Source organism: Amblyomma mixtum, chromosome 7 (assembly GCF_055824585.1).
Source record: "Amblyomma mixtum isolate Tamu chromosome 7, ASM5582458v1, whole genome shotgun sequence".
In the NCBI taxonomy this organism is placed as follows: domain Eukaryota; kingdom Metazoa; phylum Arthropoda; class Arachnida; order Ixodida; family Ixodidae; genus Amblyomma; species Amblyomma mixtum.
Window position 1 is genome coordinate 105,404,534 of NC_143018.1, and position 121,896 is coordinate 105,526,429.

At 46.7% G+C, this 121,896-nt stretch overlaps 2 protein-coding genes across 6 annotated transcripts; both read left to right on the top strand.

Moving 5' to 3' along the window:
• The first annotated feature begins 36,053 nt into the window (after window positions 1–36,053).
• LOC149337099 (myeloid leukemia factor 2-like) lies at window positions 36,054–47,248 on the top strand. The gene is made up of 4 exons (XM_089554326.1): window positions 36,054–36,266; window positions 37,493–37,603; window positions 40,559–40,680; window positions 47,116–47,248. Exons 1-4 carry the CDS (start codon window positions 36,054–36,056, stop codon window positions 47,246–47,248), a joined length of 579 nt encoding a protein of 192 aa, XP_089410452.1.
• Window positions 47,249–62,840: 15,592 nt separating this feature from the next.
• Window positions 62,841–119,012, top strand: LOC149337100 (ninjurin-2-like). Of its 5 annotated transcripts, XM_089553317.1 has the most exons (4): window positions 62,841–62,869; window positions 70,563–70,637; window positions 113,676–113,921; window positions 116,501–119,012. In XM_089553317.1, exons 2-4 carry the CDS (start codon window positions 70,587–70,589, stop codon window positions 116,717–116,719), a joined length of 516 nt encoding a protein of 171 aa, XP_089409443.1. In that variant the 5' UTR covers window positions 62,841–62,869; window positions 70,563–70,586; the 3' UTR covers window positions 116,720–119,012. The 5 variants fall into 5 exon arrangements, with proteins under 5 accessions (XP_089409443.1, XP_089409445.1, XP_089409444.1 ...); XM_089553319.1 differs by lacking the exons at window positions 62,841–62,869; window positions 70,563–70,637 and adding an exon at window positions 76,650–76,874; XM_089553318.1 differs by lacking the exons at window positions 62,841–62,869; window positions 70,563–70,637 and adding an exon at window positions 100,234–101,050.
• The last annotated feature ends 2,884 nt before the right edge of the window (window positions 119,013–121,896 follow it).

Here is a 121,896-nt window from a genome sequence, read left to right on the forward strand (position 1 = left end):
CTTCCTAAAAGAACTTCAAAGAGAGGCATTTGGCAACTTCAACAGCCTAACAGACCAGAACGGTCGTTTTCAAGGATGAGCAGAACGGAGAAGTGTAAACGTGTTTCTCGATGACACTCGACTGCTGCAACTGAAAGGGCGTTTACAGCGCTCAAACCTGAGCTATGAGACAGCTCCTCCAGTAGTTCTACCTTCGTCTCACACTTTCGTCGACTTCCTGATCGAGAGCACTCAACGGCAGCTACATACGGGATGCCGCAACCCTCTGACTCAGCTGCGCGAAAGGTTTTGGACAATACGAGTGCGACAGATCATAAAGTACTTGGACTGTATGATCTGCAACAGCCGCAAAGTTGCCACAAAGCCTGTAGCGCCACTGCCACGAGACAGGGTGTAAGAGGCAGCTCCATTTGCGGTCACAGGCCTCGACATCGCGGGACCACTTCTAATCAAGACCGAAGGCAGGATAAGAAAGTCGTATATTTTGCTTCTGACCTGCGCAGTGACAACAGCTATACACCTGAATATTGTGAGTGATCTGTCAATGGGCAGTTTCCTCTTGGCGTTCTGCCGCTTCATAGCGCCACGCGGTATCTGCCGCACGGTGTGTTTGACAATGCTAAGACTTCCCACCAGGCTGCAGCGGGGCTGAAGACCCTTTGGACAGTGGCTCGATATCAAGAAGTGCTGAACTATTCGTCCCAACAAGGAATTGATTGTGAATTAATCACACAAAGGGTACCTTGGCGGGGAGGCTTTTTGGGAGGTGAGGTGAGCTCAATAAAACAGAATTAAAGAAAGTGCTGCGGTGCAACTACATTTACTTCGAAGAGAGAGCTGTGCACCATTCTTCCGAATATTGAAGCCGTGATCAACTCGCGGCCCCTGACAACGATCCCCTCTGACGCAGGAGAACCAGAGCTGCTGACGCCGCCCAATTTCTTGTTCGGAAAGCGCTTGACCTTTTTGCCAACTTGTGGTTGATATCCCACGGGTGCCTGCTCCAGCGGGCTCACTCGTCATTGGAGGTACCGACAGCGCCCGGCCAAAGTCCTTTGGAGCCGATGGCGAACCAAATATTTTTGTTTAATGAGGTTGCACCACCATTCCACTCCGACAGCATCGAGTGACCTACAAGTGAACGATCTGATGCTGCTTTATGACGATTTCCACGCTCGACAGACATTGAAAACTGGCCGTATCACGGAGGCTTTTCCTAGACGAGACGGAAGAACGCTCTCCTAAAAAAGAGGGAGGGCATCCTGCCCCCCCCCCCCCCCCCCCCCTCGATTGAAAACTCGGCGCCTCTGGCTCAAGGAGCTTGTTTTTGCCTGCCGAATTTGCTTTATTTAGGTTAGAGTACGGTTGCAGTGAATCACACAGCTTGCTAGTCATTCGTCGCCTGCACCAACACCTACTTGAATTAAGTACAAATGAATAGTCATGTGGATGAGTGCCGCTATCTCCTTCAAACTGCAAAAGTCGCAAGCGTTTTGCTTTTAACATTTCAGGTTCTGTTTCTATAAAATTGCATGTTTTTGAATAGAAAGCGTCGTTTTTATTGAACATCGGGCCTTCGACAAAATGACATGCCGGAAAGGACGAGAACAGTTGGTGCACAAATGCACTGTCAGCTGCAGTCTAGTGCGAAATGATGTGCCGGAGTTGACTTCTCCGCAATGAATAGAGGCTTTGCTAACAGTTTCAACGTGTTTGGTGAACAGAGGCTAAAGTGGCGCCAGGAGGACAAAAATGAAACTGGAGGAACCTCTACCATAACTATAGCTTTAGTGGTCGGCTGCTGAAGCCAAGCTAGCGGAATAGAATAACCTCCACGGTGTCCTCATTTCAATGGAGGCCATATGCGAAACTCCCGACAACCATGGAGCGAAGAGGGAAAAAAGGAGAGGCCATTACGTCACATTTTTTGAAGCCGGACTTAAAGGCTCCCCCCGCCCTACTTGGCCACCATCTCGGCGCGCTTGCGCATGCGCAGCGAGCGTTGCAGCAGACGACGCCGCGCCCAGCGTTACAATTGGCTGCGCCGTCGGCCAGATTCCCAATAGTTCTTGCGAAAGCGCGTGACTTCCGGCACACTTTTTGGCGTGCAGCTTTCCTTCCTCCATGCCGTCAAAGCACATAAAAAACCACAGTTGGTATAAATTTCGGACTTCTCCACTATATCGCACCTCATACCCATGCGCCATTTTGGCATGTTAAGCAGCATATGCCACTTATGGTTTATACATGTTATGGTTTATACATGATATACATGTTATGGTTTATTTTTTTTTCTCCTAATCCCCTACTATCAGTTCTCGGAAACCATGACATTCGTGTTACCCCCTCCGCCCCACCTTTTGGCTTTCTCTGAACTCGAGCCATTCCCCCCCCCCCCCCTGCCTTGTCCTCCCTTGGAAATGCCCCACCCCCTCCTTCCTTGAAAATGCCCCTCCTTCCAGTGCCAGCCTATGTTGCTTTCCTTCTTCTCATTTCCCTGTACCACGCTGACTAATCCTCTTATCTGAGTTTTTCAAGTCCTACAGCGCCTCCCCCCCGTCCCAGCCCCTTCAAAGCCTTTGTTCATTACACATCCCCCGGATATAAGTTTTTCACTATAGCAGCTTAACGAATCAAGGTTCACCTCCCTCCCCTTCCTGACACACCACTTTCCTTCCCCACCCCCGGGGCCTTCCTCCTCGGAGTGAATGCCCTTTTAATCCCTGCCAATGATGAACGCTTTGCCCAGACGCAGACAAGTCCCCTTGTCGAAACGTTGGCTCAAGCAACTTGAGTTTTCCCCTCCCTTGTTCATTTTGTGATCGCCAAGGACCATCTACCCCACCCTCTCTATACTAAACCCTCTCTATACTAAACCATAACATCCCACTGTCATCATCTGTTTCCGTATATCCATCTCGTCCAACTAGAAATTTTTTCAGTTGTCGTTTTAACCTTCCAGTAGTGAATAATGTGTGCGGTAAAAGAACTATTGGCTATGCCAGTGCTGAAATTTGGAAACAACTGCCAGCTAACTTAAAAATAGGTCAATTGTCAATCGCCGAAATAAAGAAGGTTTTTCGTAGCCAGCAACATTCGACTCCACTATAAATCAGTGTTTCTCTTGGATGCATTCATTCATTAAAGAACCCCAGGTGGTCGAAATTTCCGGAGCCCTTCACCACGGCGTCCCTCATGGCCTGAGCTTCTTTGGGACGTTAAACCCCAATAAACCACACCAACCATTCTTTTATTTTATTTTTTTGTTTTTGTCCTCCTAACTATTATATAATTTTTTGAGTATTTCGGTCTTATTTATATAACCTTCACACACGTGCTGTATGATACTAAGTTGTCTCGCTATAATATTTTTTGCATTTCCTGCATGGGCCCCAAGTCTAGCCGAGAAAGCTAAGGGCCCATATGATTCGCATGTATTCTTTTTACTAACCGTTTCAAAAAAACTGATTTTGGTTTGATTTTGATTTCAACCAACGGAAATTGGTGAAGGGATGATGCGGCGACATCACGACATGAATGTTAAAAGGTGTCGAACGAAGGGAGGGGCTACTGTGTGCTAGCTTTCGCTCAGTACAGTGAACTCTGCAGCGTAACCTAACCAGTGAGTGGTTTATAATCTGTGAAATGTTCAGCAGTGTTTTAGCGACAAAACGCTATCTGGAATGTGCCGCGCTACAAGCTTATTTCTGCGTACTCAAGGTGACTTTCTGCGTTGCATGCCTTAATGCCCTCTGTCTGACGTTCTCTCTCTATCTGGTTTCAAATGTAAAATCCAGAGCAAGGACCTGCGCTTGAATTACCAATTCGTATGTGTGCGGCACGCATGCGCACAATTTCTGCGACTTCGCGCAGTATTATAAGCAAATGTGTGCTGAATACCATAGAGCTGATTGATCAGCACGATGAAAAAGTGTTCGAAAGGCAGTTACATTAACGTCAACTTTTTCTTCGACCGGTTTGTTATTTTTTAATTACGATCATTATAGTTGTGAACAAGAAGAAGGGCGTTAGCCCTATAGTTGCACTGCCATCTCTCATAGCGAGAGCATGCCGACCCTGTCAGAGCAGGGACTGTGTTTCGCCGCCGCCTAAGCACTGACCTACGCTCTCATTATACATGATATTTTGTGGACGATCATTCTTAAAAGTGCCTTAACATTCATAACGAAGCTTTCGAATACCTTTTCCCAAGCCGACATTTCCGACCTTAATATCATGGCGTCAGCATTCTGGGTCGTTTAAAGTTTCGCGGCTCATTTCGGGGTGTATAAAATGAAGTTCGTACTCATGAGAGTTGCGCGAGAATCGGAACGAATAAGGAAACCATGGTCCTTCTCCTGTTCCTGAGCATCTTCCTGCTTAATGGTGAGAATATTTTAGCCCATATTAATACACTGCCATGGAAGACGGGTTGCCTGCAGTACCGCGTGCAAATTCTTCAACAATGGTTCTGATGCGCAGCATTCCTTACTAGCTGGCATATTTTCTCATTCTTGGAATAGCGCCTCGAAAAAACTATTCGCGTCACCTAGGGCGCGTAGGTACTGTCCAGTGCGAATGTTTCGCAAGCCTTATACAGGAGGGTTTTACTTGCTATACCCTACCCTGAGAAGTGCGCACAGTTGTTTATAAATTTGCGATTTCAGTAGTCGAACCTAGCAGTGCCTCATCTTTGCCCATCACCCCCCCCCCCCCCCCCCCCTATGTGGACCTCTAAATTACTTGCAGAAAGTATTGGACTAATAGAGTACACAGAAATGCTGAGAGAAACATTAAAATACTGAGAACTAAAAGTATACCGATTTACAGCCAGCAACGCACTGTCTAACCTGTTGCGCAGTGGCAATACACCCGCTTACGCTGACAGACCCCCTATAGAATACTGGAGTTATCTTCGCTCTTCCCAGCACGCTGCCGTCGCCGTCGCAGCTTTGTCTATATGTACTACGGGGGGCAAAATTCTCCAGGACGCACGACAAGCAATTTTGGCTAATAGCTGTCATGTTTGTTGGCGATCACCTGCTATCACTAGCAGACATCCTAGCACGTGAGTCCGACTTTCACATCGACAAGTAGGGATCCATGCCGCGGCTAATCAAAGAGCTATCAGCTTCGGCACTCAATGACGCATCCTAGAGGCTTTTGTCCCCGACAGTATAAATTGCAAAGGCATCTACAAGGACAAGCTTATGAGCTGAATTATAAAACTACGGGATCGGAAATCCGCGAACTCAGCCTCCGGGCTGTTTAATTGGAATACGAGAATGCAAGCGAATCTATCAACTGGGCTTGGCGTGAAGCCCTGTTTCCTGTATTTCTGCCCCTTTTGGGGTGCCGGCGCCACTACTGCTTCCACGGCCCGATTTTTCCTTCCTCTTGGTAACCAAGTTAACACCACATCTCACCGTTCTCGCCATGTTCGCGATTTGAGCGATACTTGTGGATACGGTAATTGCAGTGCAGCACATTTCCTGGTCACCGCCTGTAACTTTATTTTTTGCCTATTTATTTTTCTTTAGGATGCATGCGTCAGTAAGTTTTCCTTTCTCTCCACCACAACAGGCAGTGAATGATTTTTAGTCGGAGTCTAGCCTGTGTCAGCATTTTATGTCGGTAGTTACACGTTTCCAGCGCTTGTCAAAGAGTTTGTTCCTTTTCGTGCAGCGGAGAGAGTAAGCGCGTGAGTGAAAGGCATTTCAGGGCACATACAGCACATCTCGGACCGATCACAGGTGGTAGCGGGCGTAAAACAGTGCAACCCAGGCCATTTGGATACTGAACGTACCTCTGCCTTCGCACGCTTCTGTTCTTCTTGTTAGGCGGCGCCCGTTGTCTCCCCGGATATTTCGCGACTTGAGGAGCACCTAACATCAGCCTCTTCCTTCATCGCTTGTGATGTTTCAGGCCCGGTAGCGGTCCCCCCCTACAACTCTTCGTGGCGGGCAGCGCGCACTGTGTTCAGAATGAGAATCAGGTTTTGCTTCCCAGTAATCAATCACTGAATGGATTTCTGGGCTAAAATGCTGATATGTGGCCTGACAAAGGCCCAGGAACCATTTCCTGCTTTCTCTGTTATACCGACTCCCCTGATATCCCAGTTAAGTAGCTGGAAGAAATGGGTAGTAGGGAAAGGAACTTGTGTCTCTAAGAGTGGGTTATAGGAAATTTAGGTCGCGATTGGCTACTGCTTCGGATCTTGTAATTGATCTCATTAGAGTCGAGCTTCTTTTTACGAAGCGAAACATGTAAGTTGGACCCAAAACGCATAAATGAGGGGTGACAAAGTGGACTGAGAATATGCAGAGCTCAAGAATACCGCATCAAGCACTCATCACTACAGCCGTGGTTGATGGCAGAGTGGTGTAGAGCACCGGAAAACAAAGCACCTCTGTTTTCACCTGCGGCCATGCGAATCCGCTAAAGCAATGCTGTGTAAGCTTCTGCTTGATGCCGTATTGAACAGAGGGTCGGAATGCTTTGGGGAACTGGAACCTGATGCTTGTTACGAATTTCAAAGGATGTTCACCTACATTTGCGAGTATACGAGCGGAGAGCAGTGCATGGCCTAGGCACGTAGGCTAGCGGGTTTCCTTCGGGGCCAGGCAACAGCATTTGTTTTGCTTTTCAAAGGTTTCGAATTTCTAGAAGTTGAGAACAACTTTTGCTGTCAGGCCTCCGGAGCTAAGAACGTACTGGAGTGCTACAAAGGCTTTCTGCCGGGCTGGAAACTTAAACTTTTTCGGCTGTGTATATTTTTAAACACCCGTGAGTATCACATATTGCAAGCAAAAGCAACGACTTGGAATTTTGATTTCCCTTTCTCCCATCACTACGCCACACGTCTACTTTTTCTTGAGGTACCAACGTGGCACTCCTGCGCTAAGCAGCGATCTTTTACCTCTTTATCATGCACAAATAAAATAGTTTCTGGCTTCTAGAACCGTAACCTCAACAAAACAAACTGTGCGTGGAGCATCGGGCTGTCTCGTGGACTGGGCAAGCAAGGAGACAGGGCAGCTTAGTAGCCACTGCTGTTTGTTAAAAGCAGCGACAGCAAAAAGAAAGGGGGAGACTTCTTTCACCGTTCTACTGTACGAAGCATAGGAACGGCGCACATTGTAAATCTCAGAGTATAACGCCCCTAAATGACACATTGACACGCTTCTCGAACCCGCAACCTTAGAATCACCTGCCGAACGCCGAAACCACTGAGCTTCCATGGCGGGCCTCCTGCAACAACGGCCTTCTAAAGGCTGCTTCGGATTAAATGAGGCATACACAAAATGTAACGACCAGAATGTAATATGCCCTTTAGCCGAGACATCATCGCGCCGCATGCTACATCCATACCTTGAATTGCCACCCAAAGGAAGGGCGATATGACTGAGACGGCAGACGAGGATAGCTGAAAGAGATTACAAAATTCGCCAGAATCACCTGCCACTTATTGGTGCTGCACAAGGGATACCAGAGACAGGGGGGGGGGGGGGGGGTGTCTTGTGTGGCACAGTACACGTAGGCCAGTTGATGGCGGTCTCCATTACTGAGCTAAAGTCTCTTCGAAAAAAATCAGGCTACAACGCTTCCTGCAGAACGCTCCGAGAATCGTTAGAGGCCAGTACAACATACTAGGGAAACCACCAGGTCACTAAATTGACAAATTTTCGAGCACTTTTGGGATAACAGCGAATAACGTATGTTTAGTGAGCAGTGAAATTCTCATAGTGTTTCGCGCTGTAAGAAGGCTATTGAACACCGCATTTTGCCTCATATAGCAAAAACGGAACGGGAAATGGTGGCTCGATAGCATTACGATACCAATAAAGCATTCTTTATTTCGCCTCAACAAACGGCGGATGGTACCGAAGAAAAGCTTTGATGAACTTCAAAGGCTTCTAGGCCCAATGTAAAAACGTACAATGGCAGCGTCTCGAATACAAAGAGAAAAATCAAGAATCATACAGGCAGATAACAGAGATGAACGCAACCAGTTTGTGGTAATTAAGGCAGGCAATAAATGGTCACATGAGCTAGGAAAGGTTGGAGCATAGAGCAAATAAAATTCCGCAGTGTAAGTAATACAGGGCATATTTGAAGCTGTAGAAAAAAAAGCGTGCATTAATGCGCTAAGAACGGAACGAAGAGAAGATAGTAAGCCTTTGAGGAAATTCAACACGTCAGTTCTTGAAAAGGAGGCGTTTTAAAAGCCGTTATCAGCTACTCTATTCAAAAGTAACGAGAGGCGATAACAAAGCATAAGCGCGCCGTAGTTAGTTCGAGGCGTAGGTATAAGGTACAGTTTAGGGCCACGCAATACCTACGTTGATAGAGCGGCTACAATTCCACCCGATTAGATAAAAAGTTAATGTTCAGTTTGATTTCTTGTTTCTAATGTTGAGCTAGGCGAAAGTCGAAAACATGAAGAATTTTTATTACATTAGTGGTGAAGAGAGATGTTTTGCGGGGTAGTCTTAGGGCCGATCAACTACTAACTCAAGGAACTTTCTTTGCAGACGGTAAAGTATCTTAAGGTTATTAGGCGTTGACGCATATGAGGTGGCAATAATGAAGGTGGATCATGAATAGAGACTTAAATCGCAGTCGTTTCACTGCAACTGGGAGGATCTGCCAATGACACGGGAATCTTTTAAGGCAGCATGGCTTATGCGGGCCTCCCAGAGCAGCCTCCTTGGGAAACACACTGCAGGTGTTTTAAACGTACTCACAATCTCAGCGGGGTCAGAACTTAAGGAAATTGTCGAGTCATGTTTATTATACTGCCTTTTCGCTGACAAAACATAGGTTTTGTTTTTTCGCATTCACTTTTAGTCCATAACAATGACGCGAGCGGGCCAGCAGTAAGAGTGTATCCTTTACCCTATCGATCATTGTGCCATCATATCCACTACCAGAGGATAAGATCCTTGGACAGTGGCCACAGCAGCCGACTGCCCTCATGCCTACTGCGCCAATCGAGAGAGCAACTGGCACGAATGTCAAACTATGACAGTGCTCTCACCCCTTCTCCTTTTCTCTTTTCAATCCCCTCATCCCTCTTCCCCAGTACAGGATAGCCAGCCGGAACACCCTTCTGGTTAGCATCCCTGTCTTCCGTCTCCCTCTTTATTTCTCTCTCTCTCTCTTTTCTATGTTAACAATGTCATCAATGTAGCATTTGAATGAGGGAGATCCCAAGATGCTCCTTTGCGGTGCTCAACTCGTGGTAGAAAGTGTGGTTGAAGAAAATCCATTAACCTCTACAAACTGGCGACTCCGTCACGAATAAGAACATATACGAGTGCTAGATTTTGCTAGAATTTGCTCGTAAGTGCTAGATTTTGCTAGAATATGTTCAATGCTTGCTAAACGCCTGAGCGATTGTCCACAAATTTTTTAACTCCTGTCGTTGCAGAAGTGCATGGAGATTATGAAATTCTCCGTGGTTGTCCTCCCAGGGATGCGGAAGTAAGTAAAATTTCCTTCTACACGCTTAAAAGGGCGAATCTTGCAGGTTTGTTTCCAGACGGCAAAAAAATCAGGGCTAAAGGCTTCCTATAGGCAGTTCTGAGTGTATCGATTGATTTAATTAAGCTTGAAGCAAGGACCGCCAATGCATACAGAGGATAAAGAAAGAAAGAAGGAAAAAGAGAAAGAAAGAAGAAAAAAATGTGCCCAGGCTTAGCTTGGTTAAGCCAAGAATGCGTTGCATATTGCGCAGTCTTTTTGCGCGAGGTATTGCTTCGCGGCACTCGATTTTCTCATCAGCTTTTCCTCCGTGACGTCACGCGCCGGCGCAGCGCCCCTAGCGGGAGGAGCGGGAGTCAGGTGGTGGCTGCGGCCGCGCGCGACCGCGCGAGTTGGGGCCCAACTTTTCCTCCGGCTGTCGTGACGTCCCGTTACGTGGTTTGGTGGCTACCGGGCTGCGCCCAAGGGCTGAACTGAGTGATTCCAATGTGCAACGCATAAAAGGAAGAAAGAAGGAAAAGAAGAAGGAAAGGAAGAAAGAAAGAAAGAAAGAGAGACAGAAAGAAAGGCAGAAGGAAAGAAAGAAAGGAAGAAAGGAAGGAAGGAAGGAAGAAAGAAAAAGAAAGAAGGAAAGAAGGAAAGAAAGAAAGGTAGAAAGAAAGAGGGAAAGAAAGAAAGAAAGGAAGAAAGAAAGGAAGAAGGAAAGAGAGAAAGAAAGAAAGAAAGAAAGAAAGAAAGAGAGAAAGAAAGAAAGAGAGAAAGAAAGAAAGGAAGAAAGAAAGAAAGAAAGAAAGAAAGAAAGAAAGGAAGAAAGAAAGAAAGAAAGAAAGAAAGAAAGAAAGAAAGAAAGAAAGAAAGAAAGAAAGAAAGAAAGAAAGAAAGAAAGAAAGAAAGAAAGAAAGAAAGAAAGAAAGAAAGAAAGAAAGAAAGAAAGAAAGAAAGAGAGAAAGAAGGGAAGGAATAACTTTTTGTGGTGTTCCCATTTTCGTTCGTCCCTGTTCGCTACTCTTTCCAGGTAGGACGAACGAACGAGTCTGCCATTTTTTTTTTGCCGTTTTCCAACTTTCCATTTTCCAGGTACAGCCAAAATGAAAATCCATGGTTTTTATGTATCAAAATAAATGGAAAATGAAAGTGCTTCTCACGAGAACTCAGTCATTATTGTTGAAACTGCGACACAAAGCTACATATCTCAGGACTTCTGCCCTTTTACTAGAAAAGTGAACACTAAGCATGTAACAAGCAAGCTGCGAAAATATCCAGTAAATAGAATCTCATTTCATGCAACAGCCACGAGTGAAGTTCGCGTTACTGGGACCAAATGGATGCTCTTTGACGTGTTTTCTTTTTACATTTCTTTCCATTCTCCCTACCAAGCCGCCTTCCGGTGTTTGTTTTTTATTTAGCAAAATAAAATGGTTTTTATTCCCGATATTTGAGGATAACACTTTTTTCTCCTCGCTCTCCAACAGGGGCAAGTGGTTGATGATTGCAATTATTACTGCAACCAAACTCACGAAGGTTATTACGTAAACGGAACAAGATGCAAGATTGCACACGTAAGTAGAATGCGTCCAGAATACTCATCCCCGCCTGTAGAAAGGTTACTTAGAGCGCAATAACGCAGGGTTCCATGTCCAATGCAATAATAAATTATTTGAACATTTTTCACCAATGGTTATTCGGTGCTTTTCACATCTGTAGCCGTGAAATTTTATACCTACACCCATATTGAAGTTCCGTGTCATCACTAAATGGCGATTATACACTAACAAATTAGCAAGTTAAATTTCTAATCATTGCTCGTGAGGCAGCAGTATGGCATGTAGGGGTGAGTTCTAAACTGTGGAGCTTAAAGCCCCGAAACGACACAGGGATACTAAGGACGCCGTAGTGCAGGATTACGGGTTAATCTAGACATCCCGATGTTCTTTAACGTGCGCTTACATTCCATAGTACACTGGCGTTTTTGTTTTTCGCTTCCACCAAAATACGGCCGCGGCGGCCGGCATCAGACCCGCAGCCTTTAGGCCAGCATCCTAATGGCAGCGCCCGCTCAGCCACCGCGGCGGCTGTGTGGGGGCGCTCCTATATAAATTCCGGGAGCACTACGTTGTCGAAGGAGCACCATCCTTAAATAGTGACCGCTGTTCTGAAACTCGGAGGGAAAAATACCTGCGTATGCGAAAGAAAAAAGCCGAGAGCTCGCTGACACGCTTTTCGTGAATAAAATCGTCTTTAACGCCTTTATATTGCACATGCTGTGCATATTTCCGGCCCGTGTCTCCACAGTTCAATTATGTTTTGATCACCGACCTTAAACCAGTTTCTCTTTAAAATCAGGCTTATGTTTTAATTCACCAGGTTTGCCGTTGCCGGCCAGTACTTCATAGTTTTGCTTGTTCTGGTAGATTCCAGGTGTGACAGAGGGCGTCTGTATTGACCTACTTGGAATGGAAGGATGCCACCCTCCAAACGAGACTTTTGCGAGGAGGTTCATGAAATTTTGGTGGAAGGATACCGCCACCCGTACCACCGGCACCCAGGAAACAAAACCTACTACCGTCGCCCCTACCACCACTACGCAAAGCTCTACAACGAAAAAATCTAAAAGCACGAAGAAGCCAAAGAAGACAAAGAGACCAAAGACAAAGAGTCCAAAGACAAAGACACCAAAGAAGTCCAAAAAAAACAAGACCAAGAATACCACCAAACCTACAGGGGATGTTTCATGGTGAAAATACTGGGCGAATAAACTCTCTTTGCAGTACAAGGGAAAAATTCGCAACGTATGTTTCTTCTTTTCAAAAGCATGTGCTAACATGAGGCATTTTAGAATAAGTGGTTTGGAGATACATGTAACAGGAGTGTTTTCTGCAGTGCTGCTCCGTCAAGAAAGATTCTCCCTCAAATATTGCAGCTGACATGGAAAGCCACGTTCCGCCTGGCACCAGGCGGGGAGGCCGGGGCATGTGGCTGGTGGTCAACAGACAGAGAGGACACCGCAACAACATTACCCACAGAACCTTTACCATACACACTCATCCTTCAGCACTACACAGAGACCAGAGAAGAACCCTTCCTCTCACACGCGAATTCCTCAACAGAGCGGGTGCCTAAGCCTCGCGCCAGCTTCACACTCATACTCTCCGAAACCTCTACCACAAACGCCTACCTTACACCGTGTCCATGATGGTGCCCGACATGCAGCAGCCCTGCATCCACACTCTCTCCACTGCCTATGGTAAATTCCCTGATCCACCGGGACACCAACCACCCATCCTCTACCCCACTTTCTCCTCTTAGGAGGTTGCTTTGTCCAGGACAGATCCACAAGACCAGAAAAAGCTCAAGTGCGTGCGCAGGATATCGGCAGACAGAGGAGAACTGGACTAAAAACGCCACCCGAGTAGGATGGCGATCAACATCCAGTCAGTCGGTCATTGGTTAAATAATTGTTTTTTCTCCTCCTCCCAATCAGGCCTTGATTTATTTTACATTCCGGAGGCGAGCGTTCATGAATCTCCCGGAAGAAGTCTTCTCTAATTTAGAAATTTTTGCTGTCTTCGATCTCCTCAATATAACAATTGGTTTATGGTTTATGGGCTTTAACGTCCCAAAGCGACTAAGGCTATGAGAGACGCCGTAGTGGAGGGCTCCGGAAATTTCGACCACCTGGGGTTCTTTAACGTGCACTGACATCGCACAGTACACGGGCCTCGAATTTCTCCTCCAAAGAAATTCAACCGCCACGGCCGGGATCGAACCCGCGTCTTTCGGGACAGCAGCCGAGCACCATAGCCACTGAGCCACCGCGGCGGCTTCAATATACCAATCGTCCTGGAGGCTGCACGGTAAAACATCGTACATGGAAAGAATGCGCGTAATGTTGCTGCGCGTACAAAGTTCTGATTTCTTTTTCCGAACAAATTGTAAAAAAATAACCATCTTCTTCAACACCCCTTGAAAGTACTAAAAGCTTAAATTTAAAGACCAGAGTGCTTTAACCCCAACGGAAACATTAATGTCCAAGATAGCCGATTCTGGAACTGTTTGACTAGAAAAACCGTAGATATCGAAGAGAATTCGTAGTAACTGGATGGGTTTACTGTCGTTTATCGTGGGCGTGACTGCATGCCGGAAAAGATGAGGAATCAAGATCTTAGATGGGTGCCGTTGGCAGACCCTTACAAAAATTTGTTGAGAGTCTGTGGACAGTCCATAGAATTCTGTCAATAAAGTCTGCACATTCTCTATAGACAAATCTTAGAGAACAATCTATAGGCTATACAAATGCTACGGACAGTCATAGAGAATCTACAGATCAATGGCCACACACTTTTAGTAGCATTTTTCTATAGATTGTCCATGCACTATGAATAGACAAAAGAGATATCTATAGGAAGGTAATAGAGTGCATAAGAAGTCTATAGACTACTTTATAAGGGGATGAGAATTCAACACTATTTTTTCACGTATAGCAAGTCATTTTTTTCTGCTCGCATATATTTTACGTTCCAATAGCACACACGCATTACGATACCATTTTTTTCTGAGCTTCATGAGCACCGGCTGCTGCGGCTCTACGCCTTTGGCATTCGGCTGCTGATCCCATTGTCGCGATTTGGATCCCAGCTGCGGCGGTAGTATTTCGATGGAGGTTAAATACAAAAACGCGCCTGCGTTGGGCAAAATCAGCGCAACTTATGGAGCCCCACATAGCGAACATAAATCAGGAACTCTATATTTCAGCATCACTCTTCATATATGCGAAGATTAGCGTTGTTAAACTCCCAAAATTTACCACTTAAAATTGATATTTATGAGCACACGTTTAAGACAGTATTTCCGTATCTGAAGACCCAAACCCTGTCATACTATTCCTCGGAGGCTAGAAATAGATGTAGATAAGTAAAGAACGAATAAAGCAGCGGCTCGCCAGTTTATGTTGCAGAATTAGCCACAAGCGCTTGGGTTTATTGACCGCAGAGGGAGGATAATTGAAAACACCCAATCTTGGCTAAGCGGGAACTACTCTCAACTCCCAGTAAATATAAGCTGGCGTTTAAGGTTGCAATGCACTTCTTTAACAGCGCTACCGAGAGGAATAACATTGACCTATATTGTAGGAACGGGCAGCTATGCACCTTAGGGCTTCATCTGCGTGCTCCAAGTAAACTGGCAGAGCGCTTTGCTGTCTGGTGGTCGGGTAAACTGAGGGAACCATACGCTTTCCAAAAATATGGGGCACTTTTATGCGCGTCGCTAATACGCGTTACGTTGCTTTCATAACAAAGAAAAGGTGTTTTATCTGCGAACTGTAGACACGGAAAAAAACTGCAGGGTACACTTAGCTCCTCTTTAAGGGCATCACGTGAAAGCGTAATGGGTTAATTCGCACATATGCGGAATTGGTAATTCTCTAGGTTATATTCATGGACCCCTGGGAGTCCTCATACCCCTCCTGGCGGAGCTGTGCAGTGGTGAAGCGATGCTCCACTGCCCTGCGATGGTCGCTGCTTCCAGCGATGGGACTTGTGCAGCCCGGGTTGATCTTCCAGAGCGACCAATTATTAATTTAACAGCCACCTGCCACGGTGCGCAGTTTTCTCACTATCCAGTGGGCAGATTGCGCTGCAAGGTCACGTGACCTATGTGGACCACGTGCCTCCTAGGTCGCTCTCTAGGGACCACCTGCCAGAGTCATGACAGTGATTTCTCGCTCACAGCCCTGACGCCGGATTTCTTGGGTAACGTGGTCTTTAACGCTATCGCGCCAAAAGTTGCAAAATCCCAGAAAGAAAATATCAAGACGAGCCAAATATCGGAAGCTGCTAAGCCTAGACCAGAGAAGGTAGTCTGAGCTGAGCGCATTGGAATGAGTAACCGGAGAATTACAGTGACGCTGCACGTAGCCTCAGTCGGCACATTGCTAACCGGAGCCTAAGTCTTAACATTAACTAGGTTGCTGCGATGCCTTACTAACCTGCAGTTAAACAGGGAACGACGATCGGCGGCGCAGATGACGCGCCTGGTAGAGCAGCTGCACACCCACCGCCATTTTCACGGAAGGTGGTTAGCGAAACAACTTTCGCAAAACATTTTCTAGCCTCCAACATGGCCTGCCTGTTAAGTCATAGACGTTAAGCTTCACTCAGATATCTTCATGGACAGAGTGAGGCATGTCTTTATGGTACGCGTGCGCTAGAACAGGGGCTGCTACCGCTTCCCTGGGCAGTGCTGCCTCCTTAGTGCCTTTGTATTAGAAGTAAAGCAATCAAAATTATTGAAAGCAATGCATGTTACAGTCATTTTGTTTCCAATGCATCAAGTTTTTTTTTTTTCATTACTGTATGCTCGTTCTGGCTTCTTTAATACTGGAGCTCTTTCATATATTCACAGCTGCAGATGAAGGCGTGGTCAATCAACTGGTCAATAAGTGAGCTATCCTCGCAGTTTAGGCCTAACATAGTTTCGGGTTTCTTCTCTGTGCAAGTAAGAGGCAATGTCTATCATTGTTTACGCAATGACTTGTACACCAAAGAAGCAGGAGTGACTAGGGGATTGTCGCCCCTCATGAAGACGCCACCTTCTTACGATAGCGACGATATGAAAAGTGTCTTCAGCACTTATTTCATAATCGTTTGTGGGTCATTCCATACCAAACGCAAAAAAACTTTGCCTGAACCATCGCCCCACTCTCTTCCCCCCCCCCCCCACCCGATTTGTTCCAGAAAATTTATAGCTTTTAACTATAAACTTAGAAAGGAATTTCTCAATATTTTTGGGGAAAAATTTTCGGTCAAGTGAAAACCCTATGAATTTTCCAGACTAGTTCAAACCAGGCATCATTAAGACAATTACAAAAGCAGTGCTAAACATTTTTACTGAACAATGAATACGCATTGCACTTTAGTATCAACCAAGAATAAACTGCCAGCAAAAATTTATGTACCTATTGTTGCAGGTTTATTTACAAGGGTGTGTTGACTTCAGCCTGATACTTAGCGCTAAGATGGTGAGCTCATCTTCCGCATCCCATTCTTCTTTGTTCCCTCTACAGCGTCGCGTGACACTTCCCACTTCGCATACGAAGCCTCCTGGGCCAGTCAGACAGGGTCCTGAGAATGGCAGAGCTTCATTCGTGCAACATGCACAACTTCTGTTTTCCGAGAGCTGCGACCTTGTGCACATTGGCGAGACACAACGTAGTTGAAGTAATTGATCCGAGGGAGCACAATAAACGGGTCTGTGTAAAGCGGCAGCAGCTTCTGGGTCATACCAAGTTTGTGGAGAGGTGTCCAAATCCATACTATATCGCCGAGCAAGTACCAGACATCCTTCTGCCGGCGGTCGTAGCATTGCTTAGAGTGGTCCTGCAAGGCCAGAGCGCGTAGCTGGGTGAGCCTACGAGCCTTTACAGCGTGGCAGAGGGCACTTCAAAATAGAAGGCTCGGTGTCCAGAGCGAACAGTAAGATGGTGTCGAGAGAGCTTCGAGGTGGACGGGCGTACAAAAGGAAAAATGGGATGTAAGGAGTTTCTTCATCATTCGGTGTAACGAAGGGAAGCATATCATCGCAGTTCTTATGGTGGGAGCCGGCACACATCGCAAGCAAGATCGTCAGTGTCCGCTTTGTACGTTCAACGAGGCCATTGGTCTGGTGTTGGTACGCGGCTGAGCGACAGAAATGGCAAGAGCAGGCTCAGAAGCTGCTCCACAACATCTGCCGAAAATTGGCGGCCACGGTCACTGATAATAACTCGAGGAGGCTGTAGCCGAACCACGAAGAGTAAAGAGAGAGGCTTCAGCCTTTGTGGAGGAAGGTATGGGGGCAGTTTCACAGTAGCGCGTGAGTTGATACACACATGATGACCCAGCGGTTGCCTTTGGACGAGCAGGGAAACGGACTTAAGAGTTCAAGACCCACGTGCTCATACGGTGTGCTCGGAGGCGTCACCGGATGCAAGCGCCCCGGCGGAGAAGTTGTTGGAAGTTTGAACCACTGGCACTGCACATAGGAGGTCACGTAAAGCAGAGTCGTACGAGGCATGTTTGGCCAGTAAAAACATTCCTTAATTCAGGTAAGAGTCCTGGCAAAACCGAAGTGTCCAGCCATGACGTCGTCGTGCAATGCGCTTATAATAGAGGAATACAGGCTAGCCGGAACTACGAGCAGAAAGCGCGCACCTCCAGACGATTAATTCGTTCGGTAGAATAAACTGGCGCGAATGCAGAAAGGGCTCGCGGATGTCGATCACCGGCTTCTTCGAAAAGCGGTACCAAATGCTTATCTTTGCGTTGTTCTCTCTGGAAAGTGTCAAGGTCCGGAAACTGAAAGGAAACGGTGGCAAGATAACCGCCAAGGTTTTCTTCTTCGCAATGAGTACTTGCTAGTGGCAGCCGCGACAGGCAGTCAGCGTCGTCTGGCTGGCGGCCACTTTTGCACGACATTGAAAAGTTGAACTTTTGAAGGGGAATGCCCCTCGGTACAACCGACTGCAGGGGTCGCGCAGATTCACAAACAACCAAAGAGAATGATGGCCCGTGATGAGTGTAAAGACATGTCCGTAAAGGTACCAACGAAACATCTGTACAGCTAAAACAACGGCGCGACACTCTTGCTCGGTCGCGGTGTAATCGTGTCCAGACTTGCGTAAGCGATAATCGGTTGATTCCCAGAGTGGCGCTGTGTGCGCACAACACCCACGCCGATGCCGTTGGCGTCAATTTCGCGTTCAGTGGGAGCTGTGGGAAAAAAACGAAGCAGTATGGATCGCGTGATAAGAAGAAACTTGAGCTGGCGAACCGCAAAATCACATTCGGCAGTCCACTTGAAAGGAAGTTCTTTCTGCAAGAGGCATGTGAGCGGGTCGGCTAAGTCAGCAATCTTGGGAATGAAGCGTTGAAAGTATGAGCAAGGCAGCAAGACGATTCTGATTTTTTTTTTTTTTCAAAGAATTGGGCTCTTCGATGCAGTCTACTGTGGTCGGGCCTGACACCATACTTATCAAGCAGATTGCCAAGCATAACGATTTGTAGTTCTCGGAAGGGGCACTTTTTAGAGTTCAGCACGAGACCCGTTCTCTCGATGCAGTCAAAGACAGCGGCTAAGCGGCGGGTATGTTCGGCGAAGGCCCGCTCAAAAATGACATCATCCAGATAACAAATGCAAACTTGCCACTTCATTAAACGCAAAAGAGTATCCATAAATTTTACAAAAGGGGCAGGAGCGTTGCATAGGCCGAATAGCATCACATTAAATTCATATAACCCGTCTTCTCTTTGTCTTTCGGGTGCATCGGAATCTGCCTGTATCCGGACCGTAAATTAACAAAGGAAAAGTAAGAAGCTGAATGGAGGCAGCCAATGGCATCATCAACGCGTCTGTGCAAGTAAAAATCCTTCTGTGACAGTGTTATAGCGCCGGTGGCCGACATAAAATCCCCACGTGCCATCTTCCTTTTGCACTAGGTTCACAGCGGTTGCCCGCGGACTTGACGACTTCTGTATAAATTCTTGTTGCAACAACGCACGCATCGGTTCACCAATTATCCTACGTTCTTAGGACGAGACGCGGTATGGTGTCTGTCGAATCTAGTGTGCAGATCCGGTACTGATCGTGTGATTGGTTCAGGAAGGTGGGATGGGCTATGGTTGATCTCGAGCGAAGTCGAACACATCCACATGCTTCAAAAAAAAACTTCCATCAATATCCAATGGTAGTTGGAGGATAGGGATTTGTTGATCATGGCCAGAAATTGAGAGTCGGTCAGGTTTCGACTTCTAGTGAGACGAGCAGCGCTGTCACTGAGCGCGGGGACAGGCACAGAAAGGCGTTCTGCAAAGCCGGCGAGTTTCACACCGTGCGGTGATACGGCAGGTTCGTTGGAGCGATTAAAAGTCTAAAACGTGGCGCGGCCCTCGTTCGCTTGAACGGGGCTGCGCGGCACCAGCACACTTTTCTTCGCGTCGGCAAGGGAAGCGGTTTCCACCAGAGCGTTGAAAGCATCGAAAACAGTGTTCGAGGGCAAACTGGGACGAAAATTGCTAACATCGCTGAAACTACGCTATCTTTAGGACAGAAGATGATTTGGGATCCCTCTGGGGGTCTCTTCTATGAGGGCTGACAAAACAACTTGGCCTTAATGAGATCCCGTCAATGCTGAAGTTGAGACTTGCGCCGCACTGCCGTAAAAAGTCAACACCCAGGGTAATTTACAAGGGTGGAAATTCGGGCGAGTCGGTAACGATGATCAATGATATGCAACGCGAACTGCACGAAGGACAAAAAAAAGAGTCACACAACACAGGCGTTAGTTGTGGTTCCTCAAAACGGATTTGCTTAGCAGGATACACCACTGCCTACATTAAACATAAAACTCTTGATAACTGCCCACCTGCAGTTATTTACATATTCAAATTACTCCTAAAAACGTCGCACTAAAAATTGAAACCGTAGCTCCTTGTGTTCCTAGTAATATTCTAAATTACGCTCAGCAATTTTAATCGGACCATTTTGTGTTTTAGGCGAGAAAAGAATTTTTGAATTTGAATGCCTTTACCGCTGATGATTCTTCCCTCATAGTGTCACTGCGCTGCAAGACATTTCAGCGGCGCTGCTCACAACCTTAATCTGCCATGTACTCATATGGTCTGACAATCATGCTCCCCCACCCTGGCCGTAGCCACGATCAGCGCTTTTCTCGTTCTATGTTTGCAGGAGCAATGACGCGCCGAGTAATAAATGAGTTGGGCTTCCGGCGTTGCTCACAGAAGAGCGGGTCCCGCCACTGGATTTCCCGCTTTCCTTTCTCTTGAGCCCTAAGAGCTCTCGCACCGAGCCTATGCATTTCACAAGACTCCCAAAGTATGTAATATGAAATATCGCCTGGCACGTTTCTTTGGAGGAGAAATTCTAGAGGCCCGTGTACTGTGCGATGTCAGTGCACGTTAAAGAACCCCAGGTGGTGGAAATTTCCGGAGCCCTCCACTACGGCGTCTCTCATAGCCTTAGTCGCTTTGGGACGTTAAACCCCATAAACCAACCAACCACGTTTCTCATGCAAGCGCTAACTGCACAAACCGAAACATTCAAACTTTTTTTGTTCGTGACCTCGTCTATTGCATTCGCAGCTACGGAATAAGGCCAGTTGAGATTTGCGTGTTAATTCCACTAATGAGGAATTTCACCGTGCGGCCTACAGAAGCTGCCAACAATGCAGGTCAACCGCACCGGAAGAATGTCTGTAAGTTATTCATGATGGAGAGCTAGCTGGTCAAGTGCCCCTGTTGCGACGTTTATTTCGCACTCGACCGTCAATTTTCCGGCATAAGTGTTTATAGACACTTTAATAGACACTTTATTTCTACATAATACTAAAGCTTACATGGAAAAGTGGTAAAAAGTTTTGTTTGAAGAAGCCGCAATGCCGGAGATTACTGATGCCGCAAAAGTTTTTCTCATCTACAGTGCCTTATATAGGCGTGCAGTTGATTATAACTTAGGTGACGCAGTAAAACCAAGGGAAATTTTAAATCATGATCGTGTAAAACCAGTTTCTAATTTGTACTTTATTTATTTTCACAATCACTGGAAACACTTTGTTGTTGTGTTGTGAGAAGAGTACTAGATAGGATATGATCAAGACTCCCCAAAGTCGACCGAAGCCACTCTGTAAGAAGCTTTCCAGGTATAATGCTAAGCCTTCACTGCGTTGTTCAGCGACTGTTACGCCAGGTTTCACAAGTGCAACTCTGTGGCTCGCTGTGATAAACACGACATTTAAACTGCGCAATACTATCTGACCACCAGCATTTCACTAACGACTGTAGGAAAGCGCTTTTATGGAGTCAAATTTAAATTAGATATTTTGCATAGTGTTTCGTGCTTTCTCGTATGGTCGCATACACGGACTACAGATACAAAAAGTCAGTGGAACTCAACCCCTTTTATATTTAGTCCCCACAGCGCTTGCTGAACGAAGTAATTTATTACATCACGCTACTTTCATCAGCTAGGTGTTACATTGGGAAGTCGAGAAGATATTAAACACAAAGCTGAGAGTTCATGCGACCATGTAAAAACGCAGCACAAATCCAGGCCGTAGTATCATTGTTGTCGATGCCATTGTGACGCTCGCTTTGCGGACGCTAGAACCTTACCTGATCCAAAAAAGCAATATGTCGCAGAACTTCTTGAAGCAAACAGTATTAGGTCGCCAAGGTTCGAGAAACGAGTGTGCACTGCCATAATCGCGCTTTGAGCAAGCTCATTTGAAATGAAATCTTTAGGTTGTGCACGAAGTGGTGCACAATAAATAAGTAAGGAATAAATAAGTTTCGAGCACTCGCTTCAACTGCCTCTTCTTTGCTATGTGTCTGTATTAGTTTTTTTTTTTTTTAACCAGACTGTCATGTTACCCCTTAAATATTTCAGCGTCAACTACTGTCATAACAAATGGTCACTGCGCTCTACGGGGGGGAAAATGCGCTTCAGACTGAAAAATGCTCCAAGGATGCAACCCGCGTTAAAAAAAAATGAATGGCCATAAAGTGCTTGCGCGCACTTATAGGTGGTGATGGTAAACTTTATTCAGTTATGAACTTTGCGCCCCTCAACTGGAAGGCGCCGTTAGTCCCGGGTTCCTACAGTCTTAACTGTTTTGCTGCACCCGCTGAACCACCTGTCTTTGGCCCTCTAGGCTTGAGCTGGACAGCGTGGCCTCTCAATGCTCAGGCTGTGGGTTTGGATTTTTTGGGGCGGCATGCATACGTAGTGTGATGCAGGGCGGGGTGCTCCCTGCATAGCGGGCATGCATTTGGGTATAATGTGAAGTGTATGCGGTGTAAGAGGCTAAGGCGTGGGTGGGTGTTCGTCTGTAGCTGCCTCCAGCCTACGGCTTCTTCCCATGTCAGCTTTATGTGTGGTGGAGGAGTAGATTCCTGGATTTAGCTTTTGCTAGGTAACGATGTCACAGTACTGTCGTGGGACCAGCTCCGGTGTAGCTGAGTCTTCTGTCGGAGCCCAGTTAGTAAGACCGCAAGTTACGCCGCACACCATATATTACCGACGCGAAGACGCCAACTTACTAGGGTTGTACTCAACTGGATACCAGGCTACGAGTCTCTAAGAGGTAATCAATGCGCACACCCTTGTAGGTAGCTCAGTTCCTCTCCTGAAGCTTCAAACGGCCACCGGGCCGAAGCGATGGCTGTTAACTATTCCGTCCCATCGTTTCTTCTATTCAGCTGCTCACCTTGCCAAGCTACGCTTTGCCTGGTGCTGCTACCCTCATCTGAAACTTCTCTTGATCGCCGACAAACTGCGCAGTGGCGTTGACTCCCCGACCACTACTTTTCCACCTCCGCCATTCTGCGCATACCCGTCTCTCCCTTCATCTACCAAAGTCGATGGTGGCTCTTTGACTTCAGTTAATGGTGAAACAGCCACCAGAAGGAGCAGTGGCGCATCGCTTAATTGCAGCACCACTGCACCAGGAGGGGTACTATGAGGATTGCCAAGGATCTGTGAATGTAAAGTTGAGAATTACAGATTCCCAGATACGGCCATTAACCCTTTAACGCTATCGCACCCTAGACTGAAGGTGGAGCTTGAATGTCGCCTCCTGTTTTTTTGAGCGTTGAACTCATATCGGCTGTAGCGAGCATATGCACGGACAGTTTTTGCTGTCCGGCAAGTCAGGAGTGCATTGTAAAAAACCTTTTTTTGTACCGAGAGCTACACTACGCCAACTCTTCGAGCCTTCAGCGTGGCACCTCTTGAGCTTCCTGGCCGCGCCGTTGGTCACGTGGTTGGTCACATGGGTTGGTCAAGTGGTGTGTAGCAGCTGCTGCTGTCGGCGGCGCGGCGCGCCGGAGAAACCGATCTGCAGCAGCTGTGCGCATGTGCCGTGTCGAGTGGGGGGGGGGGGGGGGGGGGGGGAGTGGAAAGAACTCCAGCTCTCGCGTCACTCCAGGCTTAACCAGAGCTAAACCCCAGCCAGTTTTTCGTGTGTTGTTTCCGGTGTGTTTGGAGTTCTAACTACCTTCTTTTGTTGCCTGAAACTCAAATCTTTTATCCCTGATAAAAACAATCAGTGCACTTATTTAGCACACATGAACATGTTTAAATTCACTTCAGCGTGTCAAAGGATACGAAATAATTCTAGTCTTCGCATGGCGCTCTTCAGATACAAGAAAGGAGAAGAAGGCTAGCATTACTCTCTTCAGTTGTTATTTTTTTTTATAGTAACGAAAGTGAAGAACATAAAGTAAAGGTGGAAAATACATTTAACACGCAACTAATGATCATGGTAGCACAAATACGCGCCTCTTCGTATTCCTTTCGCATTCTTGGTCATTTTGCCTGCTTTTACTCATTGGCTATCAAAAAAAAAGCACTGAAACGGGGCAGGTTAGAGGTGGTGCTGTCATATCTGGCTATGAAGCGGGGAGGACAGCTTTCATATTTGGCGCCGCGAAGGACTGATGCCAGGAAGAAGTCATGGTTCCTCAAAGCGGGTCTGCTTCAAAGGACGCACCCGGGCCTACGCCAAACACAAAGCCCTTGAAAAGTTTGCAGCTCTACTTATTTATCAATTCAAAATACCCCTAAAAACGCTCTGTGGAGAGTATCACATGAGGGCGGGGCGATTACATTAAACACCTAACACCGATATATGCAGAATAAAGCAAAAATACTATCAAAACAGAAACAAATAGGGTAACAGTAGCATCATACTATAAAAACAAGTGAAGCTTAAGCAGCGAGAAAAATGTCATGAAAATACTAGTTCGAAAGAACGAAAAAAAACATTCAGTGTAGGCATAAGCTAGTAAAAAGAAAACGCAAATAAAACAGGACCAGCCAGCAATCCACCGCACACAAACATAATATGTGTAATGACTGACACTGAGACGCGCTCAGCTGAGCGTCCGCTCGAATGCCTAGCCTTTCTTTTAATCCCACTTCCTCGTCTTCCTCCGCCCGCTTGTCTCTTCTCTTCGTCTTCATTGTCTCGGCATCACACTCGGCTACGACTGCGGACCTGAAAAGAAGACATAGCACAGTCCTAATCAGTCTTGCAGGCGAACGACCCTTTTCTTCAACCGCGACACGTGCACTGCGAAATTGTTTCTCCTGCGCCCGTCCGAGCCTGCTTGAAACGCCGCAGTACACACACGCCACGTATTGTCACCTAAGCGCTCGGTGATCACGTAGGGCCCATCATATTTCGCGGTTAGCTTACACCCTGAAGATTGTAGACCGCGTCGAACCCAGACCTCGTCTCCCACTCTATAGCGAGGAGCTGGTCGATGTCGGCGGTCATAGTTGCGTTTTTGCGCCTGTTGCGCACGAGACGCTCTTTTCCGTGCTTCCGACCTGATGCGCTGACAAGCTGCCTGTCGCGGTATAGGGGTCCCGATGTTGATCGGTGTTTCTAAGTTCCACGTTCCTGCAAGTTGAGGCTGTTTCCCGTACACAATCTTGTAAGGCATTGTTCCTGCAGAACTTTGGACAGAAGTGTTGACAGCGTAGGCCGCCGCTCGGATGTGCTGGTCCCAGTCTGCCTCGCCTTTTTTGTTATTCATGCAGAAGGGAGCGAGTCGCGATTGTATGGTCTGATTCGTCCGCTCGGTGAGACCATTCGCTTGAGGGTGGTACGCCGATGCGAAGTGGTGTTCAACTCCCGCCCGGCGCAGGTAGGCACGGAGTTCGCGACTCCGGAAGGTGGTTGAGCGGTCCGATATTAGTTTTCGTGGAAGCCCGTGCCGCCATTCGAACCGGTCTTGTAAAAATTCAACGACATAGCGTGCAGCGAGGGAGGGTACAGCAGCAACCTCTACAAATTTTTACAGATAATCTACAGCCACTAATATGTACCGGTTGCCCACTGCTGATGTCGGCAGAGGTCCAATGTGGTCGATCCCTACAGTGTCAAATACAGTCTCAGGCAAAGGGATTGGCGTTAGAAGCCCGGGTTGACAGCCTGGAAGACGCTTGTACTGCTGGCAGACCTCGCAGCTGGCAACGTACGCGCGGATGTTGCTGCTCATCTTGGGCCACCAGAAGCGTTCCTGCGCCTTTCGCAACGTGGCTCGCTGACCAATGTGCCCCCCTGTGGGGGAGTCGTGAATAGCGTGGAGCACCTGCCCGCGGAGAGCAGCAGGAAGTACGAGGAGATGCTGTTCTTCCTTGCGGTTGTTGAGCCAATGACGGCGGTATAACGTAGCATCCCGCAGGACAAACTTGGAGTTGCTCCCGGTGTCCCCAAGGGAAGCCATGATAGCCGCCAAGTCTTTGTCCTCACTTTGGGCCTTCTTTACATCCTGCTGACAAAACAAGAGCCAACTTTCGCTGTGCCGAGCTCGAGAGTAGCCGTCACCACTGGGGTGTCGCGACAAGGCATCTGAAATAAGGTTAAGAACCCCGGCCCGATGCCGCACATCATATGTGTATTCTTGGAGCGTGATAATCCAGCGAGCGAACTTGTGCTTGAGGTGCTGCTTCGTGAAAATCCAGGCGATTGCGGAATTATCCGTTACGATTGTGAATTTCCGCCCGAAAAGGTAGTGGCGAAACTTATCGTCGACACTCCAGACCACCGCCAAACATTCTAACTCGTTGGAGTGGTAATGGCTTTCGGCAGCGGACAGTTTGCGACTAGCGTATGCCACGACGTGGTGAGCACCCTGTGAGTCGCGCTGAAGAAGAACCGCTCCCAGCCCGACCTGGCTGGCATCAGTGTGCACTTCAGTGTGCCAATCTTCACGAAAGTGGCTGAGTACTGGGCACTGAGTCAGTTGATCTTTGAGCGCTTGAAAGGCTCGTTGCTGCCGTTCACCCCATATAAAGTTCTCGCCCTTCTTTAACAAATTTGTGAGGGGAGCAGCTGTGGTGGCAAAATTAGCTACGAATTTCCGTAAATAGGAAGCCATGCCAAGGAACGTCTGCAGCTGCTTCACACTGTTAGGCGTGGGGTAATTCGTGACGGCCGTTATTCGCTCTGGGAGCGGGTGAATGCCCTGCGCAGAAATCTTGTAGCCGAGGTAGGAGATCTCCGACAGGCAAAAGTTACATTTCTCGCGGTTTAGCCGGAAGCCAGCTTGGTACAACAGGACAAGAACATTATCCAGATTCCGGAGATGCTCATCCTCGCTGCCGCCGATGACCAAAATGTCGTCGAGGTAGACGACACAGGCGTGGTCTTGGAGAGAACCGAGCACCATGTTCATAGCGCGCTGGAAAGTGCTTGGAGCTGTACGTAGCCCGAAAGGCATGCGATTGAACTCGTACAGTCCGGTAGGGGTGCGAAAAGCAGTCTTGTGTTTATCCTCTTCGGCTACGTTGATCTGCCAGTACCCGGAGCGCAGGTCGAGAGATGAAAAGTATTTCGCGTGTCGGACGGCGTCAATCGTGTCGTCGATACGGGGAAGCGGATAAGAGTCTGGGATCGTGTGCTTGTTGAGCTCTCTGTAGTCGACGCAAAACCTCAGAGTGCCGTTTTTCTTGCGTGCGAGAACAACAGGGGCTGCCCAAGGGCTCGAGGAGGGCCTTACGACCCCAGCAGCCAGCATGTCGCGTACCTGGTCAGCGATGACCGTTCGCTCACGCTCTGCGTAGCGCCGCAGCGGAATAGTTATGGGCGGGTGATTGTCGGTTGGTATACGGTGTACAATCAAATCAGTGCCAGGAAGCTGTGCACTAGTCTCCGCGAAAATGGCCTTGTGTCCGTGCAGCAGGGCACTCAAGGTTTGAGGACCGGAAGGCTCACCTTTAGCATGCTCGTCCGCGGGCGGGCTGGGGACGGCACGGCATGAGCGGAGTTGCACTTCGCCGTTTTCGATTGACAGAGCCACGTCCCCGGACATGAGGTAGTCTGCGCCCAAGATGAGGTCAGCAGGCAAGTCCGCAAACACCGGGACGCCCACCAGGACCTTGCTGCCAGCCTCAGTCCGGATGCAGATATCGACTGCACCAACGGGAACAGCGCTTCCCCCCAAGCCTTGCAGAGGAGACGAGGTCCATTGACTCATTGGGCCCGGTGCATGACGTTGAAGCAATGCCGTTCGCTGAGCGCCGGTGTCAACCAGTGCGGTCAACTCCCCGATGCCGTCAACATGCACCGGCAGGAAGGGAAGAGGGTGATTCTGGAATTGTATGCGTGGGCGGGCAGCATGAGGACAATCCTTGTACATGTGGCCATGTTGTCCGCAAGAAAAGCAACCGCGGCGTTGCTGTGGTGCTGTGGCAGAAGTTCCGGCGGCAGCATGGGTCCCACGACGACGGACTGTGTCATGCAAGGAGGCCGCTCGGTAGACAAAGATTGAGAGGCTGTCAGTGTCTAGTGTGGACATAATCGATGCGTGGGTGGCATCATGAAGCCCGTCGACAATGTACTGTTTGGCTGCGGACGCGGGCCACTCGATGTTGCAGGCCTGAAGAAGACGGACCTTATCATAAATGTAAAGGGCAACGTCTTCATCTGGAGCCTGGCGCCGCGCTCTCATCGTCGTGAGTTTGGCGTCGTGCGCACTGGCCAGGGGTGGAAACGCGGCAAGAAGGGCGGAGGTCCAGGCCGACCAAGTGGTGTAGCGGCGGCCTTCGTACTGGTGCCAGGCGCGGGCGCCACCACGGAGATGGTCTTCCGCGATGGCGAGCGTGGTGGCTGGAGACCAGGCGAAACGCCGGGCAGCAGCGTCGACCTCTTGAATCCACGCTTCGGCGTCGTCAGAAAATCCACTGAACTCCGGAATTTGTACCGGCGATACTGGGTATCCAGAGGACAGCGAAGCACGGCCAAGCGCTGCAGTGAAAGAAGCAGATAACTCCCGGAGGGTGGAGAGGGCTTCGGGAAGAAGGGCCAAGGCCGAATCCGCCGAGGAGGCATGGACGCCGTTCTCGGGCGGAATAGGGGTCCCAGGCGCCGAGGGAGCTGGCCGTGTGACTGCCCGGCCGCTTCGAAGGAGGAGCGGCGGGTCGGAGAGGTCCGGGTCAGGCTCGACGTTGGTCGACTGCGCCATTGTAATGACTGGCACTGAGACGCGCTCAGCTGAGCGTCCGCTCGAATGCCTAGCCTTTCTTCTTCTTCTTCTTCACCTCTTTATAATGGCACATACCCACGTGGGGGGATTGGCCAAGGTGTAGTGGTATACATAAGAAAATTTTCATAGGATTAAACGTGAATTTTGAAAAATGTATTCATGAAAAACGACAGAAGAATATTTGAAGTGAAATAACAAAGAACATTTTGGCGAGAATAATAATAATTAAAAAAAACAAAAAAAAAACTCCGAGACTTTTAAAGGAGTTAGCAAATCAACCTACCAGTTGCAATTATGTAATCATGTAGATTCCCACAAATTGAACTCAAAGCAAATCCTTTGGCGCTCGCTCCGAACGATAACAAAACTGGCATAGATAACGGGAGCCCTAACCTGGAGAGAGGGACATCCAGGTAAATCTTTCTCTGAAGTGCGAACTTTGGACAGTAGAGCAGGAAATGGTCCACAGATTCAACGACCCCGCATGAGTCACATAGGTTTGTTGGAGACCACCCACATCTGCATAGGTATAAATTTAAACTGGGAATCCTGCACCGCAGTCGCGTCATTGATACCTCACACTGCCTGGTTTTACACGAACGGACGTTCCATTTATACGCTAAGTGCTGATAATCAGCAGTATTTAGTAGGGGATCGCGTAACCTGGCTGATATGTGTTGGAACCGCTGAAACCTGGAGATCGCCAGCAGACTGAAATTCGGGACGGGATGCGTGACTGGCCCGTCAAGAGCTGACCTTGCTAAATAATCAGCCACCTCGTTGGAATGAATGCCTGCATGACCAGGAACCCAGACAAAACGGACCTCCTTTAAAGTGGACGGGACAAAAAATCGCAGGAAGCGGCACAAAAAATATTTTTGGGAAGTTTCAAGGGAGACTAAAACTGACAAACAATCAGCCAGGATGATAACGTGAGATACATGACACGGAATTTTGTGCAGGGCCATTCCAAGAGCCAAAAATTCCGCAAGGAATATGGGGATATAATCTGGGATGCGGACAGAATAGCTCCATGCCAAATCCTGCGAAAAGATGCCAACTGCAGCTTTTTGGCCGCTGACGGAGGCATCAGTAGAAAGCACCACATGATGGGGGAATTCCGCTATATGACCAGAAAGAATGCCGTTTAAAATGTTTGTAGGCATGTGTTTCGCATGAGATGGGAAGATGTGGTCAAAATGGAATTCCACTGCTGCCGGCGTGTCGTCAACCCACTGCAAGGAACTGAGATCAACACCAATCGGGGTTAAAAGTTTCTGCGTTAAGGTAATTTGTGGCATTTTATACCGTGGCCAATGATGGTAAAAAAATAAGGCCTGCTGAGACACAAAAATAGGAGCACTGACATTAGTCATCGGGTCCAACGACCTGAGGAAAGTTCGCACAGTGAGTATTTGAAAGCGGGAAATTAAATCGGGCATACTGGCTTCGAGATAAAGCAGGGCGTTTGAAACTGATTTTGGGAGACCAAGGCAGAGACGTAGAGCGCGCCTTTCCAGTAAGATTAGGGGTTGGACCTTGTAGTTTGCGCTACCAGAGAACAAAACGCAACCAAATTCAAGTATAGGTCTTACATAAGCTTTGTAAAGTAACAATAATGTGTCGCGGCGCATCCCAAACCTTTTATTGGCGATTCGTGTCAGCCGGCCTAGAGCGCGTTCTCCTTTACGCACGTTGTTCTTGATATGAAGGCTCCAATCTAAGGTTGGATGGTAAGTAACACCTAGATATGTAACAGATTCCACTTGTGGAATCAGATTAGAGTGATGGGCTAATGAAATGTACAAAGGCGTGTCTGGAGGAAATACCAGTGTGCCACATTTGTTAACATTCAGGGATAAATTAATACGGTGCAACCAAACTCCAAGAGCATCCAAATATCCCTGCATAATCTGGTAAAGCGAATGGATATCCGTGGCCGAGGCGAAAAAAGCTATGTCGTCTGCATACACAAAAACTGTTATATCAGGACGGATGGGGATGTCACTGACCAAAATATTAAAAAGCAGCGGTGATAGTACCGAGCCTTGCGGCACTCCTCTTGATTGATGGTAAGTATTAGAACGTAGGGTACCCTCTGCGCAGTAAAAGTATCTGTCCTTTAGAAATTCAGATATCCATGCATAAATGTAGGTTGGAGGATGTAACTGCGCAAGTCTGTCAAGTAAAATAGTATGTTCTACACTATCATAGGCCTTTGCTACATCAAGAGTCACCAAAGCTGAAACTTCTCTTCTGCGTATCGAGAGCCGGATTCTACTCTCAAGATCCACATGCGCGGTCCATATAGAGCATCCGCGACGAAAGCCAATCTGTGCTGGGCTAAGGCCATTAACATCCTGAACATGTTTTGTGAGACGGCTGTGCACTACCCTTTCAATTAATTTGACTAAATTTGAAGTTAGTGCAATTGGCCGAATATTATCTAAAACGTACCCTTTACCAGCATCTTTCCTCAATAAAATAATTTTCGCTATCTTCCAAATGCTTGGAATCCATGCATTGTTCAATGAAGTATTGACAATATCTAAGAGGTTGCTTGTGAAATCCTTGGCTAAAATTTTAATCATACCAACAGTGACACCATCTTGCCCGGGAGCTGCAGGGTGCATCATTGCTAGGACTGAGAGGAGCTCTGACGCATCAACCTCGGTATAATCTGAAGAGGGTGTGATTGCGCGCAGAGGGACATTTCTTTGAGTCTGGAAACGTACCGCTAGTCCCTGAGCAATACTATCCAGGGTTTCCTGAGCCTGTTGTGGGGATAACACTGTTGAAGAATTAAGGTGAGGGACTGGAGAACTCTTGTTACGTTCCATAAATCTATACAGGGCCTTCCGATTACGAGGATTTGAAAGATAAATGTTCAAATTTTGGTTATAGTCCTCCTTGGCTTTTGCAATTGTTCTTTTGAAAGATGCAGAGAAAAATTTGTAATTTAACCAATTTGCTGGACTCTGGTTGCAGGATAGCCTCTTCCAGGCCGCTTTTCTGCAACGATAGGCCTTCTCACATTCTTGTGTCCACCAGGGAGACGGCTGTTTATTAGAGACTGCTGCGGGCACAGTGAATATTGCATGGTCTACTGCACTTTGCAAAAATGAAACCGCCTGCTGAGCTCTGTCATCCCGGCTAGTACTGACTATAGAGGCAAGTGAGGCGGACAGCAAACTTTTATAAATATTGTGGTTGACAAATTTATGGTTTACACAACTATTTTTGTGCGGAGATAACCGGATAGTGAAAGTTATAGGAAAGTGGTCACTAGAAGTACCCGAATCTTCTGTCAACCAGTCAGTCACCTCAAGCCTACCTGCCGATAATGTTAAGTCAATGGCTGAGCGAGCACCACCTCGCATAAATGTTATATCTCTTGAATTACAGCAGCGTACAGCATTTGCAGACAGCCACGACCAGAGAAGCTGGCCGCAGGAATCAGTGCGACTTCCCCATTCACTGTGGTGGGAATTAAAATCTCCCGCAATAACTACACTACTTGCGCCAGCCACCAAGCTGTCTAAGCAGTCTGTCCTCTGTACACCTAAAGGAAAGTAGGTATTAGCAATTGTAATATCAGCACACTGCGGAAATGAAATTTTGAGCGCTAAAAGCTCACAGTCAGGGAGAAGAATTTTGTTAGAGATAGATGCCTGATGACATATGTGTTTAGAAAGCATGATTACCAATCCGCCTCCCCTACCAGCATTTCGATGTAATCTGAAAACTCGAAAGTTTTTCATTGAAAATGATTTATAAGGTGATAACCACGTTTCTTGTAAAAGCACGATATCAGGGTTGTGTTTCCGAATAAGTAGTTCTAGATCTGGAAGAGAAGATAATACCGAGCGGCAATTCCATTGTAACACTTTGATGCCTGCCATGATTACTGACCAATTGAAGAGGCAGACACCGCCTCTTTGAGGATATCAGCATTGGGAAGAAGTTTTGGTGGTCCTTTTCTAGCTTTCATCTGATGAGAACTAGATTTAGATGGAGACGAGGAAGCACGACGCTTCTGCGTAGAACACGACATTTCAACATCTGTTGCGCAGATATCGGTGCAACATGCATTGCTAGGTAGAGAGATGTTAGGTGTGACCTGGGAAGCATCAGGAGGTGATGCTGAGCTGCTAGCAGTAGCGGCAGAAGCTGAAACAGACGCAGGCTTCGCTGCCAGAACGGATGGAGGTGGTGACACAGATTGAACTGCAATAAACTGAGCCAACGCCTCAGAAAATGTGTTTAGCATACGCTCAACAACATTGTTAAGGGCTTTTTCTACAGTGGAGACAATGGAGGCAGTCAAGTTGGACTCAATATCCCCAACAGAAGCGCGCACACGACTAGCGTATGAATCCTTCTTCCTGTTAAGAAGAGCGTAAGCATCGGCTCTTGAGCACCGCTTCTCTGTGATAATGTCTAACAAGCTACGCTCCTCACTGCGTTTTGCGCAGTCGGCATCATCTGCTGGGTGGTTATTACTGCAGAGGCAACAATGAGGCTGTTCTGAGGTGCAGTTATCCGCAGCATGACCTTCGCCACACAAAGGGCAGCGGGTCTCTGACTTGCATGCTTTGCCGCTATGCCCGAACCGCCAACAGTTGGTGCATTGAAGTGGGCGCGGTTGCAGAGTGTCTACACGGTATACAATAGGCCAGATTTTTAGTTCAGTAGGGCAGGAAGTGCCAGCAAAAGTTGTTATTACCGATTCAGTAGCAACACGCGAGCCGTTTATTTCTCTACTGCACCGATATACCGAAAGGACTCCAACACCTGCATCCTGAAATTCTTCTAGAATTTCTTGCGGGGAAGATGCTGGGTCCACACCGCGTACAATGCCCTTGACGCATGCAAGCTGCTCGGGAATGAATGCTTTTACCGGTAGTGAACTGAAAATTTTGCACTGCAGCAAGTCAGCCACACAAGCGATATCGGACGATTTGCAGACAATGCCTCTACGGCCAAATGGGCGCACTTCAGAGATCTGAAGATAGTTGGCTGTCAATGATCGTAGTTCCTGTTGAATAACTTTGGGTGTTTTCATTTTGATCGCCCCCTCACCGATTGGGACGAGAGCCACAGGAATTGCCTCAATGCCATTTTTCTGGAAGCACTCAAGCGGCAGGCTTTGGGCTGGCAAGCTGGCAAACCAAGCTGCCGACCCTCCACCTGGGGAGGTCAAAGACATCTCACAGCGAAACGCCCCCTCAGGTTCACATTAACCTAACCTTAGCCTAAGCCTTGGCCAAAACCCCCCAACGTAGAACGGCCTCACCAGTGAAGAGCAATCCGGAACCACCAGGAGAAGCAGAGTCCAGCAGCACAGTCCAGAAGCAGCAGCGTTCGAGCCACGTCGCGTTCCACCTGTTGGCGTTCCTTATAGCCAACAGTAACTCTCACCTCTTAAAACTATCACCTCATAGGTGAACCTCATAGCTGCTTCTTCTTCTTCTTAATCCCACTTCCTCGTCTTCCTCCGCCCGCTTCTCTCTTCTCTTCGTCTTCATTGTCTCGGCATCACATATGATAATAATGCGCCTATAAACAATGAACACATATGCATCAAGGCGCAGATCTACAATACGAAAAAAAGCCCAACATAAAAGAAAAGAGGAAGACAGATTTACTACTAGTATCAGAGTGAATTAGTTCACGAAATTTCCAGACTTCAATATCCTCTCTCTCTTCGTGTGGAGTAGCAGGCCACGGACGTATTCTTTCGGCCGACCACTCGACTTTTCGAGTGGGTGCGAAAACATTTGAGGTGACACTTAAGCTCCGCCTTAAGAGTATGAAGCGGTGGCGTATTGGGTTAAAGGGACACTGAGGAGAAATTGAAGTTGGCTTGTATCGACAGAATACCAGCTCCTGATTACAAAAACGCCACTCATTCTGACAACAAAGCTCTTGTAACGTAGAAAAGAACAAGAACCAAAATACAGGTATCCCCGCCACAGGCCAAACTCGCAAGTACAAGCGTCATGACGTCATATAACAAAACAGTGTTGCTAGAACCAATGGTTCTAGCAACGCTAGGACACGAGAAGCACAAATCACTGAGGCGCAGCCAATGCATGCGCAAATCTCCTTGACGTCGCCAGATGGCGCCACGTGCCGGGCAGCTACGCGCTAGCCTGAAGCATCGGGACCAATCAGCGTCTGCTCGCCGGCGTTAGGCGGGCTCCCGGTATTCCGCTAGCGGTATGAAGGTAGACAGTATGCTAAAGGTGTCTATTTGCGAGAACTTCGTTGACGACTTCGAGAACGAGATCCATCGTAACGCTCGCAAAACGCCGGTGCAAACGTAAGCGAAGCGACTGTAGCGACGGCCGCAATAGCCGATAGATGCCTTCAACGTGCGGCCGGCGGTAGCTTTCTTTTCGGCTGCTGCTAGGCCGCACTGCTGGCCGCCAGAAATCACGGAGTCTGCATCACGTCATGTCACGTCATGTTTCACGTCACTTAGTCCTCTGTCGTCATAGCCGGATCCCAAGTTTGAACCACAGCGGCGGGAAAAACCTTTTCAACTTCGAATCCAAATTTCTTAGAAATAAATGCATTTTTCGCTGCCGGCCAAGTGGCAACAAAGCCATGACATGCCGAACTATCGGATTTTGCTATAAAAAATATATTAATAGTGCTCTCCTCAGTGTCCCTTTAATCCCCATATATGCAGGAGGTCATTCTCTACTTTGCATTCGTAGATCCCTGGAAGTCGTCATGCCCATCCTGGCGCAGTGGTGCAGCGGTTAAGCGATGCGCCACTCCCTGCGATGGCAGGCGCTCCTAGCATTGTGCCTTGTGTGGCCCAGGTTGTTCTTCCCGAGCGACAAATCATTACTTTAACTGCCACCTGCACAGTGGGCAGGTTGTGACGACGCCGCAATGTCACGTGATCTAGGTGGCCCCACCTGCCTCCTAGGTTGCTCTCTGGGCACCGCCTGTCGGAGTCATTTTAGTGATTTTACGCGCACAACGCTGACGACAAGTTTTCTGGGTAACGCAGCCCTTAACTCTGTCGCGTTAAAACACTTAATGTAGAGTATAAATCGAGGATATTTGGGTGGGCCCCAATTCCAGGAGCCCAACGGCTTTTGCGCCGCCCTTGTCCGGTTCACCAGCCAAAGCTGGCCTTGAGAGTGTGAGCTGGACAGCGTCGCCTCCCGTTCACTTTTGATGATGATGATGATGATGATGATGTCCTCAGGCTTAATGGCACATACCCACTGCGGGGGATTGGCCAGGATGCATTTGCTGTTGTTGTTGTTGTTCACCTTCTAGAATGGCGCATACCATTCTAGAAGGTGAACAACAACTTCCCCGAATTAGAATTTCTTCCTCTTCCTCACTCATGCTTTGAAACTGCGCCAGCAGGTGGCAACGTAACGCGCCACCAGTCATCATCATCATGGCGCCTGCTTATCAGTGAGCTGGTGTCCCGCCGCCATCGCGAGCTGCTGGCCTGGCCTTAGGGCTACGAGGCGCCCAAATTTCACAGCGATGAGCGGCGCTCCGTCCAAAGATTTGCGCATGGCCAGGCGCGCACAGTCGCCTCCCAGCAGTGCCTCCAGTCACCCGCTGACCGATGACCTGCAGCCGAGCATCACGGTCTGCCACGGCGGCGACCACCGCATGCGCCAGTCCATCACCATCAAGAGCAAGGTGCGGGCTACAGTCGCCAGCGACTGCACGTTCACTGTCCGCACCAAGACGGTATGAACTGAATTGAAAATTGGCTTTCAGGGAAGGAAATGGGGCAGTAACTGTATCTCGTATCTCGGTGGGCACCCGAACCGCACCGTAAGGAAGCGATAAAGCAGGGAACGAAAGAAGGAAGAAAGAGGCGCTGTAGTGGAGGGCTCTGGAATAATTTCGACCACCTGGGCATCTTTTACGTGCGCTTGCATCGAACAGCACGCGGACGCCTTTTGTGTTCCGCCTCCATTGAAAAGCGGCCGCCGCGGTCGGGTTCCAACCCGCGTTCTCCGGCTTATAGCAGCCGAGCGCTTAACCACTGAGCCCCCGCGGTGGGTAGAAGGTATAAATTTAAAAGCGCCTTCGTTGTCAGTCTACTGGGCTGTCACTGACTAGGCTTCTGAAACCGCTGAAAAATGTGCCGTACCCGGGGCAACGCCTAAAAATAATTATTTACAGCCCTCAGTGGACTGCCCCTTTCTACTGTGGCCACTAGCGCAGCCTGCGCTAAACTTTAGCCAGCAGCGTGCGCACTCAATTTCGGTCTCTAGCGTGCGCTAAGGGGAGGTCGGTTCACTGAGTCGACGCCTTGGCAAATTCGCGCATTAGAACGAGCTAACCCGCTTAAGTACGCACTCCACACATAGACAGAGTTGTATTGAAAAATGGCTGTGGCCAAGGGAATTACTTTTGAACTTTTTGGACGGGACTACTGTGCCGCCCACCCGCAAAATAGCCAGCATAGAACTCTGCCGGCAGTTTGACCCCATTGGCTGGTTCCGGTCACATCACGGCACACAACCAATGAAACGGAGCCGCTGGAATCTAAGGAGGCTACCTAAAGGGGACAGGCTCCCAGGGGGAACAAATATTTGTTTTTTTCTTTTTCCATTCATAACAAAAAAAAATTGCTTCGCGAAGGAGAGGAGGGGTGGGGGCTGTGCACGTCACGCGACTACAGCGAGCCACTCAGCCAATATTCCCCTCAACCCAACCCGACAGCTATTCTGTCGACTACCCGCACAGCAGCCACTGCCAAATTTCTTCACCGTTTCCTTATCTGCCTCAGTTCTGAGTGTACAAAAGGGATGAAGCCATAGAAAAACAAACAACGGCTAGCATACTTCAATAAAAAGCAATGTTTCAGTTACCTTTGTGGGCCAAATGCAAAAGCTGGAACCACAGGGGAGCCCCACGGTGGCTGCAATAGCTCATGTGTGAATGGTATTTTATCGACCGCGCAGGTGGAGAATTCGTGCAGCGCCAAGACCGTGATGACTAGCGTGACGCACAAGGGCAGCTCCACTCAATCCGTGGTGCAGCAGAGAAGCATCACAAGTGAAGCACACCCCGAGGTGGGTACTCTCTTCTGCGACATAACCCTCACCAATCTGATGGTTTTTCCTTCCCACACTTCACCCCCGCACGCCGAAAGCAGCTTTTTATTTCTAGGGGCTGCTTGGACGCTCAAAATGATCAAACTTCAAATCGAGTATCCACCTATTCGATTCACTTAAAGAATCAAGTCGTCCGAGTGAAAATTATTCGAACCATATCGAGTATATTCTCGTTTTTCTATATTTTTAGGATAACTGGGACGAACTTCGAATAATGCGCGGCGTTTTCTTCGCTCACTGTTTCAATAACAGTACGCACTCCGACGCCCCACAGCTTCCTACCGCTATCATACTACGAAGGATGAAGGCTTCAGTGCCGCCCCGCGATCCATTCTAATCGCCGCGTTTGTGATATTCATGCATGATGTGCAATATTGGGCGACAGAACTTTAGGAAAGTCAGGGAAGTCAGGTTTAGGAAATCCCTCTTTTATGTCCGATCTCAGAGGCCATTGCTCTTACCTCTCGCATTTCTCTTCTAATTATAGGTGGCGCTAGTTTATTCCTCGTCATAACGAGCAAAAGGTGTGGTTTCTTTGCGTTCGATGTGAAGGTCATAGAATTTGGAGTGAAGATCATAGGACAGCCATAGAACGCATTTCAGTTGCTTAAGTTTTGCCCCTATACAACCTCACTGGGCTGTGACTTATTTGCACGGGCTGTCTTAAGCAGTCCAGTTAAAAGTAGTAGTCAAACGGCTGCTTTCCGAGGGTGCTTCATAAATTCCGAACTTTAAGATCTGCATGCACCAGATTTATCAGTTTGGCAACTGCTCCAGTACGTTTACTAGTTACGACTAGACGGGAGAATTAGACATAAGCTGCCTGCAATTAGGACTTTTTGCACACTGTAGAAAGGGGCCAATCCACAGTTTAGACAGTTTCGCTTTCATACATTCCGCTTTCATATAACGAGCTTCTTGTTTCTTGTGGCTAGAAACGAAAATATACAGTGTTTGCGCGGATATTCAAGAGAGTATCTCGCCGCCCCCCAGGCAAGACTCCTAGAGGAACGCTTTACTGGCTTACCATCAGCACTTCTTGAAGCGACTACTTCGTTGACTAAGTCCTTGGCAATGGAATGAAAATTCTTTAACAAATTTTTTATTGCTGCCGTCTACGAAAGTCGCTCACTCGTTTAAACGTAATGTGCGGTTCGTCTTAATTATTTTCATTGTGTTATGGGGCTATGTTCACTCGTCTCCAGTCTCCTTATTCATAAACGCTAGGTTGCCCACACACAACAACGCACTTGAGGTCGCTAGACGGCTCGTGGAAGGGAAACTTTGAAAATTATTTCCTCAGAAACAAGTGTAACCTCCGCCTTGAAACTGTCCCGAATGGTTAGGAGACAAAGGATCGTGCGTTTAAAGTTCTGCCGTTATCAATGGACCTTTCAAAGTGTCCGAAGAATAGGTTGCCTTTAAATTTGCCCGTGATGTCCACCACCGACTAAAGGTGAGTTTAAAAAATTTTGACTGTGCTTACCTTAAGCGGAGGATTTGTCTCGCTCAGCATATTGTATACGAGGTGTCTTATGTAACTTGAGTCGTAGATTCGAATTATGCTGTGAGATATAAGCTCTGTTGGAAGCTCTGAGGAACACATCGCATGTAGCTGTTTGAAGGGCGTGTGAAGAAGTCGCTGTAAGGGGCCGCTGGTGGATGAAAATTTGACAGAAAATGCGCTGTCGTTTTTGAGCACCTAAACTCGGCATCTTTTGCGTTGCGATGATGCAAGGGTTATGATAAAAGGAACGGTGCGGGCATTAGAAAACGTCTTCAAAAAACCATGTGTATGACACAAATTCCATTGTCATACGCACAGCACTTAAGCTGACCTTTTCCATTGTTACGTATGTTGCCAGGTTGAATCAGTAACCCCTTACGCATGCGCATTTGGAATTTGTGAAGGAAATTCTAGCACAGAGTTGTACATTGTTATAGAAAACACCATTTCGTTCGTCGCCTCGACATCTATTAGAGGTTACCTTTATATCGCATTCGAAGGAAAAGCTTCGCAAAGTGCAAAAGAAGCCTTAAGCCGGCTCAAGCTAGCACAAAGCGACAGCTGCGCTCTATAACGAGTATCCTGTGAATTAGCGCCGCTCATAACCCATAGTGGTCACGTGGCAAGGCGAAGGAAGGATGGAAGTTATTCACTGGAGAACCCCATTTCCTCACTTATCGCCATGAATGGAGACACTAGGGCACAAAGACGCGGGATACACAACATGAAGAGGAAGCCGGAGCGTTCGTACGCAAGAAATCATAGCGTAGAGTCAAAGACGCACTGAGAAGACAGTAAGCTGCACGAGCCACGTCAAAGGCTTATGGCCCTTAAGAGCTAGCAACCGCTGTGGTCAACAAGCTAACACTGCCTTGTTAGACCCTCCTCTATAGAGTCGCGATGCAGTGGACAGCAACTGTCGCTCTGCACTATACGCACACGGCGCTATATCCCAGCAGCAATCGGTTCCTTCGCTTCCTTTCAACGACCCAGTAAAATGCATTTTATTTTAGTGCAAGTAAATTTTTTTCCACATGAACTATACACTGTACGACACCGTATCTATAGGACATGTCCGTTGTGATACTGCTCACAGTAGCCCTGTTAAGAATATCGAACTCCGATAGGCGCAACAACAGGATTCCACACTGTTATCACTGTACCTACGACATTTACAACTGTTCAGAGTATTAAGCTACGTTTATAGCCGGCAATAGAAAGTTGCAGATTGTCACAAATTGCTAACGGCTGCTCACATGCGGCAGCAGTGTCTTTCAGCCTGCGGGAACTGCACGTAAATCATGCTTGGATTTTAATTGGGAGCTTAGTAATTGGTAAGACGCAAGAACTCGGCCGACGGCTGCATTCCAAATGGTATAATTCGCTCCTGTGCCGTTAACCTGCAGATAGTCCGGGCCACAGCTTTTTCACGGCAGGCAGGCAACGGTGCTGTCGAGACCGTCGCCACCTACGAGGACAGCCGCACTGGTGTTCGACAGCTCAGCGTGGGACGCCACATCGGAGACAGGTGAGTGATGTCCGCCTGCCTTCTTGGTCGTACTATGAGGCAGGCCCCCAGAAACAAATTCCCCAGCGGGCTGCAATCAATAAGAATTTTGAGCGCACAAGTGACAGCGTCATCAGCGCTGTCGTATGGAACAATGCGATCTAGCTGTTATGAGGCAAGCAAGGCCATTGCGACCAGTTAGGCAGCCAGGTTTCAGGTTGGATTTCGAGTATGGGATGAATGGGCTTCCAAAACCACGGCGTCAAAACAGCGTTGTTCACTATTATTTTATGTTTTCCCCCCTTCCACTGCAGTGTCCTTGTGCCTTCGTCTCAAAATAAAGACTTCAAGCAATCAATCAATTTCTTCATGAAATACAAAATACAACTTTTATGATAAGCTTTCTTAATATTTCCGTAAATAAATAACGACATTGATTTCAAGGTATTTCTGTTTCCACATCCCTTGTGAACCACTCACGGCCTCTGTGTTACACAGCAAGTTCGCGGTGGGTTTACCGGCGCTTTGGCTTTGCAACTTTCGCCACGGAGAACAGCTTATAGCCTTAGGTGCCTCGGGTAAAACAGGTGGCGTTCTAGTACGGACAGAGCATGTCCTCGCTCAGGTCCACCACATTTATCAAAATATGTATCCATGTTCCTGATGTGAAAAAATACAAGCCTTTGAAATAGGATTTCTGTAGCCCAAGATTGCCTTACCAGTACAGAGTACGCACGGAAGAGACCAATTCACAATTTTGACAATTTCGCTTTCATACAGACCGCTTTCATAAAACAAGCTTCTTATTTTTTGTGGCTACAAACGAGAATAAACGGTGTTTGCGCGGATGTTCAAAAGCGTATCTCGCCGTCCGCCAGGCAGGACTCCTAGAGGAATGCTTTACTGCAATTCTTGAAGAGACTACTTCGTTTGCTAAGTCCTTGGCAATGGAATAAAAATTCTTTACGAAATTTATTGCTGCCGGCTATGAAAGTCGCTCACTCGTTCAAACATTGCCTGCGGCTCGTCTTTACTATTTTCATTGTGCGATGGTGTTATGTTCATTCGACTTTAGTCTCCTTATTCATAAGCGCTAAGTTTCCAGCACAAAACACGGCACTTGAGGTCGCGAGACGGCAGCTGTAGTAAGGCCGTTGAGGAATCCCGGCAAGCCCTGCCTGCCTGCGAACAGCACCCAACTCTTATTCTCCTAACTTTTGCACTATCATGGTCGAGATCTGCGGTCACTACCTGCCCTAAGTCGATGTATGGCTTTACCAGTTCCAATGCGTCACTGCCTATCATAAGCTGTTTTATTTCTGACTGTTGAAGACTACTAATTTTCCTTCGTATCACCTATTAGTCCCAACGTTCCATTTTGAGCGTTGAGGTCATGAATCTTCCACAGTTCGCAGGCCAACTTTTACAGTAAGCTGCAAATCAGTATGGTTTGTTCATTAGATTTCACCTTCATATCTTCCCAATCCAATCGTCTAAGAACCTTTGGTACTTATGCGGTGAATAGCAGTGAAAAGATCGTGTGTTGCTGCCTCACATTGGTATTTGTTCACTTCTCTTGAGAAGGCTCTAAATACGTATATATTATCTGTAATGAATAATTTCAAATTATATATATATATATATATATATATATATATATATATATATATATATATATATATATATATATATATATATATATATATATATATATTTGAAATTATTCATTACAGATATTCCTCTGAAAAGCCATAACAGATACGAAAATGCAGTTTGCGCAGGTGGATTCTGCAGCATGGCTGTCATTATGTGTGTGACAGAGCTTTATAATGAAATACTAACCTAAGTTTAACAAAACAAGTTGTTTTATTTTTGTTTTAGAAGGAAAGTTCATATTCCGAGATTCAAGCCCTTGCACATAGGTGGGAAGTCCGGTTTTAATATTTTCTTAGTCGGCACTGTACTTCTAAATATCGAACTCCAAAAATCCGCATTTGAAATGAAGTTTAGTCGTGTTTCCCGCATTGCTCACGTGTAAAACTCTCGCTGCGCGTGGTATTGTTGCGAAAATTACCAACATCATCTATGCCACGAGATGCACACACAGCGTTTGTATTCGCTGCATTACAAATGCGAAATACGCCTTTTTATGAATGTGCAACGCGAGAAAGCCATCTCAACGAGCTTTCAAATGCGTATTTTTGACGTTCGATATTTCTAACTACATTAACAAATAACTCACTTCTTATGTGAACTGCCTTAAATTTTGAAATATTATGCTGCCCCATGAAAAAAAAACTTGCTAACTTAAGTTTTTTTTTATTTTTCGTTTAATAGTCGGCCTCCGTCAGGTACGTACAGTCTTTGTCAAAAGTAACCAGGCTGCATGGTTTTAATTCTCAGTCGTATATTTCAACTATTATGCCAGCCCTCAAGCTCTAAATCTCCGCATGGCAAGGAGAACCCCTGTCCTTACCTTCAAAAAACTTTTCGACCTTAGAGAAAGCCGTAAAGGCTCTACTATACAAATCAGAAGCAAGCCATGCAGCCTGGTTACATTTGACAAAGACTGTACATAATGTCGTCATGATGTATAATCTACCTCATTCACCGCTTTGTCGTACTCTTATAGCTTCTGAAAGAACGATCTGATATAAGTTAAACACGGGATGTTGGCCGCTTCTACATTCTGGGCACGAAAAGACTAATACTGCCGATATTTGAGCATAATCGAATCTTTTCTCTTTTTGACGATTGTATGTAGATAATGGTTGCATCCTGTGAATTACTATAAGACACAACTAATAGTATCAGTTGGCCAGGCGACGAATCTTTTCGCCGTTGACGGCAGGTGCCCCTGAAGCCGAATTCCAAATAGTTACGAAGCATAAAGAAACGACGTTTCAGTATAGCTTCGCTACCACTTAGGTTAAGAGGGTAGGCCAGACAGTCATACCTGCAACACAGAAGTACTGCTGCGCAATGCAATCGGCAGTATTTGATAATCCATGGGTAAAGCGCTACACTGACAGAAAAGTGTAGGTAAACGTGTGCTAACCGCTTTTACCTTCGAACCGATTCTTTATTGAGAAACAATTAATCCTTGTAATGATCACATGAGCCTCTGGAAATTTCAAACAACAAAAATACCATCAAAAGATACGCTAATGCATAGCCCGTTCTAAGACATGCGCATATATGAAGCGACTTTTTTAACATCAGCAGATTTTATTCTGAAACCTGTGAAAGGTACGTCGGTGCAATCTATGCAGCTGGATTGTGCAGTAAAGTACAAAAGTTTGCGTGATGCAGACTGGTTGAAAAAAAAAATTATATCTATGTTGCCTCGGTAGCCAGCGAGATGTTATTATTCTGGCAGAAGAAAACGCATGTCTCCTCGTGTTTCTATGCATTTCATTGCCATGTTGCGCGTGAGCACAGCGCAATAAATTTTTTCCGCAAATACCGATCCCGCAAACATTTATCTATGACTGAACAGCAAGGTGGACATTATGTCCGTTGCAGAGCATAAAGACGATACGATTAATTAACTGCAATTAATCAATCACCTCTTTTATTATGGGGAAGTATTATACTGCGTAATACAAGGCTACCAGGATCGAAGGTGAACCTATTTTTAAAAATTTCTTAATTGTAAATGTAGGTCCAAATATCAAACGCAAATATTGTGGGTTTGACAAATCGCTGAGTGGGCTTTTCGCCTTACACATCTATAAAATGGCGCCGCTGCGCGTGGTGTAGTCGCCTAAGTCATGTTAAATTCTTCTACGTCGTGAACTACACAAATGGCTTGTGTATTTAATGCATAAAAAAATCGAGATACGTCGTTTTTAAATATGCAGTGCGGGAAAGCCAACTTAACAACTTAACAAGCCAACTTACCTTTGATAATGAGGGTCTTCAATTTCGCGATATGGTATTGCCCCTTAAAATAAAAAAGTTGAGCACCTCGTTCCAGTTAATTGTTTAATCATAATGCTCTATCAGATACGTGATGTTCACCTCCTTGTACAAACCATGTGCACATAGGGCACAAACTTATCTATCATAATTTTTAAAATGGAAGTCTGCAAATGTAAAAAATATCCCCCGTATATTGTAGTGTTCCAACTGTCATTGTTTCCGATACTGGCTCGCACCGAAACAATGCGGCACCCGAAAGCGACGAAATTAAGAAACGGATTAATTCATTGGGAAACAAGCAAGCTGTACAAATGGAAATTCTAGAAAGGTAGAAACTGCAAAAGGCAGATCAGTAATGAGAAGTTCTATGATAACTCAAGGGGCAGTGCTGTATTCTTTGTACTTAAATCAGAGTGTCAGTATACGCAAATCTACTAAAACAAATTTAACCAAGACGCTGACACATGCGCGATGTGTGGTAAATGTGTAGAAAAATCCGAACAGCTTCTACTAGAATGCCGCAGTATCCATCTAGACTAGGTGCAGGCCCTTATAACTGATCTCCCTGATAACTGTTTTCACCATCTCTGTACTTGTTGCGATTTAAGGTCTTGAATCCTGGCAAAAGCTGCAAAAGACGTTTGGGATTCACTGGACGGTTATGCCAGCCTACCGACATTGAAAGTGTTAGTTAAAACAGGGGGACCACAATTCGACTTTAAAATGCAAGGCGCATAAGTTGCTGGTTGACGGAACGATTCAACGACCCGTTGAAGAAACGGTTTGGCCAAAGACCCTTCTAGCGCGGTGGCGTTAAGGCTCCTGTTCTGCAGAAAATCTGGCGGCGGCATCGGCGTCAGTCTTGTGAGCGAAAAATCCCCGGAGCAACAACACCTAGGTCAAGTGACCATGTCCTGTCATGACAACCTACCCACCGCATTGTGAGCGTACTGACACCCTTGCAGGTGGCAGTTAAATCGATCATTGTTCGTGGCAGGTTGTTCGGGAAGAGCAACTTGGTCCGCACAAGCCCCACCAGCGGCAGCACCTGCCATCGCAGGGCAGTGGCGTATCGCTTAACCGCTGCACCACTGCGCCAGTAGTGGTATTAGGACTCCCAGGAATCTGTCTGTCTTGCATGTGAAGTCGAGAATGTCCGATTCCGCGTATATGGTCATTGACCCATAATGCTATAGCGTCATACCCTTTAAGGCGGAACTTACGTGTCCCCGCCAATTTCTCCTCCTTTTCCCTTGCCCACGTGCCGCCAGGGTGGCGACCCGGGCGCCAACCTAACCACCGAGTTGGGGGCAGCCTGCCACCCTAAGAGTTCAGCCGCACACAGGACGACTTTTTCGCCAGAGAGGTATCCAATGCTAGCCCACTAAAAAAAATAAAGCACAATAAGCAAAGGGCATGTATCACGTGGATGACTTGGCAGCTTTTTGGCGGATATCACCTGTTGGAAAGGCGTTTCGTGGTTTTAAAAAAATTGGAGGGGGCATTTAAGCTCCGCCTTAGGCGTATGACGCTATACCCGTTAACGTGCTAATGCCCACATTTGCGGAACTGGTCATTTTCAATTTTACATTCTTGGATCTCTAAGAGTCCTCATACCACTCCTGGCGGAGTGGTGCAGCAGTTAAGATATATGCCACTACCTTTCGTTGGCAGACGCTGCCACCGGTGGGGCTTGTGTGGTCGAGGTTGCTCTTCCGAGCGTCCAACGATTAATTTAACTGTCACTTGCCACGGTGGGCAGTTTGCTCACAATTCGGTGGGCAGGTTTTAATGACGGCGCAAAATAAACTGGGTACCACTTACCCACGTTGGCACACCTGCCATCGTGGGTAAGTGGCGCATCCCCTAACCACTGCACCATTGCGGAAGGAGCGGTATGAAGACTCCCAAAGGACATATGTGAAGTTGAGAATAACCAATTCAGCATACATGGGTATTAACTCATTAATGCTATCGCGTCCTTTCCTTCAGGCGGTGATTAAATGTCTCCTCGATTTTTTTTTTTTTACCAACCATGGTTTAACCTGTTATGTAGCATTTCGTGATACAGTGAATCGAACCCCATGAATACCTTCTCTGAGCGCGCTCGGACGGCTCCCCGCTGTCGGTGACGTCACCGGTAAAATGCCGCTATTCGCGAAGTAATCAACCGAATCCGCGAAAACTTGTGGGTAGCGCGCTACGAACGGCTCCTTGATTCCGTTGACGTCCCCGCTCACCTTACATGGCCGGTAATGTGACAGTGAGTTCACACTCATGAGCTGTCGCGTGACGCCATTTTACCGGTCACGTTATGGGATCGTCATGGTCGCGTGATCAAACAATGGTCACGGGAACTTCTACGCCGACAACGACATCTCTGACGCCTTAAGTGGGCTACTAAATGCTTCACTGCAAAAAGCACAATGTCGAGACATTATACGCCTATCACAGCACCCTTGTGTTATGGCCGCAAATCCCTGGTTTGGCTCATGGCTACATAACTTTGATGCCTCATCTTTTTTCCCGCAGGTCCCACCTGAGCGAAAAGAGTCGGAATGAGTTCACGGGAGAGGAAATGAAACGCGAGCAGCTGGTGAACATTCCCTACGAGGAACTGGGAGGCTTCGACACCGAGTGGAAGAACCGCATGGCCCACAGGTGATCTCCCAGCCAGTTCATGGGCCCGTCACCACGGGTGGTGTGCAATCTCCGCAAGAGGGAAGTGCCGTGGTCACCACCCGTACCGAGGCCTCTTGCCTGGCACCGGTGACACCGACCTTTAGCTTGGAAAAGCTCCTGTAGTTTTAAATTGGACTGCGGACTCTGTTGCGCCGAAAATGAATTCAAATGCTGAGCAGCATCTCTCCGTGGCTCATTCTGTGCGTCGTCAGTGCCCGGAGACGACGAGATTGATTTGATTTGTGTAAACAGCTGCTCTCCTGGGACCCCAGAGGTAGCGGCAGGCTGGCTGCCTTGCTTTAAAGTAAATTCTTCCAACCAACGCATGCTTTCTGCTAATGTTTGCTACTCGATTTTTAGCGTATGAAAAAAAAATCAACAGACTTTACGAGATGCGGGTTTGTCTTGAAAAAGTAGCAGCTTCTTCCAAGTTCTTACATGCACTCTAAGAAAACATTAAACCACCTCATCTTCGAAGTTTGTTCAATGCCGTTAAACTTTTGGTGTTCTAGCATTAAGACCCCCACTCACTGATAATGCCACTGTCTGCCTTCTTCGTCTCTCTAGCGATGTGGGTTGCTCGGGAAGAGCAACCTAGGCCTCATAAGTCTCGGGGCAGCAAATCTCATTTCTTATCGCCGCGCCACTGCGCCAGGAGTCGTATGAGTACTCCCAGTGATCTCTGAATGTAGATAATAACCAATTCCGCACATATGGGAATTAACTGTACTATTAAGGTGCGTACTTAATTTCTGCTTTGGTTTGATTTATGCGGTTTAACGTCCCAAAACGAGACAGGCTATGAGGGACGTCGTAGTCAAGGGCTCCGGAAATTTCGATCACCACGGGTTCATTAACGGGCCCTGACATCGCAAGGTACACGGGCCTCTAGAATTTCGCCTTCATCGTAATTCGACCGCCGCGGCCGGGATCGAATCCACGTCTTTAGGGTATGCAATCGAGCGCCATAACCACTGAGCCGCTGCGGCGGCTTGCATATTTTATTTATGTTGTTTAACAACTTTCTACTGCTCAGAAAATTCAACAGATTATACTGATCGTTCGTGCACTATTTTAGAGAAAAAAAAAGTGATGTCTAGGTTTTTCAGGTTTGCATGTTTGAAAAATTGCTCCAGGACCCCGTAACTATGACGTGCCAGCTTTAACTTGCTTTCTTAAGCTTAAACTCATACTTTTTGACGCCGTGTATTCGTTTAGTGCATTGCTTCTTGTGCAAACGATGGTTTTCAGTGAAGATGTGGTGTTGCTTAATAAATATCCTTTTTAAGCGAATTCAAAACACCACCCATTCGATTCCTTGTAAAAAACATTGACGCATTTCTTCACTCCTCAGTAGTCAACGAGATTCGAGAGTTTGCTACTTTCGTCCAACCACTGCTCAATTTAATGGACATTGCGGAAGAAGAGCACCACGAACACGAACAGTCGAAAGAACTTTGCCACGTATTTATTTTCTCGAGTAATGCAGTGAGACATGGCGGTTTCTTTCTCTAGTAATATTGGAAAACAGAACTTAGAACTTATAGAACTGTTTGCGCATAATGGTGTAAGTTCAGGAAGTGGCGCGCGTTCGATTTTCAACCTGTACTCATTCTTACTTGTGCTCTTAGAACTGTACTTGTCGTTGCGACAATTACATAAAACCTTTTTATGGTATGGCACAGTGTCGCCACAAGGATAAAAATGCTGAAAATAAATTTGATTGACTTCATTTAAATGAATCGCATGTCACTCAGGGGAATAGTACTGCATTGTGCAGGTGAAAGTATTTTGCGCGGGTGGAAGGGTCACAGAATATGCAGCTCTCAAAACCGTACAGACTGTGCGACACTACAAGCAACACCGACCACGACATTGCCTTGGCTCCTAAATCTGGACGATGTCAACCTGTTTTCTACCAGAAAGGAACACCGCCGGCGCTGCACAAGCGCTCTAATCCCTCCGTCTGCGGTAACCCTCCCCCGTGGTCTTACCCGTGCAAAGGAGGTTGCGCTTCGGAGGATCTGGGTCGGGGTTGCCCTAACTCGCGCCGTCACTCCGACGTGGCCTCAATTTGGAGGCTTATACCCCCGCTCCGGGTGTCCAGTCTGCAAATCACGGAAAATGAGGCAGATATCCACCACCCGCTGTGGGTTCGCCCGGCGGTGAAGCCGACGAGAATCCGGCACCTGGCGGCAGCGGGTCTCTCGCCTACTAATCCTTTATAATATATTTTTTGGACGCAAAGACCGCATCATCACTCAATCCTCGACTTGAATAGATCATCCGAGCTTTTTTGTTTCATTTAGAAATTCTTTTTTTTCTTTCTCCGGTCATTGCATACCCCATTTATGCACTCAAGCAATAAATATCGTTTAAAAAAAAGTGCCAAAAGTGCGTGCAGTACTGCCGCAGCTTGATTAGCACCAAAGAAATCTCTGTGAACATTCCAACCCTGCAAATTTAATAACATTTCCACGGTACTATGCATCTCAGTTGCTGCATGTTCAAATTCTAGGCAGTGTCTCTCTCGCATCTTGCGGATGGAAGCCGGGACAGGACGGACCGACGAGCAGGAAGTGAAGCTGCAAAGAAGCCTCCGCACCAGGCCGCAACAGTGTATTTAATGCCACAGCGTAATGGCTTTCAAGCTGCGTCAAAATAACTCGAATTATGTAGCCAGCAGAGTGTTCTGAATTTCTTTTGTACAGACGCTTTAAGCGCACGCTGTTTTGACTTTAAGCTTGAGAGAAACTCGCCCTCCACCTTCTGGAGGGTTCCCAAACCAAGGTATCCCCCGACGAGTGACACAAAACTGCAAAATGTTAACACCCGCAGCGCACCTGACAAAGACGGAGTTATGTAGAATTCTATATGAAACATGGACGACACGAGTATGCAACAACTCTCGGGTATTCTTAAGTAGCCACGGATGACAGAATAGATCCCAGGTGAATGAATGCATTCCACTGTATGAAGTAGAATGCTCTGGAGGGCTAGTTGGTTCATTTGAAGCGAGAGAGTAGAATTGCGCAAAGAGAACGGGAACAGGTCAGTGCTTATGTGCGCCTTCCGTCCCGTTCTCTTGGCCCTGTTTTACTCGTTCTTTCCATTGTATGACCCATTACGAAGCCTGGTAAGACTCCAAATCACCTTGACCACTTTAGGCCGATCTGAATGACGTCAACGTTTTCAAACTCCTCAAGCGCACGGCCCTTGCGAGAACATAGTACCCTCCACACACTGGGCTTCGCTACGGTCTCACCACCCATGACAGCCTGTGTCATTAAAGGCAGTCAATTAACATCATCTAAGTAGGACGGGTCAATAGTCCCGATGCCACTTCCGCGGTCAATCTCAATCGCGGCCAATCGAAGGCCCTTGACAGAGTCATTCACGAATCCTTCATAGAAGCAGGAGGAGTAGACGAAAACCTGACAATGCATCCACTCAAGTTCACCAAGACCTTTCTGGAAAGACGGACGTTCGAGATCAAGCACCTGGCTTAGAACTCAAAATTTGCAACGATAACACAGACCTCAAGGTGCAACCATTTCCCATACTGTTCAACAGGGACATGATGGCGTCCCTGGCGAGACGCCTCGAAGAAGCTGACGGCGTCAATTTCACTTTTTATGCCGATGACATCGCCGTACGGACGATAAGAAGATATAGTGGTGAAGAAAAGCATGCCATCCTATAAAAATCTCATGAATGCACCGCAAAACTCCTTCCTAGTACAGGCATGCGCCCATCACCTGAAGAGAATTCAATACCCTGTTTTCCACGGCAGTGATAACACTGCCCAAATAAGCCTCACTTTTGTTTTTTGGCCGGGGGCGGGGGGGGGGGGGGGGGGGGGGTTGCCTGCTAACGTCGAAATCCTCTTCTGAGCCCCATGGTTACAACAAGTAGCCCTGACGGGGCGTGAGCTCCTTCATCTGATTCGTCATATCTCCTGGCGCACCAGATGGGGCGGTTCCAATGTAGACATAACCCTTGTACAAGTAATTGTTACCTTCTGATTAACTTATGGGGCTCTGGCATTCAATATTACGAAAGCTCAACTTCGAAATATTCGAACCCTGCACAACTAAGTGCTCAGAGTAGTCACTGGACTTCCAGAACACGCAGTGGTAGGGGACCTTCAACGCTAAGCCTGCTTTTCCCGGTCGCAGCAGTCATTAGCGCAAGAAACCCTCTCGAAACTGTACGACTCCACACCACGCAGCAATGAAGGCCCCTCCTCCATGCCAACAAGGGTAGCTCCAAGCCGACCTCGAGCATAGAGCTCAGATTCCCCCTTGGCAGAGCTTCAGCGTTGTTCTCCCAGCACATTGCAGTTCTTTCTCTAGTTTCAGGAAACTGCAAGCTAAGGTGCGCTTAACGCTCGCAGAACTTGCAACGCCTTGAGGGGTGTAAGACGAATATCGCCTATTAACTGTCTGGAAAGACACGGCCCTAAAGACAGGTAGGCTTAGGAGAACGCGAAGGCGTACAGTCGGGGACGAAAGTCTCCGGACCACGTGCTCCTGAAACGAAGCTTATAGCTCTACTATCACAAAGCGGCTGGAGACCGCACTTGTGGAGATGAAAGAACAAAAATTTAACTTTTACCTCCACAAGTGTGGTCTCCAGCCGCCGACTAATAGCAGAGCTATCGGCTTCGTTAGAGGAACACGTGGTCCGGAGACTTTTGTCCCTGACTGTACACCCAGCAAACATTTCCGGTCTGCAGAGAGCTAAAATCAAAATTTCACAGCCTTGTTCAACTTCGCAAGACAGCTCGAACTTTTGCCCCTGACACTTACGTGGTGCCTCAGAAAGCACTTCCAGCTTGAAGAGGGGTTGTGGTGGACTGCTAAATATATGTAATGCCATAAAAGGTTATGCGCAAAAAAAGACGACACGAAGACAAAAGAAACGACAGGACAAGCGCAACCTAACTAGTTTGCGCTCGTCCTGTGGTTTCTTCTGCCTTCGTGTCGTCTTTTTTTTGCGCATAACCTTTCATGGCATTATAAGCATCAAGCCCATTAGCCAGACAACATCTCTTGATGCTTAAAATTTTCGTGATGGGACTGCGGCTAGTGCCTTCTGTTACCGTACTGTTACAGTACGGTAACACCCTATTCCATTTAAATAAATAGAACCAGAGTGAAGCCTTTGGTACTTGCTGCGAAAGAAATTGCACTACCGACTGCTTAGCTTGGTGTGTTTCCCATGTCTTCGTAAGACTTTTCAAGTTTATGCCGGTAATACTCGACATAAAAAATTAGGGAGTTCTGGCTAGCGGCCCATGTTTTATCCTATGAGTTAGTATAAATTCCGTGACTTTCTCATCACAGTATCGCGGACCGCTAAAACGCATCGACGACGTCATTTTAATGGGTTCAGGATCCGTTGACTTTCAGGAGGTGTTGACGAAATGGCTCACGTATTTAGCCTTCTGAGAAGCAGTTTGGAAACATTTTTTATCTCTTTATCTTTCAAACAGAGGTGCGAGATATGGCGGAACCACGTGTATTAAAGAATGAGCTCGGCCTTGGAAGAAAGAGAAGTGAGTTCAATGAGTTGGCAGTCCCACAGCGTAGCGTGACGGCTGCTGTCCCAGCGAGGCGCCTCCCGCGTTCTATTTGGCACGCGCTCGAGGTTTTTCAACTTCCTCGCGCGCGCACGATCGATGTAACTACACCACCTCAGGTATAACGAGCGTTCGTGAGTTGACATCGGATATAACGAACCACAAGAAAAAACGCAATCAGGGTGTCTGGGGTCAAAAGAAGCGATACATTGTGTTGTAAAATGCAAATAAACACATAAGAACAGAACATGCTAACGCATTAGAACGATCCACCCAGGATTGTCTAAGAGTTGTTTTTCTGTCTGCGTCAAAGGCGGCGTTTTACGTATACTGGCGCCTTTACGCACCGCCGACTGCATATGCGTAACTGAGCTTGCAGGTTAAAAGCCCGCAGTGAAAATAATGCCGGAAGCTTCGATTCCTATCCACTGCTTTCATAACAGCTGTTGCCTAGCAGCTGCTTCCGCAAAGGCCAGGCTGTCGAAACACGATGCCAGGACGCTATTGTTTCCGCGCCCACCATTCAGCGAGCAGATGCGGGCGGACAACGGCGCACAGTGACAAGTCCGCGACCAATTTCAGACGAAGACAACGCGCAAGCAAACACTTGAGTCTTTGTTTGTGTGGGCAGATCGGAGTTTCTTTCGGCTTATTCGAAGTTATTTCAGTGCTAGAACATAAGCTTGATGCCCCTGGTAATCTTTTTCTTTCAACTCGCTAGCTCTTCGCAGCGTCGGAGTACGCACGATGAGATAACGCGGACGCCGGTTTTCGAGGCCGGAGATAGACGTATGTTCGCTTAGTGGAATTCGTTCTGATACGGACGTTCTTCGCCGAAGAGCAATGTGCGACACGGAACTGATACCCAGCGTTCGACTGGAAGGATGCAGCCGACGGGTGCGTATTGCGAACGATAAACGCGACACTGGACAATGAGTGCGGTTTGTTTACCTAGGTTGCATTCGACGAGTTCGAGCCAGAGCTGCCTTGGAACTACGCTTCATTTGGAAAACACAGAAACAGTCAACAACTTGCAAGAAGGCAAAAAACTAAGGTGCGCTTAACGCTCGCAGAACTTGCAACGCCTTGAGGGGTGTAAGACGAATATCGCCTGTTAACTGTCTGGAAAGACACGGCCCTAAAGACAGGTAGGCTTAGGAGAACGCGAAGGCGTACAGTCGGGTACAAAAGTCTCCGGACCACGTGCTCCTGAAACGAAGCTTATAGCTCTACTATCACAAAGCGTCTGGAGACCGCACTTGTGGAGATGAAAGAACAAAAATTTAACTTTTACCTCCACAAGTGTGGTCTCCAGCCGCCGACTTTTTTTGTGGTCTCCAGCCGCCGACACCTTTTTTGCCCTACACAATTTTCAAATGAAAACAATCTTTACTCATACGCAGCTGTTGGTTATGGCTCAGTGCTTATGGCGCTCGGCTGCTGACCCGAAAGATGTGGGTTCGATCCCGACCGCGGTGGTCGAATTTCGATGGAGGCGAAATTGTAGAGGCCCGTGTACTGTGCGACGTCAGTGCACGTTAAAGAACCCCAGGTGGTGAAAATTTCCGGAGTCCTTCACTACAGCGTCTCTCACACACAGCCTGAGTCGCTTTGGGACGTTTAACACCCCTAAACTAAGTCAATCTTATATCGCTGTGCAGAAGTGAGATAAATGAACATTTCTATTAGCAGCATGCTGGTACATCCGTTAGCCAACCCTACTGCATTCTGACAACGTAGCATTTTTTTTCGCCCTTTCTGGCAAAAATCACAACCGAAATTTCCCTCATTCTCTCTTCTGTGTTTCAACAAAGTTTACTGTGTCTGCACGAGCGCATTTATTGATGGAACGTAAGCAGCGTTTTAAGAGAATGAATTCTCGGGCTACGAAGATTCGTGCCATTCACGTAGGTCACGAAACACCTCGGCGACTGGAAACAAAACATGCCTAAAGAAAGACATTTACTGGATAACTCAAAGCCTTCTTGCAGTAGCAGCGCTTTGCATTTTCATGGTGCGCAGTGCTGGCATACGAAGGTGAAGACGAAGAAGGGGACACAACTGCGCTTTTCAGCTCGCATTTCAAGAGAAAACAATATTTGGAAGTCCCTCTTTCGAGGTTAGGACTCCCTTTGTCTCTACCAGTTCTGCTCTCGTTTGGTGCGAGCGCCACGGGATTCTCATTTAGCACTATTTGCGACTACCTTCATGATTACATCATTGCAACTGGTCGCTTACCCTGCTAACTCCATATAAAATTCCACCGCATGTCCAAAAAGCGTATTTCATTTTATTCCTAGTATATCTAATTTATTTATTTATTCAAAAATTTTAACAATTCATATATATTTTGTAATTTCAATCATTCTATTAATCTACTTAGTTTTTTTTTCCCCGCACATATACCACCTCGGCATCCACCACCGTACCTTGGCCAATCCCCCCGAGTGGGTATGTGCCATTTTCATTGGCAGAAGAACTCCGCTTATTCTGTCTTATCTGTCTGCTTTCTGCCAGCGCTGCAAAGCACGAAATGACTGAAAAGAAATCAGTGGGCCACTTAATCGTTGATTACGTGTGATAATGCGATAATATCGCTTTCCTTCCACCAATGATCTTGTGATGCAATGCATTTGTTGGTCGACAGTTCGCCTCCTGTTTGGTGGTTGATTGATGTTGCGACTAGCATTTCTGTGCTACATCCCAAGCAGATTCGAAAGCGCTGCCTCACGTCCAAGTTGTGTGGTATAATTTAAACCAGCATATGAAGCGTACATCTGCCCTCCTACTCGCAAACAAAGGTAGGGAATTGAGGATATCGTTATGACATTCATATGAAGAAAGTCAACATTTTATTATTATTTTTGATTTGATTTTGATTTATTTGATTTGATTTAGTTTTAAAGGCTCCATTGGCCAGAAAATCTGGTGTCAACAATGTCGGCGTTGGGAGCGAAAAATCACACGTATGGCTCTGGAACTTTTTTTTTTTTTTGAAGAAATGTTATAGCGCAAACAAAGACGCGGACAAGAGAGACGAAGCACACACACAAGCGCTGTCAACTGAATTTATTCGTCGAAAGCCACACCTTTTATAAAGCCGAAGGGTCGTGACAGAAAAGATGACAAAAAAAACAAAAACAAGGGTTGTGTCAGAGCCATCAAATCGCGAGCGCATGCGCGGGTAGGCAAGGGCATCACACTTCCGTTTATCTTCCATCTAATCAACGGGCAGCGGCATTAAAAAAGTCAATCTCAGCCTGGAACAGAGATAAACTGTGGCTCTGGCGGGTGGTGCACAGAGAGCAACCTAGGAGGAAGGTGAGACTCATAAGCCACGTGACATTGCGGAGTCGTCACAACCTGCCCACCGGATAGTGAGCAAACTGCCCACCGCGGTAGTTAAATTAATGATTTGGTTGTTCGGGAAGAGCAACCTGGGAAAGCACAAGACCCACAGCCTGGAGCGCCTGCAATCGCGAGGCGGTGGCGCATCGCTTTATACCTGCGCCACTGCGCCAGGAGGGATATGAGCGCTCCCAGAAATCTACCGCCTGTTCCGCATTTATCTGTCCGTGTTAGAAAAAATTCTCCTACGCAAACTACTGGACAATACGGGCTCAAACGCTGTCTACAAGGTAGCTTATGATAGTCTTCGCCTTTCGATATGTAATTTAACTTCTAAACTTGCCTGCATTTTCAGGAATCGGCGAAAAACTGCATTCGGCTGCGGCAGAACTTTTTGTCCAGGCGAGCAAAAAAGCCACTTTGACAGGCTGCGCCATATAGCGAGCGGTGAGGCAACCGATGTCATGGCTTGGGGCGGGAATGCGCACCTCGCGCGGTTTCTTCGGATGTGCGTGTCGTCTGCTTCTTGAAATTAACACCGCTCGCCAGATGGCGCAGTCTGTCACACTGGCTTCCTTGCTCGCCTGGACGAAAAGCTCCGCCGCAGCTGAATGCAGTTTTTCGCCGATTCCTGAAAATGCAGGCAATTTTAAATGTTACATTACTTTTCGAAAGACGAAGACCATCATAGGGTACCTTGCAGTAGGCGTTTTGAGCCCATATAGTTCACTAGGTTGCGCAGCGGAATTTTTCTTAACAGGGACAGATAAATACGGAACACGCGGTATGAATATAAAGTAGAGAATGACATTCTGCATTTATGGTAATTAACCCATTAAGCTATCGCGCCTTATCCTTAAGGCAGAGCTTATCTGTACCCTCCAATTTTCTTTTATTTGCTTCAACTCACAAACACCGCAAGCATACAAACATCCCAAGGTTTTGTTCGGGGTTTACCCATCGGAATAGTGCTTTCGCACGGAAGGTCAATGTGGGTTAAAGACTGAAAACAAGCGGCAGCAAATTGCGTCTTTCAACAAAGGAAAAACTGAAGGTGTGCCTCGCTTGCATTCCCGGCCTCATTTTCCTCGAAAGTTAGCGGAAGCTGTCGCTTGTTCTCCGAAAAAACTCTGCTGCTCTATTTTCCGTCTTACCAGTTCCTCCCGGCCTCACTCTCATTGGAAGTGAGCAGAAGTTGTCTCTTATTCTCCGAAACAACTGTGCTGCTCTCTATTGCAGCTCAACAGTTTCCATCCTCTTTCTTTCGAAATTAGAAAGGTTATGGCTGCGGAAATGTTCGTTTTCAAGGGGGGTTCACTTTTTCAACTCTGCACATTCTTTATTTTTCAAAGAGGGCGATAGAAGGGGTAGCTCGTAAACATCTTACCAATAGAGATTTTTGGTGTGTCCACTGTATTATTTCTCTTGTGGACTGTGTGTGTTGTCGCTATACTTTGTTGAGCTTTATGTCGCCACTTCCAGTGTTTTTCATTAGTTATGTGCACAGGAGTAACCGGTGCCATAATTAGGCCAAGATCTCTTTTTATGTACATTTCAATAAAGAAAAAGATTTCTCTCAGTGGGATTTCCATTATTAAAACTATAATTAATAGACCTCATCTAAATTAGAAGAAGCAATTAAGCCGTGTTCCTGCACATAGCATTGCGTACACACTCGGTCAGCACCGTCGGCATTGCGGACGCATCACGCATCTAACCTTCGTACGCCGCTGCCTCGTAAAGTGTACTTCTTATTGGGTCGATCAGTTTGCCATTTCGTTAAACCAAGTCTTCTCGCGTCTACGCTAAAAGGAATGACATTTTCCCTTCAAGCGGATTTTCCTACTTGACACATTTCATTTTCGATCCGCTATGAGAACATACAGCCATTTAGTTTGCAATCGCGGGGCCTTATACCCGCGCAATGCGACGCATTTGCGTGGAGCAGGATCAATCGTTAAAGAAGGCCCTCGACGACAGAGAAGATGGCGTGAAAATCTGCCACGATTGGTCTCGCGCATAACGGTGTTCGTAGCGCCGCGCCCCTGTCTGAAGGTCGAGCTGCGGCACGAAGAGGTCCCCGCCAAAAGGTGAACGCGCAAAGCCAGATAGAGAGAAAAAAAAGACACAGATCCACAGACAGAACCCGCGCGGCGGCAGCGCCGTCGTGAATACCGAGACACATTTGGGTCAGCTGGCGTGCGCTGCCTTTCGTAACGCTGGGCGCGCGATACGGTCCCCTCGCTACGGTCACAGCTACCGTCTTCACAACACCGCCTCTCCCATCCGCTACCCCCTTCCTCTCACCTCTGCACCAGCCTCATAATTTTTCTTTGTTTGAGGGAGAAAGAGAGAAAGCGGCCGCTTACCTGGCCTTCAGGATTACTGACAGCCGGATGTGAAGTTCGGTGCAGTGTATTGAGACGTCTCTGTGACCAGCAAGTACTGTCTGTCAAGTAGCCAGGCTGCATGGTTTGCTTCTAGCTTGTATAGTGGAGCCCTTGTGGCTTTCCTGAAGATCAAAATGCGTTGGAAGGTAAGAATACCCCCAGTCCTTACCTTTAACGACCATTTCAGCTTCAGGGAAGCAGTAAGGGCTCCACTGTACGAGCTAGAAGCAAACCATGCAGCCTGGTTACTTTTGACAAAGGCGGTATATTCTTTTGGCTCAGGAGTCGGCGCATTGCTGAGACTTGGCTCGAATGATCTGTGTCCATTTGGCAGTGCTTTTAAGGCTGACCGAATAGGGTGACTTGAAGAAACAAACCTCCATTCTGAGGGTATCAAGACAGGAAGTGTCATTGGCTCATGTTCGTAAACCGAAGTTAGAAGAATTTTGTTCATTTTCACCCACTACGGTTGCTATATTCTGACCACCTCGGAGCGAGAACTGCAGAGGCACCGTGAATTGAAGCCCAGGATGGTGCAATTTTGGCAGTGACAGCGTTGTTGGGAAAGCTTCCCAGGCGTGTAAAAATAGCGTGCGGAAAATATACGATGTCCGTAGACTGAGCAGGGGAATTGACCGCGCCGCGGTTGCCGCTGTTGCCTCACCATGCGCCTGCTTCTACGGGACTGCAACCGCCACTACGACAGCGCAAGAAGGCGCTCTGCGGTTATTGTACGTAAGAGCCTTTACAACAGGAGGCCTAAAGATGAAAACGTACCATGGGGGCAGGGAAAAGTCGGTACCATACTGACTGTACAATCTTATTACTGACTGCTATTCACTGCAGACTGAATAGAGACGGATACTGCAATTTTTTTTTTGCAGTCTAGGCACTACCAAGGCGCTGGTTAAGTCGCACTAAGCCGAGAACGGACTCATATGCTGACTACTGCGTGAAACCCTGGGGCTATACCTACAGCTGCCAAAGAAGTAATCATGATTAACTGAACGGCGCTTCTGCAGGAAGCAAGAAACTCGGTTTATGTTGCACGCTGTCTCTGCATTCCAACGCCTTATTATATGCGCTCCGAAAACCAGCGGAAAGAGAGTTTGCGCGGCAAATGCAGCTCCCGTGCTAATCGCGTATTCCACAAGTGGATAAAAGAAATGCGTTGACGATTCGCAGTTGTAGCGAATAACGACCCTATACTTCGCAATGGCCGTGAGCTCGCTTCAGCGACAGGTCAAACGTGGGAACCCCTGCGCTGGTCAGCAAGCTTCCGTTTGATTTTGCGGCTGGTTTTGTTCTGCTGCTTGCCGCTGGTTGACCAGAGCCGTCTTCGTCAAGGTCCCGCTCCCCGCCTCACGTCACCCGCATTGGCCTATTATTATCTCCAATCACACATTCCATGCTCGTGGATTTTGATTAAGCAGGCCAGTAGTAGGTCACATTTAGAGGTCAGAAACATGGCCGCTCGGTCTCCCGTATGAGCGGCCTGCCGAACAGCGGAGCGGACAATAGAAGATGTGTGACTCCCTGGGAAGCTCTGGGGAGGCGGGCGCGGTGCTCAGTTTGGAAGCTCTGGGCGTGCATGCCAATTCCCCTTGCGTAATTTCCCTTTGAACACGTGTCGAAAGAAGGTGAGTTGGGGAGGTTTTCATGCCTAATTAAGTACTGCAAACGTCTTGCTTTCCGTGAGCACTAAACTTCACGGAGTGAACGTGACGGTTTGCAGTCTTCCTAAAGCGCTACCAAGCCGGGTGAATCACTGCGCATGGCGCCACACAGTTGTGGAACACGCGTTAGCAGGGCAAAAAGAAAACATACTGACAGCTGGTGACTTTTCAAGATAAATTTTTGCAATCCGCAGCGTACTTTAGAGCTGAACATTAATTTTCTTTGTAAACTCGCATCGCTTGGAAAGGCAGCGCAGAAAATTATGTTAACCGAAGCCGACAAAAGCTCACACGTGTTTCGGGCTCATCGCTGGGTTCTCAAATTTTTACGGAAAGGAGAGTTGCGTCATATATGAAGGCGCATGCAAAATTAAAAGAAAGCGACAGAATCTTGGGCGACATGTCAGGTCAAGAATATTACCCTTAAAAAGCCTGCCTGCCAACATCGAACCGTGACAATCACAAAACTAGACGGTGCATTTTTTCGCGATGATCCTCGCGAAAATTACGCCCTTTAAAGAAATGCTGCAACTATAGTCGGATACAACTCAATAACGAAGTGTCTTTTCCCCGACAAATGAACCCCTTCCAGCCGATGGCGTCGCCTGATTCTCATAAGCCTGATTCTCATAACCCTCATATTAACACAATATCCAATAATGCAATGCGGAGGCTCGGTTATCTAAAACGTACACTAAGTGTTGCCCCACAAGAAACTAAACTGGTAACATACAAAGCTTTAATTCGTCCACTTTTGGAGTATGGGTCAATAATCTGGAATCTTCATAAACAGTCCGATATCAGTAAGCTGGAATCCGTCCAAAGGAAAGCAGTACGGTTTATTTGCCGACGGTATGACAGACATTTTTCACCTTCATCCACTCTTCCTGCCATAGGCCTTTCCCTCCTTTGTACCCGCCGCGACAATGAGTGTTTAAAATATTTTCATGGTATTGTTAATTCATCCCGCTTTGCTTCACTGTCTGAGTATTTGCATTTTTCAGCATCTTCATCTACAAGGAGCTACCACCCTTTGAATGTAACACCCATTCACGCGCGCACTGATATGTACAAATTTAGTTTTTTTCCTCGTGTTATCGAACGATGGAATTCTTTACCCGGTGATATACGCTCCCTGGAACCAAACCTATTTTTCAATGTTGTTGCAAATGTGTGATTAGTCTGTTCCATTTCTGTTCTGTATTTTAATGGTGTTCACTTCTGAATATGTTGTCCCTCTCTGCCTTTTTTTTCTTCCCCCCACTCCTGCAATAGCCCCATCGGGGCTGCAGTATATGTAAATAAATAAAATAAATAAATGGAGAAAGTGGCTATATAATGAAAGGGGATTGGCTGGAACGGCGACGCCGTTGGCTGGAAGGGGTTCATTTGTCGGGGAAAATCCATTTCTAGAGTTACATCCAACTATAGTGAACATCTGTTAGCATTCAGTCTACGCCTATTTCTTCTATATGCACGTATGAACGCGAAAAAGGTATTCTAAATGTTTTATCGCGTCTGTGGCGGTAATCTGTGCTGCTGCTGCGTGCTGCTACGCACCACACGTGCGAAGAGCCGCACTAGTGGTGTGCTGTCCTATTTTGTAATAAAGACCGAAATAACGTCCCTGGAACAGGTTCTCCGTTGTATGTTCCCCCCGTAGTCATTTAAGCGACGTTTCTGCGATATCTTCGGCGGCCTTTCTGAGAATGTCGCTTAAATTTAATTTGTTACCGTGAATTTGTTTTGTGTTACCCCGGAACTTGTCACCATGATATGCCATCCAACGAAAACGTTAGGAATGTGTGGCTGCGCAACATTTCGCGCCATGGCAGTGACAAGGGCATCCATTTGCTGCAGCGTTCCATGGCTGTTATGAGCTCACTACATTTCATAGAGAAAGGTAACAGGGAAGGAATGAAGCCCAAGCTGCCGAGGCTGGCGGCGGTTCCGGGGCAGTTTCCATTGTATCCGACATACAAATAGCCGGTGTTTCCCAAGAAGCGCAGAACGCTGATCTGACGTATCCGGTCTCATATCTCAGGCGAGCGTTGCATGAGAACGAGGTATACCGAGAGGACTGCAGGCCGCACTCTAGTTCGTGCGTGCTGATGAAAAATGAACTGCGAAAAAAGAACATAATGAAGAATCATGCACAGTTAACACATACGCTACTTTGTGAACACAAAATTCGATCACATCATTCTCATTACCAGGCAGGTTACGACTACTGCAGGACGAAGTCCACCCCGGTTCTGCTTAAGCTACCGCCACCGTATACAGGCAAGTTTCCCAACCTCACCTACGGATTCTGGGGCCAAGTGTTGCATGCGCTAAGTTTGATTGTGCTCCCTCCTTGGGTCCGCTGCCATGTGCTGTTCCAGCAAGTTTGGGACACTGCCCATCTGTCACCGGTGCGTTGCTGCTAGCAGCGTCACCACCGCCTACCGACACATTTCGCCTCCAAGGATCTAGAGCGACCCCCGTTTCCTGCGGCTGCGGACGGAAACCCCGCAGTCGACTACTTAAAGGCTGCCACAACCGGCGGATGTGGGATTCTGTGGCCAAGTGTTATATGCACTAAGTTCGACTGCGCTCTCTTCTAGGTGAGTAACTCCTGTCCTCTTACAAGCTTGAACTTTGTTGAAATTGGCCGCAGATCACAGTTAAACTCGCCGTGGTGCATTGCTGATGTGGGTGTCGAATTGAATACGTGCTGCATTCGCACTGGTTCGTTCCTTCACCGCGGAAAGTAACGGGCTCAACGGAGTTGTGGCTTGATATGGTTCAAGGCTGAGCGTTGGTGCCACAGCGTGAAAACAATTATGCTTGAACTATTCATCGCGACTCTAATGTTGTATTCAGGTGATATAAAGCTAAAGCCTGGTCCTGAACAATAGGACCAAATGCTGGAATGAACAGTCTTGAGAAAGCAGTCAGTTCTAACGGTGACCACCACCAGAAGATTTAATCACAACTTGAAACAATCTCTTGGGAAATACATGACATTACTAATCGAGTACCAAGACTTGAAGGGAAACTTATAAAGTCACTAGAATAGCTGAATAAATGAGTGCAATTAAAGGCAGTTATAGGTTACAAATACAATTAAAGGTTACAAATTTCCCCTTGTCACCGTAATGCCTGGTTCACAGCAACAATTAAGCGCAGTATACGCCAAGAAACGCTTACACTAATATGCAGCCAGCTCCAACTTGGAGGAGCGTTGGAAGGCTTATCACGCGCATTTCTTCTCGTGAAAAAACAGAGAAAAGACCATGAAGATACTTTCCTTAATACTGAAATTTCTAACGTGATGCAGAATGCACGGAAGAAGTTTTGGAAGGTTGTAAACCCCAGTTCTTATGTTTCTCCGATTTTGGGTATACGTGTGGGTAACATGCCGGTCAGTGAAACCCTATTGGCGAATGTTCAATATGTTTTACTATTGTTTTTACAGATAAAGGCTCTCTTTCCGACATTGCCACGCTGGAGTCTGTTGGTCACTCCGTGCATGATATCACTGTTTCCTCTCAGGGGGTTGAGTGCGCCACTGACCGTTGGCCTTCAAACTTTGATAAGGCTACTGAAGCTAACCAAGCGCATATTCGGATCACTGCAGTGCAAAACTGTTCCAGCAGTATCTTGCAACGGGCAAACTGCCGGTTGATTCCAAATGGCTCATGTCATTCGTGTCTTTAAATGTGGAGGTAAAAATTCACTTGACAATTAGCGTTTCCTGTAAACTCCTTGGACACATTACATCATCCCAACTCGGGCAGTATCTGGTGAATTTTAAGCTCATCCCTTATATTATGCATGGGTTTCAACTTGGGCGTTCGTGCCAATCACAGCTGTTTGAGTTTATAGCTGATTTTCATGAATCTGTTCATTGGTCTCAGCACATCGATATCATCTTTTTTTATTTCACTAAAGCCTTCGACCGCGTTCCTCCCTATTGATTAATGTATGAGCTTAAGATATTTAATTCATCTCCTGGGGTCGTCGACTGGATCTAGGATTTTTAGTTATTCGTTTTTAAGCGGTTGTCATTAACAAAATGTCTCCGCTCCCGTCTCAGTGAAGTCGTAAGTATCTCAGGGCTCCGTCTTAAGACCAGGGTTTCGAACCGGAATATTTTCGGGTTCGGTTCGGGTTCTTGCTTTTCGGGTTCAGTTCCGGGTTCGGCTCCGGAGCGGCACTCAGTTCTGGTTCGAACCGGTTCGGATCGAACCAAAGCGGTTCTTACGGGTTGAGACCAAAAAAAAATTTGAACGTAGATGAGAGAGATAAGGAGGGAAGGCAGGGTAGATGGGTTTTAATCAACCTTACTATGCTGTTTAATTTTCTTTGACTCTTGATATAACATAAAAATGCCAAATTTGCTGAATGCCAAATGTTTTCACTCCACCGGATTTAATTTACTGTCCGGGGCAAAAATTTACACCAAGAACCGGGAAATGGAATGAACTCAAAATTTGGCCTGTCGGAACGTCGAACAAGGCTGCACTCCCTTCCTAGCCTATCGAATCTACCAAAATTGCATACGGGATACGGACCCCGCACACCGTTACCTTATATGGGCCCCTGCTCATAAGGGGTTGGCAGGAAACGAGGCAGCAGACGCAGCCGCCCGCGCGCTCTCTCACCGGGCTGTTTTCTCCTCCCCACCCGATCAGGAACCCGATCCTAATCCGATCTATACCTTCAAAGATATAACAACCAACTATCAAAATAGTCATCGCCTTTACCCTAGCCCATGTAAAGGCCTGATGAAGGCGGATGAGCGGCTCCTTCTCCATCTTCTCACCAATACATTGCTGTGCCCGGCAGCACTAAAACATTTCGACCCCTCCTTTAGCGGCAGCTGCCCACACTGTAGTGCAGTGTCTTCTGACACCTATCACATGGTGTGGGCCTGCCCCTCCAAACCCCCCCCCCCCCCCCCCCCTCCCAACCCGGGAGGACTAGGGGGCGACCCTGCTCGGCTGCCATGACTTACAGGCCCAACAAGCCTTAGTCGGGCGCGCCCGGGCGGCAGCCACCGCCACTGGGGTCCCATACTAGGGACCTCCACTTAGTACTTGTAAGGACCGGTCCCTTACGGGCGGATCGAAACGTACCTCCTGTCCCTTAATAAATTTTTTCACCACCACCCCCCACTCGTAGCTTCAACACGCGAGCGGCATGGCTGCTCTCTTCAGAGCGCCAGTGTGTCCGTTGCGCGCGTGCATCCAAGTGATGTGGCCGACGACAAGAAACACCAGCTCTAAGTACCTCTACGCATGCGCCATTTTGCTTCGATGAATGGTCATGTCAGAGGCACTGGCCATCCGAAGAGCGAAGTCTTACCTCTCGCGTGTTGAAGCTAGGAGTGGACGACCGTGTACATCGGCTATGCCTACGCTTACCATTTGATTAGGTATGTACATAAGGGGAAAAGCTGGTGGATTTCGCATCTAAAAAACCTTTCAGCTTGAGCAGTTCCGGGAACCCCGTCGCGCGAGTAAAAATTGAAGGGGACATTTAAACTCCGCCTATAGGATATGCCGCGAATGCTTAAGGGGTTAATGACTATACATGCAGAACTAGTCGTTCTCTATTTAACTTTGATAGTTCCCAGGGAGTCCTCATGGCACTCCTGACGGAGCTGTGCAGCGGTTAAGCGATGCGCCACTGCCCTGTGATGGCAGGTACTGCCACCTATGGCGCTTGTGCGGCCCATGTTGCTCTTGCCGAGCAGCCTCTAGCGACCAGTCATTAAGTTAACTGCCATCTGCCACAGTGGGCAGTTTGCTCACTATCCGGAGGAAAGGTTGCGATGACGCTGCATGGTCACGTGACTTAGGTGGCCTGCCTGCCTTCTAGGTTGCTTCTCTGGGAGTTTTCGTGAATTTTTCGCCCATGGTCAACGACGCCGACGCCGGATCTTCCGCGACACGAGCTCTTTGAGCTATCTTTAAGCGTCAGCAGTTCTTCCCTCAAGCTCGTGTCAGGGGGCATTTTCTCCTACACAGAGTACTTACACGAGCGCCGTCAAGACCACCGCATGTGCCCTCCATCTTACAGCCCATTATTGAGAGCAGATGGTGTCCTCTATCGCCAGGTACCGTCTTTGTAAAAAGTAACAAGGCTGCATGGTTTGCTTCTAGCTCGTATAGTGGAGCTGTTATGGCTTTCCTAAAGATCAAAAGGTATTGGAAGGTGAGAAGACACCCCAGTCCTTACCTTTAACGACCCTTTCAGCTTCAGGGAAGCTGTAATGGCTCCACTGTACGAGCTAGAAGCAAACCACGCAGCCTGGTTACTTTTGACAAAAACTGTACATATAGTCAAGACATCTTTTCGTCACCCCAAAACCGACTCCTGTCATCCACAGAGAAGAAGGCGGCAGGCAAGATGGAGGCAGGTGGATCATCTAGGTCACATGGCCTTGTGGCGTCATCACAGCCCGACCGGATGGGGAGTGAAGTTACCACAGTGGCAGGTGGCAGTTAAATTAATGTTTGTTCGCTAGAGAGTGCTCGGGAAGAGCAAATTTTAGTCGCACAAGCCCCGCCGCAAGCAGCACCTGCCATCGCACAGCAATGACGCATCGCTGAACCGCGGCATCACTACGCCAGAAGTAGATTGAGGACTCCCTGGGATCTATGAGTATTAAGTAGAGAATGATGAATTCTGCATATATGAGCATTAACCGATTAATGCTATCGAGTGAAATCCTTAAGGTGGAGCTTAAGTGTCTCCTGCATTTTTTGTTTAAATGACCTGTTCGACATCGCCTTTGTAACTCGCACTGTACTTATATCCCGACCCCCGATAGCTCAGTGTCATCAACAACACAGCTAGGCGTCGCTAGTACAGTAAAAATTAACATTTTGGCCTATGCTGACGTCTCACTGTCTTTTGTTCTGACAGAATGTGTATGATACAAAAAACAGGCTTGAAATGGTTGGAAGCACTTCGTGTCTGTACGTACACAAATTTGTAACATCTTTGTTGCGACGTTGCGTTGTGACACTGTTGGAAATGCTGCACTCTGCGAGGAAGACTGCAAATGCAGTGCCTAGATTTTTTTCTTACTTTTCGCGGTCGCTATCAAAGGAAGTCTATGCGTCGACAGAATTTTTCGCTACCTTGATAGAGTCTGGCTAATATTTCCTGTACTTTTTGTCCACCAAATTGTTTCAGGGTATTTACATTTCAATACCGCAAAACAACCCCTTCCTGGCAGTTGTGCTTATTAGGCTCAGCCATCTTTTATGGACATGGCCATGAGACAATTTTGTGCTGACTCATTCGATTTCCTCACTCTTCGCTTTTCCTTACAGCGCATGTACGGCCTCTCTAGAAGGCAGATGACAAAGTTTCGGATCGGTCATTACTACTTCTATCCATATAGCTGCAGCGTTATCTAGCCTTTCTTGGTGTATCAAAACGATTTCAGTGGATATATATTCAACAGGTGGCAAAAGCCATATACGCGTTAGGACGTGCCTTCGCGCCAAGGGGACGTTTGTGCTATATACAGTGAATTGCTACATGTGCGAGCAACTATAAACTATATAATGTAATTATTTGTGTTGTGTTGCGAGGCTACGTTCGTTTGGGACACACTTCTGCAAACTCTTAAAACTGACGTTGATATCAGGCCTTACACTGCAAGATTTCTACCGGTGACGAAAGACTCGGGAATTCCGTGTTAACTTTTCGTGTTACCGGAAGCATTTAGGGTGTTAGAAAACTGCATGACGAATAAACACGCACAACGACAGCGTTCAACGAGGCAGTTCAGACTCCTGACTAGTTTCCATTTCTAGACGTGTGCGCCTTCCGGAATTTTGATGTGCGGGTAAGAGAGTGATGGTGGCTGAGGTCCATGCCGAGACCGTTGAATTCGACCCGATCAAGTAAGGCACGAGGAGTGTCCGGGAGGTACCTGATATTCCATGCGACAACAATAAAAAAATGGCAGGGTTTTAACATAGTTAAACCGAGTAGACGTGCGAAAGCATGTATTTAGCCTGACTGGCTTATAGTTTTGCTTTGCTGGGTGGTCGGCATGCCTGGCGACAAAATTAGACTCAGGTTAAGTTCTGACCGAGAATAGGATGATCTTATCTGTTCGCGCTGCAGGTGAAAGTTGATTAAGACGACGATGTGCGATGCACAGCGCGAGAGTGTGTCACAGTTAAACGGGAGGCGTGATCGGCTGGGGATCGCATGATTTTAATAAATACCGAGTTGAAAAAAAAAAGCAGCGATAGCTTAGTGCCCTCGTGCAGTGGCCATGCAGCGAAGCTGATCTATTCGTGCCACCGTGGGTTTGAATCCCAGTCATGGTAATGTTTATTTATTCATTCGTTCGTTCATTCATTCATTCATTCATTCATTCATTCATTCATTCATTCATTCATTCATTCATTCATTCAAAATCAGTGTCAGCGCTTTAGTGATGGCCCGGCTTTTGCAGCTTTGATCAAGAAGTAGATCTAAAAGAAGCTTCGGAGATAGCCGAGTAGCCAAAGGCACCAGTAAACGAAGCTTCCCTGTTGCGCCGCCACTGGCTCGTATCCCACTCGAAGTTAGAGTATGGTAGTTTTCCTTACTGCGTTCGTAGTATAGCCTCCTTTCCCAAAAATTACCGGGGTGTGTATGCCTGTGCATGTGCTGGCGCGTGCTTGTGCGTGTGCAGACTGCACGCTTGATGCGCACTCCGGGGAGCGCACATCCGGTCACTCACTAGTAAAAAAGCATCTTCGCCCACATTCACCTACCCCCCCCCCCCCCCCCCCCCCCCCCTTATCCACCTGCAGCCGATGTAGCCGAGGCGGACTGCTGTGAATGTTCCACGTACGTTCCGTCACCAAAGCATTCTACGAAAGCACGCCAGCAAGCATAATCCTCTCTTTTCAAGACACAAGAACCCGAAGTGCGACAGCAAGAGGCAGATATAAGCCAGCCGTCAGAGAATTTAAGATCCAGCAGTCCGAGAACAGCGTGACAAAGCCGCCTAGTGAATGGCGCTGTTTCTTCTTTTTAACGCGAAAGCATTACTAGTCCCATCTCGAGAAAAGGCAATGGTGGTGGTAAAAAAAATTATTCTGCCAGAGAATTCGAGGCCCGCAGGCCTCCTGGGTCTCCGCACGACCCCACTCATGGTATAAATAAAGGACGAATTTTTCTTTAACTGCGAAGTTTCTGAGAAAGCTTTATAGCTTTCCTTTGCTGCCGTATGGCTGCGCTTGGATGGATATCAATGAGTAATTGCTCCCTTATTATAAATATTCATGCTTTATTGGACCATGACGTATGCTGCCGGCGAACGGTGATCTTCCTGACCTCAGTGAGGTCTCCCAGCCCTCCCAGGTTCGGAGAAGCACCGTCCCGGCGGAGGGAGGGTACGCCTAGCATATACAGTAACACTAGGTACGCCGGGCAGGATGGGAGAATGCGGGTAAGGGTGGCCTTGGGGTCTGATCACAAGGTGCATATGGTGGGTACCGGCATAGATTTAGAAATGTAGAGGGGTGTAGGCAGCGTGCGGGTGTGCACGCGACGCCAGATTGACTGTTCTTTGGTGGTGAGGGATGGGTGGGGTGGCGGGTAGATGAGGCGCTCATCGCAGTAGTTTGCGGTGAGCTCAGCAAACAAGTGCATATGATCCGTAGACAAATCCCCCCCCCCCCCCCTCGAGGTCCGCCTGTGCCCGGTTTCTAGACCATCCAGTTAAGGAGTCGGCGGCCTCGTTGCCGGGATTTCCCCGAGTGTGCAGGCACCCAGATGAGCTTAGCACGTTCGGGGAGACGGGGAGTGGGCATGATGTGCAGCAGGCATTGTGCACGGGGATGAACCCTGCCCCTGGTAAAATTTATAATGGCGGTTTTTGAGTCACTAATAATGTAGCGGGCGTCTGTGTATGCCAGAGCAATCGCTATAGCTGTCTCCTCGGCTTCCTCAGAGGTGGTGCCTGAAGGAAGCTCGGAAGTTAGGGGTGCTATGTGTGGGGTGTGGACAACCGCAGTGGCTCCATGCTCATCGCAGGTGGCATCCACCCAGACAGCACCGGGCTCAACTCTGTGCAATTTGTGTAGCGCTGCCACGCATGCTTTCCTGCGACATTGGTCAAGGGTGGGTGAAAGTATTCGGCTGAGGGTATTGGCGTGCGCTACGCGAAGATTGCCTCTTGGAACCCATGTTCTCGTCTGGTCGCCGTTTTTGTGAGCTGCGTGGTGGAGGCCGCAATGACCTTTTTGAGGCGCTTAATTGTGTCTCCGTTTTTTTCTTATCCTGTTGAAGGTACAGTCCTAGAATGCGGGTGGTATGGACCTGCTGTACCTGCCTGCCCTGAACTCGGATTACTATGGGAGTTTGGTAAGGCCATCCCTTAGGCGACATGATGAGTAATTACGATTTTTCTGGCGAGCACTCGAGTCCGATTCTTGCGTTGAGTTTAGAAGTGGTATCTGCTGCCGTTTGTTGCCTGTCTTCCATTTGACGGTCTCATCCTTATGTTTTCAGAGTATGATATCATCAGCGCATAAGGTGTGACCAAGATTAGGAATTTTCTGTAATTCTGTGGCTAAGGGCATAAATGCGATGTTGAACAGTTGTTCCGTAGTCGTTCTTTAAGGGAGGCCAAGCACGACTTTGAATACCTTTTACGTGGCATTCTGTCAACTTGTTTTTCTTCTCGTTTGTTGTGAGAATGATACGGAAGACACAGTGACACGGCTGCTCACCCGGGCATTCATCAGTCTGAGGGTGTCCTCTTCTCGCGTACCCTTTACTGTGTTCGTGAAGCGGAGGATCATTCGTGTCACTTGTGCTGTGGTTTAGGTCAGCAGTTGGATTGTTTGGTCCGCCCTTAGGTTACTCTGGATCCACATGCCCAGGATCCTGGCTCTTGGTACCGCTGTAATTCGGACTCCTCTTTGTATTTCAGATAGACTGCCGTTGCTAGTGCAACAAGGTGTGTGCACTCGCAGCAATTCAGATTTTTTTCCCGGCGAACAACAGAGACCGCACTGCGCTGCGTATAGCTCCACGCATGTCGCTGCTTCTTGTGGTTTTTCTTCCTTCTGCGCGAGAGGGCCCCGCATCAACCAACTGCAATATGATCGGCATATAAGGTATTTACGACGTCGGAGATAGCGTCTAGGCGTCTTGTGAAGTTTCCTACCGCAATGTTCAAGAGTAATGACGAAACAATTGACCCTTGCTGGCATATGTATAGAACTTGAAAGCAGATCCATCATGCCGATGGTGGCCGTCCTGTCAGCCAAAAGGCCCGGACATAACTGAAAATTAGTTCCCCACTGTTCAGCTCATTCAGCCCTGTCATAATAGCGTCATGTGAGAGAGAGAGAGATGAACATGTTATCCAAGGCCCCTTTGAGGTCCAGTGCCATTATGACGTGCTCTTCACCTCTTGGTATGGCCGTTACCCTGCTGAAAAAAAAGTTATATGATGCAATAACCTCATAGATCATTCATCATAGAATATCATACAATCTGTATGACACATCATACAATCTGTATGATATATCATACAATTCGTATGATATATCGAGCCGCCGCGGTGGCTCAGTGGTTATGGTGCTCGGCTGCTGACCCGAAAGACGCGGGTTCGATCCCGGCCGCGGCGGTTGAATTTCTTTGGAGGAGAAATTCTAGAGGCCCGTGTGCTGTGCGATGTCAGTGCACGTTAAAGAACCCAGGTAGTCGAAATTTCCAGAGCCCTCCACTACGGCGTCCCTCATAGCCTTAGTCGCTTTGGGACGTTAAACCCCATAAACCATAAACCGTATGATATGTCATACAGATTGTATGATAGTCTATGATGAATGATCTATGAGGTTATTGCATCATAGAACTTTTTTCAGCAGGATAGGACTTCTTCTTAATGCATTTAATCCATGTGACAGTGTTTTTAATGAATTACACAAAAATAACGTCTTATAAAGTAACATATACGGTGAAAATCACGCAATCTTGACACCAGCTGTCAACCCCCACTGAAGGCTGATGTGCGAGGCATTGACTATCTAGTACGCACAATACAAGTAGAAGTGCTCAAACACAGTGTGTTTTTGACGACCTGGAAGTTTAAAACAAAAAACGGGCTATCGAATTTTGAGCTTTTCTGCACGCTCAAGAACCCCTTTCCCTCTTCCTCTTCCAAGCTACCAATAATACTCCCGCTCTCATTCCCTTTCAGATCGCATGACCAGAGACGGCACATTCTACACAGCAATCACCATGCACTGCGGCGCTTCATACCAACCCGAACAGCTTTGTTCTGTCGCCAGGAAGGCGACGTTTTCTGCTACGACATTCTACGCCGGCTACGACGCAACGTACCCCAGAGAAATCCTTCCACACAGCTCTCTAGGCAGAAACATCTGTCCACCGTAATTTAGTCCTTCAACTCGTAGCTGTCTTCTCTGTGAATATAGTGGAAATCGATAGCTTCGTTGGCTCGTGTTCAGGAGCGGCTGCAACAGCATGTTCTGTCATGAGCCGTATCCAAACCGACCACTGGCAGCTGTATTGCGAGCTATTATTGCGTTTTTCTATTGCGTACAGGTAGCAGGAGCTTGGTGCGTTGCTACAAAACTGACCCGAGCGCACTATGGCGGGACTTACATAGGTTGCTCGTATGTGGATGCTATATATATAGTGACCATTTCTGTGCAGCTTGTAGGTACTTCCGCAGTATAGGGATTTTGGAAAACGCTACAAACGGAAGAGGTTACCGCATAACAGGCGAGTGCACTCTTGAGTTCACAAAAACCTTACACGGTTGAAATCTACAAAGACAAAATCGGAGGGGAAAGTTAAGCTCCGCCTTAGTGTTTCGACGCAATAATATTTATTTTTTATTTATTTATTTATTTATTTATTTATTTATTTATTTATTTATTTATTTATTTACAGATACCTTACAGGCCTCCAGGGAGGCATTGTGTAAGGGGGGGAGCAATAATTATGTGCAACAGTAGCTAGAAAAAACCAAAAATCCGTAGAAACAAACACTGTTATGTTCTAAAAGCTGTTTACAAATTATCATGACAGTACAAAATACATGTAGAAAAGCATTGGATAAAAAAATAGAATATAAATACGACATAATAGTAACGGGAAAAAAAAGAACGTCAGCAAATACACAGGAAGGCAAATGGGCTGATAAACAGGGTGTGACGGAAAAAAAACAAAAAAAAAAACAGGCATGGCTCGGGCAAAGAAGAAAATGTTTGGAAGATCATTCCATAGACATATAGCACGTGGGAGCGGAGAAAAGTTAAATGCCTGAGTACTGCCATAAATGCGCGTGTAGCTGAGGTTATTGTGCGATCTGGTTGATGAATAAGAGGGTCGTTGCAGGTGCGATAAAGGGGACTGAGTGCCATGGATTAATTTATGAAACAGAGATAAAAGGGCTATGTTTCGACAAGTACTTAATGGAAGGAGAGAAAGTTCCAGCTTTATTTGGGTTAGCTTTATTGGGTTAACGCCCATATGTGCAGAATTGGTCCTCTGTAGTAAGCATTCTACACTCCCGAGCGCCCTCACACCCCTCCTGGCGCAGTGGTGCGCTCGTGAACTGTTGTATGTGTTTCTTTCTGTGTCCTGTCTAAGTTGTTGCGCAATTCACTTATATACTGCGCAGTGGTGCAGCGGTTAAGCGATGCGCCACTGCCCTGCGATGGCAGGTGCAGCTACAGGTGGGGCTTCTGCGGTTCAGGTTGCTCCTCCCGAGCACCCTGGGCTAAGCTAAGCCTTGCGGCTAACTGTTTCCGGGGTGAGCCTAAGAAGAACGGAAAGGATTTACTTTTGCGCTCCCGAAAACGGGTGCGCCAGCGTGCGCGTTCCGTTGTATGACACTGAACATGCACCTGATGAAACGGCGAGTGTGAACTAAAGTAACTTGAGTGTTGTGAATAAACGGTTTTTTAGTACGGCCTCCTACAGCAAAGGACACTATTCCCGATTAATGACAACTCGTAATGAGTAATTGCGAGCTTAGTCAGCTTCGGTAGATATGGTAGTCAAGCAACAACTTTGAATATGAGCTACTTTGATGCACATGTTGTCTGTATATCTGTTGAAGTTTTACGCAAATCACATTGTGTCCGGCCTCCATGTGTCGTCCGCTCATTCTGGTCCAGAAAGGTTGCCGCTCCGCCTTCCAGTGCCAAATCATGCAAATTTGTTGTTGTTGTTCTTGTCCTAATGGCGCGTACTAATGGCGCGTACCCACTGTTGGTGATTGGCCAAGACACAGGCGGCGACTGACAGGCGCCCAGAATGTTAAACAATTAAATAAACGAGGAAAAAATGTAATGGTATTAAAGATAATAATAATAATTAGGAAATAAATCAAATAAATTCAGATGTGTAAATTGAAATAAGCTAAACAAATACTGTGAGATCGATGACTGAAATAGGGAACGGGGCTATACATGCCATGTTTCGGAAAGCTTTCGTTGCAAAGAAATATTTATCATGAGAAAGAGCTTAGGACGGCAGCCGATTAGTGTCTGAAAGGAAAGTTTGAATGGCGGAGAGCACATTCCAGTTGCTGTGTCCAAGGGAGAAAGCCCCAAGAGACAGAACAACCCCAGCTGACAGACTTAGACTGAGCTGTCGCAACGGATGCTAGGAACGGAGAGGAAGAACATAACAAACTCTAACCTTCTCTGTCTCTAACTTAGGCATCGCGAAGGTGTGGCTTGCTGCACTGAATTTCTTATATTCCTGCCTACCCCCAACCCCCTCAACAGTTCAATTTAAGGTATCTGCTTTGACTTGGTGTGTTATAATTACCTGTATCGATAGGGAAAATGACAGCCGCAGTGGCTCAGTTGTTATGGCCCTCGGCTGCTGACCCGAAAGACGCGGGTTCGATCCCGGCCGCGGCGGTGGAATTTCGATGAAGGCGAAATTCTAGAGGCCCGTGTACTGTGCGATGTCAGTGCACGTTAAAGAACCCCAGGTGGACGAAATTTCCGGAGTTCTTCACTACAGCGTCCATCATAGCCTGAGTCGCTTTGGGACGTTAAAGCCCCATAAAGCAAAGCAAATGAGCTTAACCGCAAAGGTTTTTTTCTGGCAGAATATCCTCGTTCACAGACTATTTTGCCCTCAAAAGAGGTTAGCGAGAGGAGAGATACAAAAATCTCCTTCATTTATTCTTTCTTGAAAAAGTGGCGGTTTAACGCTCTCTCCAAGTAGACAATTCTTGAAGAAGGTATTTTTTATTACCTAATTTGAAAACTTTGTAATGGACTCTCAATTCAGTTGATATTTTGAAAAGTTAAATAATTTCTTTAAGCGTTTCTAAATTACGTCAGCTTGACTTCTTTTATTTCAAAGTTATATTTATGTTATAATATTACTCTGGCACGGTATAATTTCTAGAGCAAATAGCCAAACAGGCTCTTTGTTTTGCGTATTCGGCTTTATCGTCGGTTCCGGAAGGCTCCCCAATAATAGATCTCACTTTAAAATAACGCAATCGAGATCTGACTCTGAGCCGTGGGGCAAATATGAGTCGATATCCGGTAGTTCTTAGAATTCTGCATTATAGTTCATCTAATTCATATCTTGGTGAAAGCGGCGTTACCTGCAAAAGTGAATCCAGAAAAATTTTTAACAAGGCTTGTCCGTGGCAAATAATATTCTACTAGAGCGCGTGTTAGCCTTTTCTTGTTTCAATATATACGCGTCTCGGACTGCCCTAACTGCGTCACTCCCTGAGTATCGCATGGTGGGAACAGCACTTCTGCTTTCAGCCTGCTGTTGTTTCCTTTATCAAGCTGTTGTCGGGTGGTGCACTACCTTTTTTTTTTTTTTTTGCGTGCGGTCCATGCCAGCGACGGTTCAGAATACCGGCTGGAGTCGTTTTAACGGTGCCTTCGCACAACCTCCCTCACGCCTGAACCCCTCTAAATCATTGAGCAAACCCCCTTCCCATGCGTACGTCACCCATCTACGTGATAAATTAAAAAATAAAAAGAATGAATACCCACACAGGAGGGCCTTACAATAAATGAACCTACTCGAAACGGGGCTTCTGCCACGCTGTTTTTTCCGCGACCAAGCTTCAGCAGCGCTGCACGCCTTCACGTAGACCGGTATAAGGGGCGAGAGATAGCGGGCGCCAAACGCGGAGCAACAACCGCGCTTTGAGGGGAAACAAAAGCCCAAAACACAAGCAACCACCACCGGTGCAGCGAGCGTGAACGCCCTTGAGAGCCGCTCTATCGACGTCCTCCTCCTCCGTCTAACCCCCCCCCCCCCCCACCCCGGGCCCCCTCGCCTGACTTACTCGGCGCTTTCCCCTCAAAGCCCGTTCACTTCTCCAACGCTGGCAGCGTTTTATAATTGCGCGGGTTTCTGCTTGTGTTCCTTTGGAGCCGCCTTCTCTTTCTCCCGCTGTCGTTCTAGTGCGGGGCGTCTCGCTCAGGCGCGCGCGGGAGTTTCTCGGCCAAGTCGCTACTCAGACAGTGTCCGTCAGCCAGCGCGCGTTCGCCGCACGGATACCTCGCGAGGTCTGCTACCCGGCGTCTGTGTGCGCTCACCGCCCGCGCGGTTGTCTTCATGGAGGTACGTGCATCTACTTCACCTACTTCGAGAGAGCACGGATGCTACGAGGCCGCACTGCGGGTCTCATTATCTTTTTTTGCAGTTTTTTCATGGCGGGAAGGGGGGGGGGGGGGGGGTGTCCAAAATCTGGCTAATATACTGACGCAATCACTACAACAACAAAAAAAAAACTAAGAAGAGATCTATGAAGTGAGGAGACGCCATCGGGACTTATCTCGGCCGTTATAATGGAAATGTCAAGATAGCTCCGAAACAGACGTCGCGCTAAGTACAAACTTCATAGCATTCGAAATGCAATCCCAAAGAAATTCTCGTTCTTGTATTTTTTATCTTATTGGATGTATTCGCACCCTACTAAAATCCCTCCATGGGATTGCAGTAGTATATATAATTAATAAATAGGGAAGGGTACATCATTATACGTTGGAGCAGGAGAACATGAAAAAGGATTGCCTGGCATTGTATGTCAGTAGCGCATTTTTTGCTGTGCGCCATTGTTTTTTTCCTTCTTTCCTTATGTCGGCCTCATGCAAACAACATGTACTCTTTCCCCTTAGAGTATTGCTTTCAGGCGCTGATGATAAAAGCACTTTGAGGGAAGTACAGTTACGAGATGGGAAATGGGGATTCATGGCGCCTTTTGATGCCGCTGGTATCGCCAGTGTACCCTCAGTAACGCGCTCCTTATAGTGGAAATTATTCACACTAGCTAACCACAAGCCGAGGTTTCTCTACAGATCCACTAAACGTCAGTGCTCTAGATGTCGCGGAAACCATCAATGTAGCTGCCGAAGATGTGGGCGCATAGTATGCAACCAAAGATATTGGTTCCTCCGCTGGATCTGTCATAGCATAAGTTCGCTTGGAGTCACGACTTCAACGCGCTCGTAGGCTGGAGTGACATCTGCATTTAGATGTCTGTGAGTAATACTTCAAGCAGCTGTTACGCGATATATGTCGGTTTTACAGTCACAGGTGCCCCCTAGTATCATAAAAAAAATTCCAGATACTTGCCATAAAGATAATCCTACGGTACAAAATGTTTCAACTTTTCCCGGTACGCGGTCTTATCTCCAAAGGAGAATCCTACGGGCAGTTTGTTGACAGCGTGGTACTATGAAGAAGCTCTGTTGGTGCAGAGTGCTATCGGCATTTGCTTTCGCCCTTACAAAGATTTTGATAACCAGTCCATAGACTCTCATAACAATCTAGCTTCATGCAGCAGGCCTCTGATTAGCTTCGCATTGTGAAAAAAAAAAAGCACTCGAGTCGATGACCTCGAAGGCGATGTAATGTTGACAGATGAAATGAAGTACACCAGAAATTTGCACGCCTGTCTTGTCCACTGCGTTCGTGCTTTGCTTCTGCGCTGTTCCGGTTACAAATGGTGGGAGATATCAGCCTCCGCTGCGCTGTGTATACGGCCGCCCCCAATGTGTCATTCTGCCAAGCGTCGTTCTGCCTGTACTTGCCGGCTCGCGGTTCAGACGACTTCCGGTGGCCGCCCGCTGTGTTACTCGTGTGTTCTCTTTTTTCCGACTTCCGGTACCGCAAGACACTTCCGTCAAAACTTCGCTGTTGGCTCATTTGTGCTGCGACTTCCTCAATGAACTCTCTTTTTTCTCTTTCGTCTCATATCGGCTTCGACTACTCCACGCACATTCCCGGCGGCAATATTTCAGCGTTTATATTTTGAACTCTAAATACATACTTCCCACAACAACTGAGATGCTGGTGTACAATTCAATATTCATCTCGCGTTTAAACTACGGTCAGTCAGTGTGGGGTAATACAACATTGACTAACCTTGGACGTATTCATTTAATGCAAAAAAGACATCCCCGAAATACATGTAATCTACCGTTCTGACATCCAAGTGCAACTTTCTTTTGTCGTTATAGAGTCATTAAAGCACATAATATTTATAAATATCACCTTAGTGTCACTTTCAAAACAGAAATCAAGAATAATATAACAAATCTTAAGAATTTAGCACAACTAAAGACAAAAGAATCGGTGTATCCAACAAGACATGGCGAAGAATGGAGAGTGCCGAAAGCCCGACTAAATCTTGGTAAAGAATGCCTTCATTATACTCTCCCATCTCTTCCAAACAGGTATGTCCACATTAATTTCCATTTCTTTTCCTGTTAACGTCGAGAACTTCATAATTTGTTTTTGAATAACATGGTTTAAGTTTCCTTATGTATACATACCGCCGTTTCGTGTATTCTCTGGTGCTTCCTTGATATGCTTGTTTTTTAAAATTGTATAAACTCTTGTGTTGCCTCCCTGTCAATAATTAGGATCGTAGAATCGTCATGCTGCCCAAGGGCAGCTTTTTTCTACGATTCCTCCATCTGTATTTTTAGATGGGAAGTAAACTTCGAAACTTTGAAACTCGGGGTGAGACTTGCTGTTACAGAATGCTGCAAGAATTTCAGCAGAATTGGCTTTTCACCTCTGAGTTATGAGCCTTTATTTGCAAAATGTTTCTAGCTTTTGAACGTGCCGTGCGCGTGCAATCAAGCATACTATTCTCACTTTAATCTGTGTCTTACCTTTACACGTTTTTTTTTTAATGTGTGCTTTGTACTTCTTTATTGGCCTGATCTCACGTTAGTCCCGATAGCATTTTTTGCTAACCTAAAACTCCACTGCGCACTAGCAACCAATGGTCATGCATTATAATGACCACCATAAAACAAGCAAGTCCCCCCCCCCCCCCTCTGTTTTCTTTCTGTCAAGAACAATGTCCAGTAGCTTGTTTTCAAGAGGAAACAAAAGACCCGTGTTATTTTCTTTCCTGTTTCTCCCTTTCGTGAAGACTCCGTTTCGGCTGAACTGGCCACGCACTCTAAAGCGCGTAAATACACTGCTTATTTTGACAGTACGGTTGCATTTTATCGCCACAAATATCAACCGTTGTGCATGAAATCGTGCAACCCTGCCAAGAAGCAGGCGTATGTTTGAGCCAGCCTTCTATAGCATTGACTGAGCTCGAGATATGGTTATTGAAGCAGAAGCAAACCTACTAGAGCTCTCCTTAAGGGATTTAAAGATATATCTTGACTTGGTTTTTCTTTGTTAGCTATGGTACCAGTGTGATCCGTGGCGGGATAGTCCTTGTCTAAATTTTTCGACTAAAAACTCAAGCTGTAAGTTCAGCGCTCTTCTGTCTCCGTCGTTATTAACGGTCATCGTTTTTCGCCCTGTTAAGAAGGAGGAGGAGGTAGAAGAGGAAAGGCAGGGAGGTTAACCGGAAAAATAATCGGTTTGCTACCATACACGGGGGGGGGGGCAAAGGAGGGAGGGGATCAGAAAAAAGAGGAAAAGGAGAGTAGCAGAAAATTGACGCCATTCTAAAAAGTCAGTGTTCGTTGAAGCCACAGCCTATCATGCAGTCCAGAAGTTCGCAAGAAGCGGAGCAGTGCCTTGAAGGCCTTCACCGCCGACGATCGCCGCGGCCAGTAGCCGAGAATCTTCACTTCGCCGTGTTAACATTTCTAATAACCAATACCAACTATCCCTCACCGCTATGTTGCTACAGCTCAGCCTTAAATACTGGATAAATAAAGTACTTGAAGTATACACTGGACATGGACCATACTTTGATACCCTCTGACAAGAACGCATACAGAAGTACAATAAGTGAAGTAATGTCAAACGCTTGGTTTTATGAGGTTTAACATCCGAAAGTGTTTCAGGCTATGAGAGACGACGTATTGCAGAGCTGCAGATAGTTTCGACAACCTGGGGTTCTTAACGTGCACTTACACTGCACAGTAAACGGGCCTCTAGAATTCAGCCTTCATTGAAGTGCGACCGGCGTGGCCAGGACTGAACCCACGTCTCTCGGGTAAGCAGCTGCGCATCGTAACCATTGAGCCACCACGGCGGCTAATGTGAAAAGCGATAAAAAAGAAAAGTTACGACGTTATGCCAAATCTTGCTTTTCTTGTACGCAAAGTAATGCTAAATTTGTCTCTCTGTATCTGATAATTAGTGCTATTTCTTGAAGCATAATAGATGGTCGAAATTTCCGGAGCCCTTCACTACGGTGTCCCTCATAGCCTGAGTCGCTCTGAGACATTAAACCCCCATGAACCGTAAACCATATCTTTCTTATCGTTCAATGGCTTGAACACATCCAATCAGTTTCTCTTACATTTGTGACAGAAATAGTGCGAGTGCTGGTACCTTCGTTCGTCGCCTGGTGGCTGGAGTTGTCGCTATTGTTTTTCAGCCGTGCGATACGTATTGTAAGCCTGACGGCTCGTCTAATCAAGGTTCTTCTCCCCTTCACTCGGCCGTTGCACCGCGCTAGTTTCCTTGACCGGGAACGCGGGAATGCATGCCCTTCAGTGCTATCAGTGCAGCTTAACGCTTAGCGCTCGCCCCCCGATCAGATCGCCTCGACGGGCTCCGACTTCTGAGAGCGGTTGGGGCGCTCTGGGTCACGTGGTTACTCCGCCCCCTCGCCCCTAATTCCAGCGCGGCGCCAGCACGGCGGAGCTATACGTGAAAGCGGTCGCTAGTGGTGGGCGGCGGAGTGGCTGTGTGGCAGTGTTTTGATGTTCTTGAACTGAGTTCCACGCAAGCTTCAATCCAACGAAGCACGTCAGTATCTGACAGAGTGCCGGAACGGGTCTTCGCAGTGTATAGCAGCAGAGGTCACTGCGCTAACGCCGGTTACTGCACCAGCGACGTCTGTGGGTACGGAAAAGGTCGAGTGCGAGAAGCCTTTGGTGGTGTCTCTGCACCTGCATTTTTGACGAGTCATCTTCACGGCTCCATTCTCGCGTTTGGGGATATTCAGTGGAGCTGTTCATTGGAGTTTACAGTGCAACAAATCTGCGCGCGACAGTGCAATTTTGTTCACGAATAACAAATGCAGGGAAGAAGAAAGTCAGCAAGAGGCTACAAGTACGAGCATGCAATTGTTTTTTTCGCGAAAAACAACTCTCGACAAAAAATGTTACCTTTCTGCGTTTCGCATACAGCTTTTAAAGCTAAAAATTATCATGCGAAATTTTAATTACGTGTTATTCTGCATAGGAAGGAGCACGTGTCGCTTATGTGGGCGTCAGTCCATTTTTCATTATTGTCATTTGTGCAGTCATCGTTATCATGCCTAACTTATGGCCTAACGGCCGATACCAATTAGTCGAAATATTCATTTAAATAAAGCTATACGTTCACTGCAGAGGAAAGGTTCCTCCCATATCCGTCCATCTAACCCTGTCCTGTGCCAGCTGTGGCCATCTTATCATCAGTAACCTCCTAGACTTATCCGCCCACCTGAGTTTCTGCCGCCCCCTGCTACGCTTCATTTTTTTTGGTACCAGACCGTTATCATTGCATTCGCATTACATACCCTGCCCAAGCCCATTTCTTCTTCTTGATTTCGGTTATAGAATATTAACTACTGCTTTCCACAGATGCACCCACTCTGACCTCTGACGTTGCACCTGTCATTTTCCTTTCCGTAGCGCGCTGTGTTTTCCTCAATTTAAGTCATATCCCTTTCGTTAGGCTGCAATCTTTTGTCACACAGATGAGTAGGGATAAGCTATAGCTGTTATATGCTTTCCTCTTGAGAGTTGATTAGTTGGTTTATTGGGGTTTAACGTCCCGAAGCAACTCAGGAGGGAGGCCGCAGTGAAGGGCTCCAGAAATTTCCACCACCTGGGGTTCTTCAACGTGCACTGACATCGCACAGCACACGGACCTCTAGAATTTCGCCTTCATCGAAATCCAGCCGCCGCGGCCGGGCTCGAACCCGCGTCTTTCGGGTCAGCAGCCGAGCGCCGTAACCAATGAGCCACTGCGGCGGGGCTCCTCTTGAGGGATATTGACGAACTTCCATTCATAATCTGAGTGTTGCATTCCACCTTGTTCTCCTACCTATGGAGTGCGTACGCTGAAGTCCGTGCCTAGTATTCCCGTGTGAAAAGACCATTACGTCAGTCTAGTTTTTTTTGTATGTGTGTGTGTGCGACTGTTCCGGAACTAACGTGCTGCATAAATCCGGAGTGCACGTCCGCCTGATGCAGTGCGTGGCGAGATTCTCAGTGTGCTATGGCAACGCGCATGCATATTTGTATTCTCGCAGCATATTGTTAAAAAGTCACTGGTGACAATGCAATTCCGTTTTATTCTTAGGCATATTCGATTCAACTGCTCTTTCATGGTATCTTGACGTTTTTCCTCAGCATCGTTTATGACAAATTTATTGCTAAGAAAACTGGATTTAAGATTTTTAGGAGTTTAAGCTTTAGGATTTTTTAAGTAAACTTTCCCGTCAATGGATGTAAACTTGTCACGTCTAGACCGAAAAGGATTCTGCGATCCCCGTCTTGAGTGCATGGCAGTGCAGCCCTGGCCTCAGGGATCCGCGATTAAAAAAAAAAAAGGGAAGGGCAACGCATGTAGTTTACTTTTGAAATTGGCCGGTGATGGCGACACGTGCACTTCAGTTTTTTACCCTTTTTAGCTTATAGACCGTTTACAGCGCGCAGTTCTTCCGTTTGAGACCAGATGGCGCCACGGGTGCGCTCGGAACACGGCGTCATTACTTGCCTCGTAAGTCGCCGGCGTGTATGCCTCGACGCAGCAGTGGAAATGCGGAAAGAGAAAATAGATGCTCTGTTGTGGGTTGCTAGAAGTGCGACAAACATTTAAAGGGGCGGGATGCGATCGTTTGCGAGCTTCACGGAACCGAACTGCACAAGGACGTACTGCCCCTGTTCGCGCCCGTTGGACATCCACCCTTTCCGAACGGGTGAACGCAACAGACACGTTCGCCAGCGCTAGACAGCGAATATAGAATGAAAGGTCTCGATCTTGGAAAATCTGCGAGGGTAAGTGCGCAACATAGCCGCATGAACAAGCCGTCCCGCCACCGATACGTCACAAAAAAAAAAACGACTTACGCTCCTATGCCGCTAGTGCATATTGTGCAGTGCATAGCCGTGCGAGCGGACAACGCTTACCGTCAGTTCGCGTATTACACACCGCCTTGGTGCTACTGTTGAACTTCGCTCCAAGTAGCGCGGTTTTTGTGGACCACAATCGGAATAAAGCATTTGTGTTACGGCTTCTGTGCTCTGCGGTTGTCACTTCCTCGCGGTCCATGCGAGACGGTCACTAGAAGTGACTCCGGCTGATTACTTACAACCAGCGAGACCTCGAGCATTTTCATGTCCACATATCGAGCATGGAGCGTACCACAATTTTATACTATGTGAGGCTGACATAATAATGAACTTCGTGTTGTGAGCGCTCTGCCATGCGCGCGTTATAACAATTATATCGCGGAATATTTGTAAACGATTTCATGCAAACTTGTGAAGGCTGCTTGATGCATGGTACTGCTTACATGATTGGGTAACATTTGTTTGTTTACTTATTTTTGTCGCCTTCCTTTGTTTAGCAAACCAACAGAAAATATTTTAGGCTTCCTCAGCACCTTTAACACGTTGTAAACAAATGCGTACACAAAGCGCATGTGAGCGTTTTAGAGCAGTCTCCGCATGCATGTACACAATACGACAACGACCTGCGCAGCCGCAGGGTCATTAAACCTTGCTGTTTTAGATAATAACAATAAAAAAATATTAAGCAAAGCCTTCAGCGGCATTCAGGCGATCCACCCGTTGCCTCGAACAGGCGGAGAGCTCAGCGGCTCTTCGCGGCATGAAGCCCGATCACGTTTTCACGCCTAAAATGAACAATTAGGGTTTTCACATGTCCTTCGAAGCTTCGGACCAACCACAGTGTCGTCTTGCCACTCCTTTACAACCGCATCAGCCGAAACACTGCCTGTCGGAACCGAACCATCAGACGCCGCAGCCGTCGCGACGAGGCGCGCGCCGAGCGGTCAGGAGGCGAGTAATGGCGGCGTGATCACGTGATCAAAGATGGCAGCCCCCATGATACGCCGCTGTAAAGCGTCTATAAGACCTCCGTTTTAAGTAAAAGTATAGAATCTTTATCGTTCGAATGCGGTAATCTACTGGTGCACGTCAACTTCAATCTGTCCTCAGAGTACATTCAAGGAACCTACCCATCTAGTTTACGTAGGCTCGTCACAAAAGTTGGCAAACGCTGCATGAACACTTGATTTGCAAGCAAGGAACTTTTTTGCGCGTATGACTTCGTTAAAACGTTTTATGATCTTGGCCTTGTTCTCTCTGCAGCGAACTGACCACTAAGCATATTACGGTTAATTTTTTTTTTCAGCGCAGAAAGTAATACTTTAACCGCATGCTTTCATTCTAAAGTCATCAACCTGTACGACACCGCATGCATGTCGGGCGCAGGAAACCTTGCGTTCCGCTAACGTTTTCTGTTACATTGGCTCCTAGCCGCCTGTTCAAGCATTTTGTTTCTCATGGTCACCGCTGTCAGGGCTTCATAAGCACTGCCTTCGAGCTCTGAAAGTGCGCTCTTGTTTATCGCCACCAGCACCGCGCAAACTCCTCTCTTATGTAAACCCAGACAGGCAGGTTCAAACTAAACAAAAGCGAGGCAGGCATTAACCGACGCTGATGTCCTACTGCTTTGTCATCTCCTATCCCCTATAAAAATTGTCTATAGACAGTCTATAGACTTCTTAGAGACTCTATTGCCATCCTATAGATATTCCTTTTTGTCTATTCATAGTCTATAGACTGTCTATAGACAAAAGTGTACTAAATCTGTGTGGCCATAAATCTATAGATGATCTATAGACTGTCTATAGCATTTGTATTGCCTACAGACTGCTCTCTAGAATTTGTCTACAGAGAGTCTACAGACTTTATAGATAGAAGTCTATGGAGAGTCTATAGACTGTCTAAAAAAGGTTTTGTAAGGGATGCATCCGGAGGTTACAAGATGCTGTATAACAAGCTGAACGGGATGCAAGCTAAAGTTGACGTTGCGCAAGGACTTTAACAATTTTACGATCAGCAGTGAGTGGCAAGCAGTAGCAAGTTCCCTCCTAACAAATTTCGTGATCCTTGGCGAAAAACCTAATTGTTCCACCTCGGGCTATGCGTATGGGCACTCGGTTTTCGGTGTCTGGATCTCGGAGGACTAAACCTTGAGATGGCCAGGAACTGAAGTACTCAGTCGTGCGATTTCTGAACAATTGCATAATAGCTCTGTTTCTAATGATATGGCCTAATTTACTGCAGTGCACTAAAGCTTATCATCAGTGTACACTCTATTAAGCGGCCTCCAACAGCAAGAATACAAAGACAGAACTGGAGCTACGCATTAACCGACGCAGATGCCGTGCTGTTGTGCATGCATCCGACCTTCGTGTAGTCGAGGTCGAGACATGTAGAGGGCATTTCGCAGCACGACACACGGCACGGCCACAAGCGTAAGCATTCCATCAGTCGCGCTAACGGAAAAACAACTGCAGTTCACAAAAGCGACATCCGCCTATTCCTATGAGTAGTAACACGTTAGAGATGAGTCTGTGCGGTAATCGCTCACTGTTAACGGTATTAAAGGTCTAATATCCGGCAAGGAAAGGACCATGCATTTCTGTTGCTGACAATCTTTTCTTTCTTGGGGGGGGGGGGTCTTTTTGCGGCACCAACAACCTCTGTTTGTCACTCCCAAATGTGTTATTGTTTCTACTCCATATCCCTGCATTTCGTGTGCAGGCATAGTTACAGTGCCGGGTATTAACTCGCGCGATACGTTACTTCTCCCCTAAATTTTTTTTTTATCTTTGCACAAATTTGAGGTGATCTTCATTTCTAATACGAGCACTTGGACACTCTCCCCAAAATGCACAAATATGTAGGTTACTCTCTTCTTGTGAAATTAGTTACTAAAGCTTGTGTTTCATCTGTGAATGACTTTAGCCAGATGGGCCGCTCCTTGAACAATAGGGCAAAGAAACACAACTTATGTAATCGCAATAAATCAAGGGGTCTTCTTGTTGAGCAGTGTTCGGAGCTTATATAGTAAACGGAAAAAAAGTAAAGTATAGGAACGGAAATATAGTAAAAATCAGCAAAAAAGAACAAATCAGAATTAGGAATAGTCGTGTCATACTTTACCAGAAATGGATGTCCCAGCTGCGTTACCAATCAATTTCACTCCTTATACCAAAAAAAAAATTCCTTCGGAGCATATTTAGCTTCCTTTCATCACTACATAGCGTCTTAGCTCGTGTACTCTATATGGCGGTTTTTCAATCGACGCATTGTTTCTCTCGTCCGACGATTTACGCGTGTCTGTTTGCTCAAGCTTCGGACTACGTGTTGCCCTGCTCCGTTGACAGGAATAAACTCCAGCTTTCAGTAAGAGCTGTTCGATATTCTGTTCCTATTCTTCTCTGTTACTTTGGCTGCAGTTTCTTAGTGTGATGAACTGTGAAGCCCGGGTCGAGGCCCCAGGTCTATAGCTGCAGGCAAAGCTATCGACAGAAATATATAAAAATGCCGGAACGACGAGACCCGCTCTTTATTGTTAGCTCAAAGGTAGCGCAAAGGGCGAAGAACCCAGCGCTGGATGATGTGTCTGAACTTTTTTCACACTATTTCTGCATTCAACCTTCAATGAAACGAAAGCGAACAGCGAATTATTTCGACTAATGGATTCCCAGAATTCTCGCGGCGCATGCGTCTACACTTCATGCCTGCCCTCCAACTGCTCTGATAACGCTGACTACCACATGTTTCTTTGTTTTCGGTAAATAGAACAAAAACGTACACTCTGCATCTTTTCATCGTGGAATATATGTATTCCTTTATGAAAGCAACTTCGTGCCTCTGATCTGAAGAAGGAGAGCGAATTAAGCGGAACATGTGGGCAGCTCAAAGACAGCGTTGTTAAAATAAAAGCTCAGAATTACGGCAGCGGGACATATAGTGTTTAGTATGCACGTAGCTGGGTCACTTTCTCCACGCACGCCGCCAAGCAATGAATGTATGCGCTCGCAGCCTCTCTTTCCGCAGTTGTTTATCGAGGCGCATTGTACGATAGGCCTGTTTCCTGAAGAGTTAATGCAAGAGTTATGTGTTCACGCTTTGTTGTGACGTCACAGAAGAAATCGAGGTCACTGTATGCAATGTTAATTGTGATTGGCCAGAGGTAAGTCAAGAAATGTCATGATATTCCAGCCTTTTTCATTTTGGCAAGGACTACGGACCTATAAACCGCAAAAACAGTACGTTTATGCACATACATATACTATTAGCCATTTCTAAAGTTTCATTTTATAGGTCCTCACTAAGTAGCAAGAGCTATCTATTTAGGCCGGCCCTCTACACCACCATTGTTTTTTCCCGTTTTTATACGATCGGACACCTCTTCTGTGACTGCCCTCGTTGTGAGCGAGAGCGCGGTTTCCTGACTGCTACTCTGTACCGCTTGGAATCGCGTCCTCTAACAGAGTCCAACGTTCTGGGGCCTTGGACACAACCTTCCTCACAAAGGAAAGCGGTGAAAGCGCTCCTGAGATTCTTAAGGGACTCGGGGTTGTATTCCAGTCTATAATCTTTAAGTTTTCGGTGCACGCCCTCTGTCCCCGTGACAAAGTGGTCGATGGACACTTGGAAAACTCATTTCATTGCCGCTCTTTTTCCTTTTTCCCCTTTGTTCCCCTTCCCAAGTGTAGGGTAGCCTACTGGACATCGCCTGGTTAACCTCCAGTGCCTTTCCGTCTATTTCTCTCTCTTTCTCTCTCTCTCTCTCTCTCTCTCTCCCGTTTTTATAAAATTCTGCTGAAAACAATTTGCGCATCATGCCTGCATCATGCCTGCATCATGCATCATGCCTGCGATGCTTATGCGGCACTAAACCAAACACAACACATACTATATACAATGCATATACATCGCTCTCTAGCGTTTGTCTTCAAATGTCATTCGAAGCCTGCATTGTGGCAGTCGTTCAGGGACAAACGCCCTTGGTGACAAATATACTAGCCTGCCCTACTAAAGCAGCGTATACATCTTGGCAGGCTCGTGGCCGGCTAGCAACCAGCGGGAAAACCGCGCTGTCTTTGCAGGCAGGCAGCCCGTGGGCCTCTCCGGCCGGAAATAATTAGACCGTCGGCGCGTCAGCTTCTCGGTACTGCGGCTGGCGACTCGCCAGCGCTCGCAAAAGAAATTAAGCGCCGGCGCTCTCTCCATTGATCAATCTAGCCGAGCCACAGCGCCGATTATCTGCCCGGGAGGAAGAAGAAAAAGCGAATTCAGCTCTGCTGTTCACTTTCGAAGGTTTTGCCACGCACACAGGTGCACGGCTTGCAGTGTAGGTATAGTGCCAAAGCAGTCGATCAGTGCGTTTTCATGTGGCTGCTTTTCCTTTTGTTATTTTACTGTCGTGACGCACACACACAGCTGTATCTCAAGTGCTTGCGGCATTCCCGGAACACTTTTTCTGTGCCTTGCCGTGTCTACCGCTCTTTAAAATGCACACTGTGCAGCGTGAAAATGAATGGTCTGCACGTACGTACATCAAGCAAGCCCGTGTACCAGTTCTGCATGAAGTTCAAAAGTAGAAATATACGGTCGCTTTAAGCGATCCCAACCGGTACACCTTGCTACAAGGTCAGAGAAGGCAAAAATAATAATTTTTGCTTTTATTAGTTCATTTCTTTTATTCGCACATACTATCGGTCCCAACTGAAACCAAGATATGGTTGGCACAGGAAACAAAAAAAAATGATACAGTGAAGTAGTCACAGAGCTGTGCATACTCACATCAGGGGCGCTGTTCTAAGCGAAGCGCCATCATTAAGCACTACGAACTAGAGACAGGGGTTGAACAAAAAAAAAATTGATATCACTGCGGCGACCAGCATTGGGAGAATGCGAAAGCAGTGTCCCCTCCTCGGCTCTCGTCGCCTCTCTTTGTCACTTTAAATTTATTTTTATTTAATTTAACTACCTAATTAGCATAATTACCTTGTTTTAATTAAAAATCGATTTATTTACTCTGATTATACCTTCTTTTATCTCAATCAGCTATTTTGGCTTTTCAAATTTGATGCCGTGGTTGTTTTCCCGTCCACTTACTATATTCCCGTCCAGCCTAATCAAACCTTCCAATGGTTTTTGCTGATTATTAATTAACTAATTAGTCTATGGAAATGAAACATTTTCGTTTGATTAATTATCACTCGAATACATTTCAAATTCATTTCAAACTTATTTTCACTTTTACCTATTTTTCCACTATTTTGCATCCACTGCTGTTTGCCCGTCCGCTCACTTTATCGACGTCCACGCTACTTCGACATTTTTCTGCATTTTTGGCTCCAATTAATTAACTAATCATCCTATCGACATAATATTGTTGCGCTGCATCCTTACACCATCCTCTTTCGATTACAACCACTCGTTTGATGATGCCTCTTCTGAGACCGTCACAACTGCTGCGTACACGTTTTGCGGACATGTTTTGATGACACGACCCCGCCGACATAACCTAGAAATGTTTTCGCGTTAATAAATACAGCTTTAGCTTCTATTTTTGTACACTTTGAAACAGGAGCGATATTGTTTGTGAGTTGAAGATATAACAGCATGCCCTGGAATCTGATTGGAGTCTCGTGCTGTTTATAGGAAATAGGAATGTTTGAAGCAGTCTTTGGAAAACTGTACTCTTGTCATGCGTCTGATGTGGTTTTTTTTTTAGTTTATTTGTATATTAATATCAGGGGAGGTTAAAAGGTTACAAAACCTTGAAGGGGACCTCCAGTACAGAGTTTTCATAAAAAAATAATTAACGGCAGCAACAACACAACGCCGTTCGAATAACAGATTTTTTGTTATGAATTTAACAACTGCATTGTTAAATGCACGTGTGATGAACAAAAACAGTCAAACGTGGAACAGAGAGAACAAAGTATGGAACAGAACAACAAATCAGTACTTGAGGACAAAAACTGAAGTTGTGCTTAAGTCTCCTTACGTGCGGAAATGCGAAAGCATTTCGAGTTCCGTTGCGTCCTGTGTTACTTAAAATAATTGTTGGCAGTTGTTTAAATAATTCATTAATTCATTATATAATTACTTGATGGAGTATCATTGAATTTATTCATAATTTATTGGCTTCTAGTTAATTACTTTTCTTGGCGATTAATTATTGAACTTTATTACTATTTTATTGTCCGTTCACTTCTGCAGGAATTACTAGTAATTCACCGATTTTGTTAATTACTGGGAGTAATCTGGTAAAATATTTTTCTTATTCTTTAAACATTTATTTTATTCAGTCATTCAATTATTTAAACTTTCATTGAATCATTATTAATCATTACAAATCATAATTACACTCTTACTAGATGATCGACAGTTCATGAGGGCACGCTGTGTCCACAGCCTATGGTGACACATTCTGTCGACGCCACTCAAGAGGCAAGAAATGATTTCGCATTATAAACAGCGTACAAAAGAAAAGGACTAAGAATAAAATCAGGAAAAAAGATTTAGCGTTACATAACTTTGTCTTAGTACGCTGAGTAGATTTTGTTTCAATTTCTCTTTGAATACCGCAGATGCTGCACATGTATTAATTTCGTTTGGTAACTGGTTGACATAGTTGAACACATCAATTCATTTAGCTATAAGTTTACTCTTGGTGCTAAGCGCGGTGTATCATCCTTTATGCAACGCTTTTGTCAATAGGTCGTTCATTAGGCCCATATAATAGCAAAGGTAGAGCCGCATTTGTTCGCTTCTAAGCTTAAGATCTCTTCTAAGCATAAGGCTAATCTCGCCTTGGTCAAGTTTCAGAGTCATAGATTTGGTGTAGGGATGTCATGTTTCATATACGCATTCCAGTATGGGGCGGATCAAGATCTAGAGTGTGCAGATAACTCTGACAGGAGGCATGTGTAAGCATTAGCCTGTTTTCATTTTTAAAAGAATAGCGTTCCAAGCTAACGAGGCTCGTCGGCCTATTTAAATCGTAAGGAAGATATTTCGGGCGTTTAAACCAGTCTTTTTAAGGCATGTATGAGTTAAGCCTAAAATAGACACGTTTCTTTCTCAAACTGCCGGGAACATAATGCTCCTTTTCACGAAATACTTAGTCATCTGATTATTATGCCAAATGTGCTGCTCCTAACACATCCAGCTGAGCAAAGCCTTCATAGAAACATGGTTAGGTTTCTAAAACTATTACACCTAAGGCAGCACGTGTCAGGGGGAAAGATGCAATCACTGAACCCCACCTGAAATTCTATGCCCTATAAGCTACATTATACCCAGGTACAATGGTTCATCCAAAGCCCTATAGCTATGAACTCATTGTTCTTGCGCTGACAATAGAACTTGACTTTTTTCCTACTTCCGCTGGCAAGACTAAACCTTGCGGCACAATGCGTATACATGCTTCGACTCCAGGAAGTCTATACCTTATTTCCAGGTCTTCGAGCATGGTTGTGCTTAACTGCGTGCCTGTGCTTGCAGTCACGCACAGAAAACGCGTGGCGCCGTGGATGCTGCTACATGAAAAGAGAACCGCCCTTTTTTGCATCGTCGCATCCGCTGCACCGCGCCTCATCCACATTGCACAACGTTCGCGCCTATCACAGTTCCGCCAGGGTTCAAGCGAAACAATTGATTCTCGCCTATTGTTCGCTCCATGCTGCCAACGCGGGCCCTTCTTTTCCCCATCATACGTTTCAATCATCAATCACTTTCCTGTGAAACAGCGCACCACTCAGTCGCGTTGGTGCATTACCATGAATTCGGCCTGCAAAAGGTTAATTTACAGCCAATTGCTGCATGAAATAGAGAATTAGCATAATATTAACTTACGCACCGCTATAGCACCCTTACACAAACGATGTTATGGCAAGACTGTCGGGCGAAATGGCGTCGTAGTTCATAGTAATAACCGACGTTTTACTCCTTGACAAATCCGAGGTATCTCCTCATGGGTCAGCAGTTATGGAGGGCTCCGGACATGATCTCGACAACGTGTTGTTACTTAGGTGCATTTAAATCGTCGCAGAACCGTTTGCTTTATTTCGCTTGCATAGAAATCGCATCGTCTCTGCGTGGGCAAGGAACGTGACCCCGTGCTCAGTAGGAAAGTGGCATAGCCGCTGAAACAACGCAGCGAATCTCATAGATGTGAGAGCCCATCTATTCACAACGAGCTTGCCGTAGTTCCCGCATTATGCCTTCGGCCAAGCTGTCCGGTTCGTTTCAAACTACTCACGGACATCTAGCAAAGCTGAAATAAAAAGGTCTCTTAACACTACCTCTTCTCGACAAACGCACATCACTTCAATATTGTCCTTCTTTCACAAGCTGTACCACAATCAATAATCATTCATTTCTTTCTGTGTCACATATTGCACCAGCCGATTGCTCATTTCTGCGACTGGATCGGCAGCACAAAGTGCAGCTTATTTCTGCCAGTACAAATCTTTTCTTTCATTCGCCGCTGCTTCTCGACAGTTTCGTACTAAAATCAGGTCTCGGAAAAAATAGCGTCTGTCACTGGCCGCGCCACAATTTTTGATAGCCTGTAGTGCTTCCTGAGGCTGTGAATGTTGTTGTAGCAACAAATGACTGCCTGCAATGGCGTCCTTATTTCAAGTGCAAATTATATAAAGTTATGCTTTTTTTTACGTGTTCTGTGTATTCTAAACCTTTACTGCACCTCCCCCTCCTCCCCCTATAAATGCTCGCTCGATTCTTTAGGGTACACGAATAAACAGTTTGTTAAGGAAATCCGGCGCCCCAGTCTGAGCGTGTCTCGAACATAACCCTCCAACTATGCATGCATCTCGAGCTTTCGATACATACAGCTTTCCTATGGCTGATATAAGGAACCATTGCCCGATTCGCCCCCCCCTTCCCCCCAAAAAGAAAAGATAATATAACGAAAAGAAAACGGGGACACCAGGATTAAGGGGACTTTAAAATGGAAGAACTTCCCTTGCTCCACATAGCCGCAAGAAAATAAGTGACTAAATAGGTTAGGGGCACACTTTCTCCCGCTGGTTCCTCAATAATAGACCACTAGGAAGTTTGGTTTATGGTTTATGGGGTTTAACGTCCCAAAGCGACTCAGGCTATGAGGGACGCCGTAGTGAAGGGCTCCGGAAATTTAGACCACCTGAGGTTCTTTAACGTGCACTGACATCGCACAGTACACGGGCCTCTTGAATTTCGCCCCCATCGAAATTCTACTAGGAAATTCTTTCACTAGGAAATGTAGACAGAGTGCGAAAGTCGTTTTTCCTATCTTTTCAAAGTTAGTAAACCTTCAGGCGTGCCGCGAAAAGTTCTGTACTTAAGGAAGCCTGTTGTAGAGGTAGTACAATTAAAACCTATGAGGAGTTCGCTGTCAAACCACACTTGCGGCTTGCGACTTGCGAAGCAGAATGGTTCATGCTACTAGAGCGTCTTGAAGCCAATAGCGTTAAACGCCTGACGCCAATAGGGAACCAAGGTTGTTCTGTGTTAAGGCATCACAGGAACAGCACGCCTCAGGCCGTCTGCCAGCTCTTGCCACATCGTAGCCTTGTCGTGACGCTGACTCCATAAGACGTTCGGCGCATTAAAAAACACGCCTCAAAGTTTCAAGTGCCAACAGCGCCGTAACGGAGGAGGAAGTAGCTGTCAGTAGGGTGGACAGCGGTTTTGCTAAAACACCAGTCGAGGGAAGGACGATCGCGCTCTGCAACATGCAGCGCCCGTCAGCGTCCTATAGTTGTGTTTACTGCTGCATCGTTTTTAGGCTGCATTGGAGATGTCTCGACTCTCGAGAGCTTCTAAGCTATAGCGATCACGAGAAAATAGAGGAAGCCTCAAAAACAAAGAAAAGTGCAATGTTGGTAAGGTGCCGGTGTAGGGAATAAAGTCATTAATGAAGTGTCGCCTGAGCTTCTCATCTTTTTTGCGCTACGCTGTACTGCGAATATTCTAGCCTTTCTTGAACAGAATGGTTAATAAAATAATTCCGCAGAGACACTTTTGACTGCTTACGCGTGGAAATGCGGAAGCATGTCGTGGACGCAAGGCGTAGACGGTTGGCGATGATTTCATGCAATGAGTATTTTTTTTTTCTTGAAGTATGACACCACCCACACACGCACGCGCGCATGTGTCACCGCTGGGAAACCTGTACGGCGATAAACAGTTGCATCAAAATTTCCATAAGAAAGTCTGCAAAGGCACGCAATCTAAGGTGCATATGTCGTCGGTTAGAATCCCTGTCGCATGCTAGGCTTCAACTCCACTAGCACATGTATGCTATAGGCAACCAGAAATCTTATTACTTACCACCCGGAACGCTATACGACAAACAGTTGCGCCGCAATTTTGGTATGAATGTCGGGAAAACTGGCGCCGTACGCAGGTCGGCCAGAGGCGCGCATATACCCACATATATGAACGACGCGTATAAGATGTCTGAAGTGGCGGTGTTAGGCCTGCTGTCGGCGTCATACGGTCGCTTGATGACGTCACGATATTTTTCTTGAATTTTTCTGGCTTTCGCTGGGATTTTCTGTACCATCTTCCAGTACACACACGCGCGCGCCGCCGGCTTTTCTCGTAATGGGGCTAGTAATGGTAGGTAGGTAGGAAAGACTTTAATTGCTCTAGAAAGGTGCTAGTAGCAGACGAGAAAGAAGTCCATCTTCCTTCTTCTCACAGGGTCGGTGCCCCTATTCCAGGGCTCCGCTGAGCTTCGCTGCTCGTTGGGCGTGCTGGATAAGACCTTGTTGGCAACCCAGATCGCCGCTGGAGAGCCGGCTCTCCCACTGTTCTGCACTCGGGTCTTTGCGAAAGTTGTCGTTTTTACTGCATTCCCACGTGATGTGGTACAACGATGGTTTGCTACCACACCACGGGCAAGTGTCCCGATATTGCGTCGGGTAAATCTTGCTAAGGATATGCAGGTTTGGGAATGTTCCTGTCTGCAATCTTCGCCAATACACTGCTTCTAGTTGATTTAGATCAGGATGAGGCGGAGGATAGCGGATCCGTACCCCCTTATAGTAGTTGAGAATGTCTGAGTACGTAATGTTTTGCATTAAAACTGACACGGCGATCATGAAACTTCTTGAGGGAAAGCTGCGATTGACGCTCGATGATGACTTCGTTTTTACTTTTTTTTTGCTCTAATCAATGCTTTTACTCTAAGACAAGGCTTCCTCACGCGAACAAAATCTTTAAAGGGGGGGGGGGGGGGGGGGTTGAAGGTGAGTGAGAATGGGGAGAGAAGGCGGGTCGAAGGTGGAGATGAATGGGTGGGCTTTCCTACTGCGTCTTTGAATTCGATTTCGCTGTCACATTTCGTTATGCTGCTGCGTCGACTTGAAGCTTGCGCAGGCCTTGAGGAGGAAGGTGCCGCTCCTGGGGGGTGGGGGCTGCACTCGTCGAGGCTTGACACAGGGAAAATTTCCTTCACGGAGATAACGTTGGCATTTTCGCCCAGTGACTCTCTTACCGCTATCGCAGAGAAAGCAAATCTTTAACAGAATCTAGAAAGCCTACATTTGCGGCACAAATTCATAACAGCGTCGGAGAAATGGCGCTTAGCAAAATCTCTCATAGGATATTATGACAGGATGCATTCTCTTGTCACAAAACCAAAAGTACTCACTGAGTCCGATTTAACTACTCGGCATTCACCCTATTTTCCGGCTTCTACGCCTCGGCGCTGGTGCTGTAGCCGCCCTTAAATCTAAGAGAAGGCAAGCGTAGCAGGGGGAGGCAGAAAGTTAGGTGGGCAGATAAGATTAAGAAGTATGCGGGGATACGGTGGCCGCAGCTGGCGAAGGACAGGGTTAATTGGAGAGACATGGGAGAGGCCTTTGTCCTGCAGTGGGAGTCGTCAGGCTGATGATGATGATGAGATGACTGCACTTTTGCTGAATATGTTTGCACATGTGACTTGCTTCGTTCACTGTTAGCGCGATGAAATTGCACTCACAAGTCTGCGTCGTTTGTGTATTGCCACCGATGAATATTGGGAAACTGAAGGCGGTATTTTTTCACTCATCGCGTACAAACCATTTAGGCCTGCGTTTGTCGTCCCTCTGGCCGAGAGGCATCGCAAATATAAGCCAACGCGCTACACACACAGGGGGAAAAAGCGAAAACGACCCAGCGCGTTTCAATCTGGTTTTCCCATTCAAAGCGCGGATTCTTCGAAACCGTTGCCCCTACAAAGAGGGGACCGTCCGAGTAATAATTAAGTTCGCAGCGTGTCACAGGAACCGCACGTCTGTATCGGGCTGTGTATAAGTGGAAAGTCCTAAGTGTACTCAGAATGGCAGCCAGAAGCGGTTTTTGGTCAGCAGGTGCACACACAAATACACGCACTCTTACGCTCGTGAAGAGTGCAGTTGATGTTTCGTTGTAATTACAACTCCGGGAAACCAACTGAACGCTTAACTCATTGAGGAAGCAGAGTGTAGAAAACGTGGTCACCTCATGCAGCTTACGCTTTCTAAAGACAAGTGTGTGGGGCAGTGGCGTAGCAAAAAATATTTTTCGGGGGGTACGCCACCGGTAAAAAAAACAGCAAGAAAGAAAGCCTGCGCCCAAACAATATGTCATTTTTCTGCTGTAATAAAGCCGAAGGTTTAGTTGTTTCCTTCACTGTAATATCTACATAATACGAGTGCACACAGGGCTCCCAGGACTTGATTCGTAAAGAACATTTATTTTCTCACAAAAAAACATTGGTACGAAAAATCGCGAATATTTACAATATTTTCACATAATATACAACACCACAAAAGATTCTGCTCTGCAACAAAGTCAGCCACTGCGAACGAGTGGTATTTGTCAAAGCTTCTACCCCCTGCATGTGAACCTGCGCCCGGACGCAGATGCACTTTAAAAAAAATCCACTTTTTATTTTCGCGATAATTTATGATCATTTGGAAACAAAGCAAAGGATGAAAAAGCAGGCTGACGTGAAAATTAATGCTTTATTGGGTGAACTGTGCTTATAACTAAAAGAAGTGTCATACGTCGTGCGATGGCGAAAAAGACTCGCTATTTTCTGCAATAACTTCCGCTTCCTATTAGAACAGGAGCTATTTTTGTCAACAAACCGACACTCTTCTTACTTTCATTTTTACATTTTATTATATAGATGCGATGTGAATAACATGGTCGAAAAAAAAAGGCCGAAAGGAAGAGGGAATACAGAGCTCAGAAAATTTCAGGAGGTGTTCTGACACCGAACCCCCCCCCTGGCTACGCCCCTGCCGTGGGGTGTGGGTATATCGTCGCAACAAATCTCAACGAATAGAACAAAAAAATTTCTATTGCGAATAAAGAAAACGAAATACAGATGGCAGGCCTGCCAAAGCCTCAGAGGGCTTGATTAGCACTGCCATGGGAGTCAGGCCACAGCAAACTGCACGCAGCTATTAACAAAGTTTAGCTGTTAGCGGATCGGAGCGAAATGTTGAATTAAAAGTTATGCAAATGGTATTTTAAACTTGGAAAATTCTCAGTAGTCTCTCGATCGTACGTCTTTTATTTGCACCTAACACAAGCAGCGGCAATTTATTAAATATGGCTGGAACATAACATTGCCGTGTTCTTCCTCCGTACTTTGTCGCAGTCTTGGGGATCACGAAAGGTTCTTTCGGCCTTAGGCAGCGGGTAGATGCATACCGTATCTTAAAATCATAATTCCAGAAGTCTTTAATTACAACACTTTCGACAAGCGGAGAAGTTTGGCAAATTCTACAACTTAAAGACATCCGTGTCTTTCCTTGCACACAAATCATATCCCGTTGTTGACTACACTGAATGCAAAATTTAATTAATTCTTGAGCTCCATCTAAGGGTACAGTGATCATATACAGTTAAACTGTAACGTAGCACACTGTACATTAAAGCGCAGACAATAATTTTTCGCACGACAGACAACAGAAACGGAAAAAATGAGAAACAACAGAAAAAACCCTTAAACGTAGGTGAATACGGTATTTAAAGTTCGAGTAGCGGCTATGATCTCCGCTTGGCCAGCTGGCTTTGAAGGTCAGCACTGAAGCGTAAGGCACCGAAGCATCTGTCGACTCGCAAGAGTTTCTGCACTCCCGTGCCATTCCGGAGCTGCGAGTCTTTTCTTTGAGGATTTACGTTCCGGCACGGTAATGGCGCCGGTTTTGGAGGACGCTGCCATCTTTTCCCTGTACGACTGAGACAGAATGTATTCATGCATTTCGCGCTGTGAAAAGGCACAGTCAGTAAGCTCGTCAATACCAATTTTTTATCAGCCTATTAACAAATTCAAACCCTAATAATTGTGAGCAAAAGAATTTTTCAAAGGGAAACAGTTCATGAACGCATTTTTTTTCATTGTAAGGTTTGTCTATAGCAATCAGTTTACCCGGAAACCTCCCGTTAGCAGGCCTGCATTTTTTTTTCTGTTGACGTTTTTGCTATTGTCAGAAACGTTCCCCATTGGTTTTCGATGACAGTATTAGCTACTCGATGTGAGCAATGAAATAAACTTTAAAAGAAAAAATTTCCTACGCGTCGGAAGAATGTACCACTACTTCCAATATCCCCATAACAGTAGCTTACATTACATATAAATACCAGCGCAAACCAGCAAGACACACAAGAGCTTGTGTGTCCTCGTTCTTCGTCGTGTGTCTTGCTGGTTTGCACTGGTATTTATATGTAATGGATCACCAACTAGCCCGCACTCTTACCCTACTGAATAGCTTACAATATTCCAATATTCAAAATCACTGCCCAAGAAAGCTGGACGTGTCATTGCACATGGCATGCTCTTTTCTTTCTCTATCTTCGTACTGGACGTTGGGAGTTCAGGTCCTAAGCTGAAGCCAATTTGCCCAAGTCATCACCTTGACATAAACTCTCTTCTGAGCGAAAACTTAATACACGGAGACGTATCACTCGAACATACCTCGAATTTAGAAAAACGAGCCTTATGTAGAAGACAGTGCTCTAAACATTGCTCAGTAATCTTTAGAGCTATTCATGTAGACAGAAGCACATAATCTTCCTTTGTGCGGGTCTCTCTTCAGCAAGAGGCAAGCGTTGACACGACATACCGCAGCGCTATCTCAGCGTCGTACCACATGGAGCAAGACTGTCATTAGGGCTCTTGTCATCCTGTTTTCAGCGGCGCATTGTAAGTCGATACGAGCAGGGGCGACACTATAGGTTTCTTTATTAAGTTCACAGGGTGGCCGTGCTTGATGGCGTGCCTGTTTGATTAAAGGCGGTCCTAGCTGGCCCCGAACAATGAAAAGAAAACGGAACCATTCGCTCCATCAAGCATGCACCTTGCGACTCTGTCCGATCGGTTGTTGCCACGCGAGAACAAAGTACAAAGGGACTACGCAACCGGGAGAGGGGTATGGCTCGCAGTCACGAAACAGCGACCACTACCGGCCAGTAGGGTTGCCATGGAAACTGACGGCGTCCGCACGTATGCATAGCGGCCGTGACGGCGCGGACAGACACGGAGGTGCGTTGAAGGGCACTTTGCGAGAAGCAAGGCGAGGTCATTACGGGCCCGTCGATATGGCGTTAGCACCTGAACGGAGACACTTATAGACACGTGCCGATGCTTGCAGCAGCCGAACAGCGAGCGCTTCGCTTTGTGAATTTGCAGTGGTTGGATTCATCGCTGCTCGTCTGAAGACGTTCGTTTAACCGTGGCACCTTGGTCGGCGTCATGGCGAAGTGGTTGTTGGTCGTGCGTTCTACATGTGTCGTCAACTGCAAGGTCACCTGCCTCCGGCCGTGAACTGTGGCTGTTCATTAGCCTTGTGCCATTCGTGCGCCACCTGCATTGTCCCTTGTGCGCAGTGAAGCGATACACGGCGTCGAACTCCCGGGTTCTTGCTCTCAACTGCGGAAACTACGTTGTCAACCGGATGAGCTACAGCTACCTCCCAAACATGCAGAATTCTGTGTTTCTCGTCACGGTTGTGTAAATTTGCTGAACACCCGCCTACAAGGTTCCGTCTGGTCACTAAGTTCTGGGCGGGCTTAGTTGACAGGACCCCGAAGCGTGGCCTTTAGAGTGTTCTGCATTGCTCCAGCTGCGATTGCCGAAACACCTTTGGCTCGAGACCGACAATTACCCATCGAAAACAATCCATTCCAAGGGACAATAGGAAAGGGGCACTGTCCCGTCGGCTGCGAATGACGACACGTGTTAACCCGGGAATGGCGAACAGAGTAAGAGTGGTTTTATGCTTTTCCACTCATATTCGTTTCCACGTGCGCTTGGTGAAACGCTCACGTGTGCTGATTTTTATGGGTTATGGTAAAAAAAATATACCCCATGACTTTTCTGCCTTAACGTTGGAATTTGAGCGTGTACACTGATTCTGCATTTAAAGAATGAGTCTTCGCTGTGTTAAAAAATATATATAACATAATGCGTGAACAAATAACTTGTTCTCAACACTCACTGTGGTCAGTTTGACTATACGAGCTGTGCATAAATGCTTTATTCCACTGATCGGACTTGGAGCACGTACTGCATGACATCGCGAACTGAGAACGCAGTCAATGAGCGAGAAAAATTACGGACAGATGTACTTATTTGAGTTGTTCTCTAATACTTTAAATAAATCCAGCCCCGTACTGATGCAAAATGCTGTGGCAGGAGTTGATAATTAATCACCCTCAATCAACTATAGCTGTAATAAATTTCGGGATGAAAACCTTAAAGAAGTCAAATCTCAAACGTGTGTTAACGCTGACAATGATAATAAGTGATCTGTGCTTACACTGACTTCATGTCACTAACATGTCTATATGTTCTTCTCCGATCTCGCCTTCGGATTTCAGTGTCTTAATTGCTTTGGGCTATGCATAACCGACCACTACAGCTTAAGCAACGAAGAGAAAACTCTTGTCGCGTGACCGTGCATGGTAACATTCCTCCCGATGTTACAACTTTACCTATCCCACTAGGAAGCGCGCTTTCTTCGTTGGACCGCGGTCAATGACCTTGGAATCGATGCACAGTGTCCAGAAACATAGAGCGCACAGGCCAAGTCACGGTTTGCTGCCGTTCTGCGCTTGTTGAGAGTATTGATTTCTCTGTTCAAACAGGGGAAAGGCCAACCCAAACCCCCAATACCTTATGTGAAGTGTATCACAACGATCACAGCCATGCTGTGCAGATTTAGTCGCGAAGTTTGCAGCTCGTAAATAATTTTCTGCTGCCCTCAGCTCCAGATCACACACCAGGAATATAGAGGGTAGTCGTGTAAAATGCATTTAGAAGAGCCTGAGGCGAGCATATTCATTCACATGCTCGTCTTAGGCTGCTGTAAATGATGATGGCTATGATCAGGACTCTGTCATCGACTGATGTCCTTGCAGAATGTTCTTGCAGGAGTCACGTAGTCTGTAATGCAAGCGTCTTTTGCAGAAAATGAAAACGCACTAATTTGCGCGGGGTTTAGTATTCTAGCTGTAACTTACAAAATTAGCATTCTCATGCATTCGATGCGGAGCACAGACGAATGCACCGGCGGCAGACTCCCATATACAGTGAATACAGTTAAGCAGGCCATCACCGTTGTAAATGGCTTCACTTTATCAACAGACATACACAGGCCGGGTAACTTTGAGTCCCCACTGCTAAACAAAAGCGAGTAACAGCTGTCAGCGCCAACTGCATGAAATGTTGTTTTACACATTATTCGAAAGCATATAATAGCATACCTCCACTACCACTAACTGAATATATCAGGAGTGCCTTCACTCTAAGAAGAAAGGAATAAAAAGGGAGAAAGCTGCCCTCTACAATTAAAAAAATTTACACCCTTAAGGGTCCAATTCCCTGCCTAAAACTCACACCCTTGCATCCTCCCAAAATGGTGCAAGGGTGTGAGTTTCATACGCGTACTTTCTCTAAGTTTATATGCGCCATTGCAGCGAGCCGCTATTTTAAGTCGTTGATGCTTAGCACTTCAGCTAAAATAATTCGGCTAATTATTACATTATGGGGGCGTAAATCGCAGTCATAACTGTTTGCATCAAGGTTGCAGCTGTCATTGAATAGAAAGCTTGAATAGCTCAAAAGCACGCATGATTGATCTACTGCCATGTTCTTGAACAAGTCAAAGAACACCCGTACACCTTTATGCACCCTTGCACCAGAAAGAGCTACAACACTCTTACGCCCGTGCTCCCTGAAGGGTACATGGATGCATTAAATGTGCTGACGTGCTCCGCGCATCCTTTTTAAAAGTATAAGAAAAAATAAGGGTGTGAAAAGGGTGCAGCCATTAGCGCTACACCTTTAACGGTGCACATTTTTTTACTGTGTAGAGTACTCCCTCTTATAAAAGGGAGTGCGTAGTGGAGTTCACTCCCCTATTACTCCATATATGCGTATTCGTGTTTAGAGTGTACCGGCACGTGGAGCTTCATACTTAAGTTCCACAAAGTGAGCTGTCGGAATTCCAGTGTGGCCACGCCATTGTGCCTGTCGGCTTCACAACACGCGCGGACGAAAACCAGCTACACGGCAGCGATAATGTCATTTACCGAAATTCCTTCGGCTGTGCGGCCGGGAAACGCACCGTGCCGCTTCCCTCCAGCTGCTCGATCATCATCTTTCGTTTATGTTTCCTCTCTTTTTTCACAAAACGGCCTGGTTGGCCATCATGCCGCACGTCGCGCGCAAAAAAAAAAAGAACAGAGACGGACGGTCAAAACAAAGCAGGTGCTATCTCCACAGTCAGGGTTATGCGACATTGGCTGCATCGCTGTCACTCGCAGCGTGCCCGTCAGAGCGAGACGGGCCTGTCTGTTGCGCCCGTAATAGCGTATATACCGGGAAGAGACGCCATCGGCCCGGCATCCGGTGTGTCGTCATCGGGTTGAGCGCGCTATACCTCCGCGTACTGGGCGTCGGTGCGGACCCCTCTGCCCACCACGCATGGCTGAACGATAGTTGCGCCTTCCGTCACCGCCGACCGGGGAGCGGCGAACAGTCGTCAGTGTCGGGCAATGCTTGCATCTCTGTAACCGCCGGAGATAGCAAGGACAGCTCATATATAGCGCCATGTAACATGTAGCAAGAGCTCGTTATTTCTCCGATGTTCCTGCGTTCGTCCGATTTGAGCTGTCCCGTTCGGCGCCTGCTGCGCAAAGCGGTGTCCTTGTTCATTCGCTCCAAAGCGGGAAGACTCGGTGGAACCATTGGAGTCCAATTGAGTACGTGGTGCCTGGCAGCGGAGCATTGAAGTATAGTGCACTCCGAGACTTGAGCACAACGCAGTGCTTCTACCCTTCAGCGATTTTGTGCTTCGTCTTTCGCCGCCCGATGGAGTGGGGAAGCGCCTGAGTCCTCCCTGGAAAGTATACAAATATGAGCGGGTCGTACGAACTGCACCGACTGCCCTCGGACTCCATGTCTCCAGCGCTAATTGCCGACGACTCGCCGCCCTTCGCCATGATAGCGGTGAGCACGATCACTTTAAACGCCGCCTCAAGGGAGCAGTCTCCACACATGTGTGAGGGATGCTGCTGCTTAGGGTTCTGTGTATCCACGCACAGAGCATTTTAATTGCTTTATCTCACTCCATCCCATGCCCATTCTTGTAAAGCTCAGTTGAAAGAACCAGCATGACTCATTTTATGCAGCCAGAAGTCGGGCATATGTAGCGTATATAGGGATGGGCGAGCAGTAATCTTTGAAAGCGAGTCTAATGAGAATGGAGTAGCCATCGCACCGACGATAAAATGGAATGCTTTGCGGGCATTTCTTTTAGTGCACAACTAGTGCGACTAGTGCGAAGCTCATAGGAAAATAACTACACTGGGTACAGACAACTACACCCAGTTATCATCATCATCATCAGCCTAACTACGCCCACCGCAGGACACAGGCCTCTCCAATGTCTCTCCAATTAAACCTGTGTTTTGCCAGTTGCGGCCACCATATTCCCGCAAACTTCTTGACCCCATCCGCCCGCCTAACTTTCTGCCTCCCCCTGCTACGCTTGCTCTCTCTTGGAATCCACTCCGTTACCCTTAAGGACGAGCGGTTATCTTGCCTTCGCATTACATGCCCTTCCCAAGCCCATTGCTTCCTCTTGATTTCGACTAGGATGTCATTAACCAGCGTTTGCTCCCTCGTTTTCGATCTCTCAACGTTGCATCTATCATTTTTCTTTCCATAGCTCGCTGCGTTGTCTTTAACTTAAGCTGAACCCTCTTTGTTAGCCTCCATGTTTCTGCCCCATTGGTGAGTACCAGTAAGATACAGCTATTGTATCCGTTTCTCTTGAGGTATAGTGGTGAACAGCCATTTATGATCTGAGAGAACCTGCCAAATGCGCTCCGCCCCATTCTTATTCTTCTAGTTATTTCCCTATCATGACCCTAATCAGCGGTCACTACCTGCCCTAAGTAGACATATTCTCTTACTACTTCCAGCACCTCGCTACCAATTGCGAACTGCTGTTCCCTTGCTAGACTGTTGAACATTACTTTCGTTTTCTGCATGTTAATGTCTAGCCCCACCGTTCTGCTCTGCCTGGCTAACTCATTGATCATGTTTTGCAGTTCATGTCCTGACTGACTTAGCAAGGCAATGTCGTCAGCGAATCGCAGATAATTCTCTATTAACTCTTATCCCCAACTGTTCCAATTTCAGGCCTGAAATACCGCCTGTAAACAGGCGGTGAATGGCATTTGCAGATCGTGTATCCCTGCCTGACACCTTTCCTTATTACAATTTTATTGCTGACTTTATGGGGGACTGCGGTAGCCGTGCAATCGTTATAAATATCTCCCAATATTTTCACATAACACTCTTCTACACCCTGATTCCACAATGACTGCATGACAACTGAGGTTTTGCACTGAGTCAAATGTTTTCTCGTAATCAATGAAGGGTTGGTTATATTCTGCGCATTTCTCTATCACCTGATTGATAGCGAGAATATGGTCTATCGTCGAGTATCCTTTACGAAAGCCTGCCTGATCATTTGGTTTATTGAAGTCTAGCAAAAATTTATCCTCCGGTTCTTGCTGGGACCTCAACTTTTGTCCGGCAGCGAAGGACGCCTTTATCCACACGAAGACCGGATTTGAAAAGCTTCCCACCTGTAGACTCAAACTCATGACGGCCTTTGCGGAAAAGGACGAGGTGCCATAGTTTTGAAGTGAATGGCGTCGTAGCGTAGCCTCTGGGATCCGCGCAGAAAATCTCTGTCGCCACACACATTTTACTTGCGAAATCAGCCGGTGATGGCGGCACCTGTATTTGGTTTTGTTTGTTTTCTCTTTTATATTTATTTATTTATTTATTCAAATACCCTAAAGGCCCGAGCGGGCATTACATAGGGGGGAACAACAGAAAAAATTTCCGATGAGTACAAAATTCGTTGGCCGGGAACACATTGTTGAAAAGCATCAAACACTCAAAATATAAAGGCACATGACAAAGAACACTCAGGTTTCCTTAAAAAGCAGTGCTTCAACAAGAATGCAAAAATATGAAGGTTACAGCTCGAAGTGACGTTTTAGAGCGGTTACAAACGCTTCGTAATCATTGGCAGACGCAATGGTGCCAGGGAGTAGATTCCATTGACGGATGGCGATGAGGAGAGGCGAATGAAAGAAGAGATTATTTCTAGCAAAAATGGGTTCTACTTTCAGTTGGTGATCAATGCGTGGGAATATCCGATGAGCCGGCTTGATATGGTACGAAGCAAAGGAAGAATGACTGTGATATAATTTGTAGAAAAATGACAGTATGGAAACCATTCTCCGTTTGTCGAGAAGAGGTAAATTTAGAGCTTTTTTTATTTCAGTTACACTCGCTGATCGAGAGTAGTTCTTCGATATGAACCGGGCGGCTTTATTTTGCAGGGACTCCAATTTTGTTACTAGGTATGCTTGATGGGGGTTCCAGATCAAAGAGGCGTAATCCAATTTCGAGCGAACTAATGTAGTGTATGCTAATAGCTTTGCCCTGGATTAGCTAAACGCAGGTTACGTCTGAGGAAGCCGAGTGTTTTGGAAGCTTTGTTAATAACTGTATCGATGTGCCTGTTCCATGAGAGGTCTGCTGCTAAATGCAAGCCTAAATATTTTATGATGGGTGCCGATTCTACTCGCACATTGTTCAAAGTGTAACGACAAGGTTCGGCGCTAGATATTGTGGTAAATCTAACAACTTTTGTTTTTGAGGTGTTAATCTCCATTTGCCATTGTGTGCACCAGTCATTAATTTTGTTAAGGTCTGATTGTAGACGAGTAGAGTCGGAAGGATCAGTAATCTGTCTGTATATCACGCAATCATCTGCAAATAATCTGACCGTGGAATTTAGGTTATTACTTATATCATTAATATAAACTAAGAACAAGATAGGTCCGAGTACAGACCCTTGCGGTACTCCAGATTTAACGGGGGAGAGGGACGATGAATGCCCATTAACAAAGACTGTTTGATACCGACTGGCCAAAAAACTCTTGATCCAAGAAATAATTTTAGGATTTAAGTTCAGATTCTCAAGTTTATTTATTAGACGTATGTGTGGGACTTTATCGAATGCTTTGGCGAAATCTACGAATACGGCGTCTATTATAGAGTGAGCATGAACAGCGTGATGAAGGTCAGTGATCAGTTCAAACAGCTGTGTTTCGCAAGATCGACCGTGTAAGAAGCCGTGCTGATTGACAAAAAAGAAGTTATGCTGTACCAGATAACCCATGATGGCAGATGAGAGTATGTGCTCGAGCAACTTGCAGCTGATGTTAGTTAACGAAATGGGCCTGTAATTTGAAGGGTTAGAAGCATCGCCAGATTTAAAAACGGGAATGACACGTGCAATTTTCCAGTCCTTTGGAACACAACCTGTGTCAATGGATTGCTGAAAGATAGCAGCTAAGATGGGGCATATTGCAGGTTTTGCTATATTGAGTAATTTGGGACATATCCCATCGAGGCCGGGTGCGGAGTTAGCGGGTAGACGGTCTATGGCAGAGGATACGCCCTCTGGCGTGACAGTTATGTCGGGCATAGTTGAATGCAGCTTTGTAAATGTCAGGTCAGAAGGTAAAGGGCTCTCATCTGTGAACACTGAGCAAAAAAATTGGTTAAATTCCTCTGCTACCTCAGGGGAGGTAAGGAGCTTGCCTTCTTTAGTTATTGACACTGAGGAGTGTAATTTGGATTAACAACTCGCCAAAACTTTTTAGGATTGTTCTTTAACAGATGCGAAATGTCATGGTTATAAAACTTGTCTTTCGCGTCTTCAATTTCAGTTTTGCACAGTTGCGCATGTGTGCGGTATTGATTCCAATCGCGCGCAGATCCTGACACTTTATATTTCGCGAACAACCTTTTCTTTTTGTTTATACATCTTTTGACGCTCCTTGTGAACCATTTGCTTTCTGTAGATGTGGTGATGGTGACTTTGAGCACGTACTTATCTTTTAACAACGTTAGTTTATCGCGAATAAGAGACCAGTTCTCATTGGCATCCCGTGAACTGAAAGAATGAAAAACATCGGCAGAAAATGATGATAGTTCATTGAGCAGCATATCAGCATTTGCCCTGGCATTGCCAAATATAACTTTCTTTGCCTTTTCTGGTTTATTCCTGGCTACTGTGAAATCGCACAGCAAAATACTGTGGTCACTGACACCATCGAGCACGCTTACAGTTGTCTTGTCGGGTTCCGTTGTCAGAACAAGATCTAAAAGTGAATCACCACGCGTAGGTATGGAAACTAGTTGATGCAGATCAAAAAGTGAGAGCACATCCAGAAAATTCTGGCATTCACGCTTTCTTATGCCGTGAAGGGGGCTGCATGTCTGCCAATCAATATGCGGATAATTGAAGTCACCTGCCAGGAATATTGGCGAGCGTGGAAATTTGTTCTGCACGTAAGTTAGAGATTCATTTAGGTTTTCAGGGAATTCCTCGTGCGAATCAGGTGGGCGATAGCAGACCCCAACGGCACAAGTTACTGATGGTGATAGACGCAATGCAACCCATAAAATTTCCAGACACGATCCTGTATCAACAACATAGGCTTGCAGGCTTTTCCTTACGGCGATCAACACCCCGCCACCGCGCGAGGTAATGCGATCTTTTCTAAATAATGAAAAATGGCTGGACAAAGATAGTTCAGAATCAGCAATATCGGGAGATAACCAGGTCTCTGTGCCCAGCACAAGGTCGGCTGAGCATGCTTCAACATAAGAACACACATTATCTTGTTTTGGAAGGAGGCTGCGGAAGTTTGACACTAAAATTGACAATGCTGAATTTATGGGTTTATTTTGTAGTCAGTGGTCCTCAGTGGTTGCGTCATGTTCAGGAGTGGTCATTTCACTAGTGCCGCTTTTGGGGACAGCAGCCACATCTTTAGAGTCGCGCTTGGGGAGGGCAATCACTTCTTTAGTGGCGGAGTTAAATGAATACAGTGTGTTATTGAGAAGGAGCTTATCAAATAAGAGCTTATACTTTTCCCCAGGATTTCTAGTATTTCGGGCGAAGTCTCTGAGCTGTTTCCGAATAAACTGCATCCTAGGCGAGAAATCTTCCTCTATCCAAACGGAAGCGGAGTCGAGATCTTTTAATTTGGATGCATTTTAATTTGGATGCAAACGGAGCTTATAAAAGCTCCGTTTTCTGCGAGAGTAGCCTGTTTGTGATTAGTGCTCGGCACCCTATCCGCATACAGGCCAACTTCTGTTTGTTCCCTCTGGAGCAGAGCAGACATTTCAGGATTTCGGGATTTATTTTCTTTACCATTGAGGTACGAGGAGAGGCTGGGACTAAAGTCATTTGAGTGCCTGACGGAGGTCCCAGCCCCCTCGTGTACAGAATCGACTGCAAGCACAGAAAAATACAAAATGATTAGAATCAAAGTTATACAACCAATTGTACAAAAAATGCACTGAGGTAGCACTCTCACATAATGAGTAATCATATATACAAAGAAGAAGTATTATAAAGAGTGAGCGGATACCACTAAATTTGGAAATGTGTGCTCTTAGTATATGCAAATCAGTTAGCATACCTGTGATAAAAGAAAACAAAGAGAATAATTGTCAGTCGGTAAAGCGGAATGAAAAAAAGGAGATCAAGCACTAAGAAACAAACTTCACAAGAAGGTGGAAGGTCTAGTCCTACGAGAGCGATTGCACCAACTGAATAACAATTACATCGAGATTAAAAAATATCCAAAATATTTAAAAACAATGTTTCTAATCATGGAGGCATATATTTCCATTCAGCAATATTTCTTTAACCTGTTTTTTGAACACGTGCTTAGAACAGGCATAGTTAAGAATTTCTGCGAATTTGTTGAGTATATCTACTGATTAGAAAGCAGAGAGCTGTTTTCCATAATTCATTTTTATTTTAGGCGTGAGTCGTTTGGCGTGTCTGAAATTATATCCACAATCATTTCTACAATCGCCGCCGCGGTGGCTCAGTGGCTATGGTGCTCGGCTGCTGACCCGAAAGACGCGGGTTCGATCCCGGCCGCGGCGGCTAGAATTTCTTTGGAGGAGAAATTCTAGAGGCCCGTGTACTGTGCGATGTCAGTGCACGTTAAAGAACCCCAGGTGGTCGAAATTTCCGGAGCCCTTCACTACGGCGTCTCTCATAGCCTTAGTCGCTTTGGGACGTTAAACCCCATAAACCAAACCAAACCATTTCTACAATCCTGCTGTGCGTATCTTTTTTCTTTGTGTATGACTTGAAGAAATTCCATGCAGTAAATTTGGTCGGCGCGTAACATGGAATATTGTTGAAGAACTGGACCTGTTCTAGTTGGTGTGAATTCATGGTGGAACAACAGCGCAAACTAGACAGAGGACACAGAACAAGAGGGGAGACACTACAAGCGCGGAAGTGTCTTGTAGTGTCTCCCCTCTTGTTCTGTGCTCTCTGTCTAGTTTGCGCTGTTGTTCCACCATGGATGTGTTTCCACTGTCCTTTCAACAAACCACAGCGGCTTTGAGACCACCACTTGTTCGCGAAGAAATGATTTTGTTCCGCATCTGTGCTGAAGTGATTTCATTATTTTTTTTTTTAGGAGGCGGGGGGGGGGGCGGTTTCAGAAGACGAATTAAAATTCAGTGGTTGATGGAATTAGAGTGCTGATATAGCCAATCATTTCCTCAGGAAAAAGTGGGTGGCCGAAAATTGCTGTTTTTTTTTCGTTCCTAGTTTTCACTTCAACAAATTACTAGCCGCGCAAGCAAAGCAAAGACCTGACTTGTGTAAACGACATATCTTTAAAAGCTATACAGTTAAAAGAGAACGATTTCATGCTTCTCAGTTCTTTTTCTATTGTGGCACACGTTGGCAAACTCAAACTTCACTTAGCACCTAGTCACTTAGCAGAAGTTCCATGTGCGCTGTAATTGCAAACACGAAATTCTTGACGCCCGCGTACTGTGCGATGTCAGTGAACATTAAAGAACCCCAGGGGTTCGAAATTTCCAGAGCCCTTCACTACGGCATCCTTCACAGCCTGTGTCGCTTTGGGGCGTTAAACCGCGCAACCTTTTGGAAGTATAATCGCAAATCTAATTTTTCACACTTCAAACACTGGAATAGATGCAGGTCGCATTATTACAGGTAGGCTTTTCATTACGGATATACAGTGGTGTAGCCATGAAAATTCAGGAATTTAATGTTCGGCAATATAAATTTCTTTCGTGTGGCACTGAAGGCCATATCGAAACTTCGCTTCCAAGGTCCGCTAAATGTTTGCTTCCAATTTAAGCGCGATAACTTTTTGTCTAGTGGTGCCGAGGTCACATACGAAAGTATTCCTACCTTTCTATCTAAAATGAAACTCGAGGATGTCTCCAAGCTAAAGCTTTTTTGTTAAGGGTGCGTCCCTACTACTATGAGCACCGCCACTTCGTTATCTTATTTCCCGACTGCTGGGTTGGACGTTGCGCGTGATAAAGTACGACCAATTCGTAAGCCAACTTTGACATGCATCTTCACATTGCCGTCTCGTTCATGCGCTCAAGAAGCTCAAACGTTTCGACGATATTGTCACATGTGCTTCAAGGAAAAACTGATGTAGCGGAAAACCTGAAGTACATGAAGGCGAACATATTTGGTCTTTAAAACGAAATCTTAAACAAGCCCCTTCACATCTAAAGAAACTCGCTTACACCACATTAATTCGTCGAAAGTAGAGTACGCATCAGTCATCTGAAATCCGGACCATGCCTATACCTCGTTAACAACGTTAAATCAGTACAGAGCCGCTCTGCTTGTTTCGTTTTCTGGAATTCTTCACGTTTCACCAGTGTCGCAACATTAAGAGAACTCACTCGAACTCGACCTGTGATTACATCGCCGCAAGCTTTAACGCCTTGCACTTTTCCATAAACTTTATAATCGCCCGTCGCTTCACGTCTAGTTCTCCCAATCACCCTTGCTCGTCTATTCACACGGCGATCACCCCTTCAAAGTAAACCGAATCGAATGCCGCACATTCCTGTAGTCTAAGTCACTCATTCGACGCACAGTAGTCGATTGGAGTTAACCGCCATATACTATTCTCACCGAATTGAACATATCTAAATTTCAAGAAATTATTCACTCTGTTACTGGTAATTAATCTGTCTCCGACTCCCTGTTTGTTTGTGTTGTATTTTTTTTGCATTACTTTATATTTTGCATCTTGATGTATGTGTTGTCTATAACTCCATTATTATTGCATTTTTTTATGTATTAAGTACATTTATGTATTATGAATTTTGTGTATCCCCTCTCCTATGTAATAGCCTCCTTCAAGGGCGTTTACGGGTACTTTGAATAAATGAAATAAATACTGACATATACGCAGCGCTCCGAGTATGGCATCTTCAGGTCCATGTGGTGTTCAGCTGGCGCTATAGTTTCAGCTAAAGCTTTTATGCCCACTCAGGAAGCTATTGGTTTTTTCTCGGATTTACAAGCTTAAAATCTGGCTTCAAACTAAGTTCTTCTATTGTGTCTCTTTGTGTACATGTCTGCTTTGCAGTGCGGATTTACGATGAGCGACCAGTTAACATGCACATCCACTTTTCTGCGACTAATAAATATTATGTGCGGACGCGAAATCGGAATCAAAGCAATGATGCCAGCCCTCACGTTTACACATGCTGTTGTTGGCCCCAGAGATTGCATCACTTGTGCTCCTGAAATATACCTGAGGAATGTCAGCAGGTTAGCTTTAGGCGCACATGGCAGCACTGGAGGTAAGAGGTTTTCGACTTTTGGTAGCTCACGAGAAGTAACATTCAGCGTAAAGTAAGGATAAGCCAATTAGACAAGAGGCGATCAGTCGCTGGAGTTTTCAAGTACCACCGTGATGTTTTCAAGTACCACTGCAGCAGGGATATCTGTGCAGGCTTGGATGTAAGTATAGGTTGTGGCCTGAAATTATGGCTGAATATGCGACCTGTTATCAATTCGAGTAGATGATGGCGGTAGCTTGGTACCAATTTTAAAGAATAGTTATGAGGAAAACAAAGGCTCTGTAAGTATCTCACTGAATTGTAACTACGGAGCCCAAGAGACCTGAAGATGATAGGGAAAGCGCACCCAGCCTGTCTCTTGTCCGCCATCTAGCAAGTACGTTGTGCTTAACAGCCGCAAACCGTGAATGCTTCTAGTGCACTGAAGGTTCGAAGGACTGGTCCTTCGGCTGGAGTTAGCCTGCACCGGACTGTAGTCCGCAAAGACCTCGTGTTCGTCTGGAGTCCCAACATCGTGCATACGTAGCCGTCTTGTTCGCTCGCATTGTGCCGGGTTTTCATTCAGCATATATACCAATGTGCTCTTTTCGCGCGCAGGCCGGGTCCGCGGCGAACGGTGACGGCCCAGTGCCGGCGCCCAGCAAGTCCGGCTGGGTGCGCACCAGCGGCAGCATGAACCCCAACCTGTACGCCACCAAGAAGACGGTGGCGCAGGGCATGTTCGACGTGGCCCTGCTCTCGGTCAATGCCACCCAGCTCAAGAACATCATCCAGCGCGGGGACGACCACGACTTCTATACGCTGCTCGTGGTGCTCATCTCCGTCTCCATCGGGCTGCAGGTAGTAGTACCTTTATTCGGCCGTAGTTTACAGGCCGAGCATGTCGACCTCCTGGGCGACCAGAAGTCGCTGTTCTTCCTCCCCTTCAGCGCCAAGCCAGTCGAGCCAGGTGGCGATGGATAGAGAATGCGGGGGGTAGGAACCCGACTGCTGAGCAGCCGGGCAATAGAAGAGGCAATGGGCAAGGTACGCATAGATACAGGGGCAGTTGGGACAGGAAGGGTCCGATCGATAGCGATAGAGAAAGAGGCGGGACTGCATTCATTCGGATATGCCGAAGAAGGCGAGCCTCCGGCACCGTGAGTGATGGATGAGGGGGAGGTTAAAGGCGTTTGTCGAGGCGGAGCTCGAGGTAGACCTCTTTTATGGTGCGGCGAAGAGTGAGTCTCCCACCGTCCTCCGAGGGCTTTGGCCAGGGGATCAACGGTGCCCGGAAAAGTGTGTCGGGGGTATATTCAATGCACAGGAGAGCGATCTATGCTGACCAAGGTACGGATGGTTTGATGTCGGCGTTGCGCTGAATGCGGACCGGGTATAATAAGAATGTGTTAGCTCATTAAGTGATGCATGGAGTAAACAAAAACCCCATGAATTTTCTTGCTTTCCTCTGGGCAAGCAGATAGGTGACAGAAGTTGGTGCACCTTGCGTCAGTCACCTTATCGTGTAGTACTTGCGCTGGAGCACGAGCAGGAATGAAGCTGCCACATACTGACTACAGTAGTGGTATCGACATTGTTTGGATCGTTTTGTAGCATACTAAGCGAAGTGAAGTGGATGCACGGGAATACAGCGGTCTTTCGCTGCTCTCTAGATCTCAGCCCACAGCAAATACGACTCCGATGTGAAGTTTCTTGCAATGGAGTACATTTTGGGCATTTTTTCCGTGTATTCGTAGGCATTTCCTTTAGTCCAGTGATTCTGCATCCCATAATTTTGTCTTTACTTCCCCGATGGGCACTGAACCTTCCATGGACGTCCTGCATACATCCTCAACATCCGCAGGACGTCCAAGATAGTTTCAATGCCCATTCGGTCCTACAGCAAACCTGAAGGTCTAACCTGTCGCTTTCACCCGTTATTGTACATTGCTCATAATTCGATTCTACGTTTACGGTGAAAGTTATGTCAGTGTTATCATCTATCGACTGTGCGTTATCTGTTTACATTTCCGGATACCGTGTCTGTCACACCCCCGTAGCTGATCGCTTGCCAGATTCTGTCATAGAAATATCGAAATATGTGCCTTGCGCGAACTAAATAAAATGAAACGAAGTTTTCCGGATTAAATTAGACCATCACTCTCACCATAAGGAAAGTCAAAAGGAGTTCGATGATTTAGCTCCGTGTTGCGTTCCTGGCTTTCAATTAAAGTACTATATCCTGAAAATTTCTGCACAGCCATTAGTTATTGCGGCGTTCCTGATGTTCAAATGAGTAGAAAATGTCAACAGGCATCACGAGCAACAGACCCTACTATCTGTGCACAAAAGCACGAGCCGCCGCGGTGGCTCAGTGGTTATAGCGGTCGGTTGCTGACTTGAAGACGCAAGTTCGGTCGCGGCCGAGGGGGTCGAATTTCAATGGAGGCGAAATTCTAGAGGCCCCGGTACTGTGCGATGTCAGTGCACGTTAAAGAACCCCAGGCGGTCTGAATTTCCGTAGCCCTTCACTACGGCGTCCCACATAGCCTGAGTCGCTTTGGGACATTAAACCTCCATAAAAAACACGAGTTCGCTCATTCTGACGCTCCTGTGGATGCACAAAAGCTGCAGAATTTTTTGTCTGTGCATTGTTTGAAGGTTGAGCGTGTTCTATGTTATATTACACGTGGGTGTGTTGGGCGGCTGATGCGCATTTGTTTTTGTTACCTGGTAGGCCAGCTGCCATTAAAACTTCAGTTGCTATTACAGCGCTGTGCTGTGCACTTCTTGTGTTCCAGTTTTCGGTGCTGGTTACAGTGTTCGATTCGCACCAACTAGCCCGCAAGGTTAATCTGTTGCTTCCCTTGTTTGAAATTTTATTGGCGTTCACATGTACGGAGTCCAGTAATCAATAGTTTACAATACAGGAGTGCTCTGATGACAACAGAAACCTAAGCGGTCCAAGTTGAGCTTTAAAATTCCGCCTGAAATGGCCACAAGTGACGAGAAATGCAGCGTGAAAAGCAGCCAGCGCTCAGAGCAGTCCCGTGCCCTCATTTCTTCATTGTATCCGCTGAAGCCTTCGCCAGAAAAAAAAAAAGAATTGTGATGACGGTTCGCGGATATATACATGCGAGTGCATTTCATCGCCACGTGCAAGCATGGAGAAGAATTTGCTGTATGTAATTGCAAGGATACAACAATGCTGCTGCCTTGACTCGCGTTGGTATGCATTCCAGCGGATAAAAAATACATGGCCTTCATGCTTCCAGCCATTAGGTCGCAGTGATCTGCCTGACCACGTAGGAGCACACTTTATTCCTCATGCCCTCATCCTGTAAAATTTCGGCCATATCTCTAGAATGCCATTATCGCTCTTACTTGCTGCCAGGCACGGCCCGCTGCCGTTTACGACACTCTCTTCACTCGTTTCCCCGCAGCTCCTGGTGGGCATGGTCTTCCTGGTGCTGGGCTTCATCAACGTCAACAAGGAGAAGAACCAGCGGCTCGCCGAGATCCTCAACAACGTGGCCACGGCGGCCGTGTTCGCCGTCACGGTCCTCAACATCCTGTCTGCCTCCTTCGACACCCGCAACGCGGCCGACGTCCCTCCGTACCAGCGGCGGCCCAGCCAGGCTGAGCCTCTGCTGCCGCGGTGAAAGTGCGGACGGGTGTGCTTGGCGGACCGCGGTGCTGTTCAGCTCGTTCTGGTGTCGGTCATGAGCAAACTTAAGCGGGTTTCAAGCCGCACTTGAAAGAACGCGTTGATCTCAACAGCGGTCATCGGTGATCTGAGTTGTGCGTCAATTTTCTGGATCTTTTTATAAAAAGTAAAGACTGGATACCGAAACTATTTCATGGAAGAGGCCCGCGGAACTGTGACTGGGTCTCTTGCCTCGTAAGTACTTGGCAGTCATCTCCATCGTCTCCTGTAGTGACCGAGGTTACCTATAGCGGAGATTTTCGGGACTTCGGTAACCCAGGTTTCCGGGCGCGTCTGGAAGCGGCGCTACAAATCGAACCTTCTGTAGTCAAATATATCAGCATTTCTTTTTAAGGGCTTATCATTGGCTTCTCACTCTGTTTAGGTTGTTCTGGTGACTTAAATTGGTTTTTGAGGAACGGAAATGGCGCAGTATCTGTCTCACATATCTCGGCGGACACCTGAACCGCGCCGTAAAGGAATGGAGGAAGGTAGGAGTGAAAGAAGACTTGCCTCGAGACTATTTTCAAGAGACCGTTGTCCCCTTGAAAGAGCACCTGGCAACGAGCGCATTCACTGTGACGTCTCACAGAATGCAAATGTATGACTAAGTGTGAAGTCGATGCAGGAATGATCAACATGGCATCGCGTCCCAGCCGGTAGTTCACCTGGATGTGTCTTGTCATTCACTGTGAGGTCTCAAATAACTGCGGTGCGTCCGTGTAAGAAGACGCTGCGTCTACCAACAAGCACGCACTCCATGCATGTCGTTAGCATGTCAGCGAGCGCCTCGCATTCTTTTACCGTGATGTGGACCTGGATTTTTCGCCGCTGAAAAGAAATAATCATCAGTGTCAAGGTGCGCCCTCTGGTGCAGATTCGTGACATGACATCATGGGAAACGCGTCTGAAAGGCCCGTTCGCTGCGCTGATCTCTTCGAAGAAGTTCCGTGATAGCGACGCGTGGCAGATATGCAAAGCATTTAAATAATGCCAGCCACCTGTGTACATTTACTCGGAAGTAACAGCCAGCTTATGAGCTGGAATCCACATTTTCACTTCACGCACGAGACAAACGGAATATCACGGGAGTGAACTCGGAATACGGTGTAATGATTCGGTGCTAATCCTAAATCATGTGTTCGGATACTGCTACAGCAAGGTTCCTTTACATAGAAAGTTCCGGATAACATCATACGAGGCTGTGGTATGTGAAATTATATAAACAGGGTGAGAGTTGCGGTATTCCGCCAGTAGGAAGAGGAAGGAAGAAACTTTAATCCAAAACTGCAGGGCCCGGCCCGTGAAAAAAAGTTCATTCGGTATGCACCATTGGTCATCCCCGCCTTATCACTGCGCTCACAATTTCATCCAGGCAATCGGGAAAGCAATTCCGAAGACAGGGAGCTGTGAAACTTTGTCATCCATTATATGGGTACAATAAGCATTTTAGAAACTACGGCGGTTCCTTTGCAGCCTACGGAAGCTGTATTGTTGCTTTCGCGCATTTTCTCACTTGATGTTTGTTGTAAGACGGGCGAAAAAAGAACACTCTTTAGGATTCAGCAAACGGCTGGGTACAGATTACGGCTTACTGAGAACGTCAAATAACAAGTATCGGCGGGTAAAAAATTCAGTACGCCAGCATAATTTCGCGGTGGCTTATAGGTTTTATTTCGGTTTATGTTTTTTTGCTTGCACAGAGAACGTGACAGTGTGGTATTGTGCAGCGTCCCCGAGAGAATTGTTTTCACTGAGTGTGATTGCTAGCTTCAAACTATTAGGCGGCTGGCCGTAAATTTTAATTCTCTCTAAAAACTGAACCGGTTCCGCAAAGTGTATCATCATTTTCTAGTGCATTCAGTTCTGTGCTTTCAGCTTACCTGCGTTGCATGTTGTCGTCCTAAATTTCGCGCCGGCTTACATGTGGAACGCAATATTGTTTTTTTCTCCAAAACAGAGCACCCCATCAAATGTACACGTCATTCCACTTCACACTGCTTGCACTGAGCAGGTGCACGCGGCGTCAACGCCTTTGACACATGTCCGGTTGCAGGGCTGGTCATGTGACCAGATGCATGGGATGTTAGAAAAACCTGCGCAAACTGTACCATGCGTGCATAGGCTGGAGGTATTATATGTGCAAAGGAATCTATGCCACTGGAATGGAGCATCGAAATTTTTGCATTTTTCTGCCTTCTAGTGCCCCATCACTTAATGCCTTAATGCGTGTACTGTTTGCGAATGGAATAAAAACAAAGTGTTTCTGTAAAGGTTGAACGTGTCCTTATTCTGATAGGTACTTCGCCACATCTATTAGAAATATACACAGTATGCTACCCAAATTGACCCAAGGTTCTAAAATACCCTAAGTCATTTCGTGAAACCAAGCATGAAGCACCCCTCCTTGCCCACCAGCAAGAGAGCCAGGGTGCGTTAATTTACTTAATTTACTTGTAACTACTTCTTGAACAGCTGTATATTTCATTTCCAGTTAATTTGTTTTAATGTGTGAAAGGCGTTAAATAAAGTATGCGCAGTTCAGAACGGCAAACAGCGCAATTTCTGAAACCGAAGCCTCCAGCTGAAGGTTCAACTTGAAGCGCGAGAAAGCCTGGAGGAGCCCCGAAATGGCGGCTGCTGACGCTCTTTGAGCATCGCTGCGCCTGCGCAAATCTGAGCTCCAAGTCAGCTGCCAGTATACACGTACGCCCTCAGTGTCTTTTAAAGTAGGTGACCACTCGGCCAATAATTCGGTTTCCTGCGTGTTGCGTAGCTGAGAATAAACCTGCCGTCGATGAACTGACGTCTTTATGGTTTTCTGTTTCTGTCTTTCAGTAATTTTGTAATCAGAATTTCGCACGTATCTCTAACCCTTACATATTTGGTTGATTTGTTTTATTTGAAGAAAAAGGAATAAATATACTATTCAGCACACCAACGACGAACAGCAGCATTACTGTAATTCTTTCTACGCTAAGCTCAATATTTCCTTCCTAAAACCTGGGTTCTGGTCACGTGAAATCTTTTGTATGAACTCTTTCTTTACAGCGGGAAAACAAGGAATTTCAGTATGGTGTGCATAAAAGTTTTTTCGGCCATGAATTTTAAAAGTTTTCTTTATTGCCGCACATCACAGTGTAACAATAGAATTCCCTTTTAAGCGATATCAAGAAAAAACAGAATACAAGTGGCGTACGGAAGAAAATGTCTGTTGTTGAAAAAACATTGAGGTACACGAACAAAATAGCACAAAAGCATTAAGCATATCTAGTACGAAAATAGCAAAATAAAAATCTTGAAATCTAGAAGCTTTGCTTGCTACTGTGCCAAAAATGAGTGTTCAAAATCACAGAACTCTTCCTGCTAAGCTTTCCGGTCAGCAAAAAAAACTATTTTCTCGCGCCCAGAACATTTAGCTACTGCTCAGAGCAGTGCTAAAGTATATCCTAGGCTGTCTTCCAGATAGCTGTGTCCGCTACACTACTGGTGGCACGGAATCGTTCAGAGTTTGCCCTGTACCTCCAGCGAGGCCCTGAAAGCAGTGAATGTCCTCGGCACCGGAAGAAACGAAAGCTACAGACGGGCACAACTCGATAGTCCGGGCTGCGAGGAGCAATCACGTACCTCTGTCCTAATTAAAAATGGCTGAGGCTTAGCTAAGGTTAAGCCTAGTCAGATGCGAAGCATATTGATGGCTAGGCTTGGTAATACATGGCTTTCCTTGGTTGACGTTCATCCCGCTCTTCATCGGTCTCTGTGGCACGCTGAAGCTTTCGCTTCTCGTTCAAATCAGCCCTGCTTCTAGGCGGCATCCCAACACCTGGCCGCCTCGTAAGTGCCCGGAGAGCGAGGCAAGCTCAGCTTTATACCGCTGCTGTAGCGTCACGTGGTCAGCTGCAGCGCCTCTGATGTGGAGCCTCTACCGCCGCGGCCGACCGCGCGAGCCGGCAGCCCATCTCTCCTCTGCTGTGACGTCATGTTGTCACGTGGTCAGCCGCCACGCCTCTGATGTGGAGCCTCCACCGCCGCGGCCGACCGCGCGAGCCGGCAGCCCATCTCTCCTCTGCTGTGACGTCATGTTGTCACGTGGTGTCACGTGGTCGCGCTAAAGGTCAATGGTAGCTCCACCGCCGTGCTCGACGGGCTGTAGTGTAGCTCTAGTAATATGCTTCGCATAAAAAAGATGAATGGAAGTCATCTTTTCGCACATCCTTCCGAGTAGAGCACATCAACTTGCTCAGTCACAGAATTATGTTGTCATGAACACCTGAGCTAATAATGCACTGTACATAGCAGAGAACACACACTCGTGCGCTGTCGCCTGCACCTACAGAGTCAAGTGTCGATGCTACAAAATCGCCGGAATACTGTCGGTGCTCAGAGCGAGTCAGTGCGAGAAGGGGACGCCACCTTGGGATCCATTCTCGTGCGATCGCTCCTTGTTGAAAAGTTTCGTGCGAAGTTTAAAAGTACCCCCTCATATGACTGACAAAAATAGCGATTCCGGGACTGAAATCGAGCGCTTTTTGTAATGTACTGAACGGAGTTACTCGCCCAGAACGACCCGGATAGCTCAGAATGCGACATTTTGCGCCATCGTTCAGTCTGAACGATTTGAATAGGCGCGGTAAGCAAAGACTTAAAGGGCTATCCTTCCGAGTAGAGCACATCAACTTGCTCAGTCACAGAATTATGATGTCATGAACACCTGAGCTAATAATGCACTGTACATAGCAGCTAAGAACACACACTCGTGCACTGAAGTTGGCGAGCCCTTTCCGGCGACTTTTTCATGCTTGCGCTCTCCTCAGTTGCACCACTACTGCGTATACCAGTTGAGAGACGGCCATTGGTAAGATTCTTTCAGACGTCAGGCAGCTACCATAGCCGCGACCAATAAGCCGCGTAGTTCCGCGCGGTCAGGAAGCTCCGCCCCCGGCGGTGAGGCCGGCGGTGAGGCCGGCGGAATGGAGTGACGAAGAGAGAGGAAAAGGCGCGAGGACGTTGAAATTGAAATTTTGACTGCAGATAACTGAGCTTCCACAAAGCAAGCACATCAAAGAATTCTTGCTGGAGCATATTCCTGAAGCCGCGTCCTTGAACATCACAAATTAATAAAATTAGAGCTCC

Bases quoted from the DNA above. Each gene is read 5' to 3' on its own strand.
- LOC149337099 (XM_089554326.1), top strand. From the start codon at position 36,054: ATGAGCGGCGCTCCGTCCAAAGATTTGCGCATGGCCAGGCGCGCACAG. The intron at 37,604-40,558 runs GTGGGTACTCTC...GTTAACCTGCAG, and splicing joins CAAGTGAAGCACACCCCGAG to ATAGTCCGGGCCACAGCTTT. The intron at 40,681-47,115 runs GTGAGTGATGTC...TTTTTCCCGCAG, and splicing joins GGACGCCACATCGGAGACAG to GTCCCACCTGAGCGAAAAGA.
- LOC149337100 (XM_089553314.1), top strand. From the start codon at position 104,208: ATGAGCGGGTCGTACGAACTGCACCGACTGCCCTCGGACTCCATGTCT. The intron at 104,301-113,675 runs GTGAGCACGATC...TTTCGCGCGCAG, and splicing joins CGCCCTTCGCCATGATAGCG to GCCGGGTCCGCGGCGAACGG. The intron at 113,922-116,500 runs GTAGTACCTTTA...GTTTCCCCGCAG, and splicing joins TCTCCATCGGGCTGCAGGTA to CTCCTGGTGGGCATGGTCTT.